General features: G+C 38.7%; 1 protein-coding gene and 1 pseudogene across 1 annotated transcript; one reads left to right on the top strand and one right to left on the bottom strand.

The window, feature by feature from the left end:
- The first annotated feature begins 69,120 nt into the window (after positions 1 to 69,120).
- JADE3 (jade family PHD finger 3) lies at positions 69,121 to 131,100 on the top strand. Its single transcript, XM_090264105.1, has 10 exons — positions 69,121 to 69,166; positions 69,949 to 70,028; positions 87,105 to 87,262; positions 105,686 to 105,876; positions 108,836 to 109,047; positions 113,817 to 113,984; positions 116,281 to 116,397; positions 125,527 to 125,994; positions 127,888 to 128,005; positions 129,985 to 131,100. The coding sequence occupies exons 1-10, from the start codon at positions 69,121 to 69,123 to the stop codon at positions 130,890 to 130,892; spliced, it is 2,466 nt and encodes an 821-aa protein (XP_090120231.1). The 3' UTR covers positions 130,893 to 131,100.
- A 7,558-nt stretch (positions 131,101 to 138,658) lies between these two features.
- Positions 138,659 to 139,002, bottom strand: LOC149991498 (small ribosomal subunit protein eS26 pseudogene; annotated as a pseudogene).
- Positions 139,003 to 144,179: the final 5,177 nt, after the last annotated feature.

Here is a 144,179-nt window from a genome sequence, read left to right as displayed (position 1 = left end):
CAAACTCATTGTGAAAAAGCCAAGAAGTGTTAATTAAAAAGAGAATTGTTGCCCTGCCTGGTGTGACTCAGTTGGAGCATCATCCCATAGCCAAAAGGTCGCAGGTTCCATTCTTGGTCAGGTCCCATACCAGGGTTGCAAATTCAATCCCCTGTCTGGGTGCATATGGGAGACAACCAATCAGTGTTTCTCTGTCTCGCATCGATGTTTCTCTTTCTTCCTCTCTCTCTAAAAGCAGTGAAAAAAATGTCCTCCAGTGAGGATTAAAAAAAAAATGTAACTGTCATCATTGAATTTGGATATATAGCCTGATAATGGCTTTTTGCTTCACATAATAGTGAAAATTATAGTATAATTTTTAAATCTGAAAACTATTGTTAGTAGTAGGTAGAACTATAAAAGTCTACTGTGAGTAAATAGAAAATACATAAATTAATCCTGACTGAAAAGAAGATGAAATATTGCCTCTTTTTAAAATTATTATACAGTAAAATTGACTTTTGGGGGTGTGTATAGGTTTTTGGATTTTGACACATTTATAGGTCTGTGTAACCACCACCACAGTTACAATACAAAACAGTTTCATCACCCTAATAAAACTCCTTTGTGCTACCTCTAGTCACACTCTCTTCCCACCCCAAACCTTGGCAGTCACTGATCTGTGCTCCATAACTATAGTTTTGTCACTTTGAGGATGTCACATAAATGGAGTCAGACTGTATAATCTTTTGAGTTTCACTTTTTTTTCACTCAGCACAATGGTTTTGAGATTCATCCAAGTTGAGTATATCAATAATTTGTTTGCTTTTTATTTTTGAGTTGTATTCCATTGTATAAACATACCACATTTGGGTTGTTACCAGTTTTTGTTAATTATAAATAAGAGCTGCTATGAAAATTCATGTGCAAGTATACATAAATTTGCATCTCTAGAATAAAAGCCTGAGAGTGAGACTGCTAAAATTATATACTACCATTTATGGTAAAAACTAGTTAGGTAGAGTTTGAATGCTAGAATGGATAGAGTAGCATAGACCTAAGTTGCTTGCATCTTGCTTTTGCTTCTTACTAGCTATGCAACCCTGAGTTTAACCTTTTTGTGCCTCAGTCTTCTCATTTGTAGAACAAAATTAGTGATACGTACTAACCACTGGGATTGTTATGTGAAATTAGTGGTATATTAAGACTGAAATGCTGAGCAAAGTCTAGCATACCAAATACATTATTATTTCATGTTTAATAGAACATTTTTCTTGTCAGAAACATTTGTCTTTGATTAATTAAAACGGAGAAATTAAATAATCCATAATGTAATGTGTTTGGTAGGCAAGCCTTCAAAGCATGCTGTCCATAGGGGAAATTTCAGAAGTTGTCCTCAGGTGAAAAAGTTTAGGGACATAGATGTATGGGAGTCCTATATAACATCTAACGGTTGAACCAGATTTCCAGTTTTGATGGTTTCACTTGCCCTCACAATGTTAAAGAATCACATACACCAAATGTTTGTATATTGGTATCTTTTCATAAAGAAACTGTAGGAAGTAGCTCAAAATCAACTAAGACTCATTGAGTGCTTGCTTCTGTGCCAAGCAACTGGCTTGGCACTCCTCAAGTGTGTAAGCTTGTGTACCTTTCCACAAAGTAAATAATTTGGATATCACTAAATGTTATTTTTATACTTTGTAAAAGCTAACTGTTGAGGACATTTGATGAGGCATGATTTCTTGGACCTCCCGTAATGTGAACCATCTATGATTTCTCAGATCATACAATATCTTTTTTTAAGTATATTTTATTGATTATGCTGTTACAGTTGTCCCAGTTTTTTCACTTTGCCCCCGCTACTCCCCTCCCCTCCCCTTCCCTCCAGCAATCCCCCCTTAGTTCATATCCATGGGTCGTGCATGTAAGTTCTTTGGCTTCTTCCTTTCCTTTAATGTTCTTAACATCCCTCTGTCTATTTTGTACCAACCAATTATGCTTCTTAATCCCTGCACCTTTTCCTCCTTCCCCCTTCTAACTGAAAACCATCCATATGATCTCCATATCTATGATTCTGCTGTTCTAGTTGTTTACTTAGTTTGGTTTTTGTTATTTTATATTCAGTTGTTGATAGTTGTGAGTTTGTTGTCATTTTACTGTTCATAGTTTTGATCATCTTCTTTTCTTAAATAAGTCCCTTTAACATTTCATAACATAATGGCTTGGTGATGATGAACTCCTTTAGCTTTCCCTTGTCTGGGAATCACTTTATCTGCCCTTCCATTCTAAATGATAGCTTTGCTGGGTAGAGTCATCTTGGTTGTAGGTCCTTGCTTTTCATCACATAGAATACTTCTTGCCAGTCCCTTTTTGCCTGCAAAGTTTCTTTTGAGAAATCAACTGACAGCTTTGTAGGTACCTCTTTGTAGATAACTCTCTTCTTTTCTGTTGCTGCTTTTAATATTCTCTTTTTATTTTTAACCTTCGGCATTTTAACTATGATGTGTCCTGGTGTGGTCCTCTTTGGGTCCAACTTACTTGGGACCCTCTGTGCTTCCTTGACTTGTATATCTATTTCCTTCGCCAAATTAGGAAAGTTTTCTTTCACTATTTTTTCAAATAAGTTTTCAATTTCTTGATCTTCTCCTTCTCCTTCTGGCATCCCTGTGATTCGGATGTTGGCTCTTCTAGAGATGCCGCAGTCTTATTATTCTCTCCTTGTTTTTTTTTGAATTCTTATTTCTTCATTCTGTACTGGTGAACTTTTTATTTCTTCCTTATGTTTTAATTCATTGATTTGAACCCCAGCTTCCTTCCCTTCACTAATGGTTCCCTGTAGGTTTTTCTTGTTTTCACTTAGTGTAACCTTCATTTCTTCCCTTATGTGTTTGCTGTACTCACTGAGTTCTCTGAGTATCCTGATCACCAGTGTTTTGAACTCTGCATCTGATAGGTTGGCTATCTCCATTTTGCTTAGTTCTTTCTCTGGAGTTTTGATCTCTTCTTTCATTTGGGCCATATTTCTTTGTCTGCTTGATTTGGCAGACTCCCTCTGTTTGTTTCTGTGTATTAGGTAAGGCTGCTTTGACTCCCTGTCTTGGCGCACCTGTTATGTTTTAAGGGGCAGAGCCTTAGTTATTTGCCGGGGTGGGGCAACCTATTTCACTGCTTTGTGGCGCTGTACCTGGGGGAGGGGTCATAGAGGGAACAATGCCACTTGCTCAGCACTTGCCCCTTTTCCAGTCACTTCACCCACTTCCTGTATGCAACTGGCACCCCTCTAGCTGTTGCCCTGATGGTGGTTCTGAGAGTGGGTAGGTTTGCATGCATTCTAGGACTGTGGGGGCCCTCTAAATGTACTCTCCTGGGAGATGGGCAGTTTCTTCCACTGCCCCAACCCCCACTTGTTTTCACAGCCAGAAACTGTTAGGCTTTATTTTTCTGGTGCTGGAACCCTGGGCTTCACAGTCTGGCCTGTGACTGGGATCACTGCCCATGTCTCCCTCCAGCTTCTATCCACCACATGTGAATGTGGGACCGCCCATTCCCTGGCTGCTGCAGCTGCCTTACTGCTGCCACCACACCATGTCCTCTCTTCCCTGGCTCACCGGCTCCACCCCTCCTACCCATCTAGATGAATATTTCTTCTTTAAATCCTTGGCTGTCAGACTTCCATACAGTTCAGTTTTCCGGCAGTTCTGATTGTTTTTTGTTTTGAGATTAGTTGTGATCCTTCTTAGGGTTGTGCAAGGAGGCAAGGCAAGTCTACCTGCACCTCCATCTTGGCCAGAAGTCATCCTACAATATCTTAAAACACCTTTATGCAGGAAACCTTACACAGTATTGAGAAAATTGCAAAAGTTCAGTATTCCCAGTCCAGTCTCTCCCTAGAGTACTATATCGTTAGAAAATGCATGACTGCTGTATAGTATGGTCTGCCTCAGTCTGAGCAAGGTTCAAGGGATGTATTTTTCCCCCTAGATTGTCTCCCTGTCCTGTGAGGTGTGCACAAAGGGCTACTTACTTATTCACCTACTAGACAATGGATGAAACACAGTGTGTGGAAAGAGGAACCTAAATGTCTGTTAGTTTAGTTGTTTTGTAATGTTTTCACATGACACAGTCCACCAGCTGAGGTTAATTCTTTATCTGGGATTCCAGGAGAAACTGGGTGGTGGAACAAGAAATCTTTAGCACACAATCTGCGATTTCATCTTTGAACTGTTTCCTTATTGCATCATCTCCCCCAGTACCACCAACATTCCAACACTCAGGTTTACCTGGAGCTTTTCCTCACAATTGGAACATCCTTCCTTCTTTTGCAATGCTAATCCTACCTGAATCAATTCTTGCAAATCCTTGCAAATTCTATCTCAGTAAGATTCCTCTCCTCCCAAACCCCACTCATTTGGATGCCATCCCTTATTCAATATTCCCTCATTAAGTCCTGTCTTTTCCAGTCAACTTTGATACCTAATGCCATACTTCCATACTCCCTCACTCAGGGACATATTTTTTGTATACATGGCGTGATAGTTTACAACTAGACTGCCACTCCCTGATTAGTAGGGAACCCTCAAATTCTCTATATTCTATCTCCTACAAATACCTGAAAGAATTGCTGCCCGATGTTTAATTAACAAACTAAACATCAATTCTAATTTTATGTTTAAAAATAACATATAACATGTTCTAATGGCCACATAAGTCCTGTGGAAAGCCATTGTTTGGAGAAGAAATAGGAATTTTGCAGACCGTCAAACGAAAACTGGTGTTTTGCCATGCTGCTACTGTGATTGTGATGTGTGGCTGTACAGTCTGCCTGGGCAGAGCATGACATCACAGTGTAAATTCCAGTTAAAGCTTCAGGCAGCTTTTCCCTGGCTGCTAGGTTTCCCCATGATTCTTTGTCCACTTAAATGTTAAAGAGCACTGGGAATTTTTTCTTTTCAAATATATACAAACTTGGACTATAAACTGTTGTATCCTACATGTCTCATGAAACTTGGGTCTTATACAGGAGAGGGAGGTGTGTGTGTGTGTGTCTATGTGTTTATGACGAGCCTAAATTGAACTCTATGTAGGATAACCAATTTAAATCCAGAATAAATATTTTTTATACTTCTAAATAAACCTACCTATAAAAGCTCCAGTTATGCCATTTAGGAGAAGCCATGTAGTCACTTGCCTTTAGGGAAACTGTCTCTAGGCTGCTTATTTGCCATGATCTCAGTGCCACTACAAGCCAGGTCCAACTCAACTTTCAGACTGCTGTCCATAACAACACAGGCTCTAAAGGCTTCTTCACTATATGTCCACTCCTGCCACTAGGCCACCACTGACCCCTGGTGCTCACTGCATAGTAGGTGGTATCTGTACTCCTGAGTGCCTAGTAGTTATGTCCCCTACACCCAATCATAACCTTTCCCACCATTCTTACCTTTTACTTCTCAAATCCTCTTTTCCACCCACTCTACCCAACTGTGCATTCAGTGGAGCCTAAACATAATAAGCCATCCCACCACTCTCTCTGTACTTCCTCTGCCTAAAGTTCTCCACATTGCCCTGGGTTTGTTCCATCTTGCAGGTTCCTCAGGACTCACTCCTGAAAAAGCTCTTTAAATTTTTTTTTTTTTACCTCAGTGGTTCATTCCATCTCTGAAGGCCCACAGATCTAAATGTGCTCAACATTCATTTTCCCAAATGCGATGGTGTGATAGAGTTTGTAAAGGCCACCAAATCCTTTCATCTCTGCATGTGCAATACATCTCTTTAACAGTGACTTTGCAGCTCTTCCTGTCAAGAGATAGAGTCTCTTTGTCTATTTCTTTAATTTGGGCTGTGCTTATAACTTGCTTTGGCCAATAAAATTCAGCATGAGTAACTCTGAGTGACTTCTGAGCCTAGGTCTCAAGAAGTTTGTAACTTTCCTCTTGCTCCCTGGGAACTCTGAAGCACCCATGGGAAAAAGTGCCAGCTAGCCTGCTGAAGGAGAGAGAGGCCAGTCAACAGCCAATTATCAGACATGTGAGTGAGTCCATCTTAAAGTATTCAGCCCCAGTCACATTGCCAGATGACTTTGTAGGAAGGACTGTAGAAAAGACTAGCAGAAGAACTGCCCAGCTGATTCTAGCTCAAATTGGTAACCCACAGAATTGTGAGCAAATAAAATGATTGTTATTTATAAATAAATGTGTATTGATTAATTAACATTTAAAAAGCAATTATGCTTGGAACTGTACTGTATCATGTTTGTGGTGGTAATTACATTCATACGCATCTGTCAGAACTTGAACTGTACATTAAAAGGGTAAATGTACTGTATATAAATTTTTAAATTAATGTACAATTCAGAGCAATTTTGCTGAAGAAATCCATTTATTTGATAAGCATGGCTAACTGTATAGGTAGCTTGTTACTGTGAGAAAAGAAATTTGACCCTTTGAGCCCTGGCCGGTGTGGCTCAGTGGATTGAGTGCCAGCCTACGAACCAAAGGGTCACTGGTTCCATTATCAGTCAGGGTACATGCCTGGCTTGTGGGCCAGGTCCCCGGTTAGGGGTGTGCAAGAGGCAACCACACATTGATGTTTCTCTTCCTCTCTTTCTCCCTCCCTTCCCCTCCTTCTAAAGAGTAAATAAAATCTTGAAGAAAAAAAAAAAAGAAGTCATAGCTCTTAAGATTCAAGGAGAGGGTTCATGGACCACCACTCCTTCACCTCTTGACAGCATGAGTTTCAAAAAAAAAAAAATGTAGTGACTATATATTAAAATTACACATACAGAAAAAAAAAAGAAATTCGACCCTTTGAAAACAAATTTGCACATAATTGGCACTCAGTAATGTTAATTTCCTTCCTCCATAATCACCTGTCAGGGCTGCTAAAGAAAGCATTCATGCCCTAGGAGATGGCTGGATCTCAGATGACTTCTAAGATCCTATGATTGGTTTGAAAGGTAAATAAATGACTATTTTGGAATGCTTGTATAAAATAAAATATATAAGTGCTACCATGATATTCTAAAGGCTGGCCCTTTAAAACCTTCATTTTACTTCCAAAGACTTAGGCTTAGGCATAAATAAACTATTAGCCCTCTTATTAATAGAAATTATTTAAAACTTTGAAATAATACAAAAGAATGGTTGAATGTCCTTTCAATGTTATTGACTAAGAGGCCCACCCAAGGATTATTTAGTTTCCTAGGGTATTGCATCTTTGCTTGGCTCACTATTTACTAATAATTAGGGTCCAGACTTTTTATTTATTTTTATTGTTGACACTATTACAGCTGTCCGTATTATCTCCCACTTTGCCCATTCCCTGCCTCTCCTCCCCCCATCCTCTGACCTTCACTACTCTGTTGCCTGTGTCTATGAATTATGCATATATGTCCTTTGGCTAATCCTCTCACCTTCTTTCATCCAGTACCCCCTCCCCTCCCCTCTGACAGCTCTGTCTGTTCCATGTGTCCATGCCTCTGTTGCTATTTTGTTTGTCAGTTTATTTTGTTCATTAGATTCCACATGTAAGTGAGATCATATGGTATTTGCCTTTCTGTGACTGACATTTCGCTTACCGTAATAATCTCCAGGATCATCCATGCTGTTGCAAAAGGTAAGATTTCCTTGTTTTTTTGCAGCCATGTAGTATTCCATTGTGTAAATGTACCACGGCTTTTTTTTTATCCACTCATCTACTGGTGGGCATTTGGACTACTTCCAGATCTCGTCTATTGTAAATAACACTGCTATGGACATAGGGATGCATATATTCTTTAGAATTGTTGTTTTAGGATTCTTAGGATATATTCCCCGAGTAGCATCCAGACTTATTGAAGTGACATGTTAAGTTACATGTCTTTATCTGGTAAATTTGTAAAAATTTCTGTTTGGTAGAAGAAATAACCCCAAAGACTTAGATTAACTGTCCTATAGGATATTAACCACTCTTGTAATTTAGCTATCCTAGCATTTTTACTTTTAGTTCCTATACATACCGAATCTCTCAAATATTCTTTGAAGCAGCCTTACATCCTGCTGCTTCACTCAGTGATATGTTGGTCTTTGCTGTGTGTTCATTCTGTATTTGTGAGTCATGTTTTTAATTTTAAAAATTGTAGTTTAATAATACCTCAAACACCCTACAACATTGCCTGTGGATCATGCCCCATCCTACACAAAGTCCTTGAAATCCACTACTGATTGCTGGTTTTAATGCCATATTATCACCTTGAAATACCTTTGTGATCATACTGGTACTTGAAGAGGTCTTCACAGGAAAAAAAACTGGATACCTCTCCAAGTGGGTGAGTGCTCAGAAACACTGCAGAAAGACTTTGTAGAACTACTCTGACAAAATGAGAAACTGATGTTCTTTCTTCTATCATGTTATTGTTCTTTCTATAAGGATGACATTAAGAACCTTTGTTTTAGGAGATCAAGAGAAGACAGGCCCTTCTTTTCTGTCAGACACTATTTCTGTAATCCACTTTGGCTAATAATGGTCATAAAATAACTATATTGGAGCAATAAAAATTGATAAATGCTCAACTGCCTCAAAAATCTAATAGCTTTGACAAAATATACTGCAGCTCATTGTGATACAGCCTTCTTTTCCCTAACAGGTTTTATTTTAACACTTTCCTTTTTACATTAGGAAACAGTATAATCAAATAAAAAAATTCAGCAAATGGCAGTGTGTTCCAGGCACTAGGCATTGTTTGGCCCTAACCCCTCACCCCATAGCGCCTCAAGCAGGCTCTTCTAGTACTCATCGTCAGTCATTAATTTGCAGTTGTCCAGAATGAAAATGGAGAATAGAGCCCAAATGGAGGAGGGTCACAGTCTGCCCTGTCAGCACCCAAAGGATTTAAAATGGAGTCAAGCAAAAGAGTGGATCTTTTTTACATTAATAAGAGCTTAGTTATCTATAAGACCACTGAGTATTAAATACATACAAATTTGAAGCATCCTGAGAAACAGGAAGGACAGGTTAAAACATGGTTCACTAACAACTGATATTTATAAATATTCTGAATCAGCTTCACAACTTTATTGAAAGAAGCATAAGACAAGTATCTTGCAGTAAAAACTCAAACTCAGAAATAATCCAGGTATATAGTACCCATTCATACAAAAAAAGTGCCAACTTCCATGCAGCATAGGGAATCCTCTACAGAGAAAGTCTGAACTAAAATTCTAAAACACCAGGGAGGAGAAGGGGTGGAGTGGGTTGAGGAAATAGAAGAGGAGTAGGGGGAAAGTTTTCAAACCACTTTTTCCCTAGTGATTATTAAAACAAAATTCTTTTAATATTTCACTCTAAAGCATTTTTGAAAAAATAATCAATTGGGACCGCTTCTGTCCTGGGCTGTAGGCAGCTGGAAGGAACATTGCTCCCACCTTTGCAATTAAAAAAAAGCCAGGCTGGGAGACTTTTTGGGAGGGAGGGGGAAGACGGCCGCAGAGTAGGGGCAGTGTTCTCAGCTCGCTCCTGTTAAGGAGAGACTCCAGGAACGAATGCGGAGAGGAGTGACTGAGTGAGTGTGGATCTCTGATCGCGTGAACGGGGAGGAGATCGTGGGAGCAGCGTGGAGGCGGGTGGAGGGGTTTACCACGAACTGCAGGCTGAGTCATTCTGAGACTCCGTGCGTTTGCAGTATCAAGCCGGAGAGCTCACTAGCCGGGAGTGAATTCTTGTAGGGAGTTAGGGAGAGGATTTGGCCGAAAAAGCCAGAGGAGGGAGAGAACAGTGAACAAACAGGACTGGGAGAAACTGTGTGACCTGAGTCTAGAGAGAAACATCCTCAGCTGCAACCTCCGACGGAAAGCTCGGCATCCCGGGCCGCCCAGCACTTGCGCTAGGGCCCTACAGAACAAAGGAGCAGTTTTGGGGCAAGGAGAACGGCAGCACAGAAAAGATGCTGCGGAACTCCAGACCGGACCGGGGGAGAATTGAGCAATCGCGCTAGAATCCCACAGAACAAAAGGCGGGTTTGGGGCTAGGAGAGAAATAGGACGCGCAGGGTGTGTAAGTAGGGAAGAGAGCGGAGGTTCTGGAGGGGAGACGGTTTTTGGGCAGGGAGAAGGGGCCACAGGGAAAGGCTGCTGCAGAGCTCCAGACTGGCAGAGAGCTCCGGGGTAGGAGAGCACTGTGCTGACCGACCACACTAGAATCCTGCAGAACAAAGGGACGGTGCTGGGGCGGGAAGAAAGATAGAGCGCGCAGGCCGATAGACAGGGAAGCCAGCGGAAGCTGTAGTTCGGAATAGAGACAGTTTTGGGCCAAGGAGAAGAGCCCATGCGGGAAAGCCACTGCAAAGCTCCAGACTAGGGGAGAGGCCCTGGGCAGGAAAGGGCCACTGGGCCCGGCGCTTTCCACCGACTGTGCCAGAGTCCTGCAGAACAAAAGGACGATCTTGAGACAGGGAGAGAGATAGGGTGCGCAGGCATATAGACAGGGAAGACAGCAGAAGCTGTAGCCTGGGAATAGAGACAGGACTGGAGGCAGGGCGGGGATTGCTGGCAGGCACAGGCTGGACCAACAGAGGGAAGGAGTAGGTGGACAAGCCTGAAGAGGGCTGAGGCTGCCTCAGGAGGGGACAACTAAAGGCAGCTCACAGCAGAGCGGTGGTAGGTCCACGAAAAAAAGACTAGCAATCCCAGAATCAAGCAGAACCCTCCCACAGCCAGCCAACCAACCAGAAAAGATTTGAAAGTCATGGAATTTTGAATAGGAGCGGACTCAGGAAGGAAGCAAGGAAAAACAAAAAAACAAACCAAAAATACCCAGAGACTGTGCCTAAAAGTTGAATTGAGTTAAAATCCTCATTCTTTTATCTCTCACTCTCTCTCTAACCCCTACCGTCAGTCCCTTCTTATTCTCTCTCCTTTTCTCCCCTCCTCTTCTCTCCCTTCTCTCCCCCTAGCATGTCTCCCCTGCATCCTATTCTCAGTTAATTTTTTTAATTTTAAGTTCTCTCCCTTTCTTACCCTCTCCTTTCTCTGCGCTACGCACCTTCAATTTTATTAAATTTCTTTCTTTATCTTGTCCCCCTTCAGTCTACATTCGTTTTTCTTTCAACCCTTGTCCTTATTTTCCTTCTCTCCCTATACATATTCTCTCTCTCTCCCTATTCCACTTTATATTCTAATCTTTTAATATTCAAATTATAATTCTAATCTACCCCCCTCTCCGTTCACTCTCCCATTCTTACCCCTTCTCTTTTTCTACCCCATCCCCTCACTTCTTTCTATACCTCTTGTATTTCTCTCCTTCATCCTATCTTTTGTCAACTCTTCAATTTCAATCCTCCCCTCCCGAATATCTCCTCTTCCTCCTGATTTCCTTCCCTCCTCTGAGCTCTTTTCCTCCCAAATCCTCTTGCTTTCCTATCTCCTATTCCTCTCTCTCTCTATTCACCCTTTCTCTCTATCTTGCAACTTTATATCATGTTTTACTCTCCTAATCTTTTTTATAATATATAATTTAAAAAAGAATTTTAATTCAGTCCCCCCTCTTCTACCTCCCCTTCTTCTTTCGTTCTCTCTCCTACCCTTCTCTTCTCTACTTTCCCTCTCTTTCCTCTCTCCGTTCCTGTCTTGCTATTTTCTACTCTGTATTTTTATTCTTAAAAAATTCTTTCTCAATCTGTTTCCTACCTTCTAACCTCCACAGCCCTCTCTTTCAATTTCAGGCTGTCTGTCTACCTGGGTGTCTGTTGTGTCTACCCTACCTCCCACACTGATCATATAGTATATACCGATTATATAATCCTAATACTATACACTTCCACTTTCTGACTCCACACTGTAACCCTCCCCTCCTTTTCAAACATACACTGTAAGTGTTAATTGCTCTCTTACATAAACTTGATCCCAATTGCTAATATTAATACTCTATCAACTTCCAGCTCAAAAATTACCCTTCCTTCATTTAAGACAACTCCTTTCTGTTTCTCCTACGAAATAAGAGTCCCAGTATCTCCACAAGTATATTAACACTGGCTCATTTGCAGCCTATAGTGAGATTGTAGTTGGAGGAGATATTGGAGGGTGTGGGATTCTTGCCTGGGTTGTGTGATTATGTTTTAGTAGCACCTCCACAAGAGATCTCTAGACAAGGTGGGCAGAGTGACTCTCAATCAACTAACCAGAGAAAAAGATCCACCAAAAAGTAGCTGAAATACAACCAGACAGATTAAAGAAATATCATCAACGACAACACAGATGGAGATCCAGGAGGGCGGAGGAGTAAGTGGAAGCTACACTAACCTCCTCCAAGGACCAGCCAGAGCTGAGCTCAGCCCCAGTACAGCAGACAGACCATTCCCCTCCAAGTGGCATCATACTAAGGGGAAATAAAAGCCCTCCCTACAGGAATTAAGCTGCCACACCCACGGTCCTTAAGCCTGACGGCCAATCACAGATTGAATATATTAACAACTAAAGAAGAGAGACAAAGGCAGTAGATCCCTGGAAGTCCCCAATAGGCTGCCTAGGGCCAGTCTGGTACATGACCTGACGCTACCAGAGGCAGATCCAGGAAGAGCAGATCATTCCAAGAGCACCAACAAACAATAGGAATCACAAAAATGGGGAGACAGAGAAACAACCCCCCCATCAAAAGGAAAGGTAGAATCCCCAGAGAGAGTGCTAAATGAAATAGAGGGGAGCAAAATATCAGATACGGAATTTAAAACATGGATTATGGAGAAGCTAAATGAGCTCAGCGAAAACTACAAAGAACTCCAGGGAAACTACAAGGAACTCCAGAAAAACTACAAGGAACTCACAGAGAAATACACGAGCATGAAAAAGGACATAGAAGCTATCAATAAGAGCCAGGAGGAAATGAAGAATACGATCTCTGAATTGAAGAACACAATAGAAGGAATTAAAAGCAGGCTAGAGGAAGCAGAAGATCGGATCAGCGAGCTGGAGGACAAAGTACACAAAAACTCCCAGGCAATGCAGCAAAATGAAAAAAGACTGAACACGACTGAAGAGGTTCTAAGACAGCTGCAGGACAACATGAAACGTAATAATATCCATGTCATAGGAATTCCAGAAGGAGAAGAAGAAGAGCAAGGGATAGAAAACCTCTTTGAAAAACTAATGACAGAAAACTTCTCTCACATGAGGAGAGAAAGAGTCACGCAAATCCAGGAAGCACAGAGAGTCCCAATGAAGATGAACCCCAACAGGCCCACCTCAAGACACATCATAATTAAAATGGCAACATTCCAAGGCAAAGAGAGAATCCTAAAAGCAGCAAGAGAGAAACAACTAATAACATACAAGAGAACTCCAATAAGGCTATCATCAGATTTCTCAGCAGAAACACTACAAGCCAGAAGGGAATGGCAAAAAATATTCCAAGCAATGAAAAACAAAGGCCTACAACCAAGAATACTCTACCCAGCAAGGCTCTCATTCAAAATGGAAGGCGAAATAAGGAGTTTCTCAGACAAAGGAAGACTAAAAGAATACATCTCCACCAAACCAGCAATGCAAGAGATGCTAAAGGGTCTGCTCTAAGAAGATAAGGAAACAGAGAGAAACAGAGAAGAACACGAGTACAAAGGGGAAAAATGACAATGAATAAGTACTTATCAGTAATAACCTTAAACGTAAATGGATTAAATGCTCCAATTAAAAGACATAGGGTAGCTGAATGGATTAGAAAGAATGACCCACATATATGCTGTCTACAAGAGACACACCTTAGAACAAAAGATCTACACAGACTGAAAGTAAAGGGATGGAAAAAAGTATTTCAAGCAAATGGACATGAAAAAAAAGCCGGGGTAACAATACTTATATCAGACAAAACAGATTTCAAAGCAAAGTCCATAAAAAGAGACAAAGAAGGGCATTTCATAATACTTAAGGGAAAAATCCATCAAGAAGATATAACCCTTATAAATATATATGCACCCAACTTAGGGGCACCCAAATATATAAGGAAAATTTTGAAAGACTCCAAGAAAGATATAGACAGCAACACACTCATCGTAGGGGACTTTAACACCCCATTGTCAACAATGGACAGATCTTCAAAGCAAAGAAACACCAAAGATATTGAGGCACTGAACAACACTTTAGATCAAATGGACTTAGTCGATATATATAGAAGTTTTCATCCCAAAGAAGCAAAATATACATATTTCTCAAGTGCACATGGAACATTTTCAAAGATAGACCACATGGTAGGACACAAAACAAGCCTCAATAAATTCAAGAAAATTGAAATTATATCAAGCATCTTCTCAGATCACAATGGCTTAAAATTGGAAATCAACCTCAAGGAAAAAACTCAAAAACATTCAAACTCATGGAGAATGAACAACATGCTATTAAATAATGAATGGATTAACAATGACATCAAGGAGGAAATCAAAAAGTTCCTGGAAACCAATGATAATGAACACACAACAACCCAAAACCTATGGGATTCAGCGAAAGCAGTCCTAAGAGGAAAGTTCATAGCAATACAAGCCTACCTAAAAAAGCTAGAAGAACCTCTAATAAAAAATTTAACGCTACAGCTACAAGAACTAGAGGAAGAACAACAAGCAAAACCCAGATCAAGTAGAAGGAAGGAAATCATCAAGATCAGAGCAGAATTAAATGACATAGAGTCTAAAGTAACAATTCAAAAGATCAACAAAAGTAGGAGCTGGTTCTTTGAAAAGATAAACAAAATTGACAAGCCTTTAACCAGGCTCATCAAGGAAAAAAGAGAGAGGACCCAAATAAATAAAATTAGAAACGAAAGAGGAGAAATCACAACTGATACAACAGAGATACAAAGGATTATAAGAAATTATTACGAACAACTGTATGGCAAGAAATTTGACAACCTAGAGGAAATGGACAAATTCCTGGAAAACTATAGTCTTCCCAAACTGAATCAAGAAGAAGCAGAAAGTCTGAGTAGACCAATAACAGCTAGTGAAATTGAAGCAGTAATCAAAAAACTCCCAACACACAAAAGCCCAGGACCGGATGGCTTCACAAGTGAATTCTACAAAACATTTAGGAAAGAACTAACCCCTATCCTCCTCAGACTATTCCAAAAGATACAAGAAGAGGGAAAACTCCGAAACTCGTTCTATGAAGCCAGTATAACCCTAATTCCAAAACCAGGTCAAGACACAACAAAGAAAGAAAACTACAGGCCAATATCGCTGATGAACATAGATGCTAAAATCCTCAACAAAATATTGGCAAACCGGATCCAGCAACACATTAGAAAGATCATACACCATGATCAAGTAGGATTCATCCCAGGGATGCAAGGATGGTTTAATATTCGCAAATCATTAAACGTGATACACCACATAAACAAAATGAAAGACAAAAACCACATGATCATATCAATAGATGCGGAAAAAGCATTTGATAAAGTACAACACCCATTTATGATAAAAACTCTGAGCAAAATGGGAATAGAGGGAGCATACCTCAACATAATAAAGGCCATATATGAGAAAGCTGAAGCTAACATCATACTCAATAGGCAAAAACTGAGAGCATTCCCCCTGAGATCAGGAACAAGACAAGGATGTCCGCTCTCTCCACTCCTATTCAACATAGTCTTGGAAGTTCTAGCCACAGCAATCAGACAAGAAAGAGAAATAAAAGGCATCCAAATTGGAAAAGAGGAAGTAAAACTGTCATTATTTGCAGATGACATGATAGTGTACGTAGAAAATCCTTTAGACTCCACAAAAAAACTACTCAACCTAATAAGTGAATTCGGCAAAATAGAAGGATACAAAGTCAATATTAAGAAATCAAAGGCATTTTTATACACCAACAATAAAAACTCAGAGATAGAAACTGAAAGAAAAATCCCATTTACCATAGCAACAAGAAAAATAAAATACTTAGGAATAAACTTAACCAAGGAGGTAAAAGACCTGTACACAGAAAACTACATAACACTGAAGAAAGAAATTTAAAAAGATACAAATAAATGGAAGCATATACCATGCTCATGGATGGGAAGAATCAACATCATTAAAATGTCCATACTACCCAAAGCAATTTATAGATTCAATGCAACCCCTATTAAAATAACAGCAACATATTTCACAGACCTAGAACAAATACTTCAAAAATTTATATGGAACCAAAAAAGAGCCCGAATAGCCACAGCAATTTTGAGGAAGAACACTGTAGGAGGAATCACAATACCTGATATCAAACTATAGTACAAGGCCACAGTAATCAAAACAGTCTGGTACTGGCATAAAAACAGACATATAGATCAATGGAACAGAATAGAGAGCCCAGAAATAAACCCAGGTTCATATGGTCAACTAATATTTGACAAAGGGGGAAAGAACATCAAATGGAGTGAAAAGAGCCTCTTCAACAAATGGTGTTGGGAGAACTGGACAGGGACATGCAAAAAAATGAAACTAGACCACCAACTCACACCATACACCAGAATAAACTCAAAACGGATCAAAGACTTAAACGTAAGCCGTGATACCATAAAAGTCCTAGAGGAAAAAATAGGCAGGAAAATTTCAGATATCCCACATAGCAACATTTTCACTGATATATCTCCTAAGGCAAGGGAAATAAAGGAAAGAATAAACAAATGGGACTACATCAAACTAAAAAGTTTCTGCTCAGCTAAAGAAAACATCAGCAAGATGCAAAGGAAACCAACCATATGGGAAAATGTATTCGCCAATGACATCTCAGACAAGGGATTGATCTCCAAAATGTATAAAGAACTCATACGACTCAACACCAAGAAGACAGACAACCCAATTAAAAAATGGGCAAAGGACCTGAACAAACACTTCTCCAAAGAAGACATACAGAGGGCCCATAGACATATGAAAGTATGCTCAACATCACTAGCCATCAGAGAGATGCAAATAAAAACCACAATGAGATACCACCTCACACCAGTCAGAATGGCCATCATCAACAAATCAACAAACAACTTGTGCTGGAGAGGATGTGGAGAAATAGGAACCCTGGTGCATTGCTGGTGGGAATGCAGACTGGTGCAGGCACTGTGGAAAACAGTTTGGAATTTCCTCAAAAAACTAAAAATGGAACTGCCTTTTGAACCAGCAATTCCATTGCTAGGATTATATCCAAAAAATCCTGAAACACCAATTCAAAAGAACTTATGCACCCCAATGTTCTTAGCAGCACTATTTACAATAGCGAAGTGCTGGAAACAACCTAAGTGCCCTTCAGTGGATGAGTGGATCAAAAAGCTGTGGTACATTTACACAATGGAGTTCTATGTAGCAGAAAGAAAGAAGGAACTTCTACCATTTGCAATAACATGGATGGAACTAGAGAACATTATGCTTAGTGAAATAAGCCAGGCAACAAAAGAAAAATACCTTATGCTGTCACCTATTACAGGAAACTAATGAACAACACAAACAAATGAGCAAAATTGAACCAGAGGTATGTAAACAAGAGGTAGACTAACAGTAACAAGGGGGGAGGGGGGAGGAAGAGAAGGGTGTAAGAAGGAGAAGGGTCAAGTAAAAAAAAAAAAAAGTATGAATGACCCACGGACATGGGCAACTGAGTGGAGACTGAATGTGGGGGAAGGGAGGGGCAGGGTGCAGGGAAGCAAGAGGGGGAAAAAAGTGAGACAACTGTAATGGAAAAACAAACAAAAACATTTTTTTTAGTGGTTGAAAAATGAAAATATGGAGAATGGAAATGCCAGTTCAGTGAATATTAGGACAAAGATTTTCCTTCACGTTGTATATTTTTCTCCCTATTTGATCCCTCCAGAGTTTGGCATTCTAAACAAGTAAGTAATGACATAAGTTCCTTTGCATAGAACTAATAAGACCAGTTGTTAATAGAGGTTCCTTTTTTTTTTTGACCAAGTCTTTGACTGGAATGTCAAGCCTAAAGGAAACATACTTGGGCTCAGGTTGTTACCAAAAAGCCCTGAGGAACTTGGAATGACTTTCGAAGGTAATAAAAGCCCACGAGATAAAAGGCCTGGTACCATGGTTGGTTGTGCGGTCCACAGCAATCTTTCCAGGGAAGGAACGAAGGTTGTTTTCCTAAAAGATGGCTAGAAGGGACCTTAAGGCACAATGAAAAACCAGAAGGACTTGGAAAAAACAGGTGTGTACAGGCAAGGATGAATGCCAGATATGTGGCTCAGCTTCTGTGCCCTGAAGAACAGACTGAGGGTCACCCCAAATATTCCTTGGGTAAGTTCCAGCAAAGCAGAACTAAAGATCATAAGTGATCATTTGCTGCTCTTGTTATGTTTATGCAAATGAACAGAATAAATTAAAAATGGACTTAATGTAGTCCCTTTAAAGAAAAGGAGGGTAACCTTAGGGAGAAAAATCATTATTCAAGGAAAATCACAATGATCAGTAGTAGAGTATAAAATAGGGCAACTAACCGTCTTAAAAGTTTCTTCTCATTTAAAATATGGTTTCACTTGAAAATTAAACCATGTCAATGATATCATCAAAGATATTCAAGTTGCAGGCAAATAGAATTTCAAGTGCCTTGCAACTGGATGTCTTCCCAATAAGACAGTCTTACAGATTTAGAGACTTGTTTGTTTGTTATGTTACATAAATTAACACGTGTTTTCTGTTTTCAAAGGACATAGCCTATGATCGCATTACCTGAGTGATTGTCTGTACGCATAGACCTCACTTAATCCTCTCTGCAGCGCTGCCTCCTGAGACTCAACGGTTTGGCTGAACTAAATGGCTGGAACACAACAAGGATGCCAGCCTGTTAAACCAAGCACGCCATTGACTGGAGACAGCCAACTGACCTGGAGTCTGCACGATCCTTCCCCATGTGGGAAGGCCACCCTCCCCTCCACACCCCCACTCTTATTAGGGTTTTCTGGACCCAAGGGTAGGTAGGACGACGACCATGTCCAGCTTGAAGCAGCTAGAGGAGCTTGAGACCTTCACCCATTGTCCTTTACAAGATTACAAAGGGTCCTAATATTTGAGGGGGGGGAATAGTTATTTTTTATGAACCAGGGGTATGGACTTGGGGGGGATTGCTGGGGGAGGGAGATGCTGGGTGGAGGGGAGCAAAGGGGAGAAAATTGGAACTGTTGTAACAATATAATCAATAAAAAACATTAAAAAAAAAAAAAGCCAGGCTGACTTAACATTCATGACTTTTATTGAACCCATTAAAAAGAAGCATTTTGCCTCAAGTATTTTTTGAAAGGAGTATTTAAGTATCTTACTCATTTTTAAATTTGGTAGTTTTCTTACAGTTGAGTTTTGAGTTTTAAAATATGTTCTGGATAAAAATCCTTTGTTGGTTATGTGATTTATCAATAAATTTTTTTCTGTGGCTTGGCTTTTCGTTGTCTTAACAGTGTCATGCACCAAGCAAGGTTTTAATTTTGGTGAAGTCTAACATAATTTTTAAAGGATTTGTTTCTAAGAAGTCTTTTATTAACCCTAGATCATGAAGATTTTCTCCTATGTTTTCTTCTAAAAGATTTGTAGTTATAGTTTTACGTTTTTCGAGTTAATCTTTGTATATGATATATGTATATGATATGAGGTGCCCTGGCTGGTTTGGCTCAGTGGATTGAGCGTCGGCCTGCGAGCTAAGTGTCGCTGGTTCGATCTTCCAGTCAGGGCACATCAGAGAAGGAAAACTCTGACTCCAAAAAACCTCCGCTGCCTTGCGGCATACCTCTTCAGGGGAAAGGCTAAGGGAGTAAACCCCAACAGAAAATCCGGAGCCGGAGTCCCTAAGGCGGTTTGACGTTGTAGTCAACACCGGCAACTCCTGCGGCGCACCTGAAGCCAAGCTGTATTGACTCCGTCTTTCCCTTGGATCCTTCAGCTGCGAAGAGAGGGGGGGTCTGCTGCATGGGCAACAGCAGACCCTCCATATCACCCTGCCCAGGCTCTGTAGCTTCATCGAGGCTCTGTGGCTTCAGCTTCACTGGAGAGTGCAGATAGACTCTTAAGAAGCTACACCATCGTCTCTCGAGACGGATGGCTGCCGACGAATTTTTCAATGTTCCATATTAGGGAAAAAAAAAAAAAAAAAAAGCTTCTTTGTAAGAAGGTGTGCTAGGCACATCTCGCCTGTCCAAAACCCTTTTGCCCATTATACTTAGTTTGGGCTGAGGTAAATAGTTTAGGTTTTTCCCCCTCTCAGACCTCTGGGCCTTTTCTGTCCAAGCCATTAGGATAGAAAAGAGAAACCTGTTTTAAAGTGAAGCCCACAGACCACCCCATTCTTCCCCAACCCAGCCATTTAGTTCAGCCAAACCGTTGAGTCTCAGGAGGCAGCGCTGCTGAAGTTTTTCCTCTTATCTCTCTGCTGTTGATTTCTATTTTAATTCCTTTACGGTCAAGGAACATATTCTTTATTATTTCAATTCCTTATATTTGAAGTTTGTTTTTGACCGAGAATATGATCTGTCTTGCTACTGCCAGGTATAGTGTTCTATTCATGTCAGCTAATTCCACTAAGTTGATAATGGTGTTTGCTTCTTATATATTCTTGCTGATTTTCTGTCTAGTGTTGAAGCCTCCAACTATAATTGTGGATTTTTCTACGTCTAATTTTAGGTCTGACAGTATTTGCATCACAGATTTTGAAGCACTGTTGTTAGGTGTTTCCACATTTAGGATAGTTAAGTCTTTGGGGTGAGCTAATAACCCTGTTAGCATTATGTCATGTCCCCTATATTTCATTTTATCCTTGTAATTTTCTTTGATCTGAATTCTTTCTTTTGATCAGTGTTTGTATCTCATATCTTTTTTTTATCCTTTCACTTTTCACCTCTACCTATATCTATCTTATTTGAAGTTATTTTCATATAGACTGTAGTTGGGTCATGTTTTTAAAATCTGTTCTAACAGTTTAGACCACAACACTTAATATAAGTATTCGTCGTCGTCGGCAGCCATCCGTCTCGAGAGACGATGGTGTAGCTTCTTAAGAGTCTATCTGCACTCTCCAGTGAAGCTGAAGCCACAGAGCCTCGATGAAGCTACAGAGCCTGGGCAGGGTGATATGGAGGGTCTGCTGTTGCCCATGCAGCAGACCCCCCCTCTCTTCGCAGCTGAAGGATCCAAGGGAAAGACGGAGTCAATACAGCTTGGCTTCAGGTGCGCCGCAGGAGTTGCCGGTGTTGACTACAACGTCAAACCGCCTTAGGGACTCCGGCTCCGGATTTTTTGTTGGGGTTTACCCCCTTAGCCTTTCCCCTGAAGAGGTATGCCGCAAGGCAGCGGAGGTTTTTTGGAGTCAGAGTTTTCCTTCTCTGATGTGCCCTGACTGGAAGATCGAACCAGCGACACTTAGCTCGCAGGCCGACGCTCAATCCACTGAGCCAAACCAGCCAGGGCACCTCATATCATATACATATATCATATACAAAGATTAACTCAAAAAACGTAAAACTATAACTACAAATCTTTTAGAAGAAAACATAGGAGAAAATCTTCATGATCTAGGGTTAATAAAAGACTTCTTAGAAACAAATCCTTTAAAAATTATGTTAGACTTCACCAAAATTAAAACCTTGCTTGGTGCATGACACTGTTAAGACAACGAAAAGCCAAGCCACAGAAAAAAATTTATTGATAAATCACATAACCAACAAAGGATTTTTATCCAGAACATATTTTAAAACTCAAAACTCAACTGTAAGAAAACTACCAAATTTAAAAATGAGTAAGATACTTAAATACTCCTTTCAAAAAATACTTGAGGCAAAATGCTTCTTTTTAATGGGTTCAATAAAAGTCATGAATGTTAAGTCAGCCTGGCTTTTTTTTTTTTTAATGTTTTTTATTGATTATATTGTTACAACAGTTCCAATTTTCTCCCCTTTGCTCCCCTCCACCCAGCATCTCCCTCCCCCAGCAATCCCCCCCAAGTCCATACCCCTGGTTCATAAAAAGTAACTATTCCCCCCCTCAAATATTAGGACCCTTTGTAATCTTGTAAAGGACAATGGGTGAAGGTCTCAAGCTCCTCTAGCTGCTTCAAGCTGGACATGGTCGTCGTCCTACCTACCCTTGGGTCCAGAAAACCCTAATAAGAGTGGGGGTGTGGAGGGGAGGGTGGCCTTCCCACATGGGGAAGGATCGTGCAGACTCCAGGTCAGTTGGCTGTCTCCAGTCAATGGCGTGCTTGGTTTAACAGGCTGGCATCCTTGTTGTGTTCCAGCCATTTAGTTCAGCCAAACCGTTGAGTCTCAGGAGGCAGCGCTGCAGAGAGGATTAAGTGAGGCCTATGCGTACAGACAATCACTCAGGTAATGCGATCATAGGCTATATAAGTATTGATATGCTCAATTTAGGCCTACCATTTTATTATTTCTTTTCTTTCTGTTTCCTCTGTTATATTTCCTCTCTTTTACACTTTCCTGCCTTTTGGGGAGATTAACTGAACTTTCTTAATGATCCATTTTACTTCACCTACTGTGATATTTTTAGTTTATCTGCATATTTTTGTGGTTACTGTAGGGATTATAACATACATATTTAGCTTTGCACAGTCTCATGAATGCAGAAACCTTACTACCCTATAGATCCCTTTACCCTCCCATCTTTTTGTTATAGTTGGTTTATATATTGCATGTACACCTATTTTAAATCCCTTCACACATTGTTATCATTTTTGTTGTCACCTGCCAAATATATTTTAAAGAACTCAAAAGAAGAGTAGTTATTATATTTGCCCAAATATTTACCATGTGTGTTGCTGTTCCTTCGTTCTTACTGTTCTAACTTTCTTTCTGCTGTAATTTCCCAACTATCAAGAACTTCCTATAGCAGTTCTTTTAGAGCAGGTTGTTGGCTATAAATTCTCATTCTCCAAGGATATTTTTGCCAGTTATAGAATTATGTGTTGATAGTTCTTTTTTCCTCACACTTCAAATATGTTGTTCCATTTCCTTTTGACCCCTGTGGTTTTCGGTGAAAAATCCACTGTAATTTAAATTGTTGTATTCCTATAAGGTAATGTATTGCATTGCTGTAGCTACTTTCAATATTTTTTTTCTTTGTAATTACGTTCAACCGTTGATTTGGATATATCTGGACATGGATTTCTTTGGGTTTATCCTTTTGGGGGGTTTTTCTTTGCTCAGGCTATTCAAAGTATCGGGAGAAGGCTTTAGATTTCAGAATAGGCTGATAAAATAATGATAAAAGACTTCTTTTGAAAGTATTTTTGCTTCACAGGGACCTGCACACAGTAAAAATAGCAATGTTTGCTATATATCCCAGGCAGAATTTAACAGTAGTAAATTATAGTTGTAACTCCTGCTTCCTTTCAATGATGTGGAAGATTATTGCAAATGGACTAGAATAGAAGGAATAAGCCCCAGAAAGAATGAGTGTTTTGCATCTTCATACACCTAGTAAGCTGCAGGTTTGTAAGGTAGTTTTCAAGTTCTGTTTTCATTATAATCTGTTGCCATGCACTTATAGAATTTGCCCCTCCCCCAGACTGAAACAGTGGCATAAGTTTATGGTGAGCTGCTGATTTCAGATTTATACTTTCTTTATCAGGAAAAGTCTGAAATTTTAATTCTTTCAGGGAGGCATCAAGCCTTGGTTTGAGCAAGAATGGGTACGGCCTGCTGGCTAGATCTGGCCCACTACCTGTTTTTGTACAACCCATAAACTAAGAGTCTACTTTTATTGTTTTTAAATGGTTGAAAAAGTCAAAAGAAGAATAATATATTTCATGACATGTGAAAATTATATGAAATCAAATCTGAGTGCCCATAAGTGAAATTTTATTGGAACATAGCCCTGTCCATTTGTTTACATATTATCTATGGTTTCTTTTATGCTACTGTGACAGAGTTGAATCGTTAACACAGAGACTGGCCTTCAGGCAAAAATATTCACTATCTGGCCCTTTACAGAAAATGTTTGCTAACTCCTGGTTTAGAATAATATTCAGTGAATTGAGTTAGAACTTCGGTGATCTGAACTGTGTGAAAGGAGTAGCTAGAATTCAAACTTTGCTATTAGGTCTAAGAGAAGTAGAGATGAGAGTTATTAAATGACTATAGTACTAGCCTATTAACATCTTTAAATATTTTCAGTCTGCAGCAGTATTTCACATTATCTCTACTTTTAAAATTAGCCCTTCAGGAAATCTTGCCATTTGTGACAACACGGATGAACCTGGAGGGCATTATGCTAAGTTAAATAAGCCAGACAGAGAAAGACAAATACTGCAGGGTGTCACTAATATGTTGAATCTAAAAATAAAGTCAAACTCATAAAAACAGTGTAGAATGATGGTTATCAGGGAATAGGGGATGAGAAAATAGGGAGAGATTGGTAGAAGAGTACAAACTTAATGAATAAGTTCTGGGGATCTCTTGTCTAGCATAAAGACTGTCGTTAATAATACTGTATTGTATACTTAAAAGTTGCTAAGGGAAGACATCTTAAATGTTCTCACCACGAAAAGGAAAGGATGTGAGGTGATGGATGTGGTAATTAATTCAGTGGTGAGAATCCTTTCACAATGTATATGTATATCAGATCCTCACATTGTATACTTTAAATATATTACAATTTTATTTGTCAATTATACCTCAGTAAAGCTGAGGGAAAATTAAATGAATAAATAAAGGGCAATACATAAATAAATAAAATTAGCCTTTCAGTTCAGGAGAAATTGAGTGAATAAAAGCCAGAACTGTTACCTAGTTATTTGAAGAAGATTGTTAATTGGAGGCACTTGAGACTCAAGTGTGAGGGGCTTAGGGAAGTTTACTTGGCTAGAAGAGTTAATGGCCATTATTTAGATTTTGTTTTTCTGCTTCTGAGCTGGCTTTTTACAAGTCTAATTACCTAATTGACTTTCTGTCAATAGGCTTCTGTTGTGAGGCTGTTTCTCTGTGAGTGGTGAGAAGAAATAGCTGGTCACTATTTTTTTAATATTTAAAAAATTTAATATTTATTGTATTTTTTTCATTATCATTTAGTTCCCTTATACCCCCCTTCCCCCAGTAATTACCACACTGTTGTCCATGTCCATGAGTTCTTTCTCCTTTTTGCTCAATTTCTCCACTCCCTAAACCTCTCTCCCCCCACACCCCAGCTATCATCTGCTCTCCGTCTATGAGTCTCTGTTTTGCTTGTTAGTTCAGTTTGTTCGTTAGAGTCCACATATGAGTGAAATTTATATGGTATTTGTCTTTCTCTGATTGGCTAATTTCACTTAGCATAATGTCCTCCAGGTCCATCCATACTATTGCAATGGGTAAAATTTCTTTTTTATGGCCAAGTAGAATTCCATTGTGTAAATGAGGAAAGCCTAACTCTTCCAGGAACTAAGCCTGCCATTATTCTTACTTCTACCCCTATAGTGGGCCTTTCCTCTAGTCTTAGGGACCTTCCTTGCCTGCTGGCATCAGAAGTCCACCATCTCAAGGACCAAATGGGCCACATCTGTACTATTCATGCATTTAAGGATGTTTTTGGACCTAAGTTAATTTCTGTTACTCACTGAAATTTAAGCTTCTTAAGGGGGTTGCCAGTCATAGAGTTCTAGAAACAGCCAATTTTAAATGCACAATACACATTAATTTTTAGGGTAAAAAATTATTGTTTTTATTTGGAAACTTCCTTTTATGTGACAGGAAAACAAATATCTCTTTGTACTATGCATGCATATGCATATTCTATATATGTGTGAGATTATATATATATATTCATATTCACCCTTGGATCTATTACCATCATGAAATACAGCTGTCCTAAATGCCCTGGGCCTCACCATCCTGGATGAGAAACCAGGATCTGTATGATAACAGTCGCTCATAGACTTCTGCTAGCTCTATTATTGTTCCAGGGAAGTCTTCAAACATACCCATTTTATTCTGGAAGTATCTGCTATGTTTTCCTGAATAAGTACTCTAGAGCTCTAAGTATCATTTTCCTCCCCTCCTCTTTTCTCTTAGCACCTTTGGTGACCTCTGAAGCAGGGTCCTTGCTGGGCTGTTAGTGCTTTTAGCCCCTGGAGGCTGTTCTTCTGTGTTTGCAAAGCTCCCAGTGCTGCTAATACCACTGATATGCCTCACTCTACCCATGTGGGTGACCCTCTCATCCAGTACCCAGTTAAGGGCAATGGCGTCTTTGCTAAGACTCTTGACTCTGTCCTTCTGTTACAGCTGGAGCTCCTGAGACTGTGGGGGCTGCATGCCAGTTTGCTTAGGTTTCTGTGGAAAACTCTTCTCTTCCTGGGATTTTAAACCAGATCCCTGAAAACTTGAGTGTTTAGGTAAACCTGAGTAACACACTTCACAGCATTTTTGGATTATATGTTGGGGTATTTCTCCTAGATCTAGTTGATGAGCTACTATCTTCTTTTGGGACCCCCTTCTTTACTACTAGATTCCTGGAAATGTAGGCTACTCCTAGGCACACCCTGACAGGTGAGAATGCCACTGGTGTGTTAATCACCTTCTGCTCAAATGGGTCCCCTCTGTAGGTTTATGTGTTTGTAGTCATTCATCATATAATGACGTTTTGGTTAATGATGGACTGACTGCATGTAGGACAGTGGTTCCATAGAATTATAACGAAGCTGAAAATTTCCTATCACCTAGTGACATCATAGCCACCTTAATGTAGTAGTGCAACACATTACTCGCGTGTTTGTGGTGGTGCTGGTGTAAACAAACCTGCACTGCCAGTTGTATAAAAGTATAGCACATGCAGTAATGTACAGTACATAATACTTGATCGTGATAAAAAACAACTGTTACTAGTTTATGTATTTACTATGCTTTCTATCATTGTTTTAGAGTACACTTTTTTTAGTTTCTTTTTTTTTGCCTTTTTTGTTCTTTTACTACTTTTTCTGCTTATAACACCAGTTTACTATAAAATAATGTGCTGTGTGACACTAACAGCAGCCTCATCTTGTGTGTACTGCTGTGTCTCTCAATTGCATCATTTTCTCTTGTGATTGATTTAATGTTGTGTTTTGTACAGTAACATGCTGTACAGGCTTGTAGCCTGGGGGTAATAAACTATACCATATAGCCTAGCTGTGCAGTAGTCTATATACAATCTAGGTTTGTATAAGTACACTCTGTAATGTTCAAACAACCATGGAGTCACCTTATGGCACATTTCTCAGAACATAGCCCAGTCATTAAGGGCACATGTTTATATTGATAATATAAGTCCTACAGTGCACATATTTCTGTTCCTCTGTATACTTGAGGGGGGATTTGAAAGCTGGTCAGCTGTTGTAGGAAGCCCAGAGCTTAATTTCTGCCTTTACCTAAACTATGTCATGTGTATTCCATCTGAGATGAGATGTTGTCATTAGTTTGCTCTTCTCCCTGCAATTACATTGTACCGTGTACCACCTGTGCCCACTTTAGGCCTAAGTGGTTGACTTACATGTCCAATATTGCTACTTCATAGAAGTTGACTTTCATTCTTCCCAAAATTTTATCTACGTTTTAAAAGTTGTTTTGGGGGGGGGCATCAATTTGTTGTTCTATTGATTTATGCATTCATTGGCTGCTGCTTGTATGTGCCCTGACTGGGGATCAAACCCACAGCCTTGGTGTATGTATTGGGACAACGCTCTAACTGCCTGAGCTACCCAGCCAGAGCCAACCTTTATGTATTTTTCTGTCCAATTCCAAAGATTGTTATGTTCCTTCTAGTTTCTTGAGGTAGGTAGGAGCTTAGATTATTGACTTGAAATTTTCTTGTGTAAGTATTTAGTGCTATAAAATTGTTAACAATACTGCTTGAGCCTGTGCCCCACAAATTTTGATGTGTGTATTTTTATTTTCATTCAGTTCAATTTTTTAAAAAAATTTCCCTTGCAACTTTCTCTTTGACCCATGGCTTATTTAGAAGTATGTTACTTAGTTTCCAAATGTTGAGAAATTTTCCTCTTATCTCCTCTTATCTTTCTGCTATTGATTTCTGCTTTGATTCCATTGTGATCAGGGAATGCACTCTATTATTTCAATCCTATTAAAATTTGTTTAAGATTTTTTTCTAGATGGTGTATCTTGGTATATTTTCAGTGGTTGCTTGAAAAGAAAGTAGTCTGCTGCTGTTAGATGCAGTATTCTACAGGGGTTGATTAAATCATATCCATTGATTGTGTTGAGTTTTTTTACATCTTTGCTGATTTTCTGTTGCCTTTATCAGTTGCTGAGAGAAGAATGTTGAAATCTCCAACTGTGGATTTTGTCTCTTTCTCCTTTTAGTTCAATCAGTTTTTGCTTCACATATTTTGCTGCTTTGTTTTGTTTGGGGTGGAGGGTGTTTGTTTGTTTGTTTTGGTACATACACATTTAGGATTGCTATATCTTGGTAGACTGACCCTTCTATCATTATTTAATGTTTTTCTCTATCTGTGGTAATTTTCTCTTTATTGACACTAATACAGCCATGCCTGCTTTCTTTTTTTAATGTCTATTTATTTTTAGAGAGAGGGGAAGGGAGGGAGAAAGAGAGGGAGAGAAACATCGATATGAGAGAGAAACATTGATTGGTTGCCTCTCATACATGCCCTTTTACCCACTACCTAAGCATGTGTCCTGACTGGAAATTGAACTGATGACCTTTCACTTTGCAGGCAATGCCAATCCAACTGAGCCACACCAGTCAGGACCATTCCTGTTTTCTTTTAAATAATGTTTGCGTCATATTTTTTCTCCATTATTTTTTACTTTCAACCTACTTATATCCTTATATTTGAAGTCAGTTGTGGTAAACAGTATAGATGGATTTTTAAAAAAATAATTTGTTTATTTATTTATTTTTAGAGATAGGGGAAAGGAGGAGAGGGAGAGAAACATCACTGTGTGGTTGCCTCTCACTCGCGCCCCCAACTGGGGACCTGACGAGCAACCTAGACATGTGCCCTGAATGGGAATCGAACCAACGACACTTGGCTCACAGGCCAACACTCAGTCCACTGAGCCACAGCAGCCAGGGCTTAGATGGGTCATATTTTTTTAACCCATTTTGCCAATCTCTGTCTTTTAACTGGTTCACTTAGACCATTTATATTCTCTGGTCCTTCAGAGATCAATAAAATATCTATCCATAGAATACATTTTCTAGATTTCTGTCTGGCCTCTTCATGAGTGACTCTTTAAATACATGACATAATAGAAAGTATCTAGATAAAGAATCAAGTGCTCGTGGGCTTAGGCCTTCCTTTGTCTTGCAGCAGTTCTATATCCTCGGGCAAGTGATACCAGTCAGTTCCATTAAAAAAGTCTCACTGAGCTCTTGTTGGACATGGAGTACTGGGCTAGGTACTAGAGACATAAAGATAAGGCATGACCACTCCTCGCCTTCCAGGAACGTAGAGCCCACTTGGAGGCATGTACAAGTAATTAGATAATTGCAGGGGGTAAATATTATGGTAGTGGTTAGTAGGGGCATTTTACCCAGCTTGGGAGGAGTGGGAGTAAAGGTTAAGTAAGACTTCCAATAGAGGTGATGGTTTAGCATAATTGAAAAAAATGTTAAATTTTTGATAGAGTTAGGAAGATTAGAATGGGGGAAAAAAGGAGGTGGATGAGTAGAATTTTACATGACCATTAGAGGTTGACCAGGTAAAAAAGAACACAGAAAGAAAATTTTTGAACACATTTGAATTTTTATTTCCTTGTGTTTAAGAGAGATTGACAGTCCAATCAAGGAAAATATCCAGAATCTCCCACCAGGCACACATGTTTAATATTGTATAACCTTTTATCTAGGTGTTTTCAGGCCTTGGTATCCTGTAGGCCTATTTATACCCATATTTCATGGTTCTGGGTTTCACTGGCTCCTGCTGGACTTTCAGCATCCAGTAAAGTGTTCATGGTTAAGTCTATAAGTCATCATGGGAGAAATCTCACATGTTTTCACAAATCAATATCAATTATAGTCACCCTTCTCCTGTGCAAATCATTTATATAGTAGATGCTTAGGGTAGGCAGTAGGGAAGGGGATAGGTTTCAAAAAACTGTTAAACTTATACTTGATTTTTGTCACATTTATATTTCCTATATTTACACTAATTGTGTCTTTACCTATGGTAAGTTTTATAGAATTTATTTCCCTCTTCTTCAAACCATGTTTGTATTTATTAATAAGGGTTAAATAATTTTTATAAAATATTTAACAACCTCTTAGTCATTCTTTTTTTTTTTTACTTTTCATTTTATTTTTTAATTTTTTTACTGTATTATTTTTTCCATTACCATTTAGTCCTTTTATACCCCCCCACAATCACCACACTATTGGCCATGTCCGTGAGTCCTTTTTCCTTTTTGCTTAACCTCTCCACCCCCTCCCCTGCCCATACCTGTCATCCTGCTCTCCCATCTATGAGTCTGTCTCTATTTTGCTGTTATTTCATTTTTTTCATTAGATTCCGCATATGAGTGAAATCATATGGTATTTGTCTTTCTCTGACTGGCTTATTTCACTAAGCATAATCTTCTCCACATCCATCCATACTGTCATAAAGGGTAAAACTTTCTTCTTTTTATAGCTGAGTAGTATTCCATTATGGAAATGTCCCATAGTTGTTTTATCCAATCATCTGCTGTGCACACGTGGGCTTCTTCCGTATCTTGGCAATTGTAAATAATGCTGCAATGAACATAGAGGTGCTTATGTTCTTTCAAATTAGTTATTGGGTTCCTTTGGATATATTCCCAGAAATGGGATTGTTGGATCAAAAGGTAGATCCATTTTTAATTTTTTGAGTTATCTCCATATTGCTTTCCACAGTGGCTGCACCAGTCTGCATTCCCACCAACAGTGCAGTAGGGTTCCCCTTTCTCCACATCCTCACCATTACTTCTTGTTTGTTGATTTGTTGATGATAACCACTCTGAGAAGTGTGAGATGGTATCTTATTGTGGTTTTAATTTATAATTTGCACTTCTCTGGTGGTTAGTGATGTTGAGCATCTTTTTATATGTCTATTGGTCATCTGTATGTCCTCTTTGGAGAAGTGTCTATTCAAGTCCTTTGCCCATATTTAATTGGATTGTTTTTTTTTTTTTTTGATGTTGAGTTTTGTAATTCTTTATAAATTTTGAATATTAGCCCCTTATCAGATGTATGAGTGAATATGTTCTGTGGGTTGTCTTTTCATTTTGTTGATGTTTTCCTTTGCTGTTCAAAAATGCAAAGTCTTTTTAGTTTTATATAGTCCCATTTGTCTATTTTTTCTTTTGTTTCCCTTGCCTGAGAAGATATACCTGATAAAATACTGCTGTGAGGAAAGTCTGAGATTCTGCTGCCTACATTTACTTGTACTATTTTTATGGTTTCAGGTCTAACATGTAAGTCTTTAATGCATTTATAATTTATTCTTGTGTGTGGTATAAGAAAGTGGTGTAGTTAAATTTTTCTGCATGTATCTTTCCAATTTTCCCAACGCCATTTATCCAGTAAACTACCTTTAGCCCATTGTATGTAATTGCTTCCTCTGTTGAATATTAATTGACTGTAAAGGTGTGGGTTTATTTCTAGGCTCTCTACTCTGTTCCGTTAATATATGTGTCTCTTTTTTATGCCAGTAGCATGCTGTTTTGATTACTGTGGCCTTATAGTATAGTTTGATATTAGGTAGTGTGATTTCTCCAACTTTGTTCTTCTAAGGATCACTGTTACTATGTGGGGCCTTTTATGGTTCCATATAAAATTTTGAAGTATTTGTTCTAATTATGTGATATGCATCATTGGAATCTTGGTAGGAATTGCATTGAATCTCTAGATTGCTTTGGGTAGTATGGACATTTTAATGATGTTCTTCCTATACATGAACACTGATTATGCTTCCACTTATTTGTATCTTCTTCATTTTCTATCCTCAGTATCTTATAATTTTCTGAGTGCAGTTCTTTTACATCCTTGGTTAGGTTTATTCCTAGGGATTTTATTGTTTTAGAAGCAATTGTGAATGGAATTGTTTTCTTAATTTCCTTTTCTGTTAGCTCATTGTTGGCATATAAAAATGTGACTGATTTCTGGACACTAATTTCCTGCTACTTTGCTGAATTCATTTATCAGTTCTAGTAGTTTCTTGGTGGAATCTTTGGGATTCTTTATGTACAATATCATGTCATCTGCAAATACAGTTTTACTTCTTCCTTTCCAGTTTAGATGCCTTTTATTTCTTCTTGTCTGATTGCTGTGGCTAGGACTTCCAGCACTATGTTGAATAAGAAAGGTGAAAGTGGACATCCCTGCCTTGTTCCCAATCTTAAGGGGAACACTTGTAGTTCTTGCTCGTTGAGTATGATGCTGGCAGTGGGTTTGTCAGATATGGCCTTTATTATGTTTAAGTATGTTTCCTTTATTCCTACTTCTTGAGAGTCATAAATGGGTGCTGGGTTTCATCAAAAGCTTTTTCTTCATCTATTGCTATGATTGTGTGGTTTTTATTCTTCAGTTTCTTTGTGTGGTGAATCACACTTATTGATACACAAATGTACCAACCTCGCATTCCTGGAATAAATCCCACTTGATCATGGCGTATGATTTTTTTGATGCATTGCTGTATTCAGTTTGCTAATATTTTGTTGAGGATTTTAGCATCTATGTTCATCAGGGATATTGGCCTATAATTTTCTTTTTTTGTAGTGTCTTTATCTGGTTTTGGAATTACGATAATGCTGCCCTTGTAAAATGAGCTTGGGAGCATTCCTGCTCTTAAATTTTATGAAGTAGCTTGAGAAGAAGAGCTATTAGTTCTTCTCGCAATGTTTGGTATAATTTCACTTGTGAAGCCATCTGATCCAGGGCTTTTGTTTGTTGGGAATTTTTGATTACTGCTTCAATTTCATTAAGTATAATTATTGCGATTTAGTTTTGGAAGATTATATTTTTGGGGAATTTATCTGTTTCATCCAGGTTGTCCAGTTTGTTGGCATATAGATATTTTCTTTCAGTCATTTGCATTTCTTTGGTGTCAGTTGTTATTTCTCTTTCATTTCTGATTTTATTTATTTGGGTCTCTCTCTCTCTCTTTTTGATAAGTCTGTAAAGATTTGTCAATCTTGTTTTTGTTTTTTGTTTTTCTCCCCAAAGAGCCTGTCCTGGGAGTCATTGATCGTTTGTATCATTTTTTGTACTCTATTTCATTTATTTTTGCTCTCATCTTTATTATTTCCTTTCCTCTGCTTACTTTGGGCTTTGTTTGTTGTTCTTTTTAAGGTTCCTTTAAATGTAATGTGTACTGTTTATTTGAGATTTTTCTTGTTTTTTGAGATAGGCCCGTAATGCTATGAATTTCCCTCTTAGGATTGCTTTCCCTGTGTCCCACAGATTTTGGATGTTGTGTCCTCATTTTCATTTGTTTCAAGGTATCTCTTGATTTCTTCCTTGGTCTCATTGTTGACCCATTCATTGTTTAATAGCATGTTCTTTAGCTTTCCATGCCTTTGTGTGTTTTTCAGTGTTCTTCTTGTGATTGATTTCTAGTTTCACAGCTATGTGGCCAGAGAAGATGCTTGATATGATTTAAATCTTAAATTTTTTGAGACTTGTTTTGTGCCCTAACATGTGATCTGTGCTATAAATGGTTCCCTGTGCACTTGGAAAGTATGTATATTCTGCTGCTTTGGGGTGAGATACTCCGAAGATACCAATTAAATCCATTTTATCTAGTGTGTCATTTAAGGCCCCTGTCTCCTTGTTAGTTTTCTGTCTGGAAGATCTATCCATTGGAGTCAAAGAGGTGTTAAAATTCCTGACTGTGACTGTATTTCTGTCAGTCTCTCCTTTATGTCCATCAGGATTTGCTTTACATATTTAGGTGCTCCTATGTTGGGTGCATAAATTTTGTCTAGGTTTATATTCTCTTGTTGGATAGTACCTTTTATCATTATTTAGTGTCCTCCTTTGTCTCTTACTATAGGCTTGATTTAAAAGTCTATTTTGTCAGATATAAGTATTGCTACCCCAGTTTTTTTTTACTGTCCATTTTCACGAAATACTTTTTTTCCATCCTTTTACTTTTGTCTGTGTGTATATTTCAGTATGAGGTGGGTTTCTTGGAGGCAGCATATCTATCAGTCTTGTTTTCTTATTCATTCAGCTACCTGATGTCTTTTGGTTGGAGAATTTAAGCCATTTACATTTAAGGTGATTACTGATAGATACATATATAGTGCCATTTTATAGTTTGACTATTTTCTTAGTTTTTCTTCCTCTTTTTATTTCTCTTCCTCCTCCTCCTTCTTCCTTCTTTCTTCCTTCTTCCTCTTCCTCTTCTTCCTCTTCATTTTCCTTTCCTTCTTCCTCCCTGTCTTCTCCCCTCCTCCTCCCTCCTCCTCCCTCTTCCTCCTTGCCCTCCTCCTCCTCCCTCCTCCCTTCTCCCTCCTTCTTCTTCCTCCTTCTTCTCACAAGCCCTTTCACATGTTTCAGTACTGGTTTGATGTTAACAAACTCTTTTAGATTTTTCTTGTCTCCTTATTTCTCCTTCAACTAAATGATAACCTTGCTGGGTAAAGTAGCCTTGGTTGTAGCTTCTTGCTTTTCATCACCTGGAATTTCACTCCACTCTCTTCTGGCCTGAAATGTTTCTGTTGAGAAATCAGGTGACAGTTACAACTACCTGCTTTCCTCTTGTGGCTTTTAGGATTTTTTTCCTTGTCTTTAAGCCTTGCCATTTTAATCATGATGTGTCTTAGTGTAGGTCTCTTTGGGTCCAACTTGTTTCGGACTCTCTGAGCTTCTTAGACTGCTGTGTTTTTTTCCTTCACCAGATTAGGGATACTTTTGGTCATTATTTCTTCAAATATGTTCTCTATCCCTTGCTCACTTTCTTCTTCTTCTGGTGTTCCCATTATGCAGATATTGTTATGCTTCATGTTGTCCAAAGGTTTCCTAACTTCTCATTTTTTTAAATTATTTTTTTCTTTTTGCTGCTCTGCTTGGGTGCTTTTTCCTACTTTGTCTTAAAAATCACTGAGTCGAGCCTCTGCTTCAACTAACCTACTGTTTATTCCTTCCAGTGTATTATTTATTTCAGGTATTGCATTATTTATTTCTGACTGGTCTTTATTAATGGTTTCTTTGTCTTTTTTCATGCTGTTGAGTATCCTTATGATCATTACTCTAAGCTCTCTATCTGATAAACTGGCTGCCTCCATTTCATCTAGTTCTTCTGGAGAATTCTCTTGTCCTTTCATCTGGGGTCCATTTCTTTTTCTTCCCATTTTGGCTGCTTTTTTGTATTTGTTTCTATGTGTAAGTTCTGCAAAGACTCTGGTGCAGCCCTTTGTCAAACGCTGCTTTGACTAGCCCTGGGCAACCTGTTTGGAGCTATCAGCTATCTACTCTGTGTGGCTCCTTCTGCTGGGCCTGGGTGTGTGTGGAAAGAACCTGCCTGTGCACCAAATATGGCTTTTACCAGCACCAGACCCAGGGGAAGGTCAGCTAAAACCTCAGAGCTCCCAGAATTCCGCTTATTTGTCAACGTTAATGCATGATATAGCCTCAGGCTGTACTCAGCAGCCTAGCTTAAGCTCCACAGTGTGAGGCAGAGTAATTCCTGCAGGCAGCGCTATTGCTTCCCCTCAGGCTGATGCCAGTTGGAGGGGAGCACTCTCCCTGAGAAAGATGGCCTCTGCAATATGGGGAATGATTCAGCACAGGGATCCTGACATCTGATTGTTTTAATTCTCTCTCCAGAGCCACCAGCCCCAGACTCTCTTCATGCATATCTAGTCTACTCTGCCCTTCCACTGCTGGAGCTCAGATAGTGGCTGTAATTGGAATTTTGTGCATTGGCTTTTTAAGAGACTCTCTGCATCTCCAGCTGTCTTTCCCAAGTGAATAGAAACCCCACTGCTTTCCACAGCCATTTGTTATTTGGGTTTCTTTCCCAGTTCTGGTGCTTTTGGTCTGGGAACCCAGCTTGGGGTTTAGACCCCACAGGGGGAACCCCTGGCTGCTGAAATATCCCTTGGCGTTTCAGCTGCCACCTGTGGCGGCCCATCCAGCCCTCTTGTGTCTCCTTTACACTCCGTACTGGTCACACTGTGATGAAGTGGCTTCTTCAGTCTGTCCGTGGTTTTAAGGCCTCTCTCCAGCCACCACTCAGTTGGTCGTCCCGGATGATCTCTATAATTCAGCTGCAATTCCAGACTTGTCCTGGGTGGAGGTCAATGCAGCTCTCACTTATTCCTCCACCATCTTTGGTTTCACAAACTCACTTATGCTTAACTGTCCATCTTTTTTCCACTTTCCAAAAGTGGCTTACCCATTTTTATAGTCCCACCAGCAATTCCTGGAGAATGTTCTATGTGTACTTGAAAAGTATGTGTATGTGTATGTTGCTTATCTTGTGAGAAATGTTTTATAAATGCTAGGTAGGTCAATTTTGGATTGGTGTTATGTAAGTTTTCTGCATTCTTGCTGCTTTCTTTCCAGATGATCCATGTGTTATCAAGAGTGGGTTGTTGAAATCTTCATTAGTGTTTCTTTGTCTTTAGTTTTCAACAGTTTGATTATGATATGTCTGAGCATGGATTTCTTTGTATTTGTTATGTTTGGTGTTCTCAACTTCTTGACCTATTTTCAGCTATTTTTTTCTTCAGTACTTTTTAGCCTCACACTCTTTTTCTTATCTGTATTGCATTGCAGTTACACAAATATTAGATCCTTTATTGTTATATTAGAAGTCCCTGAGACTTTCTTCTTTTTTTTTCCCCAAACTTTTATCTTTCTATTATTTAGTTGGGCTAGTTTATCTCTTTTCAAGTTTACTGCCTCTTCCATTGTGCTATTGCATTTGTTGAGTGTATTTTAAATTTTAGTTATTTTATTTTTCAGTTCTGAAGATCCAATTTGATTATCCTTTATGTCTTCTCTTTACCTAGCCAATTCTTTCTATTTTAACTGTCTTTTAATAGTGTTCAAGTTTGGTGATTACTCTTTAAGCATTTTTATAATAGCTGCTTTAACACATTTGTTAGATAATTTCAACATTTGTGTCATCTCATTTGTTGGCATCTGTTGATTGTCTTTTCCCACATGAGTTGGCATTTTTGTTCTTTGTATACTGAATAATTTTGGATTTTATCCTGGACATTTTGAATATTATGTTGTTAGATTCTGAATCATGTGAAATACAATAGAGAATGTTGATATATTTGTTTTAGCAGTCAGTTGACCTGGCTAGGTTCAAGCTGCTGTGGGCTGTAGTTCCAATGTCAATTTAGTATTCATTGCCTTTGCAGTGCTTTTTGGAACTGCCCCATGTATGAGAAACCCACTGGTCAGTATGGGACCTGAGTTTGACATGCTTGTTAGGATCAGATCTACACACACACAGGTGGGGAGTGATCTGAGTTGTTCATAAGCAGCGTTATGGGTTTGCTTTCCTGAGCTCTTCCCTCTGTTATTTTCATGATACTTTCTGGTTTCCTAGAACTTTCCTTTTTGATCTTCCAGTCAAGAACAATGCACTTGCACGATGCACTACCTCTGGAGCACGTAGGGCAGGCAGACAGAAAGAGAAAGTAAGAAAAAAAAAGAGTGGGGTTTGGATTTGTCCTTTTGGAGCTATAGCTCCACGGAGTAGAACAAACAGCCCCTCTCCCTCGAGAGTTTTAACTTCTACAGTCTTCCTGTGCCAGTCAGTTTTATTGCTGCTGCCACAGGCTGTATCATAGGATTTTCTGGGCATAAGAAAAGGGAGAAAAAGGAGAGAAAAACCCAGGGGATTCCCCCCACCCCCATCTCTGAATTTTGTAGTTCCTGTTTCCAAAAACAGCACCTTCAGCCGGAACATGTGCTCTAATCTCAGTGCTCACTTTCAGGTTTTGTTGTGTTGTTCAGGCCAGAAAATACAAAAGGAAAAAAAGTAGTAAACTCACCACCAGTTCAGCTGCACTTGGCATTTTGGTATTCTTCCCTGACCCGCCTGCTGATATATACTTTAAACATTTTTCTAAGAGCTGCTCATTCATTTTGTACAGATTTTGTAGTTCCATTTTGTGGACAGAAAGGTTGGTGTGTATTCCATTTTACCTGGAACCAGAAGTTGTAAGTGATATTTTAAGTGATGTTTTGGATTCTCCCCCTACCTATAGTTTTTATATCTCAGAAATAGCTTCAGAGATGCAGTGTTGTTAAGTGGACATACGTTTCTAAGAGTAAACAAAGGAGCTACACTATTGGCAGAATATATAATGACCTCCTGAAAAACAAAGCCACTTTTCTTAAGGCATGGGTGGTAATCCCATCTGGAAGCACAGTCTTTGTCCTCAAGCAGCATATCATTGACCTTGTTATTTTCTTTGGCCCTGTCTCTCTGTCACATTCTCTTAACTTCTGTCCTGATGTTTTCCAGTAACCTTTGCCCCACAGGACTTCATTCATCAATCTCTTTCTCCTCCTCCCTTCTCCTTTTGTTTCTGGTTTCCCCTACACTCTCCTTCCTAACATTACAGTCTTGCATTTTATCACCAGACTCTGTCTTCCAAGGATAAATACACTGCCCTGTAATGTCTTAGGATATAAGTGCTTGCACTAGAAGGATGGAGAAGCTAGGCTGGAGAGGTCGGGGGAGGGGTGGTGAGTAATCAGCCTTTGCTCTTAGATTAGGACCAGACCTGAGTCTCGGCAAGGCGCTGTGGTGGTCTAGCGGGCCACTTTTCCAGGATATTAGGGCTTTTTCTCTCATACAGTATTTCTGGTGATTGTGGGGCCAGGCCACTTGAAGCTCCAGCACAGCCAGGAGTATAGGTCTAGAAAGAAAGTAGCATTCAAACCACACTAACCTCATTAACTTGGGAGTATATCAGACAGAGCCTTCTAAACTGTTTTTGTTTTGTTTTGTTTTGTTTGTTTTTAATCTTGAAATTTAATAGGAAGAATCTACTAAATAACAGTTACTTTTTGCAAGTATTTCCTATTGTTAATTGAGGAAGGAAATCCTAAAGGGGCAACACACGTTTTTATGTTGCAGCATGCTTTCACTATTTTTATGGTGAAAACATACATTCCTTAAAAACCACAGTGGGTTTTCAAGGTGTGTTCAGATCCATCAGGTTTCAGGCATGTAAAGACTGCTCAAATCATAATCGTCTGGGCATATAACTAAATACAGATAAAAACCTGTTGGTATGAAAGATACGGTACCTTTGGAAAGAAAATCCTCAGGTATAGCATGTTGTCTCATTTACTACCACTAAAATCCATTATCTTCTTGGCTGGGAGCAGGGCAGCAACAGGAAGCTGCCTGAATTCTGACCCCACTGTTTTTGTCAGACTGGCCCTCCTCACTCAAGGACAGGTTAATGATACTTGTTTTCCACTGCTAAGGCTTTTGTATTTTTTCTTTTGGCAGTAGCCAGAGTGACTCGTTAAAAAGAAAATATACTCATCATTCTTAATCTTTCATTTTACAAAGTAATCTTATTTCAGTGGGATGTTTCTGTAGAGATCTCTTTAGCTGTGGGAGCAATTTGACTTTGGTATTAGGAGAAGAACTAACAAGTCACAGAAATAGTGATTAAATAGGCAACAGTTCTACAAATAATAATGACTTAATTATGTGCATGTGGTTGACAAAGGCCTGAGAATTAAAGCTAACTTTATTCAAAGTCAGTATAATGCTTGTAAACCCCTGGCTATAATAATTTTCAGGCCCATTAAATGGATTATTCCTTATTGTGAAATATTCCCAGGTAACACCATTAAAGGCTGTGTTAAATTCAGATTGTTGCATATTTTTAAAAACTTGTCTTGGCATAACTATAGTATTTCCTAGAACCTGTGAGTTCTAAACTGAGAGGCTCTGGTCCAAGGTTAATGGAACCTGAGAATTGGACCTTGGAGATCACAAAATCCAGGTACCTTCTCTGTGCAGGAATCTTCTTCACAATATTTTGTCAGACAGGAAGTTGTCTGACTCTTGACCACTTTTCCCCCCAAAGAATTTTTTTCCTCCACACATTTTTGAGGCTGCTTGCTCATCTTTTCATGATAGGTCATTCTTTATTCCCAAGCCAAGATCTGCCTGCCTGGAATTCTCACCACTGTTCCCAGCTCCCCGCTCCATAGCCACACAGAGCAAGTCTCCTTTGTCCCAAAATAGTTAAAGCCATTTATTTTCCTACTTTTAATTCCCCATTCTCCCATCTGTAGTCTTTTCAAGTTAAAAAAATTCCTGATCCTTTAAACAACCTCTTATTTCAATGATTTTAATATAGTGGAAAATGAACACTCAAATCCTCCACTAGCCAGAATTATCAACAATTAAGATGTTGTCATAGCTTTCTTAAAGGAATTAAAACATTACAAAAATGGTTATTTCCCCCCCTTGATTGCCTCTTCTAATGTTATCTTCCTCCCTACTCAGTTTCATGTTTATATGGGTATGTATGGACAACATACAGATTTGTTCTGGATCTCTGTTTTAATTTATATAAATGGTGGCATTATGAATGTGTGTGCATGTTTTTTTGTACACACAGAAAAATGTCTTAGATCTTTTCATATATTTTGTATTAATCTTCCCATACTATTTATTGTATTAGTTCTTTATATCAATTTATAACTAATCCTGTTGGCTGTTTGCTATCTGGGCATATGGTTGAGTTGTACCTAGTCCCTGCCCCTTTTGAAATTAGATGTGGCCATGTTACTTGCTTTGGTCAGTGAAATGACAGCAAAAGTAATAGTTGTACTTCCAAATGGAAGTTTTTAAGAGCCATTTCATTCCCCTGGCAAATAGAGATGGGGCCTCTGTCAGCCTGGATCTAAGAATAAGTACATTGAGCTTTTGTACCAACTCACTTTAAACATGTAACATAAGTAATAAATAGACTTTGGTTCTTAAGCCACTGAAACTTTAGGTTCCTTTTGTTACTTTGGCAAACTTAGCCCATTATGATTGATAAGTAGACCTATATCATTGTTTTCAGCTGCTGTAAAGTATCCCAGAGTGTGAATACACTTTATTCTGCCTAGCCATTCTCCTATTTACAGGAGTCTAAGTACTTCTTGAATTTTTATTTTATAAACAGTTGTTTTGGTAATTGTGTAAATTTGTGAGAGTTTCTCCAAAATGTGTGTTTAGAAATAGGATTGCTGGGTTACAGGGTATGGTTATTTTCAGTTTTACAGAATTCTGTCTTTACTATCCAAAGTTGCTATACCAAATTACATTCTTACCCTTTCAACTATCATTTGTGTAGCATGATTCCCAAACCTTTTTCTAATCTGGGTTCCCCTACCTGGATTCCCTTTTGTTGGTCATTGTTTCTCGGTGATACTCAGACTGGAACTTGGTTGTCCAGTTGTTTTCCAGCTGAGGTAGATATGTTTCCAAATTCAGCCCAAGTCAAGTAGCTCTATCACCCTGTGGTATCTGCTGGCATCAAAACCTGTAAACTGCTTTCATCCTTTATTTAGGAAACAGGGTTTTAAAAATTGCAGGGGCTTTACATATGTTCTAGTTAAATTTCATTCTGTTTTTACTTATCGTATTAGCTTTTGAATTCTCTCATTTTCTCTGATGAATGTTGCTCCTAGGTAATAACCCTAAGTTTTGATCAGCACAAGGCCAAGGGCACATAGCTCTGTGTCCCACCACAATGTACCTTTCAGGTTTATCGTTCTGAAGCCTGGATTCTTCATCTTTTCAACTGGAAAAATCCTGATAGCATTTGTCAGCTGCCTCCACATACACTGTAGCTATAAAGAATTATCTCACTAAATGATTCAAGTGACAATAACAGAAAGGAGTCTGGAGTAAGTTGGGTATGATTTTGGAAAGCCTGTGCTGGCTGCTAGTGACTATTTTTTTCCTTTCCAACTGCTTATCCAAGCAATGCTTTACTAATCTGGTCTAGAACTTCGTTTGGAGTGAGAGCCAGGCTCTTTATTTGTAATGATTTTAATCCACCCTTTTGAAAATAAGAGATTTTTGCCTTTCTCCAGTCTGTTGGGAGGTCTGGTTTCTATGAGTTTTCATAGATGAGATGTAATGGTTCTGCTGTCATAGATGCAGATAGCCTCTTAGCCCTGAGTAAAGGAACAAGGTGGTTTTTAGAATTATGACCAGCCATGCTTCCTGTGCTGTCCTCCCCAGCCAGAATATCTTTTCTCCCTGCACCAGACCAAGCCTGTTCATAGTTCCAGGAACTGTAAGAACTCCCTAGGTCAGTAGCTCAGGTCATTACAAGTTAGGCTTGCTGATGGTCTTTCTGTTATTCTTTGGGACCAACTACATGTCTAATTCAGTTATTATTTTTGTATTCTTAGTTACATGTGTCAGAATCCCGACTCTAATTACTCTGAAAAACAAAAAGAAAGTACATGGGTAAATGAATATCCCATGGAATGCTACCTTTAGGAATGGCTGCATCCTGACACATATTGCAGCCCTAAATCTCCTTTTCTCATCTTTGCTTTCCTTTGAGTTATTTTTGCTCTCAGGCAGGATATCTGCAGCAGATGCAGTGCCTCTTTTTCAGTACTTGTGTCAAAATCCTTGGGATAACTACCTGGGCTGTGTGCCTTAGACCCAGGAGGTGTGTATGTGTTGGGGAGGCAACGATTGCCCTCACCCAGACTATATGGACTGAGAGTGAGCCTTCATTCATTCCTCTTATACATTTGCTGAGTGCTTACTATGTGATAGGCACCATGTTAAGCTTAGGGGTTATCACGTGAACAACACAGGTATAGTTGCTGCCTTCTTAAAAGGTGTAAGTGTGAAAAAATGGACTTTAATGTGCTCACAGTGATAAAGGGGAAGTTACTGGTGCTAGAAAGTAAATGACCAGGATTCTGAGTTACTCTGGGGCAAGTGAGGGAAGGCTGCCCTGAGGAAGTGTTGTTTGGATTGAAATCTGACGTGAGTAGGAGTTAGCTATGTAAAGCAGAAAGAGCGATGGTGAGCAATCAGGAGTGGAGGTGGGGGTGGAATAATATTGTAAATATTGTACAGAAGCTTAAAGGTAGAAAGGAGCATATTCCAGGCACTGAAAAGAGACCAGGATGGTTGGATCACAGAGACTGAAGTGGCAGAGAGGCACAGGTGGGGCTGGAGAAGGAGGTGCCAACCTGCTTTATTAGCAAGGCCACATGGCTTGCATGAGGTTTGGGAGCCATACAGGAATCAAAGTGATTAATAGGCCTGGTCCATGTGGGTAACTCACTTCTGGAGAAACAGCTTAGTCTAGTTAATTATGTAGTCAAGATCACCCACCCAGTTGGGATTTAAATCTAGGCACCACAATATCTGTCATGTGTTCAGACCTGGCTCAGGCATTGCCTCTCTCCCAAGAAGCAGTCTTCATTGCCCCTTTCTTCCTGCCACTGGAACAGGGTGGGTGTTCCTTCATTCCTGCTCCCTTACTACCCTGGTCAGAGAACTCACGTGGTTTTTGGTTACCCCATCCAGGTCTGGGCAGGACTTGTTGGTGCCCAGCCAGACTAATGATTGGCATCTGTGCAAAAAAAGTGTTAGCATAGCAGGCCTGACTTTGAAAGGTCTGCTTACAAGGTTGTCCCTTGGCTGGCACCTGGGAACTTGATTTTCAGGAGGGTTCCCACCATTCCCAGAACTGATAAGGGTGGCTCATTGTGCCTGAACTGTTTATACAAACAATGTAGTTTCTGCTAAACACCTGCTTTCCTTCTTGGAGTCTAGAATTTTGGTATTTGCCAATCAGAGGGTGTCTATATGACCAGCCTCCAATCAAAAACCTTGAGCACTCAGTCCCTGATGAGATTTCCTAGTGGACCACATTGCACATGTGTTGTCACAACTCGTAGCTTGGGAAATAAGTGCATCCTGTGTAACTCCACTAGGAGAGGTCTTCTGGAAGCTTGTGTCTGGTCTCCCTGTATTTCAACTCGTGTGCCTTTTCCCTTTGCTGATTTAGCTTTGTATCTTTTCACTGTAATAAGTCATATCCATGAGTATGATTATATGCTGAGTTCTGTGAGTCCCAGTGAATCACAGAACTTGGGGTGGTCTTGGGGACCTCTGACACAGCACCCTTGCATAACAGTTGTTAAATATTTGTTCAACACTTATTCAAAGGAGAGCATGAACCTGGTGAGCAACCAGAAAAGAGAAAAAGAATGGTGGTGCACTGACTCTCCTCTCTTTTTGAGCAGTCAGCTTTGGCCCTAAACTGTACTTTGTACTCTGCTAAGGTATAGTCCTGTGGGGACCCACAGGCGAATCTTTGAGCACTGGGGAGCAATGGAAGGGTTTACACTAAGGAGTACCACAATCAGAAAAAATTGTGGGGAGGGTTTGCTTTACCAGATTAAAACTTACTACAAAGCCACTATAATAAAAATAGTGTGGTAACAGACTAGAAATTTGATCTAACACCCAGGTTTCCCAAGTTCCTTCATGAAATCTTTATTGAGTTTTTCCATGGGTCCTGCAAGAGTGAACATGTGAGACTCAGTTCCTTCTCAGCTTTACTTCTGAGACAAGTCATACAAACACATACATCACTTAATGTCATCTGTAGTAGAACACTTTTAGTTATTTCTATGTGAGTGTCATGTCATCAGTTGTCAAAGTAGGAATGTAGGATTCTGAATTCAGGACCCAGGAAAAACAATAAGTACACGGAGAAGTTTTCTCACCAGTCTCCTATGGATTGCTCGTATTTCAAATATCTTCATATTAATAGCTTACAGGTAATTTTTGCACTTTAAATTTGTATAGTTTTTCATTTTGTAAAAATGAAATATTCCTGTTTCCACAGTCTGCCATCATGTTTTGTCTTTTTTTGTATGTCAAGGGTGATGTTTCCTAAAGGAAAGCTTTATTAAACCCTTCAATAATCTTCTTGAGGAAAAGAAAAAATCGGTTAATTAAAACACACTGGATGAAAGATCTTATTTAAAAAACCTTTGAAAGAGGAAATTATCCTGTACTGAGGGAACAGAGGTGGGATGATAGTTTTGCTGTCACCGTTTTGCATTTCTAACAGTGAACTTGAAAGCACAGGATCTTCTGACCATTGAAGCTGAAATTATGTATTCAGTGTTTCTCATGAAATAACATTTACCAGAAAAAAGATTACATCTATACTTGTGTAATTCTAAAAATTTTTAAGCAGGAAATTCTAAATATTTTAATGTGGAAAACTCACCAGTTCAAGACCCACACAGGCACACAAAAGCATTTCATTGATTACATATCTGTGTATTGGCTGATTCCTGAAATGATGTCTCAGAAGGATTAAAATTGAGCCTCTGTTCTAAGCACATGGTGTTGACTGTTGCCTGGGAGTGTGCCAGTTAGTCGCAGCACCTGCGCCTCCTCATAGGGTCTTGTTGATGCTGCCTAGGAAGGCAGAGGGAAACTGCCTTACTACTCCAGCCACACATGCAGGATTATGAATCCTGCCTACGATGCTTCTCCTGCTCAGACCAACAAGAGATCAAGAAATGATAATCTAGCCAGTTGGCTGCAATTCTGGGGCAGGAAAAGTAGAGGAAATGAGAATAAAATCAAGCCCCCCCAAACCAAGCCCATGCTGATCATAATGGTCAGACACCTTTTTGTCAGCAACCTCCTCTTGCATTTAAACAACATTCAGGAATCCTGGGTGTGATGGCCTATTTGCAGTGTGCAAATGGAACATGGGCAGAAGGTGCTCAGATCTGACCTAGAAATTTGAGATGTAGGTGGAGAGACCTAATACCCCACTGGGAGACTCACAGGACAATTACCTTGAGTCTAGTGAGTGGAATACAACTCCTAAAGGAAACTAGGTGTTTTGAACTAAGAAATAATGTATGTAGACGCAAGGCTTTGTGTCTTTCTTTAAGTCCTCAAAAGTGCATAGTAATTAAGGTTCTCCAGAGTGTGTGAGGACTTTGGAGACAAAGGGAAAGAAGCAAAGGATTTTGTTTGTCAGCAAAATCCTGCAGTATTAGGTTAAACCATATGAAATTGCTGATACTTAAATAATTTTAATTATATTTTATTGATTATGCTATTACAGTTGACTCAATTTTCCCCTTTCACCCCCTTCCGCCCGGTACTCCCCTTCCCTCCAGCAGTCCCCCCTTAGTTCATGTCCATGGGTCATGCATATAAGTTCTTTGGCTTCTCCATTACCCATGCTATTCTTAACATTCCCCTGTCTATTTTCTTCCTACCAGTTATTCTTCTTAATCCCTGCACCATATGCCCCATTCTTCCCCTTCCCTTTCCCAGCTGATAACCCTCTAAATGATCCCCATACCTATGATCCTGTTCCTGTTCTGGTTGTTTGCTTAGTTTTTGTTTTTGTTTTTATATTCAGTTGTTGATAGTTTTGAATTTGTTGCCTTTGTAATGTTCATGGTTTTGATCTTCTTTTTCTTAAGTCCCTTTAACATTTCATATAATAATGGCTTGGTGATGACGAATTCCTTTAGCTTTACGTTGTCTGGGAAGCACTTCATTTGCCCTTGCATTCTAAATGATAGCTTTGCTGGGTAGAGTAGTCATGGTTGTAAGTCCTTGCTTTTCATCACTTTCAATACTTCTTGCCAGTCCCTTCTTGCCTGCAAAGTTTCTTTTGAGAAATCAGCTGACAGTCTTATGGGAACTCCTCTGTAGATAACTCTCTGCTTTTCTCTTGCTGCTTTTAAGATTCTCTTTATCTCTCACCTTTGGCATTTTAATTATGATGTGTCTTAATGTGGTCCTCTTTGGGTCCATCTTGTTTGGGACTCTCTGTGCTTCCTGGATTTGTTGTCTATTTCCTTTGCCAAACTGGGTAAGTTTTCTTTCATTATTTTTCAAATAAGTTTTTGGTTTCTTGCTCTCCCTTTTCTCCTTCTAGTAGCCCTATGCATGATTTAGATGTTGGCACTTTTGGAGATGTCCCTGAGTCATCTTATACTTCCCTAGTTTTTTTTGAAGTCTTATTTCTTCTTTCTGTTCTGGTTGAATGCTTTTTTTTTTTTTTTCTTATGTTCCAAATCATTGATTTGAATCCAGACATCCTTTCCTTCATTGTTGGTTCCCTGTATATTTTTCTTTATTTCACTTAGTGTAGCCTTCATATCTTCCCTTATGTTGTTGCTATACTCAGTGAATTCTCTGAATATCTTGATCATTAGTGTTTTTTGGTTTTTGTTTTTTAATTATTTTGGGATAGAGGGACAGGGAGGGAGAAAGAGAGGGAGAGAAACATTAATGTGTGATTGCCTCTTATGCGCCCCCAACTGGGGACCTGACCTGCAACCTATTAGTTTGTTTCTGTCTCAATACCTGATTTGCTAGGTTTTCTTAGGGAGTCTTTAGGTATGACTACAAATCAGTTGCTATCCCTTCATTTTATAACTTCATCCTCAAAATGCATTTTAAAGGCTAGCTACTTATTCCCTTGCTCAGAATGTTTTTGGAACTCTCCTTTTTGGCATTACCTTCAGAACCATTTTATAAGCCAGTGGAGGAATTGATTATTCATCTTGTCATTTAATAAGTATTTGAGTCGTATACATTTTGGGGCACTGTATTGAGTACAGAGACAGATAACAGACATGAAGGGCAGTCAAGGAGAGGAGGGTGAACAGATGCATGCATGCAAGAAAGTGAGTAGAGAGCAATGAGGAGCTCAGCTTCCTTAGAGAAGAGAGTATGACTATGCAAAGGAAATAAGACTGGAAAGGTGAGCTGTGGATACTAGGCTTAGGAGTTTAGAGTTTGTGCTGTGAGCAGTAGGGAGCCATTGAAGGGTTTTGTGCTTTTAGAGTTTTAACCTGCCGACTAATGACAGTAGACTTGGAATTATAAATCAGCCTTATAATTTATTTCCCCAGCTTATTACTGATCAAAACTGATTTTACACATCTCAATTGCATGTTCACTTGAATGGACTTTGAGTAACATTTGATTTTTCCAAATATTAAACTCACTCTTAAAGGGAAAAAAATGTCCATTGACCTTATTCAAATAAATATGATATGCCAAGGTAACAGAAAAAAATTCAAGCAAAAAAAATGTTCTGAGCATTTTGAGAAATCACATTGTTCGAAAACATTTGCTGCTTCAGGGTGTCTCTTCGAAATCAGCTTATAATTGTACTTGTGAATTCTGGTGTATATATATATATTTAAAAATTACTTCATAGTTATATGTGTGTAATTAATCTTTTGAGTTGGTATTTGCTCTTTTACTGGAGTACACTGAAGGGTAACGCAGGTGTGAATAAAGAGGATGGGAATTATAACAAAAAATGAGGATTCTAATAGCAATGCTAAATTCTCTTCAGGTGAGGTTTTAGTGGTGTGTGACGTGTTACTCTTAACATTGTAATTAGCTAACTTCTGATTGCAGGTGCCACTCACCTCTCCTCTGAGAAGGTACCTAAGGCTGCCTTGGCATCAGGTAGGATGGAGTGACATTAGTTATCTGTATGGCTCCTATTACAGTTTTCCTCTTTGAAATTAGGTGTTTGACCCCCTCTGTGATCTTGCCATTAGCTCTAGTGTTCTCTCAGTGGAGCCCAGCTGTACTGCCTGCTTTGGAGAATTATTCAACCTCTAAAGTGAGGTGTGATGAGATTTCCATCCTGTAGTTAAAAACTGCCTTCTAAATTCTATCAGCTAACTGCTGCTGTATATTTTAGCCACTTCAAAAGTTAGTGGCTCAAAATAATAATTTATTAGTTTATTATTCTTCAAGTTAACCATTTGGGCTAGGTTCAGCCGAGTGGTTCTGCTGTTCTTAGCTGGATTCCTTTATGCCTATGGTCAACTACAGGTCGGTAGAGAGCTCTGCTTCTGAAGTTGGCTGGCTGTTTGTTAGCTGGAGCAATGGTAGGGGGTAGGAACACTGGGCTATACATCTCTTATCCTGCAGCAGGCTAGCACAGGCTTGCTTTCATGGTAGCTGACCAGGTTTCTAAGACTGAGTAGAAGTAGCAAGGCCTCCTGAGTCCTAGGCTCAGAAATGTGTGAATACACCATCACCTCTTCTACATTCTGTTGCCCTAAGCAAGTCACAAAGCCAGTCCAGATTTCAGGAGTGGCAAGGAGCTTCAAAGTCACCTTGAAAGGGCATAAAGAAAGGGTGAAGAATTAGCACCATTTTTGCTATCTATCATACAGACACAGATTATTCTTCTTAAGGGCTTCAGTTACTCCTTTAATATTTAAAAACTCATGTGTTCTATATGTTTAGAGTTAAAGACTGATCAGAAACAAACAGGAAAATATTAAAATTGTTCACAAGTCAGGGTCTTGAAAGCAGTCCTTTTGTGAAGCTGAATTTCTTTGGAACTGGGATACTCTGATAATGCGAATGTGCCTCGCATTTTAAGTCAGTCATTAACTCTGGATCCTTGATACTAAATGATGTGAAGAACATAAATGGAGGTTTAAAATGTAGCTTCGGATTTTTTTACACTATTCTCATCAGGATGTAGGGCCTATGTCTCTTTCCAGTTAAATCTGGTGGGTTTGTGACTACTTCAACCAATACAATAGAATGCGAGACTTCTGAGGCTGTCGTAAAAGGAGTGCAGTTTCTGCATTGTTCATTAGAACATTCATGCTAGAGCCCCTGAGCTGCCATGTAAGAAGTCCGACTACCCTGAGGCTGCCTGTGCTAAAGAGGCCTCACGTGGGCACTCCAGAGATGGTCTCTGCTAAGCCAGGACAGCACTATCAAAGATGCCAGATAAATGAAGAAGCCTCCAGATAATTCCAGCTGTTCTTGCCAGCTGAGTTCCCAGACATCTGGGAGTAAAAAAGAACCATCCCTAGCTGCACTTTTATCTGAATTCCTGTCCCAAAGAATCTGTGAGATGATAAAAATGGTGGTTGCTTTATGCCACTATGTTTTACAGCGGTTTGTTACACAACAATTGATACCTGGAACAGCTTAACTTAATAGGCATGGCTATATTCTAATAAAAATATGGACACTGAAATAAGAATTTTACATAATTTTACATCTCACAAAATATTCTTTTGATTTTTCCAACCATTTAACAATGTAAAAGCTATTCTTAGCTCATGGGCTATACCAAGAACAAGCAGTGAGCTAGATTTGGCCTAGGGGCCTTAGTTTGTTGACCCTTCATCTAAAAGATTATATAGTACTTGTAAAATTTAAACCTAAGGGATTCTAGTCATGATGGCTCTGATTTCATATTTAAAAATTATTTCTCCTTCTTAAACAAAGTGATAATTGATAAAAATTAGACATATCTGTGATCAAGAAAAAAATAAATTGCTGAACCAGAAACAGATCAAACAGTAAGTGGAGATTTTTAGTCATGAGCCTCTAGTTACTGACATACTCGAATCTAGAGCCAGAAAAAAAGGTAGGAATGGCTGGAAATTATATTTCTGTAGATAATGAGGATCAAAATACTCAGTAGATGTAAGAAATGATTCCTAACTGCGTGAAGTCAAGGGTTGCCCAGGAACAGAGACGAAAAAAGATATTACAGTATTCCCTCACTTACCGCAGATATTACGTTTAGACCGTCCCCCCACCCGCGATAGGTGAAAATCTGCGAATTAGGAACATTACATTTATTTTAGTATTTATATATATTTTAAGGCTTTATAAACCCTTCCCACATATTTATAAACCATTCTCAGTCCCTTATTAACCTTTTCCACACTTTTATAAACACTACTTCTGTTCTTAAACATATTCTGCACTCTTAAACCTACATAACTTTAACAACATACGTATACAGTACCGCAAAATGCCACGATATAGCGAAAAATCCGGGATAAATAATTAAATATAATATTTTTTAAAAATCCCACGATACAGTGAGGCCGCGATAAGTGAACCACAATATAGAGAGGGACTACTGTACTCCTCTTCAGAGTGGCAAAGAGGAGAGCAGAGAGAGACTCAGGTCCAGAGGCAAATGTATTATTGGCTTACTGTCTAAATTTGAACTTTTCTCCCTGTTGGTGGGATGGGACTGAAAACTTTGGGAGGAAGCAGCTCTCAATAGAATGAATGAAGAAAGAAGAAAATTAATTTTCTCCAAGGTTAGCCTGCAAACAAAAATTTCAAAGTGATGACAGTTGTCCAAATTAACAACCAGCAAATAAATTTGCCCCTAATGAGAATCATTTTAGAATGACTTTAAAGCTTAAGATTTCAAACAGATAAAAGTAAAATCCATTACAATTTTTTTTTAATCTAGTGCATATCTGATAGGAACTCATATTTGAGTTAGAGTGTTTTGATATACAGGGGTGGGCAAAAGTAGGTTTACAGTTGTAATACAAATTAATTCAATTAAATAATAATACAAGAATAAACTGTTTTGCATACTCACAACTGTAAACCTACTTTTGCCCACCCCTGTATATCAGTGGTTAGAAAATAATTTAAGTTAGTGATGTGGTGCTATACACCGGCCACTCTGAGAGCATACTGCTGTTGGGATTATCAGGTTGTGTCTGAATGAGAAAAGGGAAGCTTTCTAGAAGTATTGACATGTTTTCTAGGCCTTAAAAGATGAGTTTATATGTTTTCAAAGTGAAGACATAAAAAGAGGGCCTTCTAGGCAGAAGGTGTGGTATGATTTTATAAACCATATAGTGAGAGGCAGCATAGAAGTGGGAACTACAGAGGTTCAACATTGTAAGATGTTAGAGCATAAAATTGGGCAGAGTGTGGTGAAGGATAAAACTGCAGAAGTAGGTCAAGCTCAATTTTTGAGGACCTTGTTGGCCTTGATGAGGACCTTAACAATCTAACCCTGGCTGGTGTGGCTCAGTGGATTGAGCACTGGAGCACCAGCCTGTGAACCAAAAGATCACTGGTTCAATTCGCAGTCAGAGCGCATCCCTGGGTTGCAGGCCAGGTCCCCAGTTGCAGGTATGCAAGAGACAACCACACACTGATGTTCCTCTCCCTCTCTTTCTCTCTCCCTCCCCATCTCTCTACAAATAAAGAACTAAAATCTTTAAAAAAAAAGATCTAAGAGCAAAGGGAAGCCACTTGAAATCTCTCAACAATTAAGAGACATGGTCCAATATATGTTTCAGATAAGTCGCTGACAGATGGATGAAGGGTGAATTTGAGGGCAACAAGATCAAGAGTTTTAAGACCAATTAGGAAGCTGCCGTTTGTATTCTTGGTTTTGGGAGATGGTTAGATCCCAAACTAGGAAAAATGAAGGCTAAAATGAGTTGGGAATATTGATTAGAAGGTAAGTTCAGATGTTACTTTGGCAGGATTTGATGACTTACTGGATGTTCCAGGGTGAGAGAAAGAAGAGTAAAGGGGTTTTTCCAGATTTTGTGACTACGTAGAGGAGGGTGCCAACCAAGGAGTAGAAGGGAGGAATAACCAGTGGAGAAGTGAAGATCTTCCAAATTAATTTATCTGGTTGACTTGAGGTGGGGAGATTGATTTTGTTCTTTTATTTTGTCTCCCCCATCCCTTCTTCCTCTGCCCTCACTTCCTCTGTCCTTCTTTTTGGGAGCCATAAACCTGTGTAGTGTAGTAGGGCATTTTAGGGAAATACCATCACTTATAAGATGGTTAGAGGAAGAAAAAGATATCAGCAACACAGGAAACCCAGAAGAAGCCTTTGAAAACCAAGGCACTTGTTTGAAGAGGGATGGTGGGAGGGAGGGAGTGGTCAATGTATCAGATGCAGCATACAGGCACTGAGAAATGGGGGTTGGGAAATATGCATAGACTGGTAAGTTTTTCCATAATTCTGGTGTGGCAGATGCCAGTCGAGGAGCAACTGAGAGCAAGAAATGGAAGATAGACTATATAGACTGTTTTTTGAGGAGTTTGCAAGAGAAGGGAAAGAAAGAAATTAGGTATTAAATAGAGAATAATAATGTAAGGCCAAGAGAGTTTGTGGATAAAGGTAGGGAAAGATTTGAACATTGTTAACAGATACAAATCTAGTATAGAGGCAGAATTAGGAAGTTAAAAGGCAGATATTTTTTCTGTTCAGAGAAAATCATTTATTCAAACCCAAAACACTGATTCAAAAGAACATATCACCCCTATGTCCATTGCAGCATTATTTACAATTGCCAAGCTATGGAAGCAACTCAAGTACCCATCAACAGATGAGTCAGTAAACAGGCTGTGGTACATATATATACAATGGAATACTACTCAGCCATAAAACGAAATTCTACCATTTGCAACAGCCTGACTTATTTAGCCTAGAGGGTATTATGCTAAGTGAAATAAGGCAGTCAGAGGAAGACAAATACCATATGATTTCACTTACATGTGGAATCTAAAGGACAATATAAATGAACAAATAAAGCAGAAACAGACTCAGATATAGAGAACAGACTGATGGTTGCTAGAGGGGAACAGTGTTGGAGGGCTGGGTGGAAAGGGTGAAGGGATTAAGAAGTACAGATTGGGAGTTACAATATAGTCTTGGGGGTGTAAAGTACAGCATAGGCCATATAGTCAGTAATGCTGTATTAACTATGTGTGGTGCCACTTGGGTACTGGAAGTATCAAGGGGAACACTTTGTAAAGTATATGATTGTCTAACCAATATGTCATACACCTGAAACTAATACAAAATTATATTGAGTGTAAACTGCAATTGAAAACAAATTTTTAATTGTAAAAAAGAATTAGAGGGAGAAAATACGTGTCAATAAAAAGGAAGAAAGAGAACAAAAAATAAAGAGCATAGAAGGTATTTATAAAAAGAAAATTATTTCTACATTTAGAGCTGTCTAAAACATGGAATGGAGATTACAAAGGGTCTTAATATCTGAGAGGGAGGAATAGTTATTTTTTTATTGTTAAAATAATTAATCACATATTTACTAAAAAACAAAAGAGAGAAGAAGAAGAGTATATGAAAGGGTGAAGTGGGAAAGCTTGTATGTAGGAACCATGGGTATGGACTTGGGGGGGATTGCTGGGGGAGGGAGATGCTGGGTGGAGGGGAGTAAAGGGGAGAAAGTTGGAACTATTGTAACCATATAATCAATAAAATACATTAAAAAATAAATAAATAAAACATGGAATGGAATAACTTGTTAGATAATGAGCTCATTGTCACTGTCAAGTAGAGTTTAGATGTTTTCTGGTCAATTGTGTAGAAAGATATATTGGTGAGTGTCTTTGGGTGTTTTAGTCTCTGTTCAGTTCTCAACAGTTTGCCCACAGTTGTTTTAAGCATTATAAATGAATGTTATTCTGTGAAACTGACCTGCCTTGCCTGGCAGCTCTCCATAGATTCATCAAGTCAATGGGCCAAGTTAATTTATGTGGCTTTGATCTTGAAGGCTGAGTTTAAACTGCAGGCTCTCAAATAAGAAAGTACTGAGGCTTAGTGTCTAGGAAAGTTTCATCGCTATGACAATCAACCATGGTCTGGGCTCACAGATATTTTTGACAAGGTAGTCACTTTTCACACAAAGCAGCAATGATTATTTCGGGTTTTTGAGTTATTTTTATCTGTCCATCATTTTTGTAAAACACTGTTTCTTGGAATAATTAAAATAGCACTGAGATGATAGGAGAAATGGGTAGAGAAGAAAAGTCTTTTCTTTGCTCTGATTATTATTCCTAAAGGATGCTTTTAGTTTACATAGAAGTTTGGTTTTATGCCAAAAGAAGATAATTTGTTTCCATTTATGCTCTCTAGTCCTCATCTTATATCTTCTAGTGATCCCTTCGGTTAGCATTTAAAACAATTCAGAGGTAACCTTTTTCTGTTTTGTCTCAAATGTCTACTTATCTGTATCCAAACCTTGCTTCCCTGCGTTACTGAAGCATGAACAGCAAAAGTGACTGAACTCAACTAATTCTGAGAAAGCCACATTTTAGTCAGTACTTTCCAACTTTCTCACCATCATTTCTTTTATAGAACTGACAAGTGGCATAACTAATTAATTAGTTTTATTCCTTCTCAAGTTACACATTTTAAATTCTGTTAACCTTTTGAAAATGCTAATAAGTAGTAAAATAGCTAAAATTGAGTCAGGGAAACCAGAAAATGCAAGTATACTGGAAAAACAGCTCCCCACCCTCAAAGAAAAAGCAGGAGCACAAGTTATCATAATACTTATCTTCTAAGGAAAACTAGGTGCATCCTTGTTACCAATTTACTTTCCTTCTACTGGCCCAAAGATAGGGAGGTCAGCCTCCCAATTACACCCAGACCTGTAAGTTTTACCTGTTTCTTAGCCTGTTTGTTTCCTTGATCTGAGATAGTGCAGTAAGTGAACATCTCACAAGTCTACGGGTTGATCCTTTTCCTTTCTCAACTTAATACTTTCCAGATATATTAGGAAAATGAATTTAATGCTCTTTTTATCACATGCTTACTTTTTAACAGTTACTTTTGAGGTAAATTTTTTATTTTGAAATAAGAGGTCTTGAGACCATATATATAAGTTTAAAGAGGAATTGTAAAAATAGAGCAACTTCCTGTTCCAGACAAGAGGTAGTAGACACATTTCACTCTGTTCCAATTAAATGCAATGATATAGCTAGCTTAAAAGTAAATGGGTGGGAAAAGATATACCATGCAAATATCAAAAGAAAGCTGAGTGGCAATACTAATATGAGATAAATTAGACATCAGAGCAAAGAAAATTATTCAGAAGACACAATTTGAAATGTGTATGCACCAAATAACAGCTTCAAAGTACATGAAGTAAAACTCAATATAACTGAATTTAGAAATAAACCAATCCATAATTATAGTTGGGGACTTCAATGCCCTCTTTCAGTAATTGATAGAACCAGTAGACAGAAAATTGGCAAGAATATAGAAGAAGTACCACCACCAGTCAACCAATCTAATTGACATAGAATGCTCCACTTGACAGCATCATAATATATTTTACTTTTCAAGTACACATGTAGCATTAACCAAGATAGACTATACCCCAGGTCGTAAAAACAAACGTCAACAAATATAGAAGAATTGAAAGCATGCAACGTACATTCTCTGATCATAATGGAATCAAATTAGAAATCAAAAACAGACTACAGGAAAGTCTCCAAATGCTTGGAAACTAAACAACACACTTCTCATCAGTCCATGGATCAAGGAGGAAGTCTTAAGGGAAGTAAAAAAAATACATTGACCTGAGTGAAAATGAAAATACAGCATATTGCCCTGGCTGGTGTGGCTCAGTGGATTGAGCACCAGCCTGCGAACCAAAGGGTTGCCGGTTCAATTCCCTGTCAGGGCACATGCCTGGGTTGAGGATCAGGTCCCCAGTTGGGGGTGCAAAGGAGGCAACCACACATTGATGTTTCTCTCCCTCTCTTTCTCCCTCCCTTCCCTCTCTCTCAAAATAAATAAAATTTTTAAAAAGAAAATGCAGCATGTCAAAACTTGAATGTAGCTAAATCAGTGCTGAGTGGGAAATTTATACCACTAAATGATTATATTAGGAATAAATGAAAGGTCTCAAATGAATAAGCTTTTACCTCAAGAAAATAGAAAAAAGAGTAAAACTCAGGGCCAGCTTGAGGAAGGAAATAATAAAGAAAAGTTAATGTAATTGAAAACAAAAACAATAGAGAAAAACAATAAATTTGAAAGCTGGTTCTTTGAAAAGAGAGATTCTGACTTAATTGGTAATGGGTACAGTTTGGGCTTTGGGATTTTTACAAGCTTCTAAATGATTCCAATGTGTAATGGTGATTGAGAACCTCTGCTGGAGTGGCTAGATACATTTTTGTGCGTTTTAACCTGTCTTTTAGCCTGTCGTGGCCCAGCCTCTTTCATTTTTCCTCAGGAAAGTTTGTAGCCATTTCATTTTTTCTCTTTTTGTTGTCCTCAAAGTCAGTGCTATTTCCCTTTGTACCTTAGCTCTCATGTCTGACTGCCCCTTTGCCTTGGACATTGCTCTGAATAGAGGTGAACATTTAACAGCAGTCCCCCTCCACTTCACATCCCCACCACCTTGATTGATTTTGGAATTAACTCAGAAACCCCTATTAGTTTGCAACACATCATTGGTTACCAGTGGTAGGCTATGATCGTCCAAGCTGTAGTGACAATGTGTCTAGTGCACTTGGTCCTGTGACCCTGGCTCCGTGGGAGGGAGCCAAAGAAAGGACTTGATTTCTCAGTTCTAGTGGCCAGGTGCAGTTACTGCCCTCTGTTAGCACAGTATTACCAGTTGGTGTGCAGTGGATTTCAACTTGCTCAGTAAGTTTTGGATCATTTCTGTTCGCTTGGCCTTATATGTGAGGCTTACATGCCTGTTATTGTTACTAAAACCTGGGGTGAAGGTTATTTTTTTTCCTAATAAACTTTGATGATCATTTTAAATCAGGTAGACGTGTGAGTAAATATTTCACTGTGGAAGCAACTTATAGCAGCAGATAAATTTGTTTCTATTGTAGAAAGAATTACATGTTTTATAGTAAAAGCTGTTCCTGTTGATTTACTTTATTCTTAAGAGGTCTTATTTGCAAGTGGTATTTTATCTTCAAAGAGTTTGTATTTTGTACATATGTCTCTTTATTTTTAACATGTCAAGGCTGCTTATTTATCTGGATAGTTGAAATTGTTGACTATATGTACATAAACTAAAAAATATGTACTGCTAATTTTTATGCTTTTTTAGTTTCAATATGTTTTTTATTTTTCAATTAGTTTCCTTTCAATATTATTTTATATTGGTTTCAGGTATGAACTTCATAAAGTGTTCTCCCCAATATTTTCAGTACTCACCTGGCACCATACATAGTCATTATAATATTATTGACTATATTTCCTATGCTGTATTTTATATCCCTGTGGCTGTTTATTATAACTACCAATATGTACTTCTTAATCCCTTCACTTCTTTCACCCAGTCTCCCAATCCCCCTCCCCTCTGGCAACTACCAGTCTACTCTCCGTATCTATGAATCTGAATTTTATTTGTTCATTTATTGTTCTTTAGATGCCATATGTAAGTTAAGTCATATGGTACTTGCCTTTCTCTGACTAACTTATTTCACTCATATACTGCTAATTTTTTAAAAGTTATTGTAACTGGGGTATTTTTCCTTAAAAGGCATAGAACAGGTTTTAATTTAGAAGGGGCTAGGACTATTAAAATATTTCAAGGTAACATCACAGAATAGGCCACCCAGGCTGAAACCTTCTAGTAAGGTCTGTATGAGCCAAACAGTGGGCTCAGAGATTGGAAAGGAAGGGTTTGGTGTTAGGAGTGTGATAATTCAATTGTGTACTCTTCCTCTTACATTGAAAGAAAGGTTTCTTACAGTTAAGACCCGAGGTTTACACAGCGTGACCTATGAGCCAAATCTAGCCTGCCACCTTTTTGTGTATGGGCTTCAAGCTAAGAGTGGTTTTACATTTTTAAATGGTTGGTAAATGAAGAGTAATATTTAATGACATGTAAAAAATTATGTGAAATTCAAATTTCAGTATAATAAAGTTTTATTGGAACAGAGCCATGCTCATTCATTTGTTTATATACTGTTTATGGCTGTTTTCATGCTACAACAGCAGATTTGAGTAATTGCAAAAGAAACTGAATGGCCTACAAAGCCAAATATATTTTCTATCTGGTATTTTACAGAAAAAGTTTACCGAACCCTGATTTAAATTCACTTCCAAGCCTGGCCTTCTCATGTAAGATGATTTCTCCTCAAAGGGCTTGAAATTCCCAAATAATTTGTTAACAAGTCTGTATATTAAAGGGGGTAAACCTTCCTGGCAACAGGCATAACTGTGGTTGACATAGAAATACTTGTCTGAGTGGCAAGAACCTACCTAGGTAAATTCTTATTTTCTTCTTTTCTCTTAAATGCTCCTTGAGGGCTTTTGGAAAAGAGTTGACCTCCATACTCATGTTGTCACAGGGGACTGATGAGTTATATAATGTGTTTTAATTTTTAAAAACAAACTTTAAAATGACTAAAATGAAGGTATTCTTTTAGAAAGTACAGACAAGTGTATCAACTCCAACTTCTGGTATCTCTTTTTTAAAGACAAATATTGGTTGGAGTGAGGAAAAGCAGTAAAATATGTATGATATTTTTTCTGATTATTTTTTGTTTACTCAGTCTCTAGGTAGATATGGCTTTAGTCACAGAGCTACTGAAATATGGTAGCAATGAAAGATATCCAAGGCCAATAGGCTTGAAGGGAACTTTTGTTTCTATAATACTGAAGCAGTTATATATTGAATTGTTTTGTAGAAAGGGGTGAATTCTGAATTAAAGCATAGGCAGTGGACTCAAATAGTCTCAGTGTGGAGAGGGTTAGTATTGTTTACCCCAAAGGAGAGAGGTAATTAACTCAAGAAACACATTTATAGTATTCATGATTTCTGGGTGGTTTTTATGTCCACATGGCAAGAATTGACCTTTAAGGATATAAGAAGTGTGCTGCTCTGGTCTGACAAGTGGACAATGTCTGTCTCAATAGCTCTGAAGGATATTTTCTTGAAAGCCTAAGGGAGCTGGACTTTAAGATATAAGCTTACTTAACGATTACTTCCAAATACCTTCATAGATTTATCCTCCCTGATTTTATCTCAGTCCTTCTTGAACCTGTTTACATTTTCTTTCTGTTCTACTTCTTGAGCTGATGAGTTCTCTAAGGTCCCTAAGCATTGCTCAATGTCCTGCTTTCTTTTTGATAAAATTTCCTTTAGGTTTGAAGGAGTGCCCCTTGTTACTTGAACACTGATTGGGTAAATAAACTCAAGTTTATTTCTGTACTCTTGATTCTTATTGATTTCTGCTTCATTCTCTAAAAGATTTCTCAGCCTTAGCAGTATTAACATTTTGGGCCACATAAGTCTATGTGTAGTAAGGGACTGTTCTGTGCCTCATAGGATGTTTAGCAGCCTCCTTGGCCTCTACCCACTAGATGCCAATAACACCCACCTTTTAAGTCATGAGAACCAAAAATGACTCCAGATATTACCACCTATGGCCTGGGAGACAAAGTTGCCTTCAGTTGAGAACCACTGCTTTAGAGTTTTGTCTCTTCCAGACTGCAGATTTTGTGCTTTTTTTTTTTTTTTTTTTTTTTTTTGACTATCCTTATAATATGAAGGCTTCTCTACCCAATTGATTGTATTGTGCTTTTCTGGATTTTTTTCAGCACTCGTGAATGTCCATCTTGCATGACAGTGACAACTACTTTTATACTTTCAAATTTTCAGGCCAACTGCATCATTTGTGGGCGGTAAATGGGACAGATACCTCAAAATCTTAGAAGTATTTTTTTCAAATTATAAACACCCTATATGTGTACTGTAAAAATGTGGAGGATAGAAAAAATTGGAGAACGTTTTCATCACCCAGAAATCCGTCACTTCAATGTTAGTAATGTAACTGATGTTAGTAAGTTGGTTTATGGCCTTCATCTATTTTTTTTAATGTTTTATTGATTATGCTGTTAAGTTGTCCAAATTTCTTTTCTCTCTGCTCCCCTTCACCCAGTGACACCGCCTCCCTCCAGTTGTCCCCCCCACATAGTCCATGCCCATTGGTAGTGCATATAGTTCTTCTCAGCATCTTCCTCTCTACTCCCTCCTACTGTGCTTCTTAATTCCTGTACCATCTCCCTCCCATTCCCTCTTCTCCCTCCCCGCTAACCTCCCCCAAATATGTTCCTCATACCTATAATTCTTTTTCCACTCTCCTTGCCTACTTAGTTTGCCTTCATTTCAATTCCCTAGCTTCTGTTGTTGGTTTTGTGATACAGTTTTCATTTTAATGTTCATAGTTTTGATCCTCCTTCTTCTAAACAAGTCCCTTTAACATCTCATATAACAGTGGTTTGGATCTGATGAACTCCTTCAGTTTTACTTTGTCCTGGAAGCACTTTCTCTGCCCTTCTATTCTGAATGACAGCTTCACTGGATAGAGTAATCGTGGTTGTAGGTTTTTGCTTTTCATTACTTTGAATATTTCTTGCCAGTCCCTTCTTGCCTGCAGGGTCTCCCTTGAGAAATCAGCTGAGAGTCTTATTGGGACCCCTTTGAATGTAATTCTCTTCTTACCTCTTGCTGCTTTTAAGATTCTCTCTTTATCCTTAATTTTTGACATTTTGATTATAATGTGTCTTGGTGTGGTTCTGCCTGGGTCCAGTTTATTTGGAACTCTCTGCTTTCTGGACCTATAAGTCTATTTTCTTCCCCAAGTTAGGGAAGTTCTGCTTCATTATTTTTTCACATAATTTTTCAATTTCTAGGTCTTCTTCACGTTCTGGCAACCCTATGATTCGGATGTTGGCCTGCTTATAGCTGTCCCAGAGGTTTCTGAGCCTCTCCTCATTTTTCTCACTTTTTGTTTCCTCTTTCTGCACTGGTTGACTGTTTGTTCCTTCCCTATGTTTCGATTTGTTGATTGGATCCCTGGTTTCCCTTCCCTCCCCACTTGTTTCATATGTGTTTTTGTTCATTTAAGCAGGACTAGCCTGCTGTTATTTCTGTAAGCTGTCTTATAACTATAGCTCTGAACTGAGCCTCAGAAAGATTATCTATCTGTTGGTCCGTTAAATCATGTATTTGCTGTCTGGTCAGCTGCGTCACCAGGATCTCTATCATGATCCCTGCCATCCTGACAGGTTTGTTTAACTTTCCTTCTTGGGCAGGGCTGTCACACCTCCTATGCTATAGAGGGCGGAGCCCCATGCACATGTCACTACTGGGCAACCCTTCTCACCACACTGTGGTGCTTTCTGTGGGGGCGGGGGTCCAAGATGGATTCCTGCCGTTCACTCTCCGCTGAGAGACCCGGAGCCTCCTCCGTCTCCACGCACTCTGGGCCTCACAGTCCAAGGCAATGGGGGTCTGCCTTTTCCACCATTTGAATCGCGAGCGGATGGGTTTGGTCTGCAGCTGGGGTGCTCCCCAGGTCCTTCTCGCCTCTCCTTAAATACGGTGTCTGTGCTTACCGCCATCCCACTGCTATCGATGCTGCTGCTGCCACCAGCACAACCTGACCTCTACCCCGGCTTCACTCCTCCTACCTGTCCGATGAGCACCACTTGTTTATAACTTCATACGTTGGACTTCCATGTAAAAAATAGACTTTATATTGAGATTATATCTATGAAATAAAATATATAGAAAATAGAGGGAAGAGCCCTGTGCCAAGGCCAGCAAGTATGAAACAAGATGATGTGTTCATGTAATCAAATAGGGCAGAGCATGTGCAGGAAGCAGAGGAGTAGCAGCTGATGAAGCGTGACAGATTGGAACCAGAATAATGTGGGCTTGGAAGGTCATGCAGAAGAAGCTGGCTTAGAATAGGCAACATTCTTGCTGTCATCCCCCCAGTCTGCCTCAGGGCTCAGGGTCAACTTGAAGTGCCCATTCCCGATAAACCTGCCAGCTCTGCCCTCTGATGTACCAAAGTACATCAAAGTATATCAAAGTATGCCACTTAAACATTTCTGAGTCCCAATTTCCTCATCTGTAAAATGGCTGGTGATAATGACATTTATAGGACTGTTGTGGTGATTAGAAATAATAAAGACAGTCTGAAGATTTACTGTCATACAGTCATTCTGCTGATATTTACTGCTCTTTGTCATTTTCCTACAGCAAATAAAACAACTCTTAGAGAAATAGACAGATCAATGGACTATAACAGCCCAGACTGAAAAATTTTCTTGCTTTGTTTTCTTTCCTAAAAATCATTAGCAATCCAGTTTGTTATTTTCCAGGGCTAGTGTTACTGGTGTTATATGGAGGTTATATTCAGTAGACACAGAATTTTTCTGTTGTACTGTTCTTAACTTTGCCTTAAATTTTTTTCATTGGTAAAGTGTTAAAATAATTTAAAAGGTTTTTAAGCCCTGTTAAAGTGGAGTTTACATACTATAAAATCCATTTTGCATATACAGTTCAGTGGGTTTTCGTTATTTACAGGCTTTTGCACCCATCACTACTATCCAATTCTAGAACATTTCTGTCAGTCCCAAAGCAGCTTTATGCTCATTTGCAGTCAGTTTGCATTTCTACTCCCAGCCATAGGCAACCACTAATCTACTTCCTGTCTCTATAGATATGCCTACTCTGGACATTGCAAATAAATGGAATCATAAAAAAGTGATTTTATGTTTATGACTTCTTTCACTAAACAATTTTTGCTAAATTTTTTACATGTTTTACATTTGTTTTGCATATTATAGCGTATATCAATACTTTGTTCCTTTTTATTGCTGAGTAGTAGTCCATAGTATAGATATACCACAGATGGTTTAGCCATTCACCTGTTGAAAATTTTATGAGTTGTTTTCAATTTTTTGCTATTATGAATAAAGCTGTTATAAATATTTATGTACAGGTTTTTGTGTGAACATAAATTTTCATTTCTTTGGGATAAATGCCCAGGAGTACAATTGTAGTTGCATGTTTAATTTTTAAAGAAATATCCAAATTGTTTTCCACAATAGCTGTACCATTTTACCTTTCCACCAGCAGCAGTGTATGAGTGATATAGTTTCTTCACATTTCCACCATTTAAATATTCACTATTATTTCAGCCATTGTGATTTTAATTTGCATTTCCCTAATGGCTAATGATATCAAACATTTTTTCATTTTCTTATTTGGCATTGGTATTGCTTTTTTAAAGATTTTATTTATATACTTTTAGTGGAGAAGAAGGGGGGAGAAAGAGGGAGAGAAACATCAATGTGTGAGAGACACATTGATAGGTTGCCTCTCACACTCACCCAACTGGGGAACCTGGCCCACAACCCAGGCATGTGCCCTGACTGGAAATCAAACCTGAGATCTTTTGGTTTGCAGGCCGAGCTCAATCCACTGAGCCACACCAGACAGGACTGGTATTGCTTTTTGATGAAATGTCTGTTCAAGTCATTTGCCTATTTTTAATTGAACCATCTGTTTCCTTACTGTTGAGTTTTGTAGTTCTTTATGTGTTCTGGATACAAATCCATTGTTAGATTTGTGATTTGTAAATACAGAGTGGGGCAAAAATAGGTTTATACTTGTTAGTATGGAAAATAATACAATAATTAATAAATAATAATGCAAGAATGAACTGTTTTGTATACTCACAACTGTAAACCTACTTTTGCCCAAGTTGTATTTTGTCTCATTCTATATCTTCTTTAAAAAATAGCTTATTTTTTTAAATTGTTTATTCTTGACACTATTACAGATGTACTCCATCCCCTTCTTTTATCCCCTCCTACCCAGCCCCCACCCCCCAGCCTTCCACCACATAAAAATATCTTCTTAACCTTTTGCAGAGCATGTTTTTCATTTTGATAAAGGTGGATTTTTCTTTGACAGATCACGCTTTTGGTGTAAAGTTAAAGAACTCTTTGCTTAGCCCTAGATCCTGAAGATTTTCGCCTATGTTTTGTAAAAGTTTTAGAGCTTTAGCCCTGACTGATGTGTCACAGTGGACTGAGCTCTGGCCTGTGAACCAAAAGGTCACCTGTTCAATTCCCAGTCAGGGCACATGCCTGGGTTGCAGGCCAAGTCCCAGTTGGGGGCGTTTGAGAGGCAACCACACAGTGCTGTTTCTCTCCCTCTCTTTCTCCCTCCCTTCCCCTCTCTCTAAAAGTAAATAAATAAAATCTTTAAAATAAAATAAAAGTTTTGTAGTTTTACATTTAAGTCCATGATTCTTTTTTCTTCTTTTTTAACTATTGCTCCAATACCATTTGCTGCAAAGGCTGTCTTTCCTCCATTGAATTACTTTTCTACCTTTGTCAAAAATCTGTTGGACATATTTGTATGGGAGTATACTCACTTTTAATAATGCAAAAATGTGTTATATTGTGGCAGGCAGAATAATGGGCTCCCAAAGATGTCTATACCCTAGTCCCTGGAATCTGTGAATATGTTAGGTTACATGGCAAAGAAGGATTAGGGTTTTTAATCAGTTGACTTTAAAATAGGACATAATCCTGGATTATCTAGGTGAGCCTGATGTAATCACAAGGGTCCTTAAAAGTGGAAGAGGGGAAGCAGAAAGATCAGAGAATGAGATGTGATGATAGAAGCAGGGTCAGAGAGATACAGTGTTGCTGGCTTTGAAGGTTGAGGATGATGGTCAAGATCCAAGGAATATGACTGGCCTCTAGAAAATAGAAAGGCAAGAAAATGGATTCTGTTCTAGAGCCTCCAGGAAGGAATGCAGCCCTGCCAACATCTTGAATTTAGCCCAGTAATACCTGTGTCAGACTTCTGACTCACTGAAATATAAGATAATAAATTTGTGTAGCTTTAAGCCACTGAGTTTCTGGTAATTTGTTACCACAACAATACTAATAAGTAGATATTTTAGAAAAACTCCCATTGATAATAGGAATTTAGGTACTTTAGCACACCATGTATCTGGAAAATTTACTTAAATGCAATATCCCAACAATATCAGACAAAAGGAGCTCTACTCTAGGTAGATTTGTGCATGCAATAGGGAATAATTAGGAAATTTCTATTACTTTTATTTTTGTTTAAATTTCTACATTCATTGTGACTTTAAATTATACATTACTTTTTAGTAAGAAATCTTTTGTTATTGTTGTTTTTGTTTGCATTTCAGAAGAGTATTTGAATGTCTAAAGTTTTGCACCAAGGAGCGAAATGTAGCCCCCAAAATTTATATGATGGGAGGTTAATGTTTTATTTAAAGAAATACACTTCATTTTTCAATATATACAAGTATTGAATTATTTTGTTGTATACCTGGAATTAATATAATGTCATATGTTAATTATGTCTCAATTATTTCCTGTTTCAATTATCTTTCTCTTTATGTTTTTTCTTTTTTATTAAATTTATTGTAGTACAATCGTTAATAAAATCATATAGCCTTCAAGTGTACAGTTCTGTATATTGTATTGTGTTTACCACCCAGTGTCAAATCTCCTTCCTACACCATATTATTTGACCCCCTTTAACTCCCCATATGTGATTGACTTTGACAGTAGGACAAATAGACCTTTGAATAATGATTATCTCATTGCCTCCTGACTTCCATTGTTTCTGATGAGAAGTTAGTTGTTAATCTTATTGGGGTTCCATTATAAGGAGTCATTTTTCCCTTGCCGCTTTCAAGATTTTCTTTGTCTGACTTTCAGCAGTTTTACCATAATATATTTGTGGATCTCTTTGCAGGTGGTGGTGGTGGTAATGATAGTATAAACAACTTGGAGTTTTGTCAAGCTCTCTGGATGTGCAAATTAATGTTTTTCAGTAAATTTGGGAATCTTTCAGCCATTATTTTTTTTGCTTTTTTCCCTCTTCCTTTCCTTCTGATACTCACATTACATATATGTTGGAGCACCTAATGGTGTCCCACATTTCTGTGAAGCTTTGTTCATCTTTCTTCATCTTTTTCCTCTGGTTTTTTTTTTTTTTTTGCTTGCATAATCTTATATTGATCTATTTCAAGCTCACTAATTCTTTCTTCTGCCAGTTCAAGTCTACTGTTGAATTCCTTTAGTAAATTTTTTTTTTATTTTAGTTATTATACTTTTAAATGCCAGAGTTACCATTTGGTTCTCTTTGATAATTTCTGTCTCTTTATTGATACCTTCCTTTACTTTTTCTTTGGAGAGAGAAACATTGATGTGTTGTTCCACTTACTTATGCATTCATTGGTTGAGTCTTGTATGTGCCCTGACCAGGGATCAAACCCACAACTTTGGCATATAGGGATGGCATTCTAGCCAACTGAGCTACCTAACCAGGGCCTCCTTTACTTCTTTAATCTTGGTTTTCTTTAGTTCTGTGAACATACTTATATGGCTAACTTGAAGTCTTTTCCTGTTAAATCTGACATTGGTTGTTCTCTCAAGCAGTTTCTGTCACTTGCATTTGGGCTAGTGTATAGGTCACTTTCCCATTCGCATGTCTCATTTTTTGTTGGAAACTGGACGTTTTAGGTTATATAATGTAGCAACTCTGGGTACTGGCACCCCCACCTCAGGCTATTTACTGTTATTTCCTTCTTTACCTTAGTGACTGTCTGGATTATTTTATTGAAGTCTATTTACTCCCTGTTTTTGCCCTGCAGTGTGAAGTCTTGATGTTGCTTGTTAGGGGTTCAGCCTTTTGTATACTCACAGTCACCCTGGGATGATAGTTCTTTTGTCAATTTTCCACTAATTGCTGGCTGATTGCTCTGTTGTTTTTAATAATGTCCTGGGGGCCTTCATTGCTCCAGAAACTGATCCAATCAAATTAGGGCTCCCTTGAAGGGATAATTCCCAAGATCAGTATTTGATATTTCTTCTGAACCCAGAATGATTTCTTGCTATTTCCCTGATTTCTCTTCAGCATGTTAGCCAACCTAGGCGTGAACAACTTTTCCACCCTCTGTTGCAAATGGAATAATTTCCACTGGGGGAAGATTTGGAGCCCTCTATTCTATGGCCTGCTTCTCCCACTAGGCTAATCTCTGAGCCACAGCTCCAGTACAGAGGGTAGGGACAATGATGTACTTCTCTCTGAGTGGAACCCCTGGCTTTCCTAGGTTTACCTTTGCTAATGTAGAGCCCCCATTCCAATAGCTGGGGCCACGGCATTTGGGGCCTCAGTTTTCTTGGTAGCATAGCCTCAACCCCAGGAGTGAGGGCCACCTGGAAGAAGGGAGCCCCCACCTCTCAGCCACACTTTTCTGGGACTTAGCCTCAGCAACAGGTAGCTGCAGACCGGATGAGAAATGCTAATGCCCTGCCCCTCGCAGTAAGAAAGCCTTTGCAGCTAGGAGCTGGGGCAGAGGGAGCTCTGTGTTTTTGGCTGTACCAAGTCTTGTGTGACTGGCATTGGTGCTGGGAGGGGGATGCAGCGAGTGGGTTTAGGCCCAAATACTATAGACTCTTACTTACTGAGTTTTAGTAGATTTCCTTTAATAAATGCTGCTTTGTTTGCTGTAAGCCTTTTAGACTATTTTCAGAGATTTTAAATGAGTGGCTTTTTTACTTTTTAAAATAATTTTCTTCAGATTCACTGGGAAGTGGGTCCATATAGGTCTTCACATTATCATGCCAGGAAGGAAATTCTGTTAGCGTTTTATTATTTTTTTTTTTAATTTTTTTTTTTTGGTTTTTCAATTACAGTTGTCCCCCACTGTTAGCGTTTTAACATGTAGTTTTGTTTCTGTTATTCCTAATTGTTTACAGTGGCTTGAAGGCAGTAGTCATGACCTTTATCCCTTGTGGAATCATTGTGGAATCATGATTGTTTGTAGTATACTGTGGCACATAGCAGAATGTCAGTTACTGACTGTGCCACTGTCTTTTCTGGCTTATATGTTGAGCATTTCTTTTGTGACTTGAAGTATCTGTCTTCCTTTTTCCCTACACTCTGATGCTGGAGTATTCCTAGTGAGGTGGGGCCTTTTTTTAATCAGTCATTGGCTACACACACACAAGGAAGGACATTTGAACCATTTGAAGTTTTAGTCAAAAGTGTTATATATTTTGACAATATAGGATCTTTCTATAAAATCCCTTGCAGTGTATATATAAATGTAATTTTAAATTTGGCTAGTTGTTTTGGGGATGGAAACAGAGATAAAGTGAGAAGGGCAGGCAGAAAAGCAGTGTGGTTGTGCTCTTCAAGGTGGGGCATGTCTCACTTGTTCTTTTTCAGCCAACCATGTCTCATGCCTTTCAGCCTTGGACCTTGACAGCTCTGCCTTTGCTACTGCTTTTTCCTTTCCTGCTCCTCCTTGGCTGATGAGGGCCCCATGGCTGCCCCCTTTGTTTGGGTGGACATTGGTCATGTGACCACATCTGTGGCTCCAACCAGTCCTTTACTATTCATTTTCTCCTGTGTGGACTTCCTTCTAAGGGTAATACCTAGCCTCACCCAATCTATGACAAACTAACCGATATATTGGAGAATTTGATAGTACTCTTCTATCACTGGATTATTTGAGAATATTCCTGACAGAAATCATTTGATTTGTATGATTGGCCTGCTGTTGCTTCTTGGGATCTGCAGGAATGTGTTGGCTGTTCTCTCTCTCTCTCTCTCTCTCTGTGTGTGTGTGTGTGTGTGTGTGTGTGCGTGTTGTGATTGGCCTATTGTTGCTTCTTAGGATCTGTCGGAATGTGTTGGCTGTCCTCTGGGGGATGTGTGTGTGTGTGTGTGTGTGTGTGTGTGTGTGTGTGTGTTGACTGTTTCATTCAGTGTTGTTCTCTTTCCCAGGATGCTCCACAATGAAACGCCGTAGAACTCTCAGCAGCAGTGACAGTTCTGATGAGAGTGAGTAGAACCAGCCAACAGCTGGTAACCTCTGTATCTATACTCCTTGAAGATTTCTTCTTCGACTTGAGGACAAGCTGTTTCATGCTTCCTTCAGTGGTTAAAAATAGTGTTTTTAGGAAAGAAAGCTTGGGGTATCATTTTTTTTTTCATTTAAATTTCATTAGAAATTGGTAAGTTAGGTGGGAGAATTGGTTTTGTATGGCATATAGCAGTTTTCACTTTTCAATTACCTAAACAACAAATGCCAAATCTAATAGTGATTTAACAGTGCTTTTCTAGAAAGGAAAAAAAGTACAAGAGCATAAACTGTAGGCCCTACAATTCTAATTGTAGCTCAGGTACTAAATATTTGACCAGATGAGTCATTTGTAAAAGACAATTTAATAACAGTATCATTTGGGGAAGTGCTAAAGGATATATACAGATTACTTTGTTCTACATTTTTAGTTTTTCCAGTTGCTTTTGCAGATACTTTTTCTCCAGGTGGAACATGAATCATGATATTCCAAAATGTTATGAGGTATGATTACATCAAATCAAATCTCCTCAGCATTACCTTTGTTCAAGCTTTTGTACACTAAGAAGCCTTCTATAAATGTTGTTAAACTCCATTATGAGGCTTTCTTGCTTGTAATTTAACTTTCTTCAGTGTTATGTATGAGATTACTGTATTCTCCATCATATCTTTCATATTCTCTCAGATGGCATTTAGTTATATGACATTTAGTTATAATAGCAGGTAATAAGTCTCAGTATTTTTTTCTAATTATCTTTTGCAGGTCCTTCCACTTCTCTTATTTGTGGCTCAATGTATAGGAACAAGTCAAAAGTTCCAAATGAACACAAGAGATCTGCTGAGGTGAGATCAGATATTCCAATTTTTAGACTTTAAAAAGTAGAGAGCTACCTTCTGCCTACATACCTACAATATCCAAATCCTGGAGATGCAAGGAGTAAGCTATATGCCAGTGGATAGGCTTGCTATCTGATGAGTTTTTGTTTTGTTTTTCAAGAAAGATTCCATTTTCTTTTCCCTTTGGGAAAACAGTAATCTTCCCACTGTGATTTCATTTTGCTGATTATTTTTAAATACCTGGCTTTAGAATATAAAGCCTCCCCTTAGCCAAAAAGTCAAAGGGAGCCAGCCTTGGGGAATTGGGAAGGACCCAAAGATCTGGCCTATGAGTGTAAAAAGCTAAGTTTGTACATGGGAGGCAGTGCAGGAAGGGATATATGAGGAGGTTGTGGATGGAGAAGGGAAGGACCAGGTTGGAGATCTGCACTGTGATGGGTCTTCATAGCCTTCAGAGCACTCACTGCCAGTCCAAGAAGAATGTGTCATTCTTGATGAAGCTGGCCATTATTTCTTCAAGTATTGTTTCAGCCCCATCTTCTTTGTCCTCCTTTTCTTGGGACTTCAATTTCATGAATTTTAACTCTTGTTATTTTCCCACAGGTCCCTCAGACTCTTCAATTTGTGTGTGTGTGTGTGTGTGTGTGTGTGTGTGTGTGTGTGTGTTCTTTCAGTGGATTAGATTGGGAAATTTTTCTTATTCCCTTATTTATTATTCTGTTAATTCCCATCTTCTATTGAGCCTATCCCCTGAGTTTATTTCAGCTATTGTATTATTCCATTTCAAATTTTTCATTTGGTTATTCTCTGTATCCTCTGTATCTTTGCTGAAACTTTGAATTTACTCATTTCAAAAAAGTGTTTTTAATTTCTTGTTGAAGCATTTTTATGGTGGATGCTTTAAAATCCTTGCCAGATAATTCTAAAATCTGCATCATCTTGGTGTTAGTGTCTATTGCCTCTTCTTATTTCTAGTCCTTAGTATGATGACTGATTTTCTGTTGTATCCTAGACATTTTTGGTATTGTTATCAGACACTAAGTCTTATTTAAATTTGTTTTATCAGGCCTCCATAATAACTAGGCCAGTGGGGAAGAGGAATGCTGACTCTTACCACCGGTTGCAGAATTCTTTTTTCTTTTTCTTTTTTGTATTTAAAAAAAATTTTTAAGTATATTTAATTGATAATGTTACAGTAGTTCCAATGTTTTCCCTTTTGCTCCCCTCCGCCCAGTACCCCCCTTCTCTCCAGCAGTCCCATCCCCCTTAGTTCATGTCCATGGGTCATGCATATAAGTTCTTTGGCTTCACCTTTCCTATATTATTCTTAACTTCCCCCTGTCTATTTTATACCTACCAATTATGCTTCTTAATCCCTGCACCATATCCCTATTTCTCTGCCTCCCTCCTCCCAGCTGATAACCCTCCAAATGATCCCCATACCTTTGATTCTGTTCCTATTCTGGTTTGCTTAGTTGGATTTTGTTTTCATTTTTTAGATTCAGTTGTTGATAGTTGTGAGTTTGTTTTCATTTTAGTCTTCATAGTTTTGATCTTCTTTTTCTTAAGTAAGTGCCTTTGACATTTCATATAATAATGCCTTGGTGATGATGAACTCTTTTAGCTTTACCTTGTCTGGGAAGCACTTCATCTGCCCTTCCATTCTAAATGATAGCTTTGCTGGATAGAGTAATCCTGATTGTAGGCTGCCTTTCATCACATTGAATACTGCTTCCTAGTCCTTTCCTGCCTGCAAAGTGTCCTCTGAGAAATCAGCTGATAGTCGTATAGGCACCCCCCTGTAGGCAACTCTCCGCCTCTCTCTTGCTGTCCCCAGGACTCTCTTTATCTTTCACCTTTGGCATCTCAGTCATGATGCTCCTTGCTGTGGTCCCCTCTGGGTCCAGCTCACCCGGGACCCTCCGTGCTTCCCAGACCTGTTATGTCCATCTCCTTCACAAATTTGGGAAGTTTTCCTCATTTTTTTCAATTCTTGCTTCCTCATTCTGCACTGGTTGACTGTTTTTTTCTTCCTTATGTTCCAAATCATTGATTTGAACCCCAGTTTCCTTCCCTTCACCATTGGTTTTGTGAGGATTTTCCTTCGTTCACTTAGCATAGCCTTCACTTCTCTTATTCGTTTGCCATTCTCAAGCATATCTGTCAAGCCTGTGAGCATCTTTATCAGCAGTGTTTTTAATTCTGTTAGGTTGGCTATCTCCTTGTCACTTAGTTCTCCCACTGGAACCTTGATCCGTTACCCCTTTTGGGCCATACTTCTCTGTCTCCTCATTCTGACAGGCTCCTATGTGTGTTTGCCTCTGCGTCCCAGGTAGAGCTGTCACTCCTGTTCCATTGTAAGCGGCGGAGCCTTAGGGATTCGTCAGTACAGGGCAACCTGTTTCACCACTTTGTGACGTTATATGTGCAGGAGGGGTCCAAGAGGGAACAATGTCGCCTGCTCAGACCTCGCCCCTTTTCCAGGCACTTCTCCCACTTCCGCACCAGACTGGTGCCCCTCTAGCTGCTGTCCTGGCCCTCGTTCCCAGAGTGGGTGGATCTGCAGACGTTCTAGGACTGTGGGGGTCCTTTAAACAAACGGACTCTACTGAGAGACCAGCAGTTTCTGCCTCCACCCCAACCCCCACTGGTCTGCACAGTCAGAAGCAATGAGGCTTGATTTTCCCCAGTGCTGGGACCGTGATCTGCGGGGTCTGGTGAGGAGCTGGAATTCTCCCCAGGTGTCCCTCCTGACTTTTAAAAATGTGTGACTGCGCTTTCTGCCAGCCTGTCACTGCCGCCGCCACTGCCGCCACCACATCACGTCCTCTCCGCCCTGACTCCACTCCTCCTACCTGTCTGGATGAGTATTTCTTCTTTATATCTTTGTTTGCTGGACTTCCATGTAGTTTGATTTTCTGAAACTTCTGGTTGTTTCTAGTTTTGAGGTAGTTGTATTCCATCTTAGTTGTGGAGGGAGATGCAGCGTGTCTGTCTACGCCTCCATCTTGGCCAGAAGTCCGGTTGCGGAATTCTTAGGCTTCCCATCCTAGTTCTATTGTCTCTCTAGAAAGATATTTTTGTTCTCTCTCTGGGAAGGGGGAGAGGTTACTCATTACCTTCCTTACTACTTGGTGTAGGTAGAAATACTCACCTTGTTGCCTCCCTGGCAGCAGGAGGAGTAGTGGTGGTAAGGGATACCACATTACAGGTGGGCTATAGTGGCAGTCCAGGTTCTCTACCCAGTCTTCACTGATACATTGAATAGGAAGGATACCTTGTTCCTGCTGGGTGTAAATGGATGTCAAGGCCTCTCAGGTGATATCCACTGACACCACAACAATTACCCTTTTTAAATAAAACATTTTAAACATCTTTTTTGAATTATAATTCTCACACTATACAATTCATCCTTTTAAAGTGTATAATTCTGTGGGTTTTAGTATATTCACAGAGTTGCATAACCGTTACCACAATCTAAATTTAGAGCCTTTTTATCACCCCAGAAAGAAACCCCCTTACCCATTAGCCGTTATTCCCCAATCCTCCTCCAAACCCCTGCCAACCACAACCACTAATCTAGTTTCTGTCTCTATGGATTTGTGTATTCTAGACATTCCATGTAAATATCTAGGCTTCTTTCACTTAGCATAACATTTTCAAGGTTCATTCATCTTTTAGCATGTATCAGTACCTCATCTTTTTATGACTGAATGATATTCCATTGTATGGATATGCACACTTTGTTTATCCATTCATTAGTTGATGAGCAATTGGGTTATCTCTATGTTTAGAGTACTGTATTATGAATAATGGTTTTATAAACACTCATGTACAAGATTTTATGTGGGCATATGTTTTCAGCTGTCTTGAGTATACACCTAGGAGTAGGATATGGTAACTTTATTTAACCATATGAGCGAATATCAGATTTTTTTCCAAAGAGGCTTCATCAGTTTACAATCCCACCAAGCCGTGTATGAGGGTGTTTGAAATTCATTATTGCTGTGGGCACCAGAGACTTTGAATTCTTCTAGTGACCTTGGCTTAGAGTCTTCCCTTTGTGCTTGTCCTCAGAAAGATTGTCTTCACAGCTCTCCTAGCTGTAAACCACTCTATCACTGGAGGCATTGGCATGGTGGTGTAGGGCATGGGGGAGGGATGATGTTCTCTAATACTCTGATTAAGTCTTAGTCTATGGATGGCGTCATGGTCCTTTGTCTCGGGTGGGATGGGGGAGGTGAACATAAGGGGTAGGGCTTTTTTGGCCCTGCCCCATTTTCCCCTGTCTGCCTGCAGCAGGTGTATCCTCTGGTGTTCCCGGTATATGTCCTTGAAGTTCTTCCTCCTGTAGATTAAGTCTTTCTTCCTCCCTAATAACACAGGGAGGCTGAAGCTGGAAGCTTTTCCTTTCCCCCAGCACTAATGAAATTATACCAGTGCCCTCATTTGATATCCTTCCCCTGAAGATGAAGCCTTTTGTTCAGTAAAGGAGCAAGAACATTGAACAGCAGGGGTCCAGACAGCACCACTAGGGGATCTTTTCTACTGGTTTTCTCCATCTTTTCTATGAGCACTGAATTGGATGGCTAGAGAAGAAGTTTATAAGAAGATGGGAACCCCCTATGACTACAGCCCTCAGGAACTTCATACTCTCATAGTAGTCCCCATTTGGCCCCAGCAATTCATCACAATTTCTAATTTAATGTTCCTACTGTGGCTTCTGCCCTAGGTAAGCAAATGCTCCTCCTGTCCTGTGTCTGCAGGCGTGCCTGTCTCTCTTTGAGTTGGCTGTTTGTCCTGTGACTCATTTCTCTAAAGGGTTCACAAAAAAATTGTTAATTTGCTGCCTGCCCTGCCTTTTTCTTCTTGTCAGGATGGGAGCTTCTTCTTTCTGACCCTCTACAGGCCTAAGATGAAACCTTATCATTTTACTGGGAGTTAATCATTGAAATGCAATATAAATGATCATTTTTGCTGGGCCTTAATTGGCTGCATTAATAGATACATATTATCTTTGATATTTAGTGCTCTATGTGACATTCCTGTACATGCCTCCCCATGATTTGTCTTCTAGAGAATAGTTTCCTAGGGGTATGTGAATCCCATGTAGGGTTCAGGAGCTTCTGAAAATTGTATGCAGACTTTTAAGGGTATGTTTTTGTCTGTACTTTTTGAGCCAGTAGTATTCATCTGATTCTCAAAAGGGCCCATGTTTTTAAAAAGCCAGTTGCCCTTTAAAAAGCACAATACTAGACGACCAATTTGAATTTATTAAAAAGTCTTTCATTCTTTCTCAGAAGCCAGGATATTTTCACCTATTAGTCTGACTGATCTATAACACATATCAACCTATCTTAACGGATTGAATGCACGTATCATCTGTAGGCCTGGAGTCTCATTTATTATGCCCAAGACTTTCATAGCAACAGAGCAAAAGCTCATATATCTTAACTCAGCAGAGAACACTATAATACCCTCAAATAGAGCCTGTTTACATCACTTTATCTGCATTTCTAACAAGCTTGATTATTTTGTTTTCTGGCCCACAGCAGATAAAAAGCACTAAGCTTGCAAATGCACACTTATTGCACAAAAAGGGACATTGAGGGATAGGAGAAAAACTTGCAAAGCAAACCTCATATGTCATCTCTTGGGTGAAAACTGCCCAGATCTCCAAGTCAGACTCAATTGCTTCTCCTCCATTACCAGGATACATACACCTCTTGTTTGGTATGGGGTAAGAGGAATCAAACCTACCTAAGCAGCCCCAAAGTACACTGCTTTATGGCAATTGATGTTCCAGTTAGTGTCAGCCCATAGCCATCAAAAATGTCCCATTTAATTTTATAAGAAACTTGAGAATTATTTTAACTATTTGAAAATTATTTCCATGAAAAATATATACATGATTTTTAAAGTTTTAAACTTAAAAATTCCATAAGCTTTGTTTCATTGGAAAAATCAATGTGCTACACGATATCTTGAACAGTACTGTGTACATTTCTTAATATAAGAACAAGCTTGTCCTGGCTGCTGTGACTCAGTGGATTGAGCATCGGCCTGCAAACCAAGTGTCACTGGTTCGATTCCCAGTCAGGGCACATGACTTGGTTGCACACCAGGTCCCCAGTTTGGGGCACGTGAGAGGCAACCGCACAGTGATGTTTATCTCCCTCTCTTTCTCCTTTCCCCTCTCTCTAAAAACAGATAAATAAAATAAAATAAAATAAATCAATAAAATATTTTTTAAATCCTAAAACAGTCACATCTTTAAAAAAAAGAAAAAGAAAAAAAAAGAACAATCTTGTATTCTTTTCTAGGTTTTCCCTACTCTACGTTGTTGATTCCTCTAGATAACCCAAAAGTCTTATCTTGCCTTAAGATTGTATAATTCAAAGAAAATCGCTTACATTTAACTCTCTTTAGTTAAAAATAATTAACAAGTTTGCAGCTGTTTTTTTGTGCTTTGGGGATGACACATCTGTTTGTGGTGAGTTATATATAGTTTCAGATTTAGGTGACTATGAATCAAAACTGATCAATCTCTTTCTGCTTCATTCACATGGACTAGACAGTGTTCCCCTTTGTGTCATACAGGAAGTAAATGTTTGGCTTTTCCTCTTTAAAATGTCACAGAAATGTTCAGACTAGCTGTGCTTTAAGAAACTGCCCACTGAGAGAGAGATGTTAATGAGAGCAGTAAAAGCCAGAGCTGTCCATGAAGGAAATTTTCATTTTGTGGCTCTAGCAGGTTAAGCATTGATATTCTAATTGAATTCATAGTGAGGCCTCCTTTGTTACTGTAAGCATCTAAAAGGCCAAGATGTGCATGCACTGTTGGACTTGGCATAGCTTCTGGGCTGTATGTTAGCCTGTGAATCCCCTCTTTGACCATAAATGAGCAGATCTCTGGTAAGTATAAAGTCTTTTTGTTTCAGGAACATTTAGGGAAACTACCAGTGCATATAAAATAGGTACACAAATTGAGAACATGTAAAACTTCTCAACCTCATTACCTAAGTCAATGTCAATATCCAGATTCTTCATTCATAATCTTTAATAACAAATGGCCATGTTTTATTTTGTGATGTTTCTGCATTACCTCGTGTCCTATGGAATGTTGGTTAAAGTTCTTGATGGAGCTCTTGCTTGGGAACCCTGTCTTTGGGAGCCAAGCCATGCATGTTTTAGTGAGCCATGAATTCACATCTCCTTTATCGCATCAACATTAACTTTATGGACTAGATAGGAGAACTCAGTTATATACTTTTTTTCTGCTTTTAGAAGTAAAACTGAGACTATAATAATAATAAAGTAACTGCAGTTAGAATTTATTTAGCCATTACCACTGACCGAGTACCATGCCAATCTATTTACATAAATTCACACATTTAATCCTTAACAACAACCCTTCTGAGGTAATTGTGATTATTATCCTCATTTTACAGATGAGTAAACAGACAGAATTTAGATACCTTGCCCCAAACTATTAAGTGGTGAAACCAGTAGACAAATCCAGGTAGTCTGTCCTGGGACCTATTTTCCATTCTTTAAAGATTTTTAATTTCATTTTTAACTATATTAAAACATCTACCTGGTTCAAACATCGAACAGTGGGAAAAAATACATTCAAAGAGATCTAGCCTTTGTCTCTCTCTCCTCCCTATTTTCCTTCTCCCCAGAATTAAGTTTAAAAAAAGTTTTAGCTTTATCCTTTTTTAGTTTCTTTATGAAAATAATACACACATATGTGTGTATCATTATATATGTATAAAGTTCACACCTATATTATTACTTATTAACCACTGTATTATTTTCCATAGAAACAAATGTAAACCTACTTTTTCCCACCCTGTATATTTCACATCACTTTGTAGATATCTGCCTGAGTCCTGAGCTTATCACTCCTATCCCCTCTTTAACATTTTATGTTCTGCATCATCTTTAAGTTGTTTGCCTTCTATAGCAAGATAAGGCAGACTCTTGCATTCTGCCTTGAGTGAAAATGCTTTTCTAGAAACTTTAGATCTGGTGCTGTTTAATCTGGCTAACATAAAATTGAAATCAGACTTATCATATAAATTTTTTTTTTTAATGCAGAAGGGAAATTATAAAAATCATTGGATTTAGTCTTTACTTGCTTAAGAAAAATAGGTTTGAGTTGATTGGTGTTCTTACAGTCTGAGGTTTCCCAGACTTCACGGAGTTTCTTGTTCCTGGAGGTTTGGTATTTCTGGAGCCATGGACAGGGGCCAGATTTCAGTGGCCTCTGCTTTTATATCTTTTTTGTCTAGAGTCTTCAAGTTACTCTTCTGTTTGGTAATTTTGTGTATTAGTTTCCTAGGGCTGCTGTAACAAATTACCACAAACTGGGGGGTTTTAAACAACGAATTATTTTTCACAGTTCTGGAGGCCAAAAGTCCAAAATCTGCCAGGCTACACTCCCTCTAGAGATTTTAGGGGAGATTTCTGGTTTTTGCCTCTTCTAGGTTCTGGTAACTATCAGCATTTACTGACTTGTAGATCAATGAGTCACTCCAAACTTTGCTCCATGATCACACTGCCTCCTCCTCTTCTGCCTCAAATCTCCCTCTGCCTTTTTCTTGTAAAGATACTTGTCATTGGATTTTGGGCCTACCTGGATATTCCAGGATAATCTCTTCATCTCAGAAATCATTAAATTATTTACATCTGCAAAGATCCATTTACAGGTTCCAGAGATTATAATGTAGACATATCTTTTGGGGGGGTGTCACCATTCAACCCACTACAATATATTTCCAGGTTACTTAGGAAACTATACAGGACAGACTTTCATAAACAGTTATATCAACTATGAAGATACAGCTTATACTGTGTGATTAGATGCTGTGGCATTATTAAGCCCAAAGCATGATTTTTACAATCAATTTATATTATGAAGTGTGTCACACAGAAAATAATGACATATTTTAGGAGGTTGAAAAAATACCTGGCTCTAGTATTCTTTACAGATCTAAGGTAGGATTTCCCACACCACTGTCTTTAGCACAATTGTAAATTGCCAAAGCCACTTAAGCACTGGCTTAGTACAGGCAGTCAACTAATTTATAGAAATGGATCGCAGTGTTCAGCAAAATAGTGATTTCTTCTCTCCAGCTAGCCACCCATAACACTGAGCACTGTACAAAACATGTTAAATGAGTATGTCTGTGATCCTCTCTTACTCCATTATACAAAGTATTATGTAATAAACCACCAGTTTTTGTTTCCTGTAGACTGTTCTGTCCATTTACAGCACCCAATTAACTTTAATTGGGTAGGATTCTTGATAGGAAGGTTATTTTGTTGCTACCTGGCCACCAGCATGTTTAAGGTTGGTGTCTTTCTCTACTTTGCTCAGATCATGTTATTCTAAATCTTCCCTAAGTGAACCAATAGGTATTTGCAGAGTTGTCCCTGGAAAGTAGCAAATGCAACGTGTCCTTATTCATCTAAACGGCATCATTTGATTATGTGATAGTTCAGTCCTCTACTCTGTGAAATGTTGTCAGTAAACAGAACTTCACCAGCTGAGAATTAATTGCTTTATTGGATAATACTCTGTGCCTCTACTTTCATGTTACACATAATCTTGACAGTGTTTCATCTCAGAGAACTTTTATTTGTTAGCATTAAAGGCTAAAATGTTAGCTTGATAGCATCTTCCAGAAATGTAGATACATTTATCTTCAGCCTGCAAGTGGCTGTTTGAAGCTTTTCAGAATTAGAAATTAGCAGGTGAGGTATAGACCAGTGTATGTGTATACTTTTATGTGAATGTTTATTTCTTTGTTGCATAGATGTTAACTGGGACTTCATCATTTAAATTGTTGCCAGGACTCATGGCATTCTTAAGAACTCATGGCATACTCTTTTTTTTTTTTTTCCTGTTTTTGAAAAGGCAGAATCACAAAGCTTAGGCTGCCGCAGCCACTCAAGTCATTTCTGTGCCTCTTAGTCACCCAGGGGCCCTTTCAACCAGGGGATAATTGTACATCAAACTTTAGATTGATTCCTATTCCCATATTGTCAGTACCTAATTGTTTTTAGGGTATAGAAAGTGAGCTATAGGGAATCTCTTTGTCTCCACAAGTCAAAGTTGTAATTGTACACATATTGTCATCCCTCACCTTTCGCCTTTGTACTTTCCACAGGGCTTGGACTCCCTTACCAAGGATAGTGTTAAGGCTCGCACTAGGAGCCTCTTGGCTGCCGCAGTGGACATAACATTCCTATCCTTCTCACCCATGAGTATTCACTGAAAGCAATAAAAACTAATAAACCAGATAGTAAAAGGTTAAAAAAAGAAAATGAGACTAAGGACATTTTTTAAAGATCTAAATACAAAGATAACTAGAATATAACTACAAACCTTCTTAAATATAAAAACTATATTTAAAAGAGCAAAGAATATACATCTGGTAAAGAAAGAAGCATAAGAAAGATAATACACATAATTATTAAATATGAGAGTGGAGAACAACTGTATGGGTCATGCCAATAAATATGAATAGGTTTAACATCTCTTAAGGAAAAAAATTTTTTGGCTCATAAAACAAGACCCAGCTGTATGCTACATATAAGAGCATACCTAAAACACCTATTCAGAAAGGATAAAAATAAAGATATGAACAAAGGTATACCATGAAAATGGCAACTAACACATCAGGAGTACCAAAGTAAAAATCAAGTCCCCCCAAACAAAGAAGGGAGTTTTTAATGCTAAAAGCTACAATTCATCATGAAGGTATTATACTTGTTCATATACTGAATAACACAGCAACTGGCGTGTAACAAAAACTATAGGAGATGCAAGGAGACATAGATAGAAACACACTAATCATAGGAGACTTTCAAATACCTCTCAGTATCAGACTGATTAAGTAAACAGAAAAATAAATAAGGAGATAGAAGTTCTAAACAACATAGGCAATAAGGTACATCTTGATGAATATTTATCAAATTCTACACCTTGATATTAGAGGTAATAGAGAATACACCATCTTAACTGTCTATGGTACATGCACAAAATATGATCAAATATTATATTAAGCCATAAAGGAAACATCAGTTTCCATTAGGTAGAACTATTTTAAACAACCCTCTTATCACAATGCAGTAAAATCAGGAATTACTAACAAAAACAGAAAGGTCCTTCCTTGTGGAAAATTTAGACCTGTTAAACAACTCTTGGTGAAAAGGGGTAATACAAACTGAAATTATAGTTTCTTTAAAAATAATTGTAATGGAAACATTCCATCTCAGATATTTGCTCCATATCTTAAGTTATATGGTAAGAAAAAAGAGGCAAGCATTGTTTGACCTACTCCTGATAAGCTTTTCAAGTAAATCTCAATATTTCTAAAGTTTAATTAACAGTATAGTAAAAATATTACAGTAATTCTATTTTTTATCTATACATTTATAGCCAGCAGATACTTTCTAATGTTTTGACCAAAATGTTTAAAAGTATAGAAAATCTGTAATTTTCCCATTAGTTACTCAGATCACTTTTTCAGTTTCTGTGCTCACCATCATTTTTGTGGTCCCACACTGCTGTGCAAAGTGGAACTGCCTATACTTTGCGAGTGTCTATACAAATAAATTTGAAAACCTGGATAAGATACATAACTTCCTATTACCAAAATTGACCCCATTACAGGTAGAAAGCTTAAAGAGATAAATTATTTTTAAAAAAAAAAAGAAATTATTAAGGAACTGCCGCACAAGAAAAGCACCAAATTCAGATGGCCTCATAGGGAACAGGTAGTTCCAATAATTCTCAGATTTTCTAGAGCATTGTAACAGAAGGAAAATGTCCTAATTTCTTTTTTTTAGCTGTTAACTTTTATTTTTTTAAACAGATTTATTTATTTATTTGTTTATTTATTTATTTATAGAGAGAGGGGAAAGGAGAAAGAGAAACATCACTGTGTAGTTGCCTCTCACGCGCCCCCAACTGGGGACCTGACATGCAACCTAGTCATGTGCCCTGACTGGGAATCGAACCAGCGACACTTGGCTCGCAGGCTGACGCTCAATCCACTGAGCCACAGCAGCCAGGGCTCTCCTAATTTCTTTTATGAAACATGCATAACACTGATATCTAAACCTTAAAGACAATACAAAGAAAAGAAAGATAACTACAGACAAATATCACTCATGGATGTGATACAAAAATATTAAAGTATTAGAAAACAGCATACAATACCATATTTTAAAAAATAATATATCATGACCAAATGACATTCATTCTAGAAATGCAAGTTTGTTTCAGTATTAAAGAACCCAACAGCCCTGGCCCATGTAGCTCGATTGCTTGGAGCATTGTCCCATAAACTGGAAGGTTGCAGATTCGATTCCTGGTCAGGGCACATTGCCTAAGTTGCAGGTTTGGTCCCCTGTTACAGCCCTTACAAGAGGAAGCCCATCAGTGTTTCTCTCCCTCCCTTCCCCTCTAAAAGTCAATAAGCATGTCCTCAGGTGAGGACTTAAAAAAAGAATCTAATATTATCATAAAGCATATTAATATATCTAAGGAAAAACTGTAATTATTTTCATATACACTGAAGATGCCTCTAACAAAATTCAATTTCAGCAATTATAAAACATTCAAAAGACCCAGAGGTCTAAGAGGGGGAAAACCTAAAATATTTCCCTCAGCGCAAGCTAAGTATAGTGGGCAAAAGCATTCTGGACAGGTATGATGTGCCTGGCACACCTTCCTCCAAAGAAGCCCTTCTTTTTTCCCTAATTGGGGACATTGAAAAATTAATACCTGCCTGTTGTAATCTAGTGGTTATGGATTGAATGATGCCTTTTAACCCCGTTGCCAAATCTGTTGCCTCCAGAATACAACAAGGATGCCCGCCTGTTACACCAAGCACGCCGTTGTCCGGGGACAGCCAACTGACCTGGGGTCTGCAAGAACCTTCCCCATATGGGAAGGCACCCTCCCTCCCACACCCCCACTCTTATTAGGGATTTCTGGACCCAGTGGTAGGTAGGATGACGACCACACCCAGCTTGAAGCAGCTAGAAGAGCATGAGACTGTCGCCCACTGTCCTCTATAAGATTATAAAGGGTCTAAAGTTGGGGGGCGGTGTTACTTTCTTTTATTGTTATAAAAAGAAATCAATTAATGAATTAATTCTAAAATAATAATATGGGAAAGGGAAGAACTGGAAAGATTGCATGCATGACCCATGGGCATGGACTGGGGAAGGGAGGGATTGCTGGAGGGCCGGGGTATGGGATGGGGGGGAGCAAAGGGGAAAAAATGGAACTATTGTGACAATATAATCAATAAAATGTAATAAAAAATTTTTAAAAGAAGAAAAATAGGAACTGTAAGATACTTTTCTAACATTATGAACTATATATACACCATAGTCCTCAATTTAGTATCTTATTTAATGTGGAAACACTAGAGAAATTTTCACAAATTTCAGGAAGAGGACAGATCTACCCTATCCCCATTACTAATCCAAATATTAGTATAGGTATTAGCCACTGCAATTAAACCAAAGAAACCAATCAGAAACAAGACTAGGTGAAGATGCAAAACCCTTTCTATTTGCAGATGATAGGATAGTATATCTGGAAAACCATAGGAAAATCAATGATAAAACTAACTCGGGCAATAAAAGAATTCAGTAAGATAGCAGAATATGAAGTTAACATATAAAGTCAATAGCTTTTATAACCAGCTAGAGGATATAAACATGCCTGGGACATAGAGGAATACAGGAAATTAAGGAAATACTCCAAAAAGATATGGGATGTATTGTAAAAGCCAATCTGAAAGTGCTCCCAATTAGCAAAGGTGGAACAATCTCAGCAACAAATAAATACCCATAACACTGAATTATAACCCAAAGAATAAGATACCCACAAGCCTGTAATGATATAAATAAATTGATAAGTAAATGAGGGAGAAAGGACAGATCTTTATTACAGAGGAATTCAAATTAATCAATGCAGGGCTGATACCTACCAGTGGATACTAAAATTAGCCTGTAACAGTTTGAGAAGAAACAGGATGTTTTTATAATCTCAATATCTCCTCTAAGCTATTTATTAATTACAAAGGGAAATATAGTAACCTAACAGTGGAACAAAACAGCAAGGCACTACCTTAACCAAGTAATAAAGTTTAACATCCTCATTAATAAGACATTGGCATCATATATTACTGATAAAATGGAATGAGAAGGGCACGGCATCATTTCTGTGTATTCTTGCCAAAAAATTAGTAACCTTAATCTAATGGTGAGGAAATATCACAAAAACCCCAATTGTAGGGACATTCTATCAAATACATGACTAATATTCTTCAAAGGTGTCAAAGTCTGGAAAAGACTGAGAACCCATCAAAATTGGAGGATACTAATGAGACATGACAACTATTTGCAATGTGGGATCCTGGATTGAATTCTGAACAAAAGGACACTGGGGGAAATCAGTAAAATTTGAATGAGGTCTGAGGATTAACTAATACTGTAGCAATGTTAATTGTCTGGTTTAGGTAATTGTACACTGGTTATGTATGATAACAGTAGAGGAAACTATGTGAAGGGTATATGGGAGTTTAGTACTATTTTTGTAACTTTTCTGTAAGTCTAAAATTATTGCTGAGTAAATCATCAAAAACTAAGGTAATGGCTAAATAAACAATTACAAGTTATCAGAGGATACTTGTTGCTTAATTTGAAGAATTAAGGATTGTCTGTTTTATACAAACTGTTTAAGAGTAACCTGTATTGTTAATGTAAATTCAAGGAGCCCAAGAAAATAATTCAGAAAGGACCCCTTTACTCTATTAAATGAAGAATAAGCTGGTTTCCCTGTCAGTACTTCAGACCCCTTCCAAATAGGAGTTGATCTGGCCATTTAGGATGTTAGAGATATCTCTCTTGTTGAAATATAGAGTACGTGGGGATAGTCATTTTTTTTTTAATTTTTAAGTATATTTTATTGATTATGTTGTTACAGTAGTTCCAATTATTTTCCCCTTTGCTCCCCTCTGCCTAGTACCCCCTTCCCTCCAGCAATCCCACACCCACTTATTTCATATCCATGGGTAGTGCATATAAGTTCTTTGGCTTCACCCTTTCCTATATTATTCCTAACTTCCCCCTGTCTATTTTGTACCAACCAATTATGCTTCTTAATCCCTGCACCATATCCCCATTTCTTCCCCTCCCCCATCCCAGCTGATAACCCTCCAAATGATCCCCATACCTATGATTCTGTTCCTATTCTGGTTTGCTTAGTTAGATTTTGTTTTTATTTTTTAGATTCAGTTGTTGATAGTTGTGAGTTTGTTGTCATTTTAATGTTCAGAGGTTTGATCTTCTTTTTCTTAAGTTTAAGTCCCTTTGACATTTCATATAATAATGGCTTGATGATGATGAACTCCTTTAGCTTCACCTTGTCTGGAAAGCACTTCATCTGCCCTTCCATTCTGAACAATAGCTTTGCTGGATAGAGTAGTCATGGTTGTAGGTTTTTACTCTTCATTACTTTGAATATTTGTTGCCAGTCCCTTCTTGCCTGCAAAGTGTCTTTTGAGAAAGCAGCTTATAGTCTTATAGGCACCCCTTTGTAAGTAACCCTCTGCTGTTCTCTTGCTCCTTTTAGGATTCTCTCTTTATTTTTCACCTTTGGCATTTTAATCATGATGTGTCTTGGTGTGGTCCCCTCTAGGTCCAGCTCGCCCGGGACTCTCCGTGGTTCCTGGACTTCTATGTTTATTTCCTTTGCAAAATTTGGGAAGATCTATTCCATAATTTTTTCACATAAGTTTTCAATTTCTTGCTCTTCCTCTTCTCCTTCTGGTACCCCCATGATTCGGATGTTGACATGTTTAAAGTTGTCCCAGAGGTTCCCAAGCCTCTCCTCATTTTTTTCAATTATTGTTTCCTCATTCTGTGCTGGTTGACTGACTGTTTTTTTCTTCCTTATGTTCCAAATCATTGATTTGAACCCCGGTTTTCTTCCCTTTACCATTGGTTTTGTGTGGATTTTCCTTTGTTTCACTTAGCATAGCCTTCACTTCTCTTATGCGTTTGCCGTACTCAAGCATATCAGTCAAGCCTATGAGCATCTTTTATCACCAGTGTTTTGAATTCTGTGTCTGTTAGGTTGCCTATCTCCTCATCTGTTAGGTTGGCTATCTCCTCGTCACTTAGTTCTCCCGCTGGAACCTTGATCCGTTCCCCCTTTTGGGCCATACTTCTCTGTCTCCTCATTCTGACAGGCTCCTGCGTTTGTTTGCCTCTGCGTCCCATGTAGAGCTGTTGCTCCTGTTACATTGTAAGGGGCGGAGCCTTAGGGATTTGTCAGTAACGGGCGACCTGTTTCACCACGTTGTGGCGCTGTATGTGGGGGAGAGGTCTGAGAGGGAACAATGTCGCTGGCCCACCACTTGCCCCTTTTCAAGGCACCTCTCCCACTTCTGCACCGGACTGGCGCCTCTCTAGCTGCTGCCCTGGCCATCATTCCCAGAGTGGGTGGGTCTGCGGACGTTCTAGGACTACGGGGGCCCTTTAAACAAGCAGACTCTGCTGAGACCAGCAGTTTCTGCCGCTGCCCCAACCCCCACTGGTTTGCACAGTCAGAGGCAATGAGGCTTGATTTTCCCTGGTGCTGGGACTGTGCGCTGCACAGTCTGGTGAGGAGCTGGGAACGCTCCCCAGGTGTCCCTCCTGACTTTTTATAACATGTAACTGTACTTTCCGCTGGCCTGCCACTGCCGCCGCCACCACCACCGCCACTGTCGCCACCACACCGCATCTTCTCCACCCTGGCTCTGCCCCTCCTACTTGTCTGGCTGAGTATTTCTTCTTTATATCTTTGTTTATTGGACTTCAGTGCAGCTTGATTTTCTGGAACTTCTGGTTGTTTCTAGTTTTGAGGTAGTTGTATTCCTTCTTAGTTGTGGAGGGAGATGCAGTGTGTCTGTCTACACCTCCATTTTGGCCAGCAGGGATAGTCTTTTTAAAATAACATTAAGTGATTTTAGTTCCTTTGTGATGTGTGCAATGTCTTCCTAGGTATTCCGGAAAGACCTTATCAGCGCCATGAAACTTTCAGATTCTCATCACATTAATCCTGACAGCTATTACCTCTTTACGGATACATGGAAAGAAGAATGGGAAAAGGGAGTCCAGGTACCAGCCTGCCCAGACACTCTTCCGCAGCCTTCCATCAGGTATTTGCATGCTTGCATCTTTGACTTAGGGAATGAATATTCTTATGGTTATTGTGTGCTGCTTAGGGAGGGACTTTGAGTGGCTTATTATACATTTATAATGCAAAGTCACATACCATGTTCACCATTTCACTCAGACCAGTGGCAGAGTATACCAAGCTAGGATAGGTTAGTAGTTAAAGTCAAGCTCATTTATTTAGGGATAAAATATGTGCACATTTACAGGATAAAACTGTTTGAGGTCCAATCGGAAATGTGATAAGATTTTGGAGACCAGAATTTCCAGGTCTGATTCAACAACTAGTAGCATTTATTAGTCTTTGAAGAGAAATAGAGCGTTAGTCACATAACCCCATAATAATTCTATTAATACATAACCTCATGAAAAGTCATTTCAGTATAACAGGGACCTTATAGTTATAGCATCTACAAATAGAAGACCAAAATACTTTGAGTTTATAAAATGCATAAACACAAATGAAAGGGAATGACTGTAATAATTGGGTTGACTGTAAGCACATAGCCTTCATTTGCAAAGACTTGAGAAGAAAGTTTAAGTAGAAGAGGATTTTGGTTTTGTGGGAAGGGGAGAGGACATATCTGCCAGAGGAAATGGTATGTTTTAGCTCCTCAAGAGTAATGACTGGTTTTGGAAGCCATTTTTTCTTACTGGTCTTTGTGTTCCCAGTGCTTTGCACAAAGGCTGCCATGAAATAAAATGCTAATTTTAAGTTTGAGTGAGTGAATGAAGGTTGGAAGGGAGGGAAGGGAAAGATAGGGATAGCAACAGATAAAGGCATAATGGGGAGCCAGAACTCCCAGCCTCACCCAGCAGTAACAGAGTCCCTGCCCCTTGGATCTTGACAGAGGCCAAATGGTGAATCAGAATTTGTGTAACAACCTGGTAATGAGGTGGTATCCCCTCCCACCCAACCCCATCTCCAGCCAGAGCAGTGTCAGAGGAAGCCAGTCAAAACAGAAGGTCTAAAGATCCAGAGTCTCATAGCATAATACCCAAAATGTTCATGTTTCAGTGGGGCTAGACGGAGATGGGTGAAGGGAAAAAAAGTGGGGACAACTGTAATAGCATAAACAATAATGACCCATGGACATAGACAATGGTGTGGGGATTGACTGTGAGAGCGGGGGATGGACTCAGCGGAGGAGTGCAAAGCAGGGGAAAATTGGGACAACTGTAATAAACAAGAATAAAAGAAAAGAATAAATGAAAAAAATATATATCAAGAACCAGGAGGGTCGCAACATGATCGAAGATAATAAGTGCCAGTCTCAAGATGACAGACATACTAGAATTGTCCAACAAAGATTTAAAAGCAGCCATTGTAAAAATGCCTCACTGAGCAATTATGAACACACTTGAAGCAAATGAAATGATACTATCTCCTCTTATTCCTGATAGTGGCAATTTTTGTCCCCTTTTTTATTGGCTATAGGTTGGTCAGTTTCACAAAAGCATCTTTTTGTTTCATTTTTTCTGTTTTTAATTTATTTTTGTCTTATCTGTTATTTCAGTTCTTCTGCTTGCTTTGGGTTTACTTCGCTGTTCTTCAACTAGTTTCTTGAGTTGGGGGTTTATTAGCTTATTGATTTGGGACTTTTTCTCTTTTCCAATGTAAGCATTTAGTGGTACAGATTTCCTTCTCAACACTGCATTAACTGTGTCCCACAATTTTGATGTGCTATATTTTCATTTTTATTTACTTTATTGTATTTTCCCCTTAAGACATCATCTTTCACTTCTTTTTTTCCCCCTTGAGGCTTCTTTTTTTTAGAAGTGTGGTTTTTAGTTTCCAAGTATGTGGATATTTTTCTTGTTATTTTATTACTGATTTCTGTTTTGATTCCATTTTCATTAGAGAACACACTCTGTATAATTCCAATTTGTTTAAAATTCTTTAGGTTTATTTTATGAACCAGGATGTGGTCTATCACTGTACATGTTTATGGACACTTGAAAACAGTGTATATGATGCTCCTCTTGGGTGGAATGTTCTGTACATGTTAATTTGATCCTTTTGTTAGTGTTGAGTTCTTCTATATCGTCGATGATTTTCTGTCTGTTCTGTCAATTACTGACAGAGGTTGAAAACTCCAGTTGTTATTGGGAAGCTGTTTATTTTTTTCTATCAGTTCAATCAGTTTTTGTTTTACCTCTTTTGCAGCACTGTTTATTTGATGCATATACATTGATGATTGCGCTTTTCTTGGTGGATTGATTCTTTTATCATATTATGTTCTTCTCTATCTCTGGTCATTTTCTTTCCTATGAAGTCTACTTAATTTGATATTAATATAGTCCCTCTTGCATTCTTCTGAGTAATTTTGCATTATATATCTTTCTCCTTTATTTTACTTTCTACTTATATGCTTATATTTTAAGTGTGTTTTTTGTATACAGCATATATTTAGATCAGGTTTTTTAAATTCACTCTACCAGTCTCTTATCTTTTAAAGGGTTTAGACCATTTACACTTAATTTAGTTATCAATTAGGGCTTAAGTATGCCCTTTTATTTTATTATGTGTTTTTTTTATTTCTCATTTTTCTTTTTTTGTTTTCCTGAGGGTTACCTAAATAAATTACCACAACTCGCACACTCTGAAATAGATCATTTGAGTCGTCGTCGGCAGCCGTCCGTCTCGAGAGACGATGGTGTAGCTTCTTAAGAGTCTATCTGCACCGCCGAGAATGGCTGTGCAGTCCGACTCAGGAGTGACACGGTATCTGTCTCCTCCCGTGTTGAATCGACATCTTACGATGACACTGGAGTGTCCTCTCCAGTGAAGCTGAAGCTACAGAGCCTGGGCAGGGTGATATGGAGGGTCTGCTGTTGCCCATGCAGCAGACCCCCCCTCTCTTCGCAGCTGAAGGGTCCAAGGGAAAAACAGAGTCAATACAGCTTGGCTTCAGGTGCGCCGCAGGAGTTGCCGGTGTTGACTACAACGTCGAACCGCCTTAGGGACTCCGGCTCCGGATTTTCTGTCGGGGTTTACTCCCTTAGCCTTTCCCCTGAAGAGGTATGCCGCAAGGCAGCGGAGGTTTTTTGGAGTCAGAGTTTTCCTTCTCTGATGTGCCCTGACTGGAAGATCGAACCAGCGACACTTACCTCGCAGGCCGACGCTCAATCCACTGAGCCAAACCAGCCAGGGTAAATCATTTGAATAGTCTATAACTATCAATGAAATTGAATTTTTAATTAACAACTCCCCAAAAATACCTCCAGGCCCAGAGGATTTTCCTGGAGAATTCCACCAAACAGTTAGTGAAATGAAAAGTGATAATACTGGATGAGAAATTTGAATTAAACTAAATGTAGTTATATAATAAATAGGAGACTGGGAATGTGGATACACGGTTCTTGAGAGGCTCTAGATATACAGCCAAAGGAACTTAGTGAAGGTGAACTGATGGACATAAAGTGATTGTGGTGAAAAGAATGAAGATGTCCCAGAGAAAATGATGCCAGCAAAATACTGCACATTAAAGAAACTCTCAGAAATATTTTACAACATTGAAAACACAAAAGATCAAATGTTGGAAACTCATCTAAATTTAGAAGGGAGTATGGCAAGTTGTCAATGCACAGAAAAGGTGCTTGCTCTGTATCATGAGTTATGCGATGAGGAGTCAAGCACAGTGCTCTAAGTTTTTATTTCAAATTTTAAATTCTCAGTGTCTCAAATTATAGTGTATTAACACATATGTTTTACTATGTGTATTTTCCCTATATATTTATAGCCAACAAGGAAAGACTTTTTAATGTTTTGACAACATTTTAAGGGACACTGAACAATCATAATTTCCCCATTGATTATTAAGATTGCTTTTCACGGTTTCAGCTTGCATAGTCATTTTTACAGTACCATACCACTGTACAAAGCAAGGACTACCTGTCACTACAGCAGATCAGTCATTTTTTGGAAGGGGACAGTGGAGCAGGAGGGCACAAGGAAACTTTTGGAGGTGATGGATATATTCATTATCATGGTTGTAGCGTTAGTTGCAGAGATGTATACATGTGTGTCAGAACTTATTAATTTGTACATTTAAAATATATGCAGTTTGCCCTGGCTGGTGTGGCTCCAGTAACTGAAAGGTTGTGGGTTTGATCCCAAGTCAGGGGCAGGCACTTGTGACCCCTGGTCCAGACATGTATAATCCCCTGGTCCCAGCACCTATCCCCAATCTGGGAGCATATGAAGGCAACTAATCAATGCTTCTCTCTCGCATCAGTGTTTCTCTCCCTTCCTCTCTCTCTAAAAGCAATGAAAAAAAAATGTCCTCAGGTGAGGATTAAAAAAAATAAGTAAATAAAATATAATATATGCAGTTTAATGTATGTCACTTACACCCCAATAATGTTAATAGGAGTGTGATTTGTATACATATACACACACACTCATATATGTATATAAACAGTAATCATGAATAGAGGAGTCTATGGATGGGTAAGAAAATGTGATAGTGGGCACATAAAGAAAGACACAGCAGTGTGTTATTAGAAGAGAAAAGGAAGAAAGACAACAAAATGTGACTATAGGCTTACGTAACAGCGGAACCCCTACTGTCAACTAATAGATTTTGAATACACATTTATTATTGTAAGGAGAACAAGACAAAGAAAGCAAAAAGGAAAATGGGTGGATGTTAGGAAAGAAAATTAATGAAGAACCAAAAGCTATTGTGGTAAGAAAAAGATGAGGGTAGGAAGGGAAGGGCATAAAAACAAGGTAGGTTAAGAAATAATAGCAAATAAGAAGGGCTGAAATTTCCATTTTAATGACCTGTCTTTCCTATATTAAAAGTAAAAAGCTTTCTTCACTTTCTCAAGCACTTGATGGAAAAGTTCAGTGTAAGTAAACATACATTACAACTAACGAGTGACACTGTAAATCAAAACAGAAAAGTAGGAGGCAGGAGGATTTCACTAAGTTTCTCAGTCAGGTTAAGTTCCAAGTTTGTCACATGACCACCATGGGCTTTATAAATGTGCTGCTAGCTTTATTTTTTTTTTTTAAGATTTCTCAAAATTGAGATATAATTATGTATTTTTTTTTATCTAGATAGAATTCACATACCATAAAATTCATCCTTTTCAATTGTACGGTACTTTTTAGTATATTCACAGAGTTATGAATCTATCACCACTATGTAATTCCAGTTTGAAGGGAAGAAGTCCAAGATCAAGTTGCCGTCAGGGTTAGTGTCCAGTGTAACCTCTCTTCCTACTTGTAGACAGCTGTCTTCTCTCTCTGTATCCTCACATGGCTTTTCCTCTGTATACACAGAGAGGGGGAGGAAGAAAAAGAGAAGAGATTTCTCATATCTCTACCTCTTCTTTTTTTTCTTCCTATTACAAGGACAACACCCCTAGCAGATTAGGTCCCCACCCTTGTGACCTCACTTAACCTTATCTCCTTATAGGCCCCATCTCCAAATTTAAGTCACACTGCTGGGGCTTCAACATATGAATTTGGGGAAGACACAATTCAGTCCATAACAACCTCTAATCTACTTTCTGTCTCTATGGATTTTGCCTATTCTGGACATTTCATATAAATGGAATCATACGATCTGTGGTCTTTAGAGTGTGACTTTTTTACTCAGCATGTTTTCAAGGTTCATCCATGGTGTAATTTGGGTGAGTATTTTGTTATTTTTTATGGCCAAGTCATATTCCGTTTATAAATATACCACATTTTGTTAATCTGTTCATCAGTTGATAGATGCTTGTGTTGTTTCCATGTTTTGGTTATTATGAATAATGCTATTATGGCCATTCTTGTACAAGTTTTCTTAGTATATTTATTGATTATGCTGTTACAGTTGAACCAATTTTTCCCTTTGCACTCCTCCACCTGGAACTCCCCTTCCCCCCGCATTTCCCCCCTTAGTTCATGTCCATGAGTCATGCATGTAAGTTCTTTGGATTCACCCTTTCCTATACTGTTCTTAACATCCCCCTGTCTATTTTGTACCAACCAATTATGCTTCTTAGTCCCTGGACCATTTCCCCATTTCTCCCCCTTCCCCCTCCCAGCTGATAACCCTCCAATCCCTGTACCTATGATTCTGTTTCTGTTCTGGTTACTTGTTTAGTTTGTTTTTGTTTTTGTTTTTTAGATTCAGTTGTTGATAGTTGTGAGTTTGTTGTCATTTTAATGTTCATAACTTCAATCTTTTTCTTAAATAAGTCCCTTTCACATTTCCTGTAGTAATGGCCTGGTGATGATGAATTCCGTTAGCTTTACCTTATCTGGGAAGCACTTTATCTGCCCTTCCATTCTAAATGATAGCTTTGCTGGATAGAGGAATCTGGGTTGTAGGTCCTTGCTTTTCATTACTTTGAATACTTCTTGCCAACCTCTTCTTGCCTGCAAAGATTCTTCTGAGAAATAAGCTGATAGTCTTATGGGAATTCCTTTGTAGATAACTCTCTGCTGTTCTCTAGCTGCTTTTAAGATTCTCTCCTTATCTTTAACCTTTGGCATTTTAATGATGTGTCTTGGCGTGATTCTCTTTGTGTCCATGTTGTTTGGGACTCTCTGTGCTTCCTTGACTTGTATGTCTATTTCCTTTGCCAAATTGGGGAAGTTTTTTCATTATTTTTTCAAATAAGCTTTCAATTTCTTGTTTTTCCTCTTCTCCTTCTGGCACCCCTATGACTTGGATATTGGTACACTTAAAGTTGTCCCAGAGGTTCCTAATCCTCTCTGTTTTTTTCAATTCTTGTTTCTTCTTTCTGTTCCAGATGAATGTTTATTTCTTCCTTTTGTTCCAAATTGTTGGTTTGTATCCCATCTTCCTTCTCATCACTGTTGGTTTTCTGTCTATTTTTATTTATTTCACTTTGTATAACCTTCAGTTCTTCCTTTATTTTGTGGCCACACTCAGTCATTTCTCTGAGCATCCTGATCATCAGTGTTTTGAACTTTTCATATGATAGGTTGGCTATCTCCATTTCATTTGGTGGTTTTTCTGGGGGTTTTGTTCTGTTCTTTCATCTGGGCCATATTTCTTTGCCGCCTCAATTTGGCAGCCTTCCTGTGTTTGTTTCTGTGTGTTGGGTAGAGCTGCTTGGACTCCATGTCTTGGTAGTATGGCCTAATTTTGTAGGTGTCCTGTAAGGTCCAGTGGCACAGACTCCCCTCTCACCCAAGCTGGATACTTGGATGCATCCTTCATGTGGGCTGAGTACACCCTCCTCTTGTAGTTGAGCCTTGGTTGCTGTTGGAAAATCAATGGGAGGGATTTACCCAGGCCAGTAAGCTGCAAGGACTGGCTGTGACCACTGACCACCAACCTCCAACCACTGTGGAGGATCAGCTGTGCAGTGGTAGGGTGATGGTACTCTGACGTGGTCTATAGCTGTCCACTGGGTGCGCTGGCCCTGGGGTTTCCCAGGTGCTATAGGTCAAGGTCAGCCCCCATCAGGCAACCGTGCCTGAGCTAGAAAGCAATCTGAGATGGCTGCTATTTGTGCTGGGCTTGGAGATTCCCAGATGAAGCCAAGCTGCAAATCTAGGCTGGTTGCTGCTAGTGCTAGGCCTGGGACTCACTGAGGCCGGCTGTTGCTTGTTTGATAGGATTTAGGAAGTTGTGAAGCGTGAATCAAGACCAACCATTGATATGGAAAAGCCACTTTGGCCTGTAAATTGGGTTGGGCAGTGTCTCTGGTGATCTCCAAGGTGGGTCAAACAGAATTAGCCAGGTTGATGGAGTCTCAGATATGGCACCAGCTTGCGGGCTCTGTTGGGGGAGGATTAAGAAAAGAGACAATGGCCTCTGCTTGCCTTGATGCCAGACACTTCAGTTTCTCCCTGTGTACCACTGGTGCCTTTCAAGCTGCTACCGTGGTGCTAGGGCTCAGAGAGAGTAAATCTGAGTAGGTGAGTCTGTGTGTGGGTTCCTTAAGAGGGACTGCTTGGGGCTCCAGCAGTTTCTTCCACTGACTCAACCCCCGCTGGTTTTTGCAGCCAGAAGTTGTGGGGATTTCTCTTCCTGGCACTGGAACCCTGGGCTGGAGGGGGTCACTAGTGTGGGGTTGGGACTCCTCGCTCCTGAGATATCCCTCCCGAATTTTTACCTACCACACGTGGGTGAGAGACCAGCCCATGCCACGTCTGTACCCCTCCTACTCTTCTCGATGGGTGTAGTTTCTTCAATTCTGTAGTTGGTCAGACATCCATTCCACTCGATTTTTTTGTTGTTCAAGTTATTGAGTGGACATTTGTCTTAATTTCTCTCAGGTATACGAGGTCTTTCTGGAAAAAGTCTAGTAATAGTTTCTATTATGAGAACAGCTTATGTGACATTGATATAAACTGGCAGCCAAGGAGAGTAGGCTGGAATTTGCACGCGTGAACAATGACAATCTCACTATACTAGTCAGTAGGGGTGGCTAATGATGTATTTACCATGTATGTTTGTATGTTTTTAAAATTGTACGTGAATTATTGACTTGTTGTAAAAAGAAAAATAATCAGTACAGAACATTGTATAGTATATATGCTTATACACATATGTATATATAAATAAATGGGAACATTTTAAAATTTTTTTCACTTAACAATATGTCAACATATACTTCTGAGACATTAATGGTACCAAAAGAGGAATGATTAGATTTTTCAGACAGGCCACAATTTCTCCTTGGAATGTAAAAGTTGACTAACTGGGCTGTGAACAGCAGTACTTTCTTCACTAAACTCAAGACTAAAATAAAACCATCAGTTCAACATTTCCACCTGGATGTCCAGTAGACATCTCAGATTTAAAATGTCCCAAACTGAACTTCTAATCTTCTTCCTCATACTAGTTCCACTTGTAGTTTTCCCTGTTTGACATAGTAGATTCATCCTTTCCATTGTAGCTCAGCTCCTTCAGTCTGTCAGGTCAAAATTCTTAGTCATCTTTGATTCTTCATTGCCTGATACCCCCATATTCAGTTTTAAAGGGTATTCTCTTGTTTTGACTTTCAAAAGATAACTTGGGATTTGTATAGTAAGTCAGAGGAAGAACAGCCCCTAGTGATAAATGGAGCACAAACCTGCCTGCCTCCCACTGCACTACTGTGTTTCATCATCACACCTTTCTCACCTCCCCCTACTCTTCTTGCCCCACTCTTCCCACAGCTCCTTTATCATTCCATTTTAGGCAGCAACAGTCTACTGTTCTTGCTTTCAATTATGAGAATCAGTACAGAGCACAGTATACAGAGCACTTGCATATACACATTTCTCTTATTTAAAGTTTAAAGCAGTCCTTTGGCTGTTTTTCCAGCACTATTGCTGCATAAATTGTTTTTCCGATTACTGTTGCCCCCACACTTAGCAGTATCAAGCAACTGTGTTATCATATTCATGAATTCTGTGGGTTGGGAATTCAGACAAGGCACAGTGAGGATAGCTTATCTCTGCTCTGCAATGTCCGTTACCTAATCTTAGGAAGACTGTAAGTTTGCTAACTCAGCAGCTGGGGCTAGAATCATCTGCAGGCTTATTCACTAACATATCTGTCACCTGGGCTGGGATGATGGAAAGATTGCATGTGGCCTCTCCATGTGGTTTGGCTTCCTCACAGTGTGACAATCTTCAACATAGGCAGACTTTACAGGCCTCAGGCACAGGGCTCTACATGCATGTGTCCCAGCAAACAAGATGAAAGCTATATTCCCTTTTATGACCCAGCCTTGCAATTCTCATAGCATCACTTCTGCCATATTCTGTTGGTGAAAACAGTCATAAGCCTTCCTTGATTCAGGGTGGGGAGGTAGACTTTACCACTTGATACAGGAGTAGCAAAATCACAATGTAGAGGAGCATGTGGGATTTTGAAAATATGATCTGTCATAGAGGTTATAATTGTCCTGTTTTATAGAAGCAGTCAGCCCAGAGTGGCAAGATTAAGAAGGGACATCTTGGGAAACTAATCCTAGAGATATTACTGCAAGGGGCCTCGATTTAGTTAGCTTTTAAGACATTTATTTCCAGACTTTAAAAAATCCATGGTGTTATGGTATTTGTGCAATATCTGTGCTGTTCACAAATGATTCTAATTTGCTAATTAGGAAATAAAGCATAACCTCTAAGTACCAAATAATTAGGTCAACTGAAGCCACACTGAGGACTCACTGCATAAGACACTCACCAGAAGACACCATAGGTCAGGTTAGAGTAATCTCAGCTTTCTTTTATTGATGCCTCAGTGTTGCAGCAGTGTTCATGTAGGCCAGAGGTAACAGGTAGCTGGCCTATCCTGAAGTAGCAGGCCTTCTTTCTATGGGGCTAAGCAGGTGTGGTTGCGGGTCCTTTCACCCAAGTTCAGTCATCCAGAAAGTTACTAACATGTTCATTTACACTCAACATCAAAATTAAAAACTGCACTTATTACATTATTCTAACAAAATTGCTCAGACCTCTAGGCTTATGAGCTTTTGCTGATTTGGTCAGTGGTTTGGTGACCATTCAAAGAATATCTCTAGAACCTCCTATATAGGGAGAAGAAAATCACCCAGAGGTAATTTTGAGATTTCCTTCAACTGTAGCAATGTTATATGTACTAGATACAAAGCTCAATTTTTAAAATTCCAAATAATATTTTTTTCACTAATTCTCATAGACTTTCCCTTCTATAATTATAAATACAAGAATTTCTCCTGGTAAGTGTGTATTAATTTACATTTTACCTTTGATGTTTCTATTACAGTCTCTAAATCTTTTTTTTTTTTAACTTCTCAAATGATGGGGTCAACTTGCCTTTTATTAATTTTTTTAAGTATATTTTATTGATTATGTTGTTACAGTAGTTCCAGTATTTTCCGCTTTTCTCCGCTCTGCCCAGTACCCCTATTCCCTCCAGCAATCCCACCCCCCTTAGTTCATGTCCATGGGTCGTGCATATAAGTTCTTTGGCTTCACCGTTTCCTATATTGTTCTTAAGTTCCCCCTGTTCCTTTTGTACCTACCAGTTACGCTTCTTAATCCCTGCACCATATCCCCATTTCTCCCCTTTCCCCCTCCCAGCTGATAACCCTCCAAATGATCCCCATACCTATGATTCTGTTCCTATTCTGGTTTGCTTAGTTGGATTTTGTTTTCATTTTTTAGATTCAGTTGTTGATACTTGTGAGTTTGCTGTCATATTAGTGTTCATAGTTTTGATCTTTTCTTAAGTAAGTCCCTTTTGATATTTCTTATAATAATGGCTTGGTGATGATGAACTCCTTTAGCTTCACCTTGTCTGGAAAGCACTTCATCTGCCCTTCCATTCTAAATGATAGCTTTGTTGGATAAGAGTAATGCTGGTTGCAGGTTGCCTTTCATCACATTGAATACTGCTTACCAGTCCCTTCTTGCCTGCAAAGTGTCCTCTGAGAAATCAGCTGATAGTCCTATAGGCACCCCCCTGTAGGCAACTCTCCGCCTTTCTCTTGCTGCTCCCCAGGACTCTATATCTTTCACCTTTGGCATCTCAATCATGATGCTCCTTGGTGTGGTCCCCTCTGGGTTCAGCTCGCCCGGGACCCTCCGTGCTTCCCAGACCTGTTATGTCCATCTCCTTCACAAAATTTGGGAAGTTTTCCTCGTTTTTTTCAATTCTTGCTTCCTCATTCTGCACTGGTTGACTGTTTTTTTCTTCCTTCTGTTCCAAATCATTGATATGAACTCCAGTTTCCTTCCCTTCCCCATTGATTTTGTGTGGATTTTCCTTCGTTTCACTTAGCATAGCCTTCATTTCTTCTCTTATGCATTTGCTGTACTCAAGCATATCTGTCAAGCCTGTGAGCATCTTTATCACCAGTGTTTTGAATTCTGTGTCTGTTAGGTTGTCTATCTCCTCATCTGTGAGGTTGGCTATCTCTTCATCTGTTAGGTTGGCTATCTCTTTGTCACTTAGTTCTGCCACTGGAACCTTGATCTATTCCCCCTTTTGGGCCATACTTGTTTGTCTCCTCATTCTGACAGGCTCCTGTGTTTGTTTGCCTCTGGCGTCCCAGGTAGAGCTGTCACTCCTGTTCCATTGTAAGGGGCGGAGCCTTAGGGATTTATCAGTGTAGGTCGACCTGTTTCACCATATTGTGGCACTGTATGTGGTGGAGGGGTTTGAGAGGGAACAATGCCGCCTGCCCAGCACTCTCCCCTTTTTCAGGAAACTCTCCCACTTTTGCACCAGACTGACGTACCTCTAGCTGCTGTCCTGGCTGTTGTTCATAGAGTGGGTGGGTCTGCGGGTGTTCTAGGACCATGGGGGCCCTTTAAACAAGCAGACTCTGCTGAGAGACCAGCAGTTTCTGCCTCCATCCCAACCCCCACTGGTCTGCACAGTCAGAAGCAATGAGGCTTGATTTTCCCCAGTGCTGGGACCGTGAGCTGCGAGGTCCTGTGAAGAGGTAGGAACACTCCCCTGGAGTCCCTCCTGAGTTTTTAAAACGTGTGACTGTGCTTTCTGCTGGCTTGCCACTGCTGCCACCACTGTTGCCACCACACCTTGTCCTCTCCACCCTGGCTCTGCCCCTCCTACCTGTCTGGATGAGTATTTCTTCTTTATATCTTTGTTTGCTGGACTTCCATGTAGTTTGATTTTCTGGAACTTCTGGTTGTTTCTAGTTTTGAGGTAGTTGTATTTTTTCTTAGTTGTGGAGGGAGATACAGCATGTCTGTCTATGCCTCTGTCTTGGCCAGAAGTCTCAGTCTCTAAATCTTTTTATTGTCATACACTCAGTCCAGAGATTCAGACCCTTTTAATTACATATAAAAATACATATATGAAAAAATGTGAGATAACATCATTGTTATCATTACTATAAATTTTGCATTGAAGTATACTATATACACAGAAAAATAACCAAAATATTAACTATATAACTCAATGAATTTTCTTGAATTAAATACACTTGTTTAACTGCCACCCAGATCAAGAAATAGAACATTACCAACACCCTGGAGGCCCTCCTTTTGTTTCTGCCCACTAACAGATCTCCGTCACAACAGGTGATCATTTTGCCAGTTTTTTTTTAACTCTGTATTTTTCATCATTGTGTTTGTGAGATTCATCCATGCTATCGCATGTAGTACATCGTTAATTTTCACTTCTATGTCATTTCATTTTGTGAATATACCATATTTTATTTACCCATTCTGTTCATGATAAATATTTGTATTGCTTCCAGTTTTCAGCTGTTATGAAAAAAATGCTAATATGGACATTTTTATTCATATTTTGGTAGACATAGCTGTACTTTTTTGTTAAGTATATTTCTAGGAATAGCTTTGCTAGGTCATAACATATGTGTATGTTCATATAAGCTGCCAAATAGTTTACCAAAATGGTGGTCCCAATTCACTCACACTCCCAGCAGCAGTGTATGAGAGGTCTGCTCCACTACCTTATAAACACTTAGCATTGTCAATTTTTGGTTAGTCTCCAAGGTTAGCCATTGTGGTAGATAATAGTGATTGATTTCAATTTGCATTTCTGTGATAAGTAATGAGGTTGATAACCTTAGAAAAATTTTCTTGACACCTGGATAGCTTTTAGTCAAGTGTTGTTCAGCTTTTTTGCTCTGTTTTTAATGGGATTGTCTGTCTTTTACTAATTAATTTGTAGACATTTGTTATATATAGGGTGGAACAAAAGTAGGTTTACAGTTTTAAGTATGTGAAGTCAACATTATTCTTGTATTATTTATTATTGTATTATTTTCCATACAAACAACTCTAATCCTATTTTTGCCCCACCCTGTATAGTTGATACACAGAAGTTTTTCACTCTCTTCCTTTATTGTTAATGGCTTTTGTCTTATTAAAAGTATCTTTCTGTATCCCAAGGGTATAAAGATATTCCTCTGTGTTTTCTTCCAGGAGCTTAATGAACATTAGTTTAATTTAAAAACATTTATAATCTACCTTGTTCCACATAGAATGTGAGGCGATTGAGATGAATAGTTATCAAATATTCTTCCTTTTAGAAAAAGATGAATCTTGACATAATTAGATGTTTTATAATTACCTCATGTGCCATGCATCTAAAAAGCACAGAAAATTAATTTTTCTAGTCTCTGGAGAATTCATATGCATGTCTTGTTTTTTTCATTTGGGTTCATTTCAGTAGGAAGCAGGGCTCTCACAAAAGTTCCCAAATTGTTAGCTTTTATTAATACTTTAGGGTTCTGCTTTTTTCCTCAAATATTTGTTGCATTTGGCTTTAAAAACTCAATATGGTAGAAAAGTTAACATGTGCCAATGTGTATCATTACTAACTATTCAACATATATATTTGGAATCATACACTTTTGGGAGACTGCACTTAGGAGGAAATACTTACTCTATACACATATTTACAGAGTAGACTTGGCCTATGTACAAAGGGTGACCCAAAACAAAATGCAATTATCTTCTGGAGGGTGGGCCCTTTATAACACAGGTTTTCCCTCTGCAAGGTGAATATTCTAGGAACACATCTGTATCAGTGTACCAGCTGGTGTTGTGAGAGGCTGTGTTGAGCTTCAGTGAATTTTCTTTTAACTCTTTCAACTTGTTTGCCCGTTTCCTTATGGGTGGTTTAAGAGTGCACCTGCCCACACCATGCTGAGTGTTCAGCAATTGTTGACCAAAAATGGAATGACCCCCAAGCCCCACCCTCCCTATTCACCCAATCTCGTCCTGAGCAACTTTTTTTTGTTTCCCTTGATGAAAACTATCCTCAAAGGGAAGTGTTTTGCCAATATGGAAAAGGTGAAACAAAAAACGTCAGAAGCAATAAGGCATCAAAAATTGGCAAGTTCAAAAACTGTTTTGAGCAGTGTAAAAAATGTCTCAATAGCTGTATTGCATCAAATGGAGAGTACTTTGCAGGTGATTGAAGTTTAAACATGTAAGAATAGAGGACTTTTAGCCAAGATGGAGGCATAGGTAGACACGCTTCGCCTCCTCGCACAACCTTAAGGATCACAACTAATCTCAAAAAACAAACAGAACTGCCAGAAAACTGAACTGTATGGAAGTCCGACAACCAAGAATTTAAAGAAGGAATATTCATCCAGATGGGTAGGAGGGGCAGAGATGGGGAGCCAGGGTGGAGAGGATGCAGTGTGGTAGCAGCAGCGAGGCAGCCACAGCAGCCAGCCAAACAGATGGTCCCACATTCATGTGTGGCAGATAAAAGCCGGGAGGGACACCTAGGGGGTGATCCCAGCCCCAGGACAGACTGCACAGCCCAGGGTTCCAGCACCAGGAAAATCAAGCCTTGTAGCTTCTGACCGTGAAATCCAGTGGGGGTTGGGGAGGTGGAAGAAACTGCCCGTCCCTCAGGAGAGTCCATTTAGAGGGCCCCCATGTTTCTAGAACATATGCAGACCCACCCACGCTGGGAACCACCACCAGGGCAACAGCTAGAGGGGAACCAGTCGCCTACAAGAAGCAGGTGAAGAGACTGGAAAAGGGGTGAGTGCTGAGCAAGCGGCATTGTTCCCTCTCCGACCCCCGTTCCACATATAGTAGCACAAAGCGATGAAATGGGTCACTCAGCCCTGGTGAATACCAAGACAAAGAAATATGGCACAAGTTAAAGAACAGAACAAAACTCCAGAAAAAGAACTAAGTGAAATGGAGATAGCCAACCTGTCAGATGAAGAGTTCAAAACACTAGTGATCAGGATGCTCAGAGAACTCTGAGTACAGCAAACGCATAAGGGAAGAAATGAAGGCTACACTAAGTAAAATAAGGAACAATTCATAGGGAACTAACAATGAAGGGAAGGGAGCTGGGGTTCAAATCAATGAATTGGAGCATGAGGAAGAAATAAACAGTCAACCAGTACAGAATGAACAAACAAGAATGCCAAAAAAAAAACAAAAACAAGGAGACAATAAGACTTTTGGGACATCTCCAAAAGTACCAATGTATGAATCATAGGGATGCCAGAAGGAGAAGAGGAAGAGCAAGAAATTGAAAACTTATTTGAAAAAACAATGAAAGAAAACATCCCTAATCTGGCAAAGGAAATAGACATACAAGTCCAGGGAGCACAGAGAGTCCCGAACAAAATAGAAACAAAGAGAACCACGCCAAGACACATCATTAAAATGCCAAGGCTAAAGATAAAGAGAGAATCTTAAAAGTAGCAAGAAAAAAGCAGGGAGTTACCTACAAAGGAGTTCCCATAAGACTGTCATCTGATTTCTCAAAGGAAACTTTGCAGGTAAGAAGGGACTGGCAAGAAGTATTCAATGTGATGAAAAACGAAGACCTACAAGCAAAATTACTCTATCCAGCAAAGATATCATTTAGAATGGAAGGGCAGATGAAGTGCTTCCCAGACAAGGTAAAGCTAAAGGAGTTCATCATCACTAAGCCCTTTTATGTGAAATGTTAAAGGGACTTATTTAAGGAAAAGCAGTTCAAAACTATGAACAATAAAATGACAGCATACTCACAACTATCAACACTGAATCTAAAAAACAAAAAACAAATTAAGCAAACATCTAGAACAGGAGCAGAATCATAGATATGGACATCATATGGAGGATTGTCAGTGGGGAGGGAGAAGGGGGAGAAATGCAGAAAAGGTGTAGGCAATAAGAAGCATAATTGGTAGGTGCAAAATAGACGGGGATATTAAGAATAGTAAAGGAGATGGAGAAGCCAAAGAACTTATATGCATGACCCATGGACAAGAACTAAGGGGGGTGATTGCTGGAGAGAAGAAGGGTACTAGGCGGAGGGGGGCAAAGGGAAAAAAATTGAGACAACTGTAATAGCATAATCAATGAAATATACTTTAAAAATAAATAAATACTGTGAAGAGGATAAAAGCAATAGAGATTACGTTGTTGCCAGGGGCTGGGAGTGGGAAACATGGGGAGTAACTGCTTGACCAATATGGGATTTAATTTTGGGGTGATGAAAATGTTTTGGAACTAGATAGAAGGGGGTTGCACAACATTGCATTGTGCTAAATGTCACTGAGTTGCTCGTTTTAAAATGGTTCATTTTATGTTCTGTGAATTTCATCTCAATTACAAAAAGGAAATGGGTTCACCAAAAATAAATAAACATGTAAGAATAAATACACAATTTTTTGTAAATAAATTCTGTTTTTCTGGATCCCCCCTCATATATTTATATGTATTCATATGAATACACTTATTTTTATGAATCTTATTTATACAGTAACTATAGAGTAGAGTTACTTGTGGCACACATAAACTAATTACTAATATTCTCTGGCATACAAAAAATATATTGTTTGCCGATCTGATAAAAAATATTTTCACTAATTCACACTGGACAGCTCTTGTTGTGTTGGCTGTTGTCATTTCTTTATTGGACAGTATTAGGGAAAAGAGGTCCATGTCTAACTAAATAGGTATTGCATGTTTTAAAAATTCTTGTCGCACACCAGTGTGCCGCAGCACACCGACTGAAAATCACTGTTCTAGAGTAAAGAAACTGGCTTTAGAAGCCTTCCAGGGAAACAATTTTCATTATTTTATGATGACATATATACCTATTTCTTTTTTTTAGATGACCCACCCTGTTTAAAATTGCCAGGAAAGAATAATCTGTATTTCCTCTTGGTTATATTTTCTGATGCTTCATGCAGTTGTAAAATAGGTCATTGGTATGAGAAACTTCTATTTCTTCCCTTGCTCGATTTCCTTGCCTTGGGCTCTCAAATGTCAGAAAGAGTAAAGGGAAATAGGGGTTTGCTCTGGCCTACTGGAGAAGTTGATGAAAGAACAGGAATCTTCCTTCTTGTCACGAAGCCCTGGCTCAGACTTATGATTGCTATCATTTATGATTAGGAAATGCCTTAAGTTTGTGTAAGTCTGGCCTCTTGGCTTTCATTCATCTACATAAATAGTGAAGATAATAAGAAATATAACAACAATAACATGATGTTTTTATTGAATTTATGGCGGTGATATTGCTTAATAAAATTATATAGGTTTCAGGTGTACAGTTCTATAATGCATCATCTGGAGAGCATTATGCTAAGTGAAATAAGCCAGCCATAGAAAGACAAGTACCACATGATTTCACTCATATGTGGAATCTAATGAGCTAAATAAACAAACAAAACTCATAGAGAACAGACTGACCGCTGTCAGAGGGGAAGGGGGTTGTCAGACTGGGTGAAAAAGGTAAAGGGATTAAGGGGAAAAAATCAGCTGTCAGTGTTTAGAGGAGATGACAAAACTTAATTTGTAGAACCATTTTCTTTTTAGAAAGGTCTCTGCTATACCTCCCAGTTGGCAGAGCAGGAGGTTTCCACAGGGTAGAAAGGGAGAGCATTCAACTCTGCTGTGTGGCCTGAGTTCCATTGGGCCCATTCAGTCAATTCCTACAACCTGTCACCTGTTGTTGATTGTTATTACTGTCTTTCTTTTGCTTTTCAAGGATTGTAGGTGAGAGGGTAAAAGAAGTTCTGTTTGTCCGGCCCCGCAAGTATATCCACTGCTCTGCTCCAGAGGCCCTAGAGACTGGCTATGTTAGTATCAAGGAGCAGGCCGCATCTGTGTGCCGCTATGACCTAGACGACATGGACATCTTCTGGCTCCAGTCATTCAACAAAGAACTTGCAGAAATGGGTAAGTTGTTTTCTCACAAGTTGTTCTGTGACTCAAGATGTGATTTTTTTTTTGAGTCATCAGGACCAACCATTTAACTTGGTTTCATCTTGTGGCTTCCTTTCTTTTCTGGTCTTTTTGTTTATTTTTTTCTTTGATTTTATTTTAATGAGGCATATATTGAAATGCATAAATATATTGAAATAGAGCAATAACATTTAAATTAGACCTTTCTTCCTTGTTCATGGTAAATAGCACAAATCAGGGATGGCATGTAGGTTTCACAAGGCTGTTTCCCAATTCTGAATGTGAGAGTGATCATAGCTGATTAGATTTCTGGTTGAGAAGGATTCTGAGACTGGTTTCTCACTCAGCCCTGAAAAGTACTCAGATCAGTGAACAGGGCCAAGGGTAGTGGCACCTCTACCATCTCCTCCTTAATGGAAAGATGCTCTAAATTTAGCATTAGACAACACTACAACTGACAGGTTGGTGTGACCAGGACGCCTTAATACAGAAATTACAATTTTGCTGCTCGATATAAGAATGGCATGCCTATGGCAAAAATCCCCAAAGCAGTCATTAGTTACCTCCATTGACTTTCAGAGTTGTGAAATTCTCAAAAATAAAATAAAATAAAGCAAAAACAAACAAAAAATTTGGAAGCAAGCAGAAGAACAATTTTTAAAGAGAACATATGCCATATGGTACCATACCATCAATGCTGGGAAATCCTAGGCTGAAAAGAAACTCACTTTATAATACTTAACACACAACCCTTTTTGACCTGTCTTCAATCTGGGCAGTGTTTAGGTCCAAGTGGTCCTGTGGAACGATGGGTGGTTTTTAATTCTCCATATGAGATACAGTGAAGGGTACATTTGATTTCATTTTTGTTTGAATCACATTTGTTCATTGTTAGTACAACAAGAATCAGTGGTTTTCCTTTTCTCCCCTCCCTCTTCTTTTTTTCTTTCTACCTTTTGAGATTGGTGTCTGAATGCATGTGAACAAAAAATTAAGATTGTATTAAATCCAGTTTGACGTAATAGTGATACTTATTCTGCCAGTAACCAATGCTTACTCCTTGCTTCTTACAACATTTTGTTTTATGTCTTCTCTTCCTCTGCCATCTGAGAGGAGAGGGGGGTCAATTTAGGGTGGGAACCACAAAGAGAAGAGAATAAAAGACTGAGAGAGAGGCTCGACGTGTGGTGTTTATGAACCGTATAACATCCATATCCATTACAGTCATTACACGGCTGCCTTCAACATGACATCACCTTATAACTAGATCCCTTTGGTATTTTGCAGTTAATTCCCTTTGGATGAGTTTTTTAAATAAACTTTTTTATTTAAAAATAGTTTTAGATTTACAGAAAAGTTGCACATTTAATACAGTAACCATATACCCCTCACACAGTTTCAGCTTCCCCTAACATTAACATCTCACTTCACCATGGTACATTTGTCAAAGCTAAAAAACCAACACAGGTACATTACTATTAACTAAATTCCAGGCTTTGTTGGGATTCCACCAGTTCTTGTTTTGATTTTTTTTTACTAATGACCTTTTTCTGTTCCGGGATACCACATTGCATTTAGGCTTGGGTGAATTTTGAAAGAGAATCGCCTTATCTCAAGCATTCCTTCAGGGTGAATGATACTGTAGTGAAGCTTCTAAGAGCTTAAAATAAACTTTTAAAAACAACATTAAATTAAGCATATTTTTTTACTCAGATTAAGGAACTTTAAAATTGAGTGTTTACTAAATACCAGGCACTGTACTAAGCAATGTGTAACTATTACCTCACAAGATATCAGTGAGTTTGGTATTATCCTTATTTTACAGATAAGAAAACTAAGCCCTAAAGAGGACAAATAACTTATCAAAGTTTACATGACCAATATGAGGTCAAGCTGGAATTTGAATTCAACTGCTTTTACAACCAGACACTAATACTCCTTCACTGCAGAAAAAAAAGAAAAAATGTGTTGTTTGTCTTGGGTAGAAAAATGAAACATACTACCTGGGTATATTTGTTTGTTTGTTTGTTTATAAGTAGCTACAACATTAAAATGGTAGTTTATGTGGAATTACAAAGTTCCTTAGAATATTTTATATTACTTGGGTAAATTTATTTTGGGTCATTTTGAGAATTACTTCTGAATTTACAAGCTGTGAGTGTGTGTGTGTGTGTGTGTGTGTGTGTGTGTGTGTGTGTACTCACAAAATCATTAGTCTTCCCAAGCGGAAGAATGTTTAGTTTTTATCAGTATCCACCATATGAATCTTTATGTTAGGTTATTAAATATGGAAGACTAAGGACAATTAAAAGTACAGAAGGAAAAGGAATCAAGAGGCAAAAAAAAGTAACTTCAGAATTTGCAGTTAGAGCTACGTAAATTCTCATAGGTTTATTTCATATTGGAGTTGGATGCTGGAAAATATTATTGGAATTTTTTAAAAGTCAGATTTGAAAAACAATATTTCATATATATAATTACATGTATAGTATCTAGTATTTTCTTTCATGATTTAATACCTTTTATATGAAAATGTTCTTGTATAACCATTCAGTGTTCTCATTGGGACTAATTTTCTAGCATTGAATTATATTCGTATCCAAATAGTTATGTTATTCTAATTATTTTATTATGCTGTAAATTAAAGTGTTCGAAATTACAAAGCTCAGTGAAAGTCCTCCCTCCATGGAAATAAGAGAAAACAGAGATTTAAGAGGAGACGGGCTAGGATTTAGACAAAAAATTAAAAGTCAGTAATATATCTTACAAGGAATATGGTGAACTATATTTCTCCTTCATGTGTCAAATAATATGTGATGCTTAGGTAAATATTAGAATAACTTATAGTAAATGATTCTTTGAAATATCCTCACCCCTGCACTGGGCTCACAGTAGGTAATTTGGGAATGACAGGTGACCAACGGTTTGATTGATTGTTTGTGTTTCTGTGCAGGTTGTGAGCCAGTTGATGAAAATATTATGGAAAAGATAATAGAAGTCCTGGAACGCCAATGCCATGAAAATATGAACCATGCTATTCAGACAGAGGAAGGGCTAGGCATAGAGTATGATGAAGACGTGATCTGTGATGTGTGCCAGTCTCCCGACAGTGAAGAAGGGAATGATATGGTATTCTGTGATAAGTGTAACATCTGTGTGCATCAGGTTAGTGAAAGTGGAGACTGCCACCTCCCCACATTCAGCCTTGTTGAAGCTCAGTGATGATCTCCAGCACCCATATCAGGGTAGCAGCTTGCATTTAAGGGGGAAAATAAAGATTTGACCTGGCTATTGCTCAGCATTCCTTTAGAAACAATACTTACTATGATTCCCAAGGTGACTTACAAAATTTACCTGAGAGGGCTAAACCCAGGTCTTTATTAGTCACTTCATGCCCATGCCATTGAGATTGCCTCATTAGAAACTTTTACAGTACCCTGGGGAGTCTTCTCTGCCTCAAATTCATACTACATCATCAGGTTACACCCATGGTCAGTAACCTTGGTGTGTTTACACTTCCTACAGCTGGAAATTCAGATTCCTTATCCTGGCACCCAGAACCCTCCCCCATCTCCCAAATATATCACTCCCAGGAAGCTAAGTCCACCCTACTTTTAAAGATCTTAGAATCATAGGACTGTGAAGTCAGTCCCACTCCTCAAATTTGCAGGTAATACCAGAAGAAGTGACTTTTCCCAAGTTCTTAAAGACAATTACTTGTCATTCTTTCTACCACACTGTCTTTTTAATTAATGATGGTGATATCAACATTCTTTTCAGCTTTTTCCTTTTCTTCCTCCATAAGCCCTCTGCTACAGTGAAATAAGGTGACTCAAGGGAACACTTTATTCCTGACACTGCTGTCTCCATGTTTTGGCTACCCCCCACTGCCAATTTAAAATGCCTTCTCCCACTTTCAACTGTCAAAAAAATCTACATATCTGCCGAGATCTAGTTCAAATTCTATCTTGAACTCTCTTATCCTAAGTGATTTTTCAGTCTTCTAAACCTGTTCTGTGTTTCATTAATTTCATTAATTTATCTAGCAAATAGCACCATCCATGTACCAGGACTGTGCTGCATACTGAGGCCACAGTGAGTGATGAAGAGGTGGACATGGTCTTTGCCCCCAGCGAGAGCAGAGTCTGGTGTAGGGACTACAAGGAAACTACACATTTAGCATAGTAGGCCAAGTGTTTTTCTAAGTAGAAGTCTGTGCTGCTGTGGAAGTGCTTGGGAGGAATGGGTATCAGGGACAACTTCCAGGTGGTAAGCATCCAAGCTGAATCTTAATGGCCAAAAGGAGATGCCAGATAAAACAGCAGCACATGTTCAGGCAGAGAGGACACATGTTCAGATGAGTTAGTGAGTGTGAGCAAAGCATGTTTGAGGCAACTCAACACTTCAGAACTGCGGAGTGTGGTGGATGGAGCAGGAAAGGCATGGAGAGTGAGAGTAGAAAGGGACACATGTGAAGGGCCTTCTCTCACAAACTAAACAACTTCTGTCTTGTCCTGTCAACCCTGAAGGATAGTATTTGTATTTTACATTATTCTGGCTACAAAATGACTAAGATGATTATATAAAACAGGCAGTAGAGAGAAATCAAGACTGAAGACTTTATTTTAATTGCCTGGGCCACCTAACCTAACCTTCTGTGTTAGAAGGTACTCAAAATTATTCTGTGACCAATTGGGTCTTCTTCTTCATTTTACTTGTTTCCTTTGAAAGAGTGAATTTCAAAAATTTATGTTCACTCTATCAGTTATTGTTATTTATATTACACCCTTAGAGAGAAAATCTTTACCGTATAAGTATGAATTTAAGTGTGTGACCGTACAGGTCCACAGTTCCTTCTGTGCAATTCCAAAAACTTAAAGCTCTGAAAACCTGAAAAACTACAATTTTTTGCTTAAGTTTTGCACCATAACTGATTTGGTGGCAATAGTAGTAGAAGTCACCTAATATGAGGCTATTTATAGTCTTTATTCCATTTTGTGTGATCATATATTTTTAGAGAAATGTTACTGTATTTGGTTATATAGTACTGCCCCTGGTCTCATTGGGGAGTTATGTTATGTACTGTATTACTTGCCTAAGATCTGAGTAGTCCTGAATTTCCTGATGTTTCTCACCCTAGGATTTTCAGATAAATGATTGTAGATCTATAGTAAGCCTGAAGGGAATAGTACAAAAGCATCTGTATATAGTTCTGTATTTGTCCTTCACAGTTGGGACAAAATATTAAGGAATTATTTTCAGATTCTTTCACTAACAAAATGAAATGTAGTAATGATTCTCCTCAAGGGTATTTTATTTGTTTTGAAAATATATCCAGTAATGGCTATAAATGATGCCCTTTCATCACATAGAAAAAGATGACAGTAACACCTGACCAGGCTTTACAGAACATAAGCTGGTACGTATTAACACTGGATGCTGTGCCACATAAAAGTTTCATATAAAAATGAATCTTCCAAAGGGAAGATATTTACTTGAGTTCTAAAGAGCTACTTAGGTTAGAGCTCCCTCTGTTGACTGAAAAGTGACATAAAACGATTTGGAAGATTTGGTCAAGAACATGTTGACATCTGTATATAGTAAACATAATTTTACTTCTTTACTGCCAGCATACTATGTCACACGTTTGTTTCTCTGTACCTACAATACACTTATTTTCTGTACTTTAGAAGAGAGCTTTACATCAATAGACTTCAGATTTTAACAGGGAACTTAAAACTTTTTCATTGAAAAAGGAAAATTGAGATCATACCAAGTCTCTTTATATGTTCCATTGTCTTCTTCTTAGCCCAACTATTGAACACTCAAACTAAGACCTAAATTAAGTTGACTGAAGGTATATGTTCATCGTTTTTATATGTCATATATATAATGTTGGACACTGAGTTTATGCCCCTGAAATTATATACAAAACATATTTTCTTGCAAGTGTACAGTTTTCTCAGGAGAGTCCACAGCCTTCATTATTTGTGTTCTAGAAGAAGTTGAGAACCACTGCTGTGAAATAAAAGCTTCTATGATCTTATGACCATGAGTAGGTCTACACAAGTCTTAGTAGTGATTTTCTACCCAAGGGGAATAAAGGGTTTTCCTACAACCAGGCATTGGTTTTTCTTCTGCTGATCTGTAAAAGGTTCTACTTAAGGAAGGAAGCTTGCTTTCATTTCCTAGCAATCTTTCTGGACCTCAGGAAAAAAAGCTTTGAAAGTTAAGAATCCTATAAAACAATGCCCTGCTGTGGTGAGAGCAGCCTGGTTGGAGTCCAACTTCAGTTCTTGAGCTAAATTAAGCTTTGCATAGAGAGCATTCCAGATAAATTGATGATAAAGGACCTACATCCAGTGACCTTAAAATATCCCTAAGGATATGAAACATAACAATTGAAGTAGGGAAGACTACATGATGTAGACTCCATACCTGTGAGAGAAACTACACTGAGTAGAGGCAGGGATAAAGAAGTGGAGCAGACACAAGGGCTTACAGTGACCTGAGAAGTGAGGTGAGGAGCAGCAGGCTTTAGATCAGGGACCAACAAATGTTTTCTTTGAAGGGCCAGATAGTAAATATTTTAGACTTGGAAGGCCACATAGAGTCCATTACATATCTTTAAACATGAAAACTATTCTCAGCTTGGTAGCCTTACAAAACAGGCCTCCAGTAGGGGTAAGAGCAGGAGGAATTTCTAGAGGGGTTGTTGCTTTGCAACGGTATAAAATCATTGCTTTAGTAAGAATATAGCAGGCAAATAGAGGGAGGATTTAAGGTGTGAAGAGAGAGGGAGAGAATTTAGAAATAAATCAATCTAGGCATGGAGCAATTGTGATGGGGATGGAGAGGAAGGTCAGAGTCCAGGAGTCACGCTGTAGGGAGGCCTAGCAAGCCTCAGGGACAGTAGATGAAGGAAAGTGGATAATATGAGTCTAATAATTTGGATCTGGAAACTAGAAAGCATGGTGGTGATATGAATAAGAGAGTTTAGAAAAGGGGCCAGTTTTGGTGGAGGGGTGACATAATGGTAACTGTTAAAACTTGAATCTGAGCTGTGAGTGAACCTCCTGGGTCAGGCACAGACTTAGAAGGTACCGTAGTGAATCAGTCAGGGGTAGAAGGTGTGCCAGACCACATGGGTAGCCAAGTGTCCCTCAGGTTTGGTCTCTAACAGTGAGAGTATAACAGTTAGTGGGGAAGGATGGGAAAAATTAGAAGTAGTAAAGGGGAAATCTAGAATTTCCAAACTAATCTCCCTCATCCCCCCAGTAATTCATCTATTTATTTGTCCATCTTCATTCCATAAAAGATTTGAAGCAGCTTCCACAACTCATTATGGAATACTATGATTAGTCTAGTATTATATTCAACTCAGGATTCTTTTTTCTTCAATCCAAGCAAGTAATTGCTACAGTTTTCTGAGTATTTATGCACCAGGCACTGTTAGGCTCTTCAAACATCAGCTCATTTGTTCCTCAGAAGTTTCATTCTATTTATTTTTTAATACCTTTTTCTTGATCACAACATTGCATGACATGTAGAAGTTGCTCAATAAGTATATGACTGACTAATTACAACAGTTGTTGACAAACTGTAGAAAATAGAGGCAGGAAAAAAAAAAAACATAATTCCCAAACTCAGATAACAGTTGAGCTAGCCTCTGCCTGTATTTCTTTCTAGTCTTACTCTGTTGTCCTCAAATTCAGTTCTCATTGACAAAACATGCTGATCTTAGAACAGATGCTAGAAGTTGCCATTTTCCCCCTGAGTGTTTTAAAATTACTAAGTCCTGGATATGAGCTTGTTTGGCCTTATTTACTTCTTTTTCCTAAAAGTGGAGGGCACTTTGTGACTGTATGGGAGAGCAGACATAGACCCTGGTGAAAAGATGCTAACCATTCTCCTCTCTCGTCCTCCTGTCTCAGGCCTGCTATGGCATCCTGCAGGTTCCAGAAGGGAGCTGGCTTTGTCGTCCCTGTATCCTGGACATTTGTCCGCAATGTGTGTTATGTCCAAAGAAAGGTGGAGCCATGAAGTCCACCAAGACTGCGAGTAAATGGGCTCACGTTAGCTGTTCCTTATGGATTCCAGAGGTAAGAACTCATCTAGGCCTGTGAGGTTGTTTGCTCCAGAGTACCTTCGTATTCCATAACATTCAAGCTGATTCAGGCCTGATGGAGAAGTTTCATGCCTGCCCATGTTTTTGAGGCGATAATGCTTCTGCTTGAGTTCCCACATATCCTTCTTGGATGCAAGTGAGCATGTAAAACCCATGATGATCAATTTATAGGTGTAGTACCAGTGGTATTGGATAAATTTGTATAAGAGAGGCACAAAAGATCAGGGTATGAGCAGCAGGTTTTTTAAGGTAAAACTTACCTTCAAATACCAAATCTTAAGTGTAGGGTTTCATGAATTTTTACACATATGCATCTGTAACCATAACCCAGACAAAGACATGGAATACCCCAGAAGGATCCCTCATACCCACTTTCTAGGCCCTCTCTGGGTCACTGTTACCCAAGAATGATTTCTATCAGTATATTAGGTTTGTCTGTTTTCAAACTTCATATAAATAGAATCATACAGTACGTTCTTTATTTCTGTCTGCCTAACACTCTGTGCTGTATGTATCAACATTCATTCCTTTCTATTACTGAGTAGTATTCCATTGTATGGCTGTACCCTGATTTATTTATCCATTCTCCTTTGATGGACATCTGAGTCGTTTCCAGTTTTAAGCTATCACAAATAAAGTGATCAACAGCTCTTTTCACCATTGTGATAAGTGCCATTTGATTTTTGAAGTTTTTTTCAGAGCTTGGACTCAACATCTGTTTAAGACCTTCTTTATTCAAACTCCATGCCTCATTATTTAATCTGGTTTTTCAGTTTCTGATATTTCCTGGTGGGTTATATGCACACTAACTTGATTAAAAAGGGCTTCCAGACATAACTTCTCCTTATTTCTTATGGCTGCTCTTTTTTTAACCTGTTTCAACATCCCACTCACATCCTCTTTCCCCAACCCCTATCCAAGCCAACAAATGTGTCAGGCAGTTTAACTGTAGACAAGATAGACTGCAGAATTCAGTTCATGGGAGAGCTAATGATACTGTAGCAACGATTCGATCTCCTTTAAAATTTCCCTGGTTTTATTCTTACTAATGTCAGTTCCAGGGGGACTTACCCAATAATTGAGCTCACAGAGTTAAATATGAAAGTTGTAGATACATACTGTAGTATTCTTATGGATATAGAAGTCAATATTTTCAAAACTATTTGAATAGTGGGTTTTTTTTTTTACTAAGAACATCCAGTTTATAAACATGTGAAATGAACTCTCAGGTTTCTGGCTAAAAGGAACTATTTTCCAGCAGCAGATCCCCCAGCTAGTAGAGCAGGCACTCTCAGCATATAAAAGTCTGGAACATGACTCAGGAAGAGTTCTTTAAAAGTAAAAGGTGTCTCACCTATTAACATTCTCTTTGGTTTCTAATACCTGGTTTCCAGTACCTTTTGGGCTGTTCAAGACCTCTCTGATCTTCCTACTGTTGGTTTCTTGATGTGGGCAGAACTTGTACTAGTTTAACCATCCTTATTCAATAGTCTTTCACTTTTCATAAAGTTGTGTCTCTCTTAGAAATTATGTACATATTTTAACATTTTTTTTTAAAGAAGAAAGAAAACACTTTTTACCAGACGTTACTTCACCTCTTATTTTCATATGGAAAAAATTTTTTCATCTTTTTAAAAACATCCTTTTCTTTTCAGCACTCTCCTAAAGACCAATTTCACTTTGAAGCTACTTTGACTGAGAGAGTAAAGTAAGCTGATGATAGATATGTGTTTTTAAAGACTTTAGTTTATAAATGTTATTGTCCTTATCCTTTCTATTTATGTGCTGCAATCGCTTCATCATACAAATTGCTGCTACTTTCCAACAATATCATGCTTCTTTGTAAACTGAACTTAAAGGCTTGTTGCTGCCTTTGTTTTTCATCCTTAGTTGATTAAATGAAGGGAAAAAAAAGGCGTGTGGCACCATCTCTAACATGATAGGTGCTAGATTTTGTGAATTTTAATTCCTTTCCTTAGTAGCTTTCTTTGGTTCCTAAGTAAAGTGTAGATACCTTCGATTCATGTCTAGTCTTCACTCCTGCCCTTTCATCCTGTATATGAATCATTTGCATTACTGGAAATGATTGAAGATCTGAGCAATGGCTAGAGACAAGTTTTAATTATTCTAGGTTCCATAATAACCTTAAGAGACATAGCTCACCTCATTGTTTTGATGTTCTGAGTTTCATGTAACTTCATTTATGGTTTGTGAAAGGTACTTCGGGAATGCCTTGGTGCATCTGCCTTACTGTGGTATTTTATTCATAGGTCAGCATTGGTTGTCCTGAGAGAATGGAACCAATCACAAAGATCTCTCACATCCCACCCAGTCGGTGGGCCTTAGTCTGCTACCTGTGCAAGGTGAAGACAGGGGCTTGCATTCAGGTAAGTTCCCATGAGAAGTGGTCGAGTGGGATAACACCGAACTGGCCGGAGTTTCTCTCCCAGTGAGAGCATCCTATTACTCAGAAGGTCTCCCACTCACTCCCAGGGCTCGGCCATTGTACAGACCATTTCTGGAACCTTTTCTTTTCTTTGGATGTTGCCTCTGAACACTTCAGCTTATTCTTTTCAGTTTCCATAGTGGTAATTAATTTCCATCCTTTGCTGTCAGATTTGATGAATTAGGTAAGTTCTGAAGCTAAATGACACAATAGTGGGTAGGAACAAGCCATCACTCTAAAACAACCAGGCTTGTGTTCTTGTTTAGCTCACCCATTGACTTTGGATAAACTCAGCTTCCCTGTTGCTGGATGAAGTACAACTCATTTTGGTAGGGAAATATGCCTCTGAATGGATAAATTCTGGTGGATAGGTTTGAAAGTCATTCTCATAAGCACACTTGTTGCATATGGTAGTTAGTGCAAGTACAGTTTTCTGAGATATCTGGGGCACAGGAATTCAGCTGCTTAAAGTAAAACTAGTAGCTGGTGCACCAAATAGCAGCATTTCAGTGGTAATAGATGGCACTGTGAGAAGCCACTTATCTCCAGCAAAAGCAGAAGGTTTGACCCTTCCACTCTGCAGATCTCCTGCATAGAAACTACAGGCTGGTTGGAGTTAGATTTGCCTCTTGACCTTCTTTCACAGATAAGTAGCCATATGATATAGCTTTACAGACAATGGCTCTAGGTGTTTCATGAGGTTCCTTGCTGTCTGGCTCATCTTGTAGATTTCTTGCTCCACATCTGGGATCAGCCACTCCTCCAAGTAATGCTGGTTATTTTTTGGGAAATGGTATTTAACAACCACAGTCTGGACCCCAAAGGCCCTTTTAACTTTTTTTTTTTACCCCCCCCTTTTAACTTTTTAAATTCATTTTTACATCTGACACAATTAGATATTTCGTCTTGCTTTTTAAAAACTTTTTCCTACTAATTTCATTTATTTTATCTACAGCAGTTTAGTGATTAGAAAACAAAACTATTCCCACAGCGTCTGCTACCTTAACATGTTGCCTGTTTATGTTTTTCTGAGTGCTCTCCTGGTTGCTTCTCATATGTGAGCCCCTTAAGAGCCAAGGCTGTGCATCATTCTTCTGTGAATTTCCCCTGGCATAAAGGAGAGTGCCTGCCCATTGTCAGTGCTCAATTAGTGTTTATTGAATTAAGTGTATCATAGATTAATTTGTAACATGCATTCTCCCCACTAAAAACAAAATATTTTCCATGTTTTCATAATTATTATTTAGTCATTTTATAATAGCACATTGAATTTATATCCATTGATTAACTTATTTTTCTTATTGCAATACCTGCATTTCCCCCTTATTTTTGCTGTTTTAAAGGATGGGGTTTTTTACAGCAATTATTAATTGGCAGCATGACTACAGTGAGAGAAAACACTGCCTTGGACCTTAGCAGATCTGAGTTTGCATTACAGCCCCACATTACCATATTCTACCCTCTGTTATAGTAATTTATCTGTAGTAGACTGTAAGCTCAGACTGTTTCATCCTTAGATGCCCCATACCCATGACATGGCAAACAGGCAATATATATTAGATTAATGAATGGATGAAACATTCTGGAGTAGCTTTTTCATTTTTAGGGCAGTGGTTCTTATTTTTATTATCCTTAAAGTTTAGATTCTGCATTTTGTAAAGATTTTACCAAATTAAGATTCTTAAAATTTTGATTATAAGGAATTAAATTTATTCAACAAATATTTGAGTGCCTAATTGTATGCCAGGCACTCACTGTTTTAGGCACTTTGGATTTATCAATGAACCAACAAAGAACCTTGTACCATGGAACTTACAGTTTAGTTGGGAGAAACATAATATGCAACAGATATTAAACAGCATATTAGAAGGTGGTAAGTGCTATGGAAAGGAAATATATGGAGTATTGTAAGCAGATCAGGGAGTGTGGGGCAGGGACCATGCATTGCAATTTTAAATAGAGTGGTTGGAGTAAGACTTGTAGAGGTGACATTTGAGCAAAATCTTGAAGGTGACAGAAAATGATGCAGATATTGGTGCTAAAAATGTTCCAGGCAGTGGCATCAGCCAATACAAAGCCCCTGAGGTAGAAGTGTGTCTAGCCTGTTTGAGTGACAGGAAAAAAGCCAGTGAGACTGGACTGGAGTGTGTTGAAAGAGAAGGTCAGAGAAAATATATGGGGATTTGATTGGTTGTGGCAGGAGTTGGCAATTATTTTCTATAAATGGCCAGATAGTAAATATTTTAGGCTTTTCAGGTCACACAGTCTCTATCACAACTCCTCAACTTTGCCACAAAGACAGCCATAGACAATATTTAAGCAAATGAACATGGCTGTGTTCCAATAACATTTTAGTTGTGGACTCTAGATTTTAATATTATTTTCATGTGTCATGAAATATTTCTTTTGATTTTCCCCCTCTATTTAAAAATATGAAAACCATCCCTAGCTCGTGGGCCACACGAAAACAGGCAGCTGGCTGTGCTTGGTCTCTGGACCACAGTTTGCTGTAGGGCTTTCCAGGGCCCATATGAGATCTTTTTATTTTACTTTCAGTTTAACACATCAGATGTGGGGGGATTGGCAGGTTTTGAGCAGACAAGTGACTTGATTTATGCTTTTAAGGGATCATTATATGGAATGATTTGCTTCTAAATAATCTGGAGGGCAGGTAGTATGGGGATTAAAAATAAAACAAGGTTGATCATGCAGTAATAGTTATTGAAACTGGATGATGGTTATGTGGGATTTATTATAGTATTCTCTATGCTATTATATAGGTTTTTAAATTTCCATAGTAAAAGGTTAAAGCAGAAATGAGCACTCTGGCTGCTGTCTTTAGAACAGACTGTGAGGAAAGAAGGTTAGAAACAGGAAAAGCAATTAGGAGATTATTAAAATAATCCATGAGAGATGATGCTGACTTTGACCAGAGTGATAAGCCCTAAAGGTGGTAAAAAGTGGTTGGATAATTGATGAATGTTGGAAGGTAAAGCCAACAGGATTTACTATGGATCAGCTATGAGGTGTGAGAGAAAGATAAGAGTTGGGGATGCCTCCAGGTTTTTTGGCCCAAACAGTGGGAAGGATGAGGTTGCCATAAATCTGCCGGTTTGGAATAGATTTGGGGAGGAAGATAAGTTCAGTTTTAGACATTTTAAGTTTAAGGTGTCTATCAGGTATCCTAGTAGAAATGTTTAACTAGCAGTTGTCTGTATGAGCTTGGAGTTTGGGGGAAGTTTACAACTGAAGACATAAACGTGGGAGTCATTGGCATATATAGATAGCTTTTACCTGGACAGAGGGAGTGAGTGTTGATAGAACAGTATCAAGCACTGGGCCTCGAAGCATTCCAGCATTAAGAAGTAAAGGAGAGTACGAAGAACTAGCAGAAGACACAGCGAAGAGCTGCCCAGAGGACAAGAGGAAAATCAAGAGCCTGTAATAGCCTAGAAATTAAGGGAAGAAAGCATTTCAAGAAGAAAGAAAAGTTCAGTGGTGTAAAAAATGCTGAAGTAAGAAGAGGACTGACTACAAATTGACCCCTGAATATAGCAATGTGGTTATTGGTAATCTGGATGAGCAGTTTGGGGGGAGTGGTGATAGCAAAAGCTACATGGTCATGGTGAGGACAAAGAAATGGAGTGGGAACAGTCCAGAAAAGCAAGGGAAATAGGTCTTTTCTTTAAGTTGGAAGAAATAACAAATATGTATGCACAGTTGTTAACATAGAATGGTGATTTTAGACTTTTCATCTCATGGCACACGTAAACTACTAAAATTTTGCAGCACAACAAAAAAAATTTTTTTTTTTTGCTGATCTGACAAAATATAGGTATAATATTGATTTATTCATACCAGACAGCTATGTTGTATTGGCTTTTGTCATTTTTTATTTAACAGTCTAAGGGAAAAGAGGTCAGTGCCCCTGACTAAGTAGTCAGGTGTTGCATGTTTTAAAAATACTTATGACATACCAGTTGAAAATCACTGAGATAGAACATAACAGTGTACATGCAAAAGAAGTGATCCAGTGGAGAGGAAAAACTACTGAAATGAGGTTTTTCAGTAGGTGAGAGATGGTGGGGTAAAGTGTGCAATGCAAGGGTGGCTTTAGGCAAAATCAGATAGTTCTTCCCAGGTGTGTAGGTATAGTATTAGGTAAGTGTTCTGGTGGGAATCTGCAGAAGTGCTCTTGAATATTTTAATTTCCTCAGTGAGATAGATAGGAAGCAAGATCATCAGGTGAAAGTGAGGATATAAGTGGGCATAGAGGTTTGAGGAGAAAAGAAGTGTGAAATAGTTTTATAGTTTGGAGAAGTGCAGTGTCAGTGTGAGACTGCATTAAAGACACTCCCCCGGGTCTTCTTAAGTGTGGTTGTAGTTTTCTCCTCCTGCATTCTACTTGTACTAATGGAGTGTTCTTTGTTTTTCGTGGTTGACACCTGATTTTCCTGTGGGAAAACAGACCGAAACCTTTGTTTCCTTTTAAACCATCACTAAGTAAATTTAATTTCAAACCGATTAGTAATTTAACTACTTGCTCCCTGTATAGAAATGAAAAATACAGTAAACAAATACAGGTGACCATTAGACCATGCATTGTGCTGAAAGCCCTCCAAGTCAGTAAATGTTTTCTCAAATAGCATTTCATTTAGTCCCATACTGTAATCCATTATTAGAGAAAAACATAAATTAGATAACGAACAAAAAATAATGCTTAAAAATTCACTTTACAGAACCAGTGAAACGACTCCTGCGTTACTTCTGGATTTAGCAAAAATTGAAACTAAGTTTAAGTTTCAAATAACGGTTACATATTAAAATACATTTACGTTCTAAGTGCACCTGTAACTTTCCAGTAGTCTCAATATGCCTTTACAAAAAGTGTCTCTTAATGAGACAGAATTCTGAGTAAATTATCTAGCCAGTAAAAAGGTATTCACTGTGCCTCCAACGCGGCCCAGAAGCAAAATCACCATGTTGCTTGCCCTAGCTTGAGAATTTTAACTCAACTTCTGGGCCCCACAGTAACACCAGTTTCATGTTGCTCTGCTCTTTCGCTCTTTCGCTTTCAAAAAAATTTATCTATTTAATCATTATACATACTCTCGCCCCTGGCTGGTTTGGCTCAGTGGATTGAGCGTCGGCCTGCGAGCTAAGTGTCGCTGGTTCGATCTTCCAGTCAGGGCACATCAGAGAAGGAAAACTCTGATTCCAAAAAACCTCCGCTGCCTTGCGGCATACCTCTTCAGGGGAAAGGCTAAGGGAGTAAACCCCGACAGAAAATCCGGAGCCGGAGTCCCTAAGGCAGTTTGACGTTGTAGTCAACACCGGCAACTCCTGCGGCGCACCTGAAGCCAAGCTGTATTGACTCCGTCTTTCCCTTGGATCCTTCAGCTGCGAAGAGAGGGGGGGTCTGCTGCATGGGCAACAGCAGACCCTCCATATCACCCTGCCCAGGCTCTGTAGCTTCAGCTTCACTGGAGAGGACACTCCAGCGTCATCGCAAGATGTCGATTCAACACGGGAGGAGACAGATAACGTGTCACTCCCGAGTCGGACTGCACAACCATTCTCGGCGGTGCAGATAGACTCTTAAGAAGCTACACCATCGTCTCTCGAGACGGACGGCTGCCGACGACGATTAGACCATGCAGAGGTTAGGGGCACCAACCCGCTGCACAGTTGAAAATGCACATATAACTACATCAGCTCGCCACATATGCGAATTACCAACCTCACAGTTGACCCGTAAACAGGTCAGGTTTAAACTATGCGAGTCAATTGGAAAATCCACCTGTAAGTGGACCGTTACAGTTCAGACCTTTTGTTGTTCAAGGGTCAACTGTACAGTAATTCAATAAGGGTCAAATTTTGTTAGTATCCTTGTTCTTCAGAGGTTTATTTAAGTCTTTATGTTTAGTAACATATTTGGGGCACTTTGCTTTATAAACTCTTTCCACTGTGGAGAAGTCTGGAAGTTCCTTAAAAGTTTAGACGTAGAGTTAGCCTATGGCCCAGCACTTCTACTTATAAGTATATACCTGAAGTTCAAGGTCCCAAGACTACCTTAGTAATTCACTAGAACTCAGAAAAATCATTACACTCATGGTTACAGTCTATTATTAGAGTGAAAGGATACAAATTAAAATAAAAAGGAAGAAGCATATAGGGCAGGATCCTGGAAAGACCAGGCATGGACTTTCAGTTCTCTCCAGGCAGGATCTTGTGGACAGTGCTTATTTCTCCTACCAATGATGTGTGATAATACACACAGACTATTGCCAACCAGGGAAGCTCACTCTTGGTGTTCAGAGAGTAGGAGTTGGTCAAGTAGACATGGCTGACCACCCACATGTTCCCTCTAGAGATCAGGCTGATATCACATGGCCCAATGCCTCCACCATAAATCATATAGTTATCTTAGACTGTCTGGCTTGGCTCAAAGCCCCTAGGTAAATAAAAACACTTATCAGGACACTCCCAAGAGTTTAGACATTACCTCTCAGGAGCTAGGGGCAAAGGATCAAATCTTTCTTTGGGCAAGGTTAATTCTTTACTGCACATCACCAAAGAGAAATGAAAAAGTATGCCCACACAAAAACTTATGCATAAATGTTCATAACAACATTATTTCAGGATAGCCAAAAAGTAAAAATGACCCAAATGACCATCAGCTGATGAATTAATAAACAAATCTATAAAGACTCAAAGTAGATAAATGGTTGTGCATGTTTCGGGGCTGAGAACAGGGAGTGACTGCATATAGCCACAAGATTTATTTTGGGGGGTATTGAAAATGTACTAGAATTACGCAGTGGTGATGATTGCACAAGTCTGTAAACACAGCAAACCATTGAAATATATACTTAAAATTGTTGAGTTCTATGATATGTAAATTATATCTCAATTAAGCTTGGTTTTTTCCTCACCCAACAACAATTTTTCGTTACTTTTAGAAAGGAAGGGAGAAAGAGAAAAAGCGATGCAAAAGAGAGGCATCAATTGCTCACCTCCTGTATATGCCCAGACTGGGGATCATACACACCCTGACTGGGATTCAGCCCACAACCTAGGTATGTGCCCTGACCAGGATCGTACCTGCAACCTTTTGGTTATGGGACAATGCTCCAACCAACAGAGCCACACTGGCCAGGGCAAGCTGTTTTTTGTTAATGGACATAATATTCCTCCTGTCACTCTTAAGGGGTTACAGTAGAAAGAAATTAGATGTTTACAAAGGCATTTTGTTTTAACAGGATGTGCCAAATACATGTTTGGGGGGAGAAAAGTTAAATAGGTTTTTGATTGGCACCAAAATTTGGTTGTCATTTCTCATTTACCACCAAAATATATAGACCTCCAGCTATAAATATCATAGAATGACCTTTTTTTTTTTTTTTTTTTTTTTTGAAACTAGATTGATTTTATGGCAGTTTCTTAGATATTCCATTTTTAATCCAAGTACCCTATTCTTATTTGTGTATTATATTTTATTTTGAATAATTTATATTTGTCTCTACAGTCTATAAGCTTGATCTGAGAGAGATGATCTGTTTTTAGCTTCCCGTTAATAGTTTTATGTCACACATTCACCCTCTTGAATAAAAAACAATCCTTTTGCTTTCTCTCCCTGTATTTTATCATTTATTAAACAGCAAAAGAACATTATGCCCAATACGTTTAATCTTTTTCTCAAGAATACTTTTTGCTCCTTGTTTTTTAAATGATTAGCTAGTTTCTTAGCCAACTGATGAGAAAAGGTACCCATAAAAAAAGTACATTTGGGGCTTTCATCATCCTCGTTTTCATGATGCTTTTCAAATACATGGAAGTTTTAAGGATACAGATTTCAATGTAATGTAACAGACTTTTTCAACAGAGCTGTCCCACACTGGGGTGCGCTGTCTTAGAAATGAAGTTAAGTGGCTAAGATTACCACTTAATTGAAAAGTGGAAGGAGTTTTGAGGGAGGCAGTGGAAGTGGAAAATTCAGTACTCTAGAGAGACTACAAGCAATAATAAATGTGATGCTGGATGAGATGATCTTAGAATTATATTCCATCCCTGGGACTCTATTCTATGAAATTAGTTTAAATGGAATCTACCCCATTAAAGCTTTGATGGTTGCCAGTATTCTCTTAAGTGTTGAATTTCACAGTATACTGAAACAGAGAAATGCACCAGTCATGGGCCAGATTCTCCATGCTCTCTCTCCCTATGATACCTCAGTGTGTGCTACACAGTGTCACTTAACAAATGTGTTGCATCTGTGAATGGCAAGATATTATAAACTTAATTTCAAATTGTCTATAACCATACTGTCCAATAGAACTTTCTGCAGTGATGGAAATCTCTGCTTTCCAGCATTATTGGAATGTGACTAGCGTGACTAAGGATTTGAATTTTTAATTGTGTGTGATTTTAATTAATTTAAATTTAAATAGATACTTTTGGCTACTATGTTGGACAGCACAGCTCTACAAGAATTTCAGGAAGTTAGGTTACTTAGCTTTTGGAGCTCCTGTGGCCTTTTTAAAACTAGTAGACGCTCTGGCAATAATATTGACTTCTTTTCTTTCATTTGTTCAGAAGTTTTTCTTGAGCACCTGCTTGTTCGGTAGTTGATGGCATTGCACAATGAATGACACAGCTTCTGTCCTTAAGAGCTAGGGCCAGGAATTTGACATTTATTATACTATAGGTACAGTGTGAAAAGTACCATTACAGAAACATATAATAAGGTAATGTAGGAGACACAGAATAGATACAGCATGACTCTTTACAGGGGCCAAAGAAAACTTCTCCAACAGACAATGCTTGAGCTGAAACCTTAAAGAGGAGTTTGAAATTTTTTTGTTTTCAGTTTTTTGCCTCTGTCTTTGCTTTTTTTCTATAGCAGCGGATTTCCTGGGTTAATTATAAAGCCTCTGTTACGATCAATTTAGGACCAACTTTCTCCCTGTGTTTCCTTTGCTTCCTATGAGTTCTCAATTTAGGTCCAGGGACATAGGGCTCCCCCTTTCTCCCCAGCCCTGCTGCTTTAACACATCTTTTCTTCCTGCAGTGCTCAGTAAAAAGCTGCACTACAGCGTTCCATGTCACCTGTGCCTTTGAGCACAGCCTAGAGATGAAGACCATCCTTGACAAGGGTGATGAAGTAAAGTTTAAGTCATTCTGCCTCAAGCACAGCCAAAACAGGCAGAAACTTGGGGAGGCCGAGTACCCCCTACACAGGGCTGCAGAGCAAAGCCAGGCCAAAAATGAGACCAGCCTCCGCGCACAGAAGCTTCGGGAGCTGGAAGAGGAGTTCTATACCCTGGTCACTGTGGAAGATGTCGCCTTAGAGCTCGGGCTGCCCACACTAACTGTGGACTTTATCTATAACTACTGGAAACTAAAGCGGAAAAGTAACTTCAATAAGCCATTATTTCCTCCAAAGGAGGTTGAAGAAAAAGGCCTGGTACAGCCAAAAGTCGAAAGTATTCACACTCGCATGAGAATGTTTATGCACCTACGTCAAGACCTAGAACGGGTAAGGTGAACAGCTGTGACTGGTGTGTAGGTCTCAGTCTGCATAGAAATGGAGGTCCCACTTCCAGTTTTTTTTTTAAGGTCAGCTAATTTATAGTGTGGGCTTCTGTGTCCTTATATTCTGATTTCATTGTGACCCCAGACATTAGACTCTTTAAATTTTGGCAGGTGCATTCAAGGAATTGGAAAAGCCTCACTTATATCCTCTATGAACTTAAATCTGAAATAAATTCTCATTTGGTTTACTTTTTATTCACCATTGAGCCTAAATTGGCTCAGTTATATTTTACTGACACATTTGTGAAGACTGTAGGCTGAAGAATGAATTTTGTTCAGGAAAGCACTAGATCAGAGTTTCTCAAACTCAGTACTTCTGACATTTGTGCTGAATAGTTCTTTGTTACAGGAGCCTTTCCTTTGTTGTAGAAGACACTGTCAGATGTTTAGCAGCATCCCTGCTCTCTACCCACTAGATGCTAGTAGCAACCCCTCCCCATACCCAGTTGTAACAACCAACAACCAAAAAAGTTTCCAGTTTACCAAATGCCCACTGGGGCTCAAAGTTGTCCTTAGTTGAGATCCTCTGCAGCAGATAATTTCTCTCAACTCCGTGTGTGTGTGTGTGTGTGTGTGTGTGTGTGTGTGTGAGAGAGAGAAACTACAGGGGTTCAACTCCATGTGTGTGTGTGTGTGTCAGCTGTCTCCTTAATTGAAACTACAGGGGTTCAACTCCGTGTGTGTGTGTGTGTGTGTGTGTGTGTGTGTGTGTGTCAGCTGTCTCCTTAATTGAAACTACAGGGGTTCAACTCCGTGTGTGTGTGTGTGTGTGTGTGTGTGTGTCAGCTGTCTCCTTAATTGAAACTACAGGGGTTCAACTCCGTGTGTGTGTGTGTGTGTGTGTGTATGTGTCAGCTGTCTCCTTAATTGAAACTACAGGGGTTCAACTCCGTGTGTGTGTGTGTGTGTGTGTGTGTGTGTGTGTGTGTGTGTGTGTGAGCTGTCTCCTTAATTGAAACTACAGGGGTTCAAACATAAATTAGACTCTATGTTTACTCTAGAGAATTTTATAATCAAGTATAATTACAGTGATGGCTTGGTTTTTCTCTGCTACCAGAATTTAGAAGAAAACTAATAGAGTTGGCTTGCTTTTAAATTTTAACTCATATATATAGCACTTACTATGCAGCAGAACTGTCCTAACATGTTGTATATTAACTCATTTAATCCTAACATACCTATGAAGAAAGTGCTATTATTATTCCTACTTATAGATGAGTAAAGCATTGTGCAGAGAGGTTGAATAATTTGTCCATGAGAAAATGAGGATTTCACCCTGAGCTGAAAGAATGAGCAAAAAGCCACTTCTAGTCTCGCAGCAGACTTTTATCCTGCTAGTCCAGCGCTCATTAGAAAATTGTACTGGATCCAGCATTGCCATTGTTTACTCTGGTATCTAAAAGGAAGGCTAAGCAGGGCAGGGGAGAGCAATGGAGGAAAGATGGGACAACTGTAATAGAACAACAATGAAAAAAATGGAAAAAATTAAAATAATTAATTAATTGAAGGCTGAAATGTTAAATCATCATTCAGTCTTCCCAGCCTGGTTGTACAGATAAATATCGAGCCCAGTACTCCCCCAGGAGAGATGGCTTCAGGAAGTGGCTTTCTGCTGCTGGTTGACATGGGAACCATGACCCCATGACTGGCCACACTGTGTGAAATTCCTGTGGAGTGGCTCTCATGCAGCTTTTGGGTTCCATCTTTTTTTCACCACCCACCCCGACCCCGGTGCCACCCCATCTGATTTTAGTTGTCTAAATTTTAGCTAAACAATTTTAATTGTCAGATTTGCATAACATGACAAAAACTTTTTTGTTGGGGGTTGGGCTTTCAGGTCCGAAATCTATGCTACATGATAATCAGACGAGAGAAACTGAAGTCATCCCAAAACAAACTACAAGAACAGATCTTTGGTACGCAAGTCCAGCTTCTTAACCAGGAAATGGCTGAAGGTATTCTAAAAATATATATAGATTCTGGTTACATCCTATATTAACTATTTAAATTTTATCTCAATTGTTTCACTTAAAAATCTCTTAAAATTCTTGTTCAGTATCTCATTTGCTGTAGTCCAACCCTGATATAACATGGCCCATTTAACCGTTGACTCATGGGACAAGAAATCCCAGGATGGGGTTGGGGGACTTGCAGGTCTAGGGCAGGTAATCTAGGTCCCAGACAGATATTAGGGGCCATTAGTTGGAGCCATGAAATTATAATCATCAGATTCATTTAGAAGTCAAGAGGACAGTATATAATCTTAGTTTCCAGAAAACATTCCATTCCAAAGTTAATCATCATAACAATAGTCTGTTAAAACAAATCCTTAGCCAGAAGTTAGGAGATCTGGGTTCTTATCTCTTTTATTCATTCACTAATCCAGGGGTGGGCAAAAGTAGGTTAATAATAATGCAATAATTAATAAATAACAATACAAGAATAAACTTTTGCATACTCACAACTGTAAACCTATTTTTGTTCACCTGTGTGTTTGTTGAGCATAGTAATCAGCAAGACAGAATCCCTACCTACAGGAATGCTTCCCATTAGTGAGAAAGAGAGGTGAGCATAACTACAGTGCCCTAAACATGGAGAGCTTGGCTAGAATGATGGGTCATGTTCAGTAACATTTGTAAACTCCCTGTGCCTCACCTAACACAGAAGTTCGTGGCAGAGCTTACACAACTGGGGGTCACTGAGCAGGGTTTGCAGAATCCAGCTCCTGCCAACAGCCAGCCGTAGGGCAGGAGAGACACCAAAAAATGAAGTGTCCCTGGGGTATTTTTGAGTATCATGAGTCACAGCAGAATGGCGTAGCAGGAGGCAGCAGGGCTGCTTAGCCACAAGAGTACCATGACAGACAAGAAAAAAAGAACCAAAAGACAGTGGGGAGGGGACCCTGCATACTATTGGCCCCTACACCACATGGCTTCTGATTGGTGGGAGCCAGCCGCATAACTGCTTGGGGCATCAGCAAGGGGCAGCCTCTGGAAGAGAAGAGGTCCATGAGTGTTCAACATGAACCCTTAGGGAACAAATTCTGCCCATTGAGGCACCTAATAACTATCCTTTCTATATTATAGTCATTTTTGTAAGGCTATATTAAGATGGTAATAGGTGAAGTTCAAGTCCATATGCAAGGAAGAATTGTTTGGTAGTACTCTTTTAATTTCAGAGTACTCAAAATCATAGAGGAATACTTGTTCTAAATATGACTATAGAGTGACATAACCAGGTAACTGATTGTCAATACTCCCCAGGCTAACCTTATTGCAGGCCATTGGCAGGAATTTAATGATTCTTTTCTGCCATCCCTGCCACTACAAAACTTGTCTCACATCTATCTCCCTGATAGTCATTAATGATGAGGAGGTCTTTTTAGGTTAAGGACATAATAATACACAGGAACCACCCACTACCACTTCTATTAATGACAGGTTAAAACCTATATTCACACACTCTTCACTCACCAAAGTCTGTGCTATGTTCCTGAGGGTTTGTATTTGATTTGCTTCAGAACAGCGAGGAGAGGTTGGAGGGTGAGTTCTGAAATGCCTGCATTTAAGGCACATCCTAAGTGCTTTGCAGTACCCACACACATACAGACATAAATAGGGAGACCCTGTTTGTATGTCATTGCTAGTGATATTCTTTTCAGATATGGAAGAGACAGAAATGGGGATGTAAGAAATAGCACACTAGTCTTTGTGATCATTTTAGACTGGGAGGGCACAGGTGAAAAGGTTGGGAGTCACACAGCAAACACTAACTCAGCTCACTCCAGCTACTGTATACCAGGATGTCCATACATATCAAAGACAGGTTCTTGTTAGACATTTGGAGGAGTGGGTATGTGAACTGACTCTGCCATAAGCACATATGCTGTTATTTAAATCAGTTGTTAAAATGAATCTTTTCTTTTTGATATCAGAACTTCCTCACTCAAGTGGATCAGATAACTCTTCTCAACCACCACCAAGACCTTCCTTAAAGTTAAAAGTGCCCAAATTAACCCTGGAAGACTGCCGTAAAAGCTACCCTGGTCTTCATCGTGGACGCCCTTCTCCTGACAGCAACTCCTCTGTTCCCAGTACAGGGAGCATACAAGTGCCTGAAAAGTCATTAGAAATGAGAATAAAATCATTTCCAACTTATCCGTTAGAGAGCAATAATAACCGTTTGCCGATAGGTCTGGGCCTTTCTAGGAGTGAATCAGAGGAGCCCAGTCCTGCTTGGGCAACTCCATCTCTGGAGTTCTATCACGGGCAATCACTGGGAAAACCTCTGGTCTTTCAGGCTGCCCTGCATGGACAGTCCTTAATTGGCAATGGGAAAAGTCAGCCTGGTTCCAGGTTTGCCAAATCCAATGGCCTGGAGGGCAGCTGGTCTGGGGATATCAACCCAATAGACAACCCCAGTGAGATACTACGTGGCCAAGAGTCTAAGCTCAGCTCCCACCTGGCCAGTCAGGGTAGCTCTAGAAAACCGACCATGGAACACTTCAGCAGGTCCTTTAAGGAGTCCACCAACAGGTGGGGGAGGACCACAGAGGGCCACCCCTACTGTGGGAAGCAAACCAAGAATGTTAACCCCAGGGAGCAGCCCTGGGGCAAGCAGCTTGTCAGGCGTTCTGCAGGGAAAGCTCCTTATCAGGAAAATGATGGGTATTGCCCAGATTTGGAGCTGAGTGATTCAGAAGCAGAAAGTGATGGGAATACAGAGAAAGTCAGGGTAAGGAGAGAGAGCTCAGACAGGGAAAATCCTCCTCGTGACTCGAGACGGGATTGCTATGGTAAAAGCAAGACATATCCCCTCTCCCGCAGTTCAATGCATAGGTGATTAACAACTTCCTAGATTAACTCAGCATTTGCCTTTGCCTCATATTGTGGAAAACCCATACACCAAAAGGATTCTGGCATATATTGGTGAAAAGACTAAAACGTTTCCACAGTAAATTGGCTTGCAGTTTCTGAACCAGTTTCAAGTCTAGTTTTCACAAGCACATTACAAGAATTGCAGATTGTCCAAAAGCTTTTTTTGTTGCTTCTTTTTTTTGTTTGTTTTGGTTTTTTGGGGTTTTTTTTTGTTTGTTTGTTTGTTTATTTGTTTTTTTGCCAGAGACTATTGAGAACAGCTGGGCCCAGAGTATTTGTTCGGTAAATACTTCAGGGCAGCTTTCCAGTTATATTAATACAATGATGTGCATACGTATTAAGAACCCTTGCATTGTTGGTGAATTTGCAAGAGACCACAATTATCAGACACTAAAACTACTTATCTTTTGAAGCTACGGCATATGACTCCTAGAGCTCCTGCCTGTAGGAAGTTTCTAACTCCACTGGTATCTGGAAACCCTCCTCAGGGAAAGACCAGGGACCAACATCTCAGATACTGTCAAACTGACTACCCTCTTTGTTTGCTCTGCACAAGGTTGAGTTCCTTTCAGAGAATCTTAATTTATCAATTCAGTACTATTAATGATTCTAAGTGTCCAGTGCCTGTTCCTAGACTTGCTTGTTGGGGACGCACTTGTAACTATTTCACCCAGCTAACAAGCATAAAAAGCTAACTTGTGGATAGTGTTTACAAAAGTACTACTTCCAAGGAAAATGCTCTGATTCTCTCAGTGTAGGCATTTGTGAAGGATCCCAGAGCCTTTCCTAAAGTAAGACCATTTCTGGGGGATTTGTACCAGGTCAGGGTTTTTGTGTTGTTATTTTCAAATAAGTTTGACTTAAATAAGTTTGGCTGACAGCTTTTGTATACCTGCTTTAATCTTTATAAAAATTTTATTGAGGTATAATTATAATAAAATGCACAGAGGTTAAGTTTTCTTACCTGCTTTAATTTTGAAACAGATTTTTATTGTCAATCAAAATTTGAAAGCATGTGTTTAACACATGGATATAATTTAGCTGTGTACCAACTTTGAATCTGAAGCAATTTTCCAAACAAGAAGGCTGGAGCCGTTTTTCAGAAGTTGCTTATACACCGTTCCCAAACTATCAGCCTTGATTAATTTCTCGGAAGAAGAGAATGATTACATTTGGGGATGGGATAAACATGTCTGTTTCCCATTTAATTCTCTGCTCTCTTTTCTCCTTAGCCTTAAGTTAATATTCTCTTTCTTCTAGTTTGGGAGAGTATAGTGGAATGTTCAGACAAAAGAGGCCATTTTAGAGTTTTGAAGTTGCTTACTGGTAAAACAGTCCATCCAGCTGCAGTAGGTGCCAGTCAATAAAAGCAGGGGCCCCTCTATATGGGAAACTCAGCAGTTTCCTCTCCCGACTATTGTTCTTGTAGCCTTGTTAATGGATTTCTTTGCTTTTGCCTCCTGTTCTGAAAAAGTCTGTATTTTGCCTATCCTTTGGCCACACCTTCAACATGTTTCCTTTTTGCCTGTGTGATGGAGTGAACATGCTCTAGCACGTGTGGGAGGTGTCCTGTATTTTGTTTGAATGGAAAAAGCTGTGGATTATCCAAAGGAGAAATAGAATTTCTCCTATTTATGCACTAGGTTTCTGTGCTTTCTTAAAAATTCTCCTGGGGTAGATACTAATTTGACACTTTCAAGGCAATGAAATGATAATGGAGCTATGTTATAAACTCCTTCTGTTACAGGCCAGTATGGCAGCCCATGTCCTGTCATGCCTTTCAATTATAAGTGAATGGAAAGAAAAGCAAACAATGAAAAAGTGCTTCAGCCAAAATTCTGTATCTAATGCCATTGGGAGAGTATTGACTAAAATAATTTCAGTCAGGGAAATATAGTTGTAATATTTTTACAGGATTTTCCTAGGCAAATGAAGGAGCCTTCAGTTGTATAAATTTCAATTGCCCCAAAATGTATTTGCTACATTTTGCTGATGTTTGAAGTATTACCTCTTAACCTTCTTTGTTAATTTTTTTTTCATTTTGTCTTATATAGTCCAGTTTTCCAAGATAAACTCAGTCTTTTTTCAAATGTCACCTTTTTACCAATACTTTTTCATTAAATTATGAAAACTGCTAACTACTGTCATTGTGGTAATTTTTTTATTTTCGCATATGGGTTTTAGAAAATCTTACATATATACTTTTTATATTTGAAAAATCTTATTCATGCCCTGGCCAGTGTGGTTTATTTGGTTGGAGCGTGGTGCCGTAAACCGAAAGGTCGTGGGTTCGATTCTGGTCAGGGCATATACCTAGGTTGCAGGTTTGGTCCCCAGTTGGGAAGCATGTGAGAGGCAACCAGTCGATGTTTCTCACAGATGTTTCTCTTCCTCTTCCTCTCCCTCCTGTCCCCTCTCTCTAAAATTAATGAGCATGTCCTCGGGTGAGGATAAAAGAAAAAATATTCGTTAAGCAAAATAGATGATGGAGGGGGAAAGGAAGGAGAAGGAGAAATTGAATGTTTAGAAGCACAAATTCATGATTAATGTCAATACCAGGGACCAAAGAGAATTCTGAGGAGTTGAACTCTACCAGAAATCATGGGTTCATTAGGCTGATAAGACAAAACCTTAGGATCATCATTTTAAAAATCAACAGGGAGCCCTGGCTGGTGTGGGTCAGTGGATTGAGTGCTGGCCTGCAAACCAAAGGGTCACTGGTTCAATTCCCAGTCAGGGCACATGCCTGGCTTGTGGGTCCTCGAATAGGGGGGTGTGAGAGGCAACTACACATTGATTTGATGCTTCTCTCCTCCTTTTTCTCCCTTCTTTCCCCTCTCTCTGAAAATAAATGACATCTTTAAAATAAATAAATAAATAAATAAATAAATAAATAAATAAATAATAAAAATCAGAGAAATGGATCCTATCTACAGTCACAAAGGTCCGGCAAACATATATCTTTACAATATGCATTCTATTTGGAGCTACGTGAGTATGTTAATGTTATAGGGGTTATGTAGTATCATGAGGGGACTTTGAGGATATAAATATTTTCATTATGTTTGACAAATGTACTTGCTAAAGATCATTTGATAAATCAGTAGTGAAGATAGTAAAAAGATAAGGCTGTTTCTCTCCCCTTACCTCCCTCACTCTCCCCCTCCCATTAATGTATAACTTTTGATTCAATAATTCATTAGGTAAAATGCTGGACAATTGATACTACAAATAAACCCTGTTATAGCCAACTACAGTTCTGGTTTTATACTGATGTCTATATTTCCAGTGGGAGATGAACCTTTGCCTTTGTGTTGAAGACACTTTTAAACTCAGAGGATGTACAATCCTGGGGTTTTTTTCCCTCCAGGACTTTGTGTTCTCGCATTTTTTTTTTTTTTATAAGTAAGAACAGGCCAAAATGGAGTCACTTTTGCTAAGCTGCATCAGCAAACCAAAATGTTAAGAATTCACCTAATTGCAGTTTCAACCTCTCCTAGACTGTAATTCTCTGGTCATCAGTAGTTAGTAATCTGCCTGATAAGATCCCTTGCCTTCCCCTAAGGCAGAGGTTCCCAACCTGTGGGACACGACCTCTTTGGGGGTCGAACGACCCTTTCACAGGGGTCGCCTAAGACCATCGGAAAACACATATATAATTACATATTGTTTTTGTGATTAATCACTATGCTTTAGTTGTGGTTGGGGATCACCACAACATGAGGAACTGTATTAAAAGGTCTCGGCATTAGGAAAGTTGAGAACCATTGCCGTAAGGGAAAGTGTTATAGCCTGAAACAATCAGCTTTTTAAACTTAGTCCCACCCTCTGCCTATAAAAACCTTCCATTCTGTACAACTCATCTGAGTTCCCTTTAGTTGGTACTTGAGATGCTGCCCAATTCATGAGTTGCCTAATAAAGCCAATTAGATCTTCTAATTTTGTTCTCTAACAGCATGCCTGCTGACCCCAAAGAATCGAGAACAAATAACAATAGGAGTAATACCTTATTTACCACTTAATGACTTTCATGCAATATTTCCCAAAAGGTCTATCTTATAACAAATGTTTATTAGATTTTCACAAATTTAATTCAACTATTTTCAACTTTTATGGAAAGCAATGATTTCTATTTTTTTTTAATTTTATTTTTTGGTTTTTCAATTACAGTTGTCCCATTTTTCCCCATTGCTCCCCCACCCACCCAGCCCACCCCTTCTCCCACAATCATATCCCTCCCCGTTGTCCATGTCCATGAGTCATTTATACATGTTCCTTGACTTAAACCCTTCCCTTACTTATCCCCCTTCTCTCCCTCCCTCCTCCCCTCTATTGACTGTTATTCTGCTCCTTGTCCTATTTAGTTCATTTGTTTATGTTGTTCCTTAGTCTCCTGTATTAGGTGATACCATATGGTATTTTTCTTTCTTTGCCTGGCTTAGATCACTAAGCGTAATTCTCTCTAATTCCATCCATGTTGTCGCAAATGGCAGGAGTTCCTTCCTTCTACTGCATAGTATTCCTTTGTGTAAATGTACCACAGTTTTTTGATCCACTCACCTACACATGGGCACTTAGGCTGTTTCCAGCACTTGGCTATTGTAAACAATGCTGCTATGAACATAGGGGTACATAAGTTCTTTTGAATTGAGGTTTCAGGATATTTTGTGTATAAACATTGCAGTGGAATCGCTGGTTCAAAAGGCTGTTCCATTTTCAGTTTTTTGAGGAAATTCCATACTGTTTTCCACAGTGGCTGCACCAGTCTGCATTCCCACCAACAGTGCAGTAGGGTTCCCATTTCTCCACATCCTCACCAGCACTTGTTGTTTGTTGATTTGTTGATGATAGCCATTCTGACTGGTGTAAAGTGGTATCTCATTGTGGTTTTTATTTACATCTCTCTGATGGTTAGTGATGCTGAGCATTCTTTCGTGTGTCTGTGGATCTTCTGTGTATCCTCCTTGGAGAAGTGTTTGTTCAGGTCTTTTGCCCATATTTTAATTGGGCTATCTGTCTTCTTGGTGTTGAGATGTGTAAATTCTTTATATATTTTGGAGATCAATCCCTTGTCTGAGGTATCACTGGCAAATATGTTTTCCCATATGATTGGTTTCCTTTTTCATCTAGCTGATGTTTTCTTTTGCTGAGCAGAAACTCTAGTTTGATGTAGTCCCATTTGTTTATCTTCTCCTTTATTTCCCTTGCCTCAGGAGATGTATCGGTGAAAATATTGCTATGTGGGATAGCTGAAATTTTCCTGCCTATGTTTTCCTCTAAGACTTTCAGGGTGTCATGACTTACATTTAAGTCTTTGCTCCATCTTGAGTTTATTCTGGTGTGTGGTGTAAGTTGGTGGTCTTGTTTCATTTTTTTACACTTCCCTGTCCAGTTCTCCCAGCACCATTTGTTAAAGAGGCTCTTCTCACTCCATTTTATGCTCCTTCCCCCTTTGTCAAATATAAGTTGACCATATAGTCCTGGGTTTATTTCTGGGCTCTCTATTCTGTTCCATTGATAAATATGTCTGTTCTTATGCCAATACCAGACTGTTTTGATCACAGTGGCTTTGTAGTATAGTTTGATGTCTGGTATTGTGATTCCTCCTGCTGTGTTCTTCTGTCTCAAGATTTCTTTGGCTATTCGGGGTCTTTTTTGGTTCCATATAAATTTTTGAAGTATTTGTTCTAAGTCTGTGAAATATGTCATTGGTATTTTAATAGGGATTGCGTTGAATATGTAGATAGCTTTGGGTAGTATGGACATTTTAATGATGTTGATTCTTCCCATCCATGAACATGGTATTTGCTTCCATTTATTTGTATCTTCATTAATTTCTTTCTTCAGTGTTACATAGTTTACCAAGTACAGGTCTTTTATCTCTTTGGTTAAGTTTATTCCTAGGTAGTTTATTTTTCTTGTTGCTATAGTAAATGGGATTTTTCTTTTTTTTAGTTTCTATCTCCGATATTTTATTGTTGGTGTACAGAAATGCCTTCGATTTCTGAATATTGACTTTGTACCCTGCTATTTTGCCAAACTTGCTTGTATGTAGAGTAGTTTTTTAGTGGAGTCTATAGCGTTTTCTATGTACACTATCATGTCATCTGCAAATAATGACAGTTTTACTTCCTCTTTCCCAATTTGGATGCCTTTTATTTCTTTTTCTTGTCTGATTGCTGCGGCTAGAACTTCCGACACTATGTTGAATGTGAGTGGAGCGAGTGGACATTCTTGTCTTGTTCCCGATCTCAGGGGAAATGCTTTCAGTTTTTGTCCATTGAGTATGATGTTGGCTTCAGGTTTCTCATATATAGCCTTTATTACGTTGAGGTATGCTCCCTCTATTCCCATTTTGCTGAGGGTTTTCATCATAAATGGGTGTTGTACTTTATCAAATCCTTTTTCTGCATCTATTGATATGCTCATGTGATTTTTGTCTTTCATTTTGTTTAGGTGGTGTATTATATTTGTTGATTTGCAAATATTAAACCATCCTTGCATCCCTGGGATGAATCCCACTTGATCATGGTGTATGATCTTTTTAATGTGTTGCTGGATCCTATTTGCCAATATTTTGTCGAGGATTTTAGCATCTATGTTCATCAGTGATATTGGCCTGTAGTTTTCTTTCTTTGTTGTGTCTTGACTTGGTTTTGGAATTAGGGTAATACTGGCTTCATAGAAAGAGTTTGGGATTTTTCCCTCTTCTTGGATTTTTTGGAATAGTTTGAGAAGGATAGGAGTTAGTTCTTCCCTAAATGTTTTGTAAAATTCACCCGTTAAACCATCCGGTCCATGGCTTTTGAGTGCTGGGAGGTTTCTGAGTACTGCTTCAATTTCACTAGTTGTTATTGGTCTGTTCCGGCTTTCTACTTCTTCTTGATTCAGTTTTGAAAGATTATATGTCTCTAGAAATTTGTTTATTTCACCTAGGTTGTCAAATTTCTTGCCATACAGTTGTTTGTAGTAATTTCTTACAATCCTTTGTATTTCTGTGATATCAGTTGTGATTTCTCCTCTTTTGTTTCTGATTTCGTTTATTTGGGTCCTCTCTTTTTTTCTTGATGAGTCTGGCTAAGGGCTTGTCGATTTCGTTTATGTTTTCAAAGAACCGGCTCCTACTTTTGTTGATCTTTTGAATTGTTTGTTTAGTCTCTATGTCATTTAATTTTGCTCTGATCTTGATAATTTCCTTCCTTCTATGTGCCCTCGGCTTTGAAACACTTTCTTGAAGTAGAAAATAAGTTTTTTCAATCAAATCCTCCCTTGTAGAAATTAGTCTTTTATTTCCTGCCCTTCATATTTTTTCCAAAGTAGCCTTTCATACTTCTCAGGTAGCCTTGGGCAATCCTCCATGGGCCTGCTTGATCCACTGTGGCTGTATCTGGCACTTCCTGAGGAGTTGCCATAGTTTTGGATATCCCTGTTGTCTGAAAAAACTGTCCTAGGGAAGTGGACAGTTTCTGAGTGTTAACTCTGTGGGGAAAGGTGATCGAAGGCAGGTGGCGCTCACTGTGAGGAATGATGTTCTAATTATCAGAGCCTCCTACAAGGAAGTCGGTAGCTTGGAATTAGAGTTCTTGAAGATCCCAGCAGCTGAGCAGAGCTTTGGGATTAAAGAATGCAATTTTATGCTGCCTATAAGAAACCTTTTATTTTTTAAAAATACAATTCCCATTTTATTTTTTTTCCAGAGAATTTTTCTTCAGTCCTTAAGGACTTAGCTCCTTACATGGGCTTTGGTGGAGGTTGTGGGGCAGCACCCGCAGGTCTGAATCAGGGTGTGGGTGCTCGGTCCTTCTGGGCTTCACGAGAATAATTCCTCACTACGTTGCTGTGAATGACACAATTCACACAGTAAAGTAGTTTCACATACAGCTTGAGAAGCGCATAGGTGGTGAAGACACTCGCTTCACAAATGTCCCTGATGGCTTTGGCCCCTACTATGTTTCAAATGATGAACTTCTTAATGGCCTTGTCCTTGAGCACTCATCGGCGCAGTTGATACAATGAATAGGGTGCACATGGCCTCTGTCCTTTTAGGCATGACTGTTCCTTATTTTCTTGGTCATCTTGAAAGTGGGGACCCAAGAAAGGAAGAAATCTACTTTTAAATATAAGACAAAGTAAGTTAAAAGTAAGAGGATGGAAAAAGATACTATGCTAACACTAACCAAAAGAAAGCTGGAGTGGCTAAATTAATGTACAAGGAAAAATTCATCAAGAGGACACAACAGTCCTAAATGTTTATGCATCTAATAACATAGCTTCAAAATAGATTAAGGAAAAACTGATAGAATTGCAATGAGAAATGGACAAATCTACAGTAATAGTTTATGTCTATAATTAACAGAATCAAGTGCACAGAAATTTAGTAAGGACATAAAAGATTTGAACAAAATTATCAACCACCTAGATTTAAATTGACATTTACTACTACATCCCACAACAACAAAATATACATTCTTTTCAAATGCAAGTGAAACATTTACCAAGATAGAATTCTGGGCCATTAAGTTTTAATAAATTTAAAAGGATTCAAGTCAAATGAAGTATGTCCTCTACCACAATGGAATGAAATTAGAAATAACAGAAACATCTCTGGAAAATCCAATTATTGGAAACTAAACACACTTCTAACATGAGTCAAATAAGAATCAAAAAGAAATTAGAAAATATTTTGTAACCAATTAAAAATAAAACACAACAGGGAACCATTTGAGATTTTGCTTCCCAGCATGTGTTATCAGTTTGACTTAAAACCTGAAAAATCTCTACAGGTTTGGACACATTACATTGACATTGTAAAATAAAAAATTCAAAAACATAAAAATAATAGAGTATAACAAATTCGATTTTTAAAGAAATAATAAAAGTAGTTTTAAAAAATGAAAACAACATAATTTGTGGAGTGGTGCTAAAGCAATACCTTGAGGAAATTCTATAGCACTAAATGCCTATATTAGAAAAGAGTCTCAAATCAATGACCTCACCTTCCATCTTAAAAAATTCTAAAAAGAAGAAGTGAAACCCAAAGTAAGTAGAAAAAAAGGAAATAATAAAGGTCAAAGATGGACTCAGTGAACTAGGAAAGAGACTCATTGAAACCAAAAGCTAGATCTTTGAGAAAAAAAATTGGTAATCCTCTAGTGAGCTAGTCAGGAAAAGAGAAAAGGCAAATTACCAATATTAAAAATGAGAGAAATTACATTGCTACAGATTCTACAAATATTTAAAAAGATAAGGGAATATTATGAACAACCTTATGCCAGTAAATCTGACAATGAAATGGATAAATTGCCTCAGAGACACAAACCACCGAAGCACATTTAGGAAGAAACAGATAACCTGAAAACCTCTTTATTACTGACTAAATTGACTCTTCAGTTAAAAACTTTCTTATGAAAAAAAATCCAGCCCCAAATGACTTCACTGAAAGAATCTAACAAACATTTAGCAAATAATCTCAATTCTACACAAACTTCAAAAAAATCGAACAGGAGAGGATTGTTCTCAACTCATTCTATGAGGCCAGCATTACCCTGACACCAAAGACCTAATAAAAACAAACTATAGACCAGTATCCTTCATAAGAGTAGATACAAAGTTCTTAAATCTTTAGCAAATTGAACCTCAACAATATATCAAAAGGATAATACATCATGATGCCATAGCTTAGGCTGCTATAACAACAACAACAACAAAAACCCTATAGACTGGGTGGCTTAAACACAGAAATTTATTTCTCACAGTCTGGAATCTGAAAAGTCCAAGATCAAGGTGCTGGCAGTTTCCATATCTGTTAAGGGTCCACTTCTTGGCTAAGTAGACAGCCACTTTCTTGCTGTATGTTCACATGGTCTTTCCTAGGTGTGTACTCATGGAGAGAGAGACATCTTTCCCTCTTATAAGGACACTAATCCCATGATGAAGGTCCCACGTTCATATCTTAATTGAAACCTAATTACCTCCCAAAGGCCCCACCTCCAAATACCACCATGTTGGGGGCTAGAGCTTCAACATGAATTTTGGGAGGGACACAAACATTCACTCCATAACAATGACCAAGTGAGATTTGTCCCAGAAATGCAAGGTTGATTTAACATTCAAAAACAGTGTAATTCACCATATCTCAATAAATAAATAAAATCATTTGACAAAATTCAATATTCGTTCCTGATAACAATGCTCAGCAAACTTAGAAGAGAACTTCCTGAACTCGAAAAAGGATGTCTATGGAAAACCTGCAACTAACATTATATTTAATAGTGAAAAACGCAATTTCCCCCTAAAATGTTTTTACTCACTACTTCTCTTTGAAATTGTACTGGACTTTCTAGCCAGTCCAATAGGCAAGAAAACTAAGTGAAAGGCATCCTGATTAAGGAAAAAGAAATAAAACTTATTCTCAGATGACACAATTGTCAACGTAGAAAATCATATGGAATACACACGCGCGCACACACAAAATACCAGATCTAATGAGTGAGTCTAGCAAGGCTGTATGATAAAAGATAATTTTACAAAAATATGTTGTCTTTTGTATACTAGAAAGTAGCAATCAAATAGAAAATTTAAAAATAATACCATTTAGTATAACACCAAAACATGTGAAATTCTTATGAAAGTTGTGAAAGACCTGTACAGTGACATCTACAAAACATTGCTGAGAGAAATAGAAGACCTAAATAAGTGGGAAAATATACCATGTTCATTGATCAGAAGACTCAATATTATTAAGAAGTCAGTTATCCCCAAATTGGTCTATAGATTCAATGCAGTTCCAATCACACCAGGTTTGTTTGTGCAGGGTGGGGGGTGACTGATAGACTGGTTTTAAAATTCATATGAAAGTGCAAAGGACCTAATATAGGCAGAAACTGCTTAGAATGAAGAGAATGAAGTTAGAGGACTGACAACTGATTTCAAGGCTTAATATAAAGCTACAGTCAGTAATTAAAACAGTGTAGTATTGGTGTAAAGATAGACATACAAATCAATGGAACAGAATGATTTCAGGAGTAGTCACACATATATGGGCAACTAATTTTCAACAAAGGTGCACAAAATTTAGTGAAAACAGGATTGTCTCCCAAAAAAGTGTAGTGGAATGACTGGATACCCATGTGTAAAAGTAAAACAACTACAATTCATACCTCATATCATATAAAATTTTAAAAATGGATCAAAGACCTAAATTTAAAACCTAAAACTATATATTCTAGACAAAAATAAAGAAGAAAACCTTTAGGACCTTGGTTAGGCAAAGATTTCTTAGATATGATACCAAAAGCACTTTCCATAAAAGCACATTGATATATGGGATTTCATCAAAATTTTAAAATGCTACTATTTGAAAGACTTTGCTAATGGGATGAAAAGAGAAGTCACAGAATGGGAGAAAAGGCTTGCAAATCACTTATCTGATAAAGGGTATCCAGAATAAGACCCACAACTTAACAAGAAAATAACTTTAAAAATGAGCAATTTCAATAGGCACTTTGATAAAGACATATATGAATGGCAAATACATGAAAAGATGCTCAACACCATTAGTCATTACAGAAATGCAAATTAAAACCACAAACACCACTACACACTTGTTAGAAGAGCTAAAATTAAAAAGACCATAGCCTAACTTGTTTATCACATCCAAGTGTTGATGGATATTTGAGTTGTTTTCAGTTTCAGCTATCACAAACAAAGCTATTATGAATATTCATATACTAGTCTTTATATGAACATTTGCTTCCAAGTTGCGATAATTACATATCACAACTGGAATAACTTTTAGTAATAAAAATGAATAAACTACACACAACAACATAGGTGAATCTCAAAATAATTATGCTGAGCGAAAGCCCTACAAAGCAGAATATATACTGTAGAATTCCATGTATATAAAAATCTAGGAAATGAAAATAATTTAAAGTGACAAATCAATGGTTGCCTGGGAGGTAGCATGGAGGGTTGAAGGGAGGGATAGTGAAAGGGTAGGAGGAAACTTAGGGGACTTATAGATATATTCATTGTCTTGATGGTGGTAATGGTTTCAGGCATGAACACCTTTGTCAAAACTACTAAATTATATTCTATATATGTCGGTTTATTGTATGTCTGTTATGCATTAATAAAGCTATTAAAATAAAACCTTTAAGGGACTTCTTCAGTTATGTCTTAGTGTCCCTAAGAACTTTGTTTCATCAGCCCAGAATCAGGAGGTTTTATGCAGCCTCTGATGGGTAATTATGGGTCTTCAGCCAGGCTCTAGAGACACAAGATTGCACATGGAAGTTCTCATGTGGTCTTCTGAATCTAAAACTACAACTCTCCTCTACTAAACACCTATTTCCTTCATATTTTCTTGCTCTCATGTTCTCTACCTGGCATAATTTTGCTAGGGTCAACTTGGAATTACCATGATGACCACATAGGAGACTTTTTTGCATGAACAAGAGTGTTCATTTAAGAAGTCCATTAGAACAAAAAGGGAAGAAACCCACATGAGAAGATTGTTTTTGTTTAAAATAGAAGTCCTTTTTTAAAGTATATTTTATTGATTATGTTATTACAGTTGTCCCAACATTTTCCCTTTGCCCCCCTTCCCCAAGTACCCCCCTTCCCTCCAACAAACTTTCCTCAGCTCATGTCCATAGGTCATGCATGTAAGTTCTTGGTTTCTCCATTTCCTTTACTCCTGTCTATATTGAGCCTACCAATTATGCTTCTTAATCCCTGTACCTTTTCCCCCATTCTCCCCCTCCCCAATGAAACCCTCCATATGATCTCAGTATCTATAATTCTGTTCCTGTTCTACTTGTTTGCTTAGTTTGTTTTTGTTTTGTTTTGTTTTTTGGATTCAGTTGTTGATAGCTGTGTTTGTTGTCATTTTAATGTTCATAGTTTGATCTTTTTCTAAAATAAGTTCCTTTAACATTTCATATAATAAGGGCTCAGTAATGATGAATTCCTTTAGTTTTATCTTGTCTGGGAAGCACTTTATATGCCCTTCCATTCTAAATGATAGCTTTGCTGGATAGAGCAATCTTTGTTGTAGGTCCTCGCTTTTCATCACATTGAATACTTCTTGCCAGTCCCTTCTTGCCTGCAGATTCTCCTTTGAGAAATCAGCTGATAGTCTCATGGGAACTCCTCTGTAGATAACTCTCTGCTTTTCTCTTGCTGCTTTTAAGATTCTCTCTTCATCTTTCACCTTTGGCATTATAATTATGATGTGTCTTGGTGTGGT

Source organism: Furipterus horrens, unplaced genomic scaffold (assembly GCF_987537825.1).
Source record: "Furipterus horrens unplaced genomic scaffold, mFurHor1.1.pri manual_scaffold_17, whole genome shotgun sequence".
Lineage (NCBI taxonomy): Eukaryota > Metazoa > Chordata > Mammalia > Chiroptera > Furipteridae > Furipterus > Furipterus horrens.
The sequence above is the reverse complement of the archived record's forward strand: the minus strand, read 5'-3'. Positions and strand labels throughout refer to the sequence as shown.

Excerpts from the sequence above, each read along its gene's own strand:
- JADE3 (XM_090264105.1), top strand. The coding sequence starts at position 69,121 with ATGAAACGCCGTAGAACTCTCAGCAGCAGTGACAGTTCTGATGAGA. Across the intron at positions 69,167-69,948 it reads CAGTGACAGTTCTGATGAGA|GTCCTTCCACTTCTCTTATT; the intron begins GTGAGTAGAACC and ends TATCTTTTGCAG. Across the intron at positions 105,877-108,835 it reads CAAAGAACTTGCAGAAATGG|GTTGTGAGCCAGTTGATGAA; the intron begins GTAAGTTGTTTT and ends GTTTCTGTGCAG.